This window comes from Papaver somniferum, chromosome 11, assembly GCF_003573695.1.
Source record: "Papaver somniferum cultivar HN1 chromosome 11, ASM357369v1, whole genome shotgun sequence".
NCBI classification, from domain to species: Eukaryota; Viridiplantae; Streptophyta; class Magnoliopsida; order Ranunculales; family Papaveraceae; genus Papaver; species Papaver somniferum.
In genome coordinates, this window is record NC_039368.1 from 3,729,018 (window position 1) to 3,830,046 (window position 101,029).

Genomic DNA, 101,029 nt, shown 5'->3' on the forward strand with positions numbered 1-101,029 from the left:
GAGGAGAAGAAGAAAAACCATCAGGGATTAGGAAAGTTTGGTGGTAGTGGTGGTGGAGGTACATGTGCCCCCCAAAACCAAAGCAGCTTTTCTAAAAATCAGTCACATAATTCTTTAATTAGAAAAGGTCACAAATTCGGAATCTCTCTTTACTTTTCTCTTCTTCCACCACTTAAAGTCTCACCCGTCTCTCCAAATCTCACTCAAATTCTCTCCTAGTACTGCGAGAGACACACACATAGAGAATTCCTCTGTTCTCATCATCAACCTCTAGCGATGGCCAATCAAAAGAAGCAGCAGCTAGATGTTTTCTCAATTGTTCTGTTGACCATCTTCTTTGCTCTTCTAACAGGTAATCAACAACACAATTTCCTCTCGGTAATAACAATCTTTGCCATCTTGGTGTTGAGGTGTTCTAACCCTAAGACAATGTCTGTGTACTTGTGAATTTAGTAAAAATTAATGTTGGGTTTTTGATAATTAATTGCAGGAGTAGCAAGTGCATCAACTCACTCGCACCACCACAAGAAACACCATAATCACCACCAAAAGCATCATCATGAGCAATTGCAACAACATAATCATGATCATAACGGGGGTTTGTCAAAGCTGTTTGTGTTTGGTGATTCTTATGTTGACACAGGAAACAACCAAAAAGCTGGTGGTGGTTCATGGAGTTTTCCGTATGGTATAACGTTCCCCGGCAGACCAACTGGCCGTTACTCTGATGGCCGTGTCTTTACTGATTTCATAGGTCAGTACAATAATTTACTGTTTTAGATATTATTTTTTCATCCATCTCTGCAAGAATTTTTATTATTGGTGCTGGGGCAGATTTTACTTACTTTCCCATCTGCCACATATCCTGTGTTGCTTTTCTTGTAGTGGGATTTTATAGCTTTAACTTTATTCATTCATGATAATAGAAAAAATGTGTAAGATAGTAGATGAAGATGGTGAAGAATCATTTAATCACCCTCTGTGTAAAGTATTGAATGAGTTCTGATTTTTGCTGGGGTATATGGCCTGTGGGTATGGGGAAACTTCATTTATTCTCATTGTGTTTGCTACTTTGACTCATTGTTTGACCTTTAGTTGAAACCACAAACAACAATAAAACATGTTTTTTTTTTTACTTTTGATTAAAAATTACTCTAGTGGTACTTCCTTTGGGAATGGAACAATCCCATGGGCCAATGCCTGTTCTTTTCCAAGGGATCCAAAGATAAAACATGTAGGGATTAGGTTGGAAGAAATCCACTGTATATTGTTGTAATTTAATACACTGATGTTGGATTGATTAGGGTTATTCCTGAGCAAAATCATGTGCTGAATTCCACTTTAACCCATTATTTATTCTAATGATAGAATAATTTCCAGAAGGAGTCAAGCTATAAATGTATGACTACAGAAGGAGTCAATTTTCATCACTTTCATTGGTTAGCTCAATCAGTCTAGAGTTGGTCAAGCTACAAATTTAAGACTACCCAAGGAGTCAATTTTCAGCACTTAAAAGCTAATGAATGCACAATTTTAGACCTGGTTGGGTTATTGCATACACACCTGTTCTAATAAAGTGCAAAGTTTGGCTGAATGATTGTGTGTCCCCCTTTTTTCTTTTATGAAAGTGATGACTAATCTTAAGCTCTTTAGTTGTCATCTGCTTGCTGCTTTGCTATAGTGATGTAACTTTCTCTGTTCTCTTTATTCTTGTTTGTTTCTGTTTTCACGTGATTTTGTCCTTGTGCACTGTTGTTCTTCTTACAGTTTCTTTAATCATCAGCCAGTAAACGGCATGTTTGGCAGACCTCATAATTTGATCACTTACCAGTCCAATTGTTTTGACTGTTGCAGCATCGTTCGTCGGAGTGAAGTCGCCGTTGCCATTCAAATTGAGGAAATATGGAAAGCCATTGATACCGCATGGGATGAACTTTGCCCACGGAGGTACAGGGGTGTTCAATACATTAGTTCCGGAACCAAATATGACTACCCAGATTGATACATTTACACAATTGTTGAAAGATGGATGGTACACGAAACATGACCTTAATCACTCTATGGCGCTCCTCTCTGTTGCTGGCAATGACTATGGTACCTTTCTTTTCCGCAACGGCAGTGACAAGGTAATCATTTTCATATTCATGTTACTGAATTATGTAACCCTTAAACCATCTCAATGTATACTAGTTTTTGGAAGTCTTGATTTGTTGCAGGATTTGCCGGCTTTCATTACAAAAGTGGTGACTCAAATTGGGGTAAATCTAGTGCAAGTGCATGGATTAGGAGTAAAGAAAGTGGTGGTAATGGGTTTGCAGCCACTTGGATGTCTTCCAAGTAAAACAGCACCTTTGGCATATCAAAAATGCCAAGAATCTCAAAACACAGCTGTGGGCTTTCACAATTTGTTGTTGCAACAAGTTGTTGAAAAGCTCAATAATGAAACAACTGGTTCTCCATTCCATGTCCTTGATCTCTACGCTCCTTTCATGTCTGTTCTTGACAAACAAGGACCGAAACAAAATTCAGGTACTTGATTTTAACCAAATCTTTTGGTATTTAACTACATTGCCGCCCCAATGGATTAGAATGTGAATATTGATTATTGTGATGCAGGGCATAAATTCGAGAACCCGCTAATGCCTTGTTGCTTAGGCATAAGTGACAAATATAGCTGTGGGAGTGTTGATAACAAAGGGGAGAAGAAGTATACCATCTGTGAGAACCCAAAAAGTGCCTTCTTCTGGGATGGGGTACATCCTACACAACAGGGTTGGAAAGCAGTGTACGCGGCTATGCAACCGTCTCTTGACAAACTCTACTACTAAATTGACAAGTGCTTCAACTAAACTTAAAATGTCTTTTTTTTTTTTTTTTTTTTTTTTTTTTTTTTTTTTGTGCATGAGTTGCGATTGTAGTGAGGTTATATACTTTTTATTTGTCAAGGTATGAGTTGAATTCAGATTGTTTGCTCTTAGCCTTTTTCTAGGGCTTTTCATTGTTAGTACTCCATCACTCTGCAACAATAATATATATGTAAAATTTCAAATTCAGACTGTTTTATATACTCTTGTCATGGAGGACTAACTGCATTTCTATTCAGGGGTAATCTTCCATTCAAGTTGACCACATTTTCTTTTAGACTTTTTTTTAGTACTGTTAATAACCTTGGGCTTTAGATAATATCGGCTATGATTATTTCCTGGGCTAAAGATATGAGTACCCAAATTAATCATGTTACACAAAATTCCATGTAATCTTTAGAAGGAATCAATGAACCTACTTCATTTGAAATCCTGGATCTTCGAATTGTGAGGATTATTTCATATTTGACAGAGACCAAGAATACTCACTATTTCATGGAACAAACGGGATTCAGTGGATTCGCTCGCGTTTCTTCACACCAAGAACGTTTTATGAAACTCGACTCCCGAGTTTGAAGTATGCCCGTTATTTACACGAGTTTGAAGTATGCCCGTTATTTCATATTTTACGTGCGAGTATTATACGGATTCGTAAAAGTCGAATTTGGTCAAAATTCGGTCAACGGTTCGTGATTCGGTAGTAATATGGAACATTATACATATGTGTATAATCCATTTTAGAGATTTAAATTCGGCATCCAGAATTCGGCATATATTAACCTGTTAAAAAAATATTTTTACTATAATTTCTTTTTAGATACTATAATATAATAATCGATGTGAACTGAACGTATGATATGTGCATTATGCAAACACAAAATCTACCGATCAATGTTCACAAACAAATAGATCCGATCACCGGAAATTTCTTCTGGGGGCATGACTCGTCGTTAGAAAACTTCATCCTATTGGTTGGGATAAGGTAACAAAACCAATATCCGAAGGCGGGCTAGGCATAAGAAAAAGCAGTGATCATAACAAGGCTCTTCTATTGAAAAGTATTTGGAGCCTGCATGAGAAACTTAACTTCATCTGTTGGAAGTCTATTTAATAAAAAATATATATTAATCACCAACCAATTCTACAAGGTATTGAAGCCACGCCATCTTCCTCAAGTCCAAAATGGAGACAGCTTGCATCAATCGTTCTTACCATGCAACAAACTGATTTTTCATCATATTGGAAATAGATTATCTACACAAATAGAAGCCAACTGGATCCCAAACTCCACAAACCGAGACCCAACACAATGTTATCCTATTTGAAAGGTAACTGAACTAATTGATCTGATTTCTCATAATTGGTATCAGGAAAAATTAAACACTCTACCCGATCTTATAACCCAAAAAATCATAAACATCCACCTTCACCAAGATAGCCAAGAAGACAAGATTATCTGGACACACTTAAAATCTGAAAAATACACTACTTCATCGGGATTCAAATGCAACACTAATCGGGAAATCTTAGTGTGGGATCAAAAACAACATCAAGAATATTCCGCGGCACAAAACTCCTTACCCCCGGTGCAACCAAGAGATTCACCGACATATAACCCTTCAAGATGCACCAAAAGGATTTCGAAAATATGGGTAGGTTGGTCCACACAGAATATGAATTGGATTAAAATTAACACGGATGGGGCAGCCAGGGGTCACCCAGGATTTTCAGGTACAGGTTTAATTTGCAGGGACTCAGACGCAAGAACTATAATGGCTTTATCTCAACCTTTAGGAATTACAACTTCCTTAACTGCAACATGGGCTTTGCTTTTGGCATCAAGAACAGCAACAGAATGGCAATGACCAAAAGTTATCTTCGAAACCGATTCAGAGAACCTTTTGCGATTCATCACATCCTCAGCTTCCCATCCTTGGTACATATCAGGGATGATTGAGGAAATAAATAATAGAGTGCGACAGATCCCGCAGGATGCAATCAGACACAAATACATAGAAGGGAATCAGGCAGCAGATGGCTTGGCCAATCATGCGGCGGATGGAAGTCAACCGAGGAATTTTTCTACTAAAATCTAGGACCAGACAATCCCTAACTTTATTAGTCAAATTATCTACCATGATTATGTGGGTACCACATACCCCGCCAAATTGTAACTTGAGCTTATTTAATAAATGCATGCTTAAAAAAAAGTATTTCAACAACTAACATGTACGTTGCTGGTATTGGAATCAGGTCGGCATATGCAAAATTTTAAAAGTCAAAAATATAATAAGGAATGATAATTTAGTGATGATATGGCAAAATATTACACAGATTATATGATTCATTAATTCGTAAATACGCGTATAATTCGCTTTAAGCTGACTAGGGCTTGGAGTAGTGATCCTTTGTAAATTTTATAATTACATCTCTCTTAAAATATGTAATGCTTTTAAATTTAATATTGTTTTTTTTTTATTTTTTATTCTTTTTTGTAAGTTTAAACAAACTACATGGGTCTTACAAGAGGAAGGAAGACCTCCCCTCTGAAATCATCCTTTTTTATTTTTTGTTTTTGGCCAGAAACTGCCTTTTTAGCCGAGGCATCAGCCACGAAATTACCTTCTCTATAGTTATGCCGAAAAAAAATATCTTGGAAAGAACCAAAAAAAAAAAAATACAAAATATCTTCCAAGATATTAGAAAAATACCTATGGATTGCACATACTGTGTTACAAAGTTTGGTAATGTAAAGAGAATCACTAACTACTTCTAGTTTTCTATGTTCAAATTCTTGGCCATTTTCATCCCTTTCCTGATTGCGCAAAGTTCCCCATGTTGCTACTGTTTTTGTGTATGTACTCTGCATATGCTCCTATAAACTTCCCTGAATCATCTCAGATACCTCCACTTGTACTAGCATCGAAATTATTGTTAGATGCACCATCCATGTTCAGTTTATATTATCCAGCAGATGGACAAGTCCAGTGAACATTGTGAGTTACATAACCAGACTTAGGGGATCTATAAATACCTAAGACAGTTGTGTATTCAGTAGTCCACATGGAAGCCTACTGCAGCACTGTGTCACTGTTAAACTGTCGATTCTAAAAAACCATATCATTTCTAGCTTGCCATATTTTCCAAAGTAAAAAGGGAATGAAAACCCATCACTGCAAGAAAATCTACCTATTGCTACACTATATATTGTCACACCTTCAATACAGTTGTTGCAAAAAAAAAATTCTAATCATAGTACTTCTCAGGCGAAACTAAAAGCTATAATTTACTGCTACAAAATGAAACTTTTGCCACACAACTATAGCAACAATATGAAAAGAGTGTGAACAAAATGCATAATCTCTTGCTACAGTAATAGAGAGTGGGTGCAGTAATAAACTTCTTGCTACATAGGTTATCGCGGTACTAGTAGGGGTTTATTCCACAACCGTTGGGAGCTACAATAGGTTAAGTTTCCTCGAGTGCTTCTACGTTGACTGAATTCTTCCGGAGAAGTTCTACAGAAAGAGTTAATCCAATCCAGATCCATATGAGATCTTGAAACAGATAATCAAAACTTTCAGTAAATTTGATCCCAAACTGTAGAACTAACAGGACGTTGCAGAAACAAATGACCAATTGATTCTGGAGCAGAATAACATAAGGGACAAAAATCTGTAATGGGTACCCCCATCCGACATAAATACTCCCATACAAGGACCTTTCCATGCCCCATCAACCACAAAAAGTGTTTCACATGAAGAGGACAGGGAGGAAACCATAATTTTTTCCATCCAGGATTGTTATGATGCCCATTATTGTTTTCCTCACAAAGAAACCTGTAAACACTTTTGACTGAAATTTCACTATTCTTATCAGCTGGCGAGACTAAAATGTCTGATTGAGCACAATGAAAGCCAATGGGAACGACCTGAATTCTTTCTTGTAGATCTTTACCAACAACATTGTCTAAACTGGAAAGGTCCTAAGTGCCAGTATCTTGGCTTATCAGATCAGCGACTGTTAGGTGTTGAATACGAGAATAATCATGTTCAGCCAGATCTTTCAATGGGATTCGAGAGACCCAAAAATCCTCCCACACATTAATGGACTGACATTGCCGACACACCACTTCAGTACAACTTTAACAATTTCCCTTCCTCTAATAATACTCTTCCAACACCAAGAGCTATTAGCTACATGATAAACTTCCCATAAAGTGGAGTGTGGAATATATATTTGCTTTGAATAGTCGGCTGACAATTGTATTTGGATTCATTTTTCACTCTTTAGGACGTTTTTTCCGGGAAAAACAAATTATGAAACTCCCAGTTTTGAATTCCTAAACCTCCTTCTTAAATGGGTTTACACACTTTATCCCAGACAATAACATGCATTCGACGATGGCCATCTCTACCAGAACAAAGAAAAGACTTTCTTAGTTTATCTATAGCTGAAATAACTTCTTTAGGAACTCGGATAGAGTTAATTAACTATATGGTTCATAAAAGGATCCAACACGGCTTTAATGAGCACATCTTTACCAGCCAGATTTAAAGCATTGTGTTTCCAGCCTTGTAGCTTTGTAGTAGTACTCTTTGTAAGAAAATCTAATAAATCCCTAACTTTAGTTCTCCCCCATTGCGAATTGCACCCCAAGTACTTGCCAGGACTAGTTACGTACTATTGACATTTTAAGACCTCTACAACTCGCTTATGTGTCTTTTCAGAAAATAACACCTTAGACTTTGGGTAATTAAGTTTTTTCCCTGACGAAAAACATATTTTTCAAGAATTTGTGACACACCTCTAACATTCCTCAAAGTAGCTTCTAGGAAAATGATACTATCATTATCATCCGCATAAAAATTATAGGTTATAAGAGGAGCCATCTTAGAAATCTTGAAGCCTTTAACAGAACCAGAGTCAATACCATCGGAAACAAGCCTACATGGAACTTCAAGACCTAAAATAAATAGATAAGGAGACAGGAAATCTCCCTATCTCAGACCTCGTTGAGGGTAAAAAGAATCACCGGGAATGCCGTTTATTAAAATTTGGGATGAATCTAGAGTCAAATATTTTGGCAATTTTTCGTGGGAGGATGAATCAACATAATTTTGTTGAAAAATATTTTAAAACACATGATACTGCGAATATGTGTTTATCCATGACTATTAACTGTACATATTTCTTATATTAACATTGAGTAATATAATCGAATGTACTTTTCGAAATTGTCTTATTTTAGTGCTATGTATCCATTTGTTTTTTGGAAAAAAACTAAAAATGAAATGATCAACTTTTTTTAGAGACGAAAAGAGTACACATAATTTAAAATAAAAAGAACAAATTAATGCTGTAAGAAAATATCTTATATCAGTACAATCGGCAAGAAATCTTCGTAATAATAACTTTACTTTTGTGCCATATACAGGTGTCTCGGTTAAGTTCAAATGACAACCCATTTTTGCATACAAACTAATAACGATAAGATTCTCAACATTATGAGAATTTAAATTTTTGCATACATGGCGGTTTCCATTAAATGTGATTTTAATTTACCTATAAATACCTGTTTATTTCATATCGTCTCCACCCAACAATTTCATAGTACCTTTGTTTTTCGCTCTCTCGCATAACTTGACCTCGAGTACGCTGGTATGAATTTGTTTCTCGTACGTTATAGTTTTATGTTCTCGATAATGCTTGCATTTTTTTTTCTGAAATAACATCCCCGTTCTCACTCTCCCCCATTTTCTTGTCTTGTTTTTTATCTAGCCTCAGTAATTATAAAACCTCAATGCAATTTGTTTCTTGGATTTTTGTTTTCCTGTTGCACTAGTTAATTACATGACAAATATTTTGTTTTTGCGCAGAGAAAAAGATTTAAAATGAAGAACAATCAACAAACTTGTGTAGCATGCAAGATTCAAAACAAGATCTGTGCACCGGAGTGTCCCTTGGCTCCATATTCTCCTCCACATAAGCTGTAAGATTTCAAGAATGTGAACGACCATTTTGGAGTGCCTAATTTTCTGAAGCAATTGGACAATGTAAAGCCTGATGAGAAGCAAATAGCAGCTAGGACGTTAATAATAGAAGCCAATTGCAGAAAGATTTATCCCGTTGGAGGAATATTGGAAGCTGTTTATCGCCGAAAAAAGTTACTAGAAAAGAAAAATAAATTTCTTCAAGAACAAAGGGGATTTTGTTAGCGAACAAATTGAATTTCAATGCCAGAAATTAATAAAAAAGTAAACAACTATAATTTATACACCCCATAACCTGTTGCAGGAGCAACATCTATATTACCATTTTGTTAAGAAATATAGTAATAATATTTGTTCATTTTGTTTTACATCCGTATGAATCGATTGTTTTTAATTTTCTCATGGAACAAAGAAATGTAATACAACCCATTAGGGTTTGAAGTTTGAACAACTAAATAAATTAAGAGATTTTACCAACATTTTTCATTATCGGAAAATGGGTTATTTGTCCAAATATTTTTAAAACATAGTTGAAATAGACGAGTAAAAATTAGTCTGGGTGAATGGACACCAAAAAAATAGCAAGGATGAAACTGGATTCATCCTGACTTAAATTTAAAGAGTAGCAAGGATGAAACTGGATGCATCCTGATGTAAATTAAAAAAATATGAAAAAGTATTTGAAAATGGGTAGGATGAAACTATTTACATCTTTACTATTTTTATATTTTTGTCCATTTAAACAGTATCAAAATTTAAATGTCCTTTTCAACCAGGAATTGTTCACTTTGATCTTTTTAACCAATTTTGTGTTTCATTATTAACTACGTTGCACCAAATGCAGGGCACAAATTTATAAACCCGCTAAAGCCTTGTTGCTTTGGCGTAAGTGACAAATATAGATGTGTTAGTGTTGATAACAAAGGGGGAAGAAATATACTATCTGTGACAAGCACAGAAGTTCCTTCTTCTGGGATGGGGTCCCACATAACAGGGTTGGAAAGCAGTGTATTTCTAATCTTATGCAGCCGTCTCTTGACAAACTCTACTACTAATTGATAACTACAAGTAATTTAAGATGTTTTTTTAGTTTTTTTTATCTTTGTGTATGAGTTGGTATTGCATTGAGGTTCTATCTATCTTTCTTTTTTTTTTTTTTTTTTTTTTTTTTGCTCAATCAAAATGAATTTTATTAGCTATTATCAGCACCAACACAATACAAAAGAAGCCATTAAAGGTATTACACAGAGAGAAAAAAAATCAATAGAACCTACAATAAGGCTGCAAAGGTGACTCTAAAACACGAAGATCACTCTCTGTGAGAATCTTAACACCCCCAGTTGCCAAATTACCCCTCTGTTTTGCTAGATTATTAGCTGTGAAATTTATTTCTTTGTATTCATGTTCTATGTCATAATCCAGCAAGCAGTCACCCACTTTATTCCATCTTGTCACAATAAACCATGGTAGCTTATTACTTTCGAAGGCTAATACAGCTACCTTGGAATCTGATCTAAAGAATACCTCCAGAAATTTGTTCTGCACTGCCCACTCCCCTGCATACACCACTAGGCAGTACTTCAACAGGAAAATTTGTAGCAATGTCAATCCCTCCGGCCACTGCAAACAAAAATTTTCTTTCAAAATTTCTTGCTGCAAACCCATACCCTGCAACACCTGGGTTACTTTTGGAAACACCATCACAACATATCAAATATTCTAGGAGAAGATGGCAAAGTAAAGAAAACTTCCATCACCCTTACTGTATTTGTTCTTCTATACTTGAGGTTTTATCCATTTTTTTGTCAAGGTATGTGTTCAATTCAGATTGTTTGTTCTTAGCCTTCTTGTAGGGCTTTTCATTGTTAGTACCCCATCACTCTGCAACAATATATACGTGTAAAATATCAAATTCAAATTCTTTTACAAAGTCATAGTCGGGAACTCTTGTTATAGAACAAATTTCCTGGCACATCCCTGGAGGACTAGCTGCACTCAGTGCACTGGTATATCGAGGGATACTCTTACATTACATTTTCTTGTATTACTGTCTGTGAAGCACCGACACACCAACATGTGTCGTGTCCGTGTCAGACGTGTGACGGATACACAAACATGTGCGAGACTCTGACACAACACACGTGTATAGATTTATACTCCATTTTAGTAGTTTGGTAATCCAATATGTCAAAGAAATTAATATAATTGCTTTTTTTCCTACATGTGAGCTAACTTAACGTCATAAAATTGAGTTTTTTCAAATATTTGCGTGATTAATATATTTGATATAGTATAACAGTATGACATTAGTATATAAAAACTATTTTATTAATATATATATATATGTAAACTTGTATGTATCCTGATGATTTTGATTTTTTTTTCGGTCCCTGTGTCTGTGTCGTGGTTCCCAGATTAGTGTTTAATAACCTTGGGATTTTGGATAATGGGCTTTGTTCATTTCATGAGCTAAGGTGACCAAAATTTATCACGTTACGTAGGGGCGTGCAACGGACGGACGGATACGGATTCGCGGTCACCCACGTCGAATCCATTAAAATTGCGGATTTGGAAAATCCAATCATATCCGGCCCAATCACCTGCGTATTTGACATCCGAGGATCAACGGAATATACGGGCCGGATGCGAATTAACCGCGGGTCTAGGTACTAAAATTATTGTCCTTTCTCTGATTATCCATTCAAATATTTTGTTTCCATTAATCAAAATCAACAAACACACAGTAAGAACAAAAGAGAAATCAAATAATCCATTTCAATGGAGATTGAAATAATCACATTTCATTAACAATAATCATCACGGAATTACAGGTCCATTGCTACTGCAAGTGAGTACAGATTTCTGAATACCACCTTGACAAAAGAAAAAACTTGTTGGACATCTAAACAAACAATTATTAACTAAACTAACAATTGCAGTACCAGGTTTAAGAGCCTTTAAAGGATCTGGAATTGGACCAAACAAGATTAAATCCAACCAAGTTATAGTCTAATAAATGGTGAACTTCCTTCATCTGGAACAACTGCTTTAATTGCATATTGTGAACGTATCACCTTGTAAACTTATTATTCTCAATTGATAATGTTGATAGTTTCGGCATCAATACCATGAAAGCTGGTAATAATCCCTCAATCCCATTGTTTCTCTATTAATTTTCGTTACTTTCCTACGGTGTGAATGGGTCCGCGGATTTCAAAGTCCAACCGCAACTAAACCGTTAAAAGTGCGGATTTAAACAATCCAATTGTGTTGGTGCCCATAGATCTTGTATATTGAGTTTCACCGGCAATTTTATGGAAGGATACGGGTGAAAACCGCGGTTCAAGATTTTTTGTTCACCCCTTACGTTACGGCTATGGTCCTATGGAGTTTTAACATGGATTATTATATATTGTCTATAAACAGAATTTCCATTTGAACTCAAATCATGAAACAACATTGATTCAAATTCATCCTAAATCTTTAAATCGAAAGGAATATTAAGAGATAACAAGAATTCCAGACTATTTCTTAGATTCAAGAACCAAATTCGACTCGGTAGATTTTTCACTCACATTAATTTTTTTCCCCACCAAGAACGTTTTATGAAACTTTCTAACTCCCAAGGCCCCAAATTTGGAGTGTCCCCTTTCACATTATTTGTAGGATTTCATCAAGCAATAGATATTTCACAATCAAAAGTGGTACTGCATTCGGGGAAAAACCAGAAACTTAGCTACGAGGAAGCAAAATCTTACTAAAGAATGCAAGAAAGCAACGTGGAAGCCTAAATTATTTTAAATTTTAGGCTTGGGAGCAAGTTGGGATGGGTGTCCACGCCCATACTTTCAACTGGGTTCGTCCCTAATTACTTGCATGGTATTGTATTAGCAAGTAAATTCGATCATTCAGAGAATAAACGGCTAAATAAGAAGTTTAAATGTCGTTTGCGGCAAAGTTCACCAAAATGACCGGGCATCATCAGAGATGAATTATCAACTGGGCCGCCTAAACAAAGGTTCTATTTGGTGTTTGTCAAACACTTGAGCCCACCAGGAGTTAGGGACACGACTGGCATCATCTTCTCATATCTCATTTCTTAATAAAGCAGAAGACAGCATTTCGCGCTCTTATCGAAACACATTTTAAGCAGGTGAAGTTCTTAGCAGAAATTGGAATCTCATGGGTTTTGTATGGATCTGTAGGATCAGTGGAAATGGATTGTTTTATATATTTTTCCTTGGCAGCTGCATTCTTGGCTACAGAGATCAATTTGGGGGGTTGTTCACCACTGCCGATCGATCGAAGAAGAATGGGTGCTGTAAACTGAATATAAGGTGGCGTTCACATGGTTCGATAGTTTCCTGAATTGCTACCGGCTGGGTTACCAGAGCTGTGCAGTGGGTGTTGTGACAGATTAATGCAGGAAGTGGTGAATGGCTATAGTTCTTGGCCTGAATGCTGGATTGTTTTGGTTTTGAGCTAGAACTGGTGGATACGATTCAGCCGAAGTCAACGGAGAAAGTTGTTAGCTGAGTTTGTTTCATGGTTCTGTAGCCGATGGACAGAGATAGAAATACAGTCGGTGGTGGCAGTTGGCTGTATAGAAGCTGTATACAGTTCGTGATTGCATGAATGTTCGAGCTGGTGGTACAACAGCGAAGATGGAGAAGGTTTTATGCCTTGCTGGTGATAAGATGAAGATTTCTTGAAGTTGCTGTTGAATTCAAGGTCGATGAAAATGATGAGACTGTCATGAGTTTCGAAGTTGTTGTTGTTATGGAGCACAAGAATCACCGGGATGATGGCTGTGAGAAGTTGCAAAGGGAAGGAGGTTTTAGACGGCAGAGAAGTAAAGATTGCAGTATCGAAGGTGGAGAAAGAAAGGAATGTGGTGCTCAGATGGGACGAGATCCAGAAGACCCGAGGAATGGAAATTGCAGCCGCTGGTTAGACTGGAATTGGGATGAAGTTTAATTTTGAGGGACCCAGGTTGGACTCGGCCTGAATTTGTAAGGAGCTGGAGAATTGCTGGTGGCGAGTGGACTGGGCCTTGGTAACTATTGTCTAGGGCTTATTTTGGACTCTCGCAGCAGCTCCATATAAAAACGAACGGAAACAAAGACAGAAGGGAGGGGGACCGACACTGGATACTGAAGCCGCAACTTGGAGAAAAGAACAGAGATTGAGAAGGAGACTAAGGTGACAGAGCCTATAGGTTTGAAGTTTTATTTCTCCAATTTTAAACTTTACTAATAGAATTGATTACATACAACTTGTGTTATTCCTATTATAAAGACAAAAAAAATATAACACGGAAAAGGAAAACACACAAGATATCAGAAGTTTTGTTCATGAGGAAAAATGCACCTGCAGAAAAGCCCCGAGACCTCGTACAGATTTGAATAACGAAAGGTATTAAGCCGCTACAGACACTAACCTACTATCATACTTCAGTTGTACTTGAGCACCTTACGTCTCTTGAACCTCGTAATGCTCTATGCAATTGATTCTCTTAGATGATGCCCTTTAGAGCCTAAGAGTTTCTTCAGCCTAACTTTTGATACCAATCTGCCTATTTGATTTCCCTTTAGATCGAATAAATCAAAGCTTGGAAATTCGTTTTCAGTAAACAAACCTAGCAAGCCTCACAAATCCGGAACATTTACACTCAATTAGCTGAGAAGCCTAGATTCTTAACCACTTATCAAGAACAATATTAAAACTAATCACTTAAGAATAATTTTTAGATATTTATCTTGAGGAATCACAAAGTCTGAGATGAAGCGAACTTTGCGATTCTATCTCGTTCCTGGAAGAGAGTACTAAAATATCGATATCAAAATGAACAAGAATAGGATACACGAATCTTTAAGTGAAGTCTTTCAGTTGTAGATCTAATTATCTCTCTCGAGGAAACCTAGGTCAATAGAGGACAACTTTAGCAAATAACTAGGATACGAAAGTACCAGGGATTGAATTTTCCAGTTGATTGAGTCTCTCTAGTTATAGATTTTCAAGACTAGGTTGCTTATAACTCAAGCTAAGATAACTTAAGATTAAAGAAAGCACTATGTCTTATTAAATGAAACTCTTGTAAAGAGTTGATGTAAGGATGTGTGGAATATGTATTGAAATCACATAAAAGAACATACACTATGGTCAGTGTACGGGAACCCTGTGTAATGATATTTCTCGGAAAATAGTCTTTTTGAAATTATAAGCAATATCATATTCATTTAAATATTGAAGCTTTGAATCATGATGCAAAACACAAGTGTTTAGCGATCAATGATGTTTTAATTAGAGGTATTTTTTAGAGTTGTAGCAATGCTAAACATATTTAGAAAAATAGTCTATATATAAGCACCTGAAAATTCATATTGGTTAGGTATGCGAAACGGTACGCATATCTATAACCAGTTTGTTAATTCAATTACCAACAACGCACGTGTTAGATATGCATGCCGCTCTGATTGTTCATGAACTCATTTATTACACTACGCGTACGTGTACTGTCCCCCATCTATAAATTCAAAAATATTAAGGTACATGTACCTACCTATTCCGGAACCTTAGATATATATTATATGTAAACTAGGTACGTGTACCTTCCTTGAGTTAAGATTTCAGTAAGTTCTTGAAAGTCTATTTTCTTTTGAAACATTCCAAAATCCTATAGAAATAAACTATCATTCGTTGGAAATCTTCAAATGATCCACATGGCACAAACATAGTTCTTGAACAATAAATAATCTCGAACTAAGATTTTTAAGGACCACTACAAGAAAACTAGGAATTAACGACTACTTTCTTACCAACCGAAGTTGGTGGAGCTCTTCGGTGACGACTTTTGGTAACCAAAAATAGCTCCGGCTAGAAGATATCTCTAACAACCATATTTCCAGCAATGAAAGTCGGTTGAACTTTTTAGCAACGATGACTTAACAACCGAAATATCATATTTGTTGTTATTATCCTCCAGACACCATGGCTGGGTAACCAAAATGTACCATGGAAGGTATATATTTTTTGTCACTCGACCTACGAATATCCATTGCTTGATTCATATTTTGAGATGTTTAACAAGACAAGATTGAATCGAAATTTCTTTTTGCAACATTAAATCTATTAGAAGTCATATGGCATAGTCTTACATGGTTAGAATGGTAATTCATATGAGAAAATAAATAGGTACAACCTTCATGTACGTCTTGTTGATAAAGTTCTCTAAAGGTCTTCGTTTGATCTTCAGTCTTCAATCTTTAAGGATTATTCATTGAGGTCTGATACTCAACTACCAATCTCTAAACCTAGTCTGAGACTTGACTTTACTAGACTAGAAATTAAGATATAATTTTGTGAAAAAAACATTTACAACAAGCTTGAGATACAAAAACTTGTGAGTTCGACTGAGCAGTGCTCTAACAATCTTCCCATTTGCCAATTTTAGTGAAAAATTCTCAATACATATGGATTCAAAATAAATCGATCTTTCATCTCAAAATCCATCATGCTTGATTTCCTTTGATTCTTCATCATCATCATCTTGAATTATTCGTTCTTCAATGGTTCTGCATGTGCTCGTTTCAACAACTTTCTTGTTGAAGATCCGTACCGATAATATCTTTTTGAATATTCAAATAAAGCTTTTTTAGAATGAAACATCACTCTACTAATGGTTATTATCCATAAACATGGTATTTTTACCTTCCTAAAAGTTCAATTGCACCCCAATTTTGAAAAAAATACTACAATGATATGTTGTCCCCCTTGATCATTACTTACATCTTTTGCATAATAGGCAAAACATATAGTTCATAATCCACTTCCCCATACATAATGCCCGGAAAATCTATATGTTTAGTAAGATACTACTCCATGATAGCATTGTCTTTCCACATGAGACAATGATGAGTTGTCAAACTCATAACAAATGTATTCCTTAATTTTCCTTAAACTAACACGTAATACACAATTAATAAGTAGGTTTGTTCCTAAATGAGCAGAGATTCAAGTAAATTTCTAAATTGAACTTTTGTAAAGCTAAGAAAGAAAAAAAAATAGAAATAGCGGAGATGAGAAAAATTAAAGACTCTTCCTCGATCGGGAAACTTGAATCTTTATTAAGTCCATTTACGAAGTCATGAGAATAATATATCTAATCATTCGTTGACTGTGTTTTCATATAATTAAGCTCAAATTTTACATAAACCGTGTTTGTATTTAATCACTTACGAATGAATTTAATCTTTTCCAAATAATTCAGTAAATTCATTTACGAAGCCGTGAGATCACTTTAACTATCATTGCATGAGCGCGTTTGTAAGTTAGTTTATAAAAAAATGTTTATATTTTTCCTTCAAGTTTTATTTTTCAGGCTTTTGCGTTTGGGTACTTGCTTTTTTCTTTTTCATATCTCTTTAATTGTGGTCCGCAATCTTATTTATAAATCTACTAGAAATAACCCATGTCATAACGACACTGCATGAAACTGAAGAACCTTTATTAAAAAATTACGGTTAGTTTACATAATTGTTCAACATTAGATTATATGTGAATTAACATGGTGACATCATTTTTCAAAATATTTATTGATGATACATTATCTTATCTAACTGTTCGAATACGAAACGTATTTTAACAACAATAATAATTAGTGTGACGATAATAATTTTACCGATTATACATGTTTACAACCTAAAAGATATAAATAACGGTCTTAATTTTTTTTTCATATTTAATTTTTATTTTATGATCCCAATTACGAGGGACTATTCAATTTATATTTATAATGATGATAGATTACAGTTCTTAAATCTGTCGGATGTCTTTGTCTGATATGAGGCTTAGATGGTCAGATGTAACGTTTGTCTCTCAAAATATTACTCTCTCATCTAAAGCTCAAAAACCCATGTTGTTATGTATTATAGATTTATATTTTTCAAATAGTGTCGATGCTTACTATTAGAATACTCTCGTCTATCGATGAATGAGTTGTTTGTTTATTTAAGAACCATGAGTTCAGGATGGACAATATTTTGTCGAAGGAAATAAGAAGAGAAAAAACGTCCAAGTAGTCCTTTAATTATATTATATTCCTATAGATAATAAAATAATAGTGCAATTATAAATTACATATCCTTAAACTAATACAAAATATTTGTAAATTTGTTAATGCCATTGAGAAGAGAACACATAATGCTACGAGTATAAGAATTATTACTGTGCATATTTTTTAGATTAAAATTGAATACTAATAATTAATTAGATATAATTTTTTTTATTGGATAAAGAGTATTACAAGAAACTAATTGGAAATCTAACAAGCTAAGCTCCAATAACCTACTACTACATCAGTTGAACAGGTTGGCGTGCTAGCCTATCGGGGAGCCTCATGAGGAACCATCCAAGAGAGCTGAAACTGGCAGGAGGATGATTATTTCACAAAGAGGGAAAGCTAATTCAACCTTCCATGTCAAATTTATAATATTGCGCCATCAAGGACTCTTTAGACCTTCTTAAGTGCATCAAGCCTTATGTTGATATTGCACTTGCCGAGAAACATGATCGTTCTCATCTCCATGTCAGTCAGTGGCAGAGCCATGGTTTAACTAACATATGACCAGCAGAGCTAGTTAGCTATTTTATAAAATATGGGCTCTATATACGTATAATGTAGTATCTATTTTTTTGAGATAAAAAATTAAAATGAAAAGATCCATTTTTTAGGAACCAATAAAGGAATATATAATTTAAAATAGAAAAAAAAGTTATAATTTTTTTTCTTAAATCAGAACAGTTTACAGAAATCTTAGTCATAATAACTTTACTTCATTGCCATCTTTGCGTACACTAATAACAAGATTCTCAATTTTATGACAATTCAATTTTGTACTTTTATGGTAGTTTGCCTTAAACGTGATTTTAATTTTAATTCACCTATAAATACCCGTTTATTCCATATCTTCTTCACCCAACAATTTTTCTTTTACCATCTTCTCTTTCGCTCTCTCGCATAACTTAACCTCCATTTGGTAGTGAGTTTGTTTCTTGTGCATTATAGGTTTATAATTTCGTTTATACTTGTCATTCACAAAAACAGTGTATTTTGTTTTGTAAAATAACATCCTCGTTTTCATTCTCTTCCATTTTCTTATCTTGTTATTAATCTAGCATCAGTAGTTATAAAACTTCTTTATCGGATCTTGTTTTCCTGTTACACTGAACAACAAATATTTTATTTCTGTACAGAGGAAAAGATTTAAGATGGAGAACAACCAACAAACTTGCGCAGCTTGCAAAATTCAAAAAAAGATTTGTTCATCATAGTGTCCCTTGGCTCCATATTTTCCTACTCATAAGTTGGAAGATTTCAAGAATGCTAGCAACCATTTTGGAGTGCGTAACTTTCTGAAGCAGTTGGACAAGGTAAAGCCTCATGAGAAGCGGACAACAACTAGGAGATTAATAATTGAAGCAAACTGCAGAAAAATTTGCCTCGTTGGATGGATATTGGAAGCCGTTTTTCATCAAATAAAGACACTACTAGAAATGGAAAATGAATTTCTTCGCCAACAAAATGAATTTCTTCACCAACAAATTGAGTTTCATAGCCAAAAATCAACAAAAAAGTAAACATCAATAATTTATGCACCACAGAACTTGCAGGAGCAACATCTATATTACCATTTTGGTAAGAAATAATAATAATGTTATTCATTTTGTTTGACATCCATATGAATCGATTTGTTTTTAATTCTCAAGGAGCAAAGTAATGTAATACAGCCCATTAGGGTTTGAACAACTAATAAAGAAGCCGAAGGGTCTACCGCTGGGTGCTGGAAGTATTGAAAGAAAAATTAAGAGATTTAATTTTAGCAAATCAATGATATTACGTTCCAAAGCTCCAACACAACTATTAGCATTCAATGCGAATTATTCATGTTTTGTAACTGATTTTCCATTTCATGTCCTTGATATCCACACTGCTGTCATGTCTGTTCTAGATAAACAATGGCCGAAACAAAATTTAGGTACTTGATTTTAACCAACATTTTTCGTATTTGTATTTGTTGTTGTAATGCGGGGCATAAATTCAAGAACCCGTTAAAGACTTGTTTTTTTTTTTGAAGTAGAAAGGTTGAAATTATATTCAGAAAGGAAAAGGAGAAACAGACAAGAGCGCCTAAGCGAATCTAGAGGTGAGGTCAAAACCAGAACCAAAAACACAGAAAAACAAGACAAAGGGTTGATACAGACCCACGCCCAACCAACAAAAACAGAAAAGATTAAGCAAAGCTGCCTATGCATCAACTATTTGTGCTTCCTAGCAGCCGATCTTTGACCTTTCCCTAGATTTTCACTGCTTCCTTGGTTAGGGATATTCCAATTCCATTTGAGCCTAGAAAGATCTTTCTCAGTCTTCTTTCCCAACTTATCTTCATTGTAGTTACCATTTTTTGACAGATTTTACATCTGATAACTCTTCCTTATCCTCTATTCACTCTTCAATGATATCTCTATCATTACTCAGCAAATTGAAAGAGTTGTTGGTACTGGCTTTGACAGTGGGGCCATTGCTCCTTTCAACCTTGGAGTTACCATCTTTGACGTCTCCAGCCAAATCCTTCTTTCCATCAATTTGGAATCAACTTTGAGATCCGTATGTCACTGAGCATCAGAAATGGGTTGTGCTTTACCTCTTTTTCTACAATCTAGGCCACTGACTCAGAGGTTGAACTCTTACTAGGGACTTTCTATGGTAATTTAGTTGCATTTCTTGAAGTTTCCCTCACCTTTTCCACTGATGGGCCATCCAAGTTTTTACAGGCACCACTTGTATCCGTTAAAGCCTTGCTGTGAAGGTATAAGTGACAAATATAGCCTGGGGACTGTTGATAATTGTTGGAAATATGGGCACCCATCGTGTGTGTGCATGCCCAAATTCCATCTTGGGTGGATGAGTAAAGTCATATGCTTGACTTTGTCAAAGGAAAAATCCTTCTCCAATTAAGTAGATCATGGTGAAACATGTGTCTTGTTTCTTGCCACCATGTATTTGCATAAAGCTAACAAGTGTTTGATCACTTACTCTATGTGTTTAATCCATGACTCCAAGTGTTAGAACTTGTGGCATGTGTTTGATTTTTGCTCCCAAAATCTTGACATTTGCCAAGAGTACATGCTTGAAATTCATGTATAAATAGACTCATAATTCTCATATGTTGAGATGTAACTAAGTAAGAAAGAAATGAGTTTAGCAAGTAATAAGCTAAGTACGGAGAGTAATCAAACTAGCTAGAGAGTATGCAAGTGAGCATTCTAGTACTTAGCTATCAAAGTCTTCTAGTATTCAAACATTAGTTGTAGAATCACCAAAATCCCTTAGTGTCCTTTGGAGAGGAAGTTGAAGTTCTATACGGTATTTAGTTTGTGGAAATATAGTTTGTGCTCATTTTTGTGGCACCTACTCACCATCGAATTTGGAGGTTCAAGAACGTGAAACGCAAGTGATCCGCTGGTTAAACGTCGTCCTCATTTGGAGCGATTACAAGGTACGAACTAATAACCCGCTTCCGCATTTGATTTGTTCAACTTACATATATATTAGTTATATATGATTAACATTGGCATCAGAGCCTTTTATGCGTTTTCGTTAATTTTTTGAATGGACCATGGACTAAACGGCCTCCTCCTAAAAGGACTATGACCTAAAATTAATTATGTGGAGCAATCACCTTTGTGGTTCAATGTGTTCCAATTTCTGGTCTTGCACCGACTATCCAATGGACCATGGACTAAACGGCCTTTGCCTAAAAGGACCATGACCTAAAATTAATTTTGTGAAATTTGTGGTTGATTTAATTAATTTCATATAAATGTAACATGCATGATATTATTTATTTTTGTTAATATGATTAATTTGTTGAATCATGTTGTTTAATTTAATACCATTAGTTTAATTATAAGTGTCTTGCTCAACAAAAATACTTAGTTTATGTGTTTGCGAAAATGTATATTACTGTGTGTATTTTCAGAATTTTAGAAAAATCTAAAAGTGGATTTTTCATTCTGAAACAGGGCATATTTTATTTCATTTTTCATTAGTTGAAAGATAATTTACTTGCTTTATTTTCATTAGTTGAAAATAATTTCAATAGTATATGTTTCCGAAACAATGCATATTTTTGCTTTATTTCGTTAGTTGAAAATAATTCGTGAGCGAGGTACTTTATAAATTAGTATCTTATTTATCTCCGTTGATAGATAACTAATCATCATATGTTGGTTGATTCTAAGTGGTTTTATTGGCTTAAGTTATGTGCTTTACCAATATTTATTTGTCCAAATTAATTGATAGAGGTCATATTAAAATGCATATTTGGATGATGATTATGAGCCTAGCGAAATTTTCGATCTCGGATTTGTGTGTAGATATGATTTTATCAATTAGATTTTGAGACAATATAGTGAGTGTATACATAATAATAATGTCCAACTTTTTGCAAAAAAAAACGTGTAGAAATGGCTAGCAACAATGTGATTGTTGATCTCAATAAGGGTGATAAACTTGATGGGAAGAACTATGATGTGTGGCATAGAAAAATCCGATACTTGTTGGATGAAGGAGGAAAAATGGAACTCCTAACAAATGAAATGGTACGACCCGCAGAGGGTCATACTTCCCAACACCGTCGTGATCTTGAAGCCTACGAAACTTGGGTTAAGAAAGATCGTCATGCACGCCACACTATGTTGAGTAGCATGCACAATGATCTTATTGAAGAGTATGAGGATTTTCCTACTGCCAAGCAAATGTGGGACCAGCTAAAATTTGACTTTGGTGGTACGTCCACCACTAGACTTCGCAGCTTAGTGCTGAAATTTGAGGTCTACCTAAAGAATCCCAAGCATTCAATGACAGAACATCTTAGAAGGATGTCGTCAATGATTCGTGAGTTGAAATCTGCTGGGAATGTTCTAAGTGATGAACAACAAGTTTTAGCTGTGATAAGATCGTTGCGTGATTCTTGGGTGCATATGAAGCAAATTCTTACTCATAATGAAAGCATCAAGAATTTTTCTAACATATCTCGACACGTTGAGCTTGAAGCTGAGCGCCAAGAGGCGACACGTGTGGCTACCTTGTATACTTAAGGTGAGCGCAAACCACAAGGGAAGCGCAATAAAAATAGCCAAAGGGATGCTGAAAAGGAGGAAAAACCAGCGAAGCGCCGTCGTGGTAGGCGTGCTGGTAAAAGAGACAAATCTAAGATGAAATGCTATAACTGTGGAAACAAAGGACATTTTGGCCGTGAGTGCACTGAGACGAAAAAGGTACTTTGTTTATTTAACTCTGTTTACACATATGTGTGTTCACATGTAATGGTTGCCCACTCTATCCCCGAATGGATTGTAGATACGGGAGCAACAAACCATGTAGCTCGAGATCAAGCGGAGTTCGTAGATTATCGACGTATTTCATGTGGTACATATAGGGTTTATATGGGCAATGGCACATGTGAGGATGCTATGGGGATTGGCACGTATTAACTCTCTATGCGCTATGGACGCATTTTAAAACTTCACGATGTGTTATACGTACCTGTAATTCATCATAATCTACTTTCAGTTATTTCACTTCTTAGTTTAGGATACTCTTTTAAAATAGAAGACGGTAGGTTGGACATCTTATTTTATGGTACTTTGTTTGGACATGGTTATCTATGTAATAATTTCTTTAAATTAGACTTGTTTCATTCTGTTTCTTCTGAGACTTTAGTGTCTGATGCTAGTAGTAGTAGTGTTATTGACTGTGTAACTTGGCATGCTAGACTAGAACATATCGGGCAAGATAGGATGACTCGGTTAGATCGAGAAGGCCATCTAGGCTCACTCGCTAAAGTTTCCTTACCCGTATGTGAACATTTTCTAGAAGGAATATCTTGTAGAAAACCTTTTGGTAAGGCCAAACGTGCTGCTCAACCTCTTGAGCTGGTACATTCTGATATTTGTGGACCTATGAATGTTAAAGCTAGACATGGTTATTCTTATTTTCTCATATTTATTTATGATTATACGCGATTTGGTTATGTATATATGATTTCTCACCGTTACGAAGCCTTGGATTGTTTCAAGCGCTTTGTTGCAGAAGTTAAGAATCAAACCGGGAAGAGTTTAAAGACTCTCCGTAGTGACCGTGGACGCTAATATTTATCCGATATGTTCAGGGAATTTTATGAGAGTAAGGGAATAACTAGACAACTTACTATTCCAAATACTCTGCAACAAAATGGTGTTGCAGAGAGAAGGAACAAAACATTATTAGATATGGTTAGATCAATGATGGCGCAAGCCAACCTCCCAATATCTTTCTGGGGGGATGCTATTATGACTGCGGCCTATATTATGAACCGTGTCCCAACTCAGTCGTTTCCTTCTACACCATATGAAGTTTGGAAAGGCGAAAAACCTAATTTAGGAAATTTTCACCCGTGGGGTTCAGCTGGCTATGTTCACAATGCTTATCATGTGTATGGAAAGCTAGGTCCTAGAACAAGAAATCTTGTCTTTATAAGATATTGTGATTGCTCAAAAGGCTATGTGATGTATGGTGAACATCCAAGTGGAGGGATGACTGAGATAGAGTCCAGAGATATTGTTTTCATTGAAAATGATTTTCCTCGAATCAGTGACATTAACAAAAACTTGGAACTCTTTGAAATAGAAGAGATTGAAGATATCTTACCATCTGGGAGTGATCTACATCCTAGTGGGAGTGAACCGCTAGAGACACAAGTTTTTGAACCATGCAGAAGTGAGCGTGGAAAAGTACCCCGTCGTCATTTTGAGATTGAAGGGGGAATATTAATGTATGCTGCGAGTATTGAAGATGGGCCTACTTCTTTTAGAGAAGCCATCTCTTCAGTCGATTGCAATAAATGGCTTTATGCAACGAAAGAGGAAATTAAATCAATGGATAAGAATGACGTTTTGGAGTTGGTTGATCCTCCGCCTGGGCGAAAGGCCATTGGAAACAAATGGGTCTTTAAAATTAAACGCAAGGTAGATGGTTCAATCCAAAAATACAAAGCTCGTCTAGTGGCAAAAGGATATACTCAACAGGAGGGTATTGACTATGAGGAAACCTTCTCTCATGCGGTAAGGTTTGCCTCAATTCGCCTCGTGCTTGCTATTGTAGCATATTTGGATTTAGAATTGTTCCAGATGGATGTTAAAACTGCATTTCTTAATGGGGAACTAGACGAAGAGATTTACATGTCTCAACCGACGGGTTTTGAGGTCAAAGGACAAGAGCGCAAAGTTTGCCGTCTCAAACGTTCCATTTATGGACTTAAACAGTCGTCTAGACAATGGTATATGCGTTTCCATCAATCTATCACCTCTGCTGGTTATGAAATGATTTAGGAAGACCATTGTGTGCACATAAAACGATCTCAGAAAAGCATTCTTATCCTAGCCTTATATGTCGATGACATTCTATTAGCGGGTAATGATCTAGAAGGAATTGTCACCACTAAGAATTGGTTGTCCTCTAATTTTGAAATGACGGACATGGGTGAAGCTAATTATGTATTAGGTGTTAAGATCACGCGAGACCGCTCAAGAAAGACTCTTAGTTTGTCTCAAGAGACTTACATAAAAAAGATACTTGAGCGCTTTCGAATGCATGATTGCAAACCCATTTACACTCCTATGGACAAATCATGTGTTCTAAGTAACGATCAAAGCCCTAAGAATGAAGAAGAAAAGAAATACATGTCCAATGTACCATATTCATCTGCGTTGGGGAGTCTTATGTACGCTATGTTGTGTACTAGACCCGACATAAGTTTTGCAGTAGGGATGGTAAGCCGTTACCAAAGTAACCCTGGACCAGATCACTGGAAATAAGTTAAAAGGATATTTCGTTATCTTAATGGGACTGCTAATCTCCCTCTTTGTTACCATGGGGAAGACATTAGACTCAGAGGACTTAGCGATGCTGATTGGAGCAACGATAGAGATGAGTTTAAACCCACTTCAGGATACGCTTTTAAACTTTGTGGTGGTGCAATCACTTGGTGTAGTCAGAAATAAAAGTGCATTGCTCTGTCTACAATGGAAGCAGAGTATGTGCACTTGCGGCAGCCTCCCAAGAAGTTGTCTGGTTGAGGAGATTTCTTAAGATACTCGGTGTCTCGGAACACGCAAAAGAAGCGGTGTTGCTTCACCGTGATAGCACATCATCTCTAGCATATGTGAAAGATCCCAAATACCATGGAAAAACAAAACACATTGGTAGGAGTTTCCACTTTATACGCGATATGGTTGCACGAAAAAAAGTTGTTCTTAGACATATATCCACAAATAGAATGTTGTCTAACCCTTTGACTAAGCCCATTCCGAAAATTGGTTTTCAATCTCACATAGAGAACATGGGATTAAAATGGATTTGATATGTAGAACATGTGATAATGACATTATTATTATAAGTATTAATGCTTTCTTAAGTAAATATGTTTTTATAGAAATCATATACTTTTGATGTGTACACGGATATTGAAGTTGTCAGCAGGCAAGAATCGTCCTACTCACACAGGTAATTCGCCTTGGCGCTTAGTACAACGAGCAATATGAGACAAAATAAGTGACGTTTATCGGAAGATATGTTTTACGAAAAACCACGTGCTTTTAATAGCAAACTTTTCTATACAACTATAAGTCGCCTTAATATGTAACCACCATTTAATGAAGCCTGTTGTAGAGCCAGATGTGATTTTCTGAACAGTTACTATGTGAATGACTATTGGAACAGAAAGTCAAGTTAGGCGCTTAAATGGAGACTAGACTAAGATCTGTATGGCGTATGCTTTTTATGCTCGACATGCCCATTTGAGTGGGAGAAACTCCATAGCATACACTTTGTGATGTATGCGCTAAGTCGAACGATTGTGAGAGCGACGAATGATTCCCTGCTTCATTGCTGTGTGAGCCACTGGATTAATATCCAATTCATTTACCCCTTTGACTTGAGTTTATGTCATGAAGAGGATACCTAATGATGCTACTTTACCATGTTTTCTAATACGATGCAACTTCCCATATGATGATACATGTCTAGGAAAGCTGTTAAGTTGAATTGGAACGATATGAATTTCTTGGAAGAAAATTTGATGTTACACCATGAATTGTGACTCAAAGCTCCAGCGTTTTTCATCTGTCGAAAATCATGGGTACAATTGATAAAATGTACATGGGTGCAATACTGCTTGCTAGAGGGATTAAGAGTATCGTGTCAGGTGTAGTCAAATTATCTGAGGTAATGAGATCCGAACATTATTTGTGAAGGATTGATGTCTCCATGCTGACTCGTAATGAGGTTCTAGTATGAACCTCCCAAAATGAAGGTATCTCGACGGTCGCACAAACTATTTACTAATATGAACATTTTTCTCTTAGGACTTTTGATTGGGAAGCATGCTGGCGTTACACACACTATGTGTGAGTGGGAGATGTTGGAAATATGGGCACCCATTGTGTGTGTGCATGCCCAAATTCCATCTTGGGTGGATGAGTAAAGTCATATGCTTGACTTTCTCAAAGGAAAAATCCTTCTCCAACTAAGTAAGCCATGGTGAAACATGTGTCTTGTTTCTTGCCACCATGTATTTGCATAAAGCTAACAAGTGTTTGATCACTTACTCCATGTGTTTACTCCATGACTCCAAGTGTTAGAACTTGTGACATGTGTTTGATTTTTGCTCCCAAAAGCTTGACACTTGCCAAGAGTACATGCTTGAAATTCATGTATAAATAGACTCATAATTCTCATATGTTGAGATGTAACTAAGTAAGAAAGAAATGAGTTTAGCAAGTAATAAGCTAAGTATGGAGAGTAATCAAACTAGCTAGAGAGTATGTAAGTGAGCATTCTAGTACTTAGCTAGCAAAGTCTTCTAGTATTCAAACATTAGTTGTAGAATCATCAAAATCTCTTAGTGTCATTTGGAGAGGAAATTGAAGTTCTATACGATATTTAGTATGTGGAAATATAGTTTGTGCTCATTTTTGTGGCACCTACTCACCGCCGAATTTGGAGGTTCAAGAACGTGAAACGCAAGTAATCCGTTGGTTCGACGTCATCCTCATTTGAAGCGATTACAAAGTACGAACTAATAATCCGCTTCCGCATTTGATTTGTTCATCTTATATATATATATATATCGATTATATATGACTAACAATAACAAAGGGGAGAAGAAATATATCTGTGAGAACCCAAAAAGTGTTGCTTTTGGGATGGGGTACATTTTACACAACAGCGGTGGAAAGCAGTGTATGCAGCTATCCAACCGTCTCTCGACAAAATCTACTAATTCACAAGTGTTGCAACTAAACTTAAGATGTTTTTTTTTAGTTTTTGGTTACCTGTGTGTACGAGTTGCTATTGTACTGCGGTTTTATACCTTTGTTTGTCAAGGTATGTGTTCAATTCAGATTGTTTGTATTAACCAGTTCTTTTTTCTTTTCTTTTATAATGCAGTTTTGGTTGAGAAAATGCTTAGGATTTAGTTTTGGTTGAGAAAATGCTTAGGATTCAGTTTTGGTTGAGAAAATGCTTAGGATTCAGTTTGATGTCATGTCAAGATACTTTTTCTTCTTTTAAGAGCCTCCGGCAAGAACAAAAAACAACTATCCTTAAATCAGTACAATCGGCAAGAAATCCTAGTCATAATAATTTTACTTTGGTGCCATATACAGGTGTCTCGATTAAGTTCAAATGAAATCCATTTTTCCATACATTAAAACTAACAATAATAACAAGACAAGATTCTCAATTTGATGACAATTCAATTTTGTACATATATGGTACCTTTGCATTAAATGTGACTTTAATTTTAATTTACCTATAAATACCTGTTTATTTTATGTCGTCTCCACCCAACAATTTCTTTTTTCTCCTTCGCTCTCTCGCATAAAACCTGGAGTTGGTATGAGTTTGTTTCTTGTGCATTGTAGCTCTATGCTTCTGTTTATGCTTGTTATTCACAAAAATAGCGTATTCTTTTTTGTGAAATAACATTCCCGTTTTCACTCTCTTCCATTATTTTATCTTGTTATTCATCTAGCCTCAGTAATTATAAAACTTCAATGCGAATTGTGTCTTGGATCTTCGTTTTCCTATTATACTAGTTAATTACATGACAAATATTTTGTTTTGCGCAGAGAAAAAGATTGAAAATGGAGAACAACCAACAAACTTGTGCAGCATGTAAGATCCAAAACAAGATCTGTTCACCGGAGTGTACCTTGGCACCATATTTTCCTCCACATAAGTTGGAAGATTTCAAGAATGTTAGTTACCATTTTGGAGTGCCTAATTTTCTGAAGCAATTGGACAAGGTAAAGCCTGATGAGAAGAAAATAACAGCTAAGACGTTAATAATAGAAGCTAACTGCAGAAAGATTTATCCCATTGGAGGGATATTGGAAGCTGTTTATCATCATAGAAAGTTACTAGAAAAGCAAAATAAATTTCTTCGCGAACAAAATGAATTTCTTAGCGAACAAATTGAATCTCATCGCCAGGAATTAATAAAAAAGTGAACAACACTAAACTATGCACCCCAGAACCAGTTGCAGGAGCAACATCTATATTACCATTTTGTTAAGAAATAATAGTACTGATGTTTTACATCCATATGAATCGATTTGTTTTTTATTTTCTCAAGGAGCAAAGTAATGTAAAAAACCCATTGGATAAATTGTAGCTAGACGGGATGGATCTTGTGAACGGCATCTTTCTTTTTACGTAGTAGTTTCACGCCATAAACAGAAGAAGAATTTATTTTATTTTTTTGACAAAGAAGAAGAAGTAGATCAATGTTGATTTTGACAAAAAAAGATTCCACTTCAAATGATCTGCTAGACCCACAGCGGGTTCGCCATAACATTGTCAATTATGTAACCTGTTGGAGACACTTGGCTGTCTTACTGAAAAATTCTCTCTCCTTTTTTCTTGGAGAACAGAACATTAATGTTCATATCCTTGGATATGGGCTAGCCTAGTTTTGTTTCATGAGGCCAACCATACGTACGACTTGCCGGGTATAACATGCTAGACCATGATACACATGATGCATGTGCAGTCAGCTAGGCTTCAACCCAACTTACCAGACGTCAATTAATCTGTCGTACAATAAGTTGGTTAGAGTACTTTCTATTGAATTGGAGTTTATAGCATCACGACATTAAAGTTGGAAGAACGTTAGTTTGGTTCACTCATAGTACAAACACTTGCCTACAATAACTGAATTCAATGCATTTTTTTTTTCCAAATTTCCATGAAAATTTAAATGATATAACAACCTAACTTAACGCATAATTGTGTATTTTCCACCTATAAAACGGCATTTCTCTGCCTTCAGGAAAATGCATCACAGAAGCATTTCTATTTCAAAGCACGTTTAGTGAGTTATATCGTCTTACACATACTGATGCGGCATCTGCATGATGAGGTACGTAGTAAATGTTGTTAACATGTCAAATATGTCTATGTCAAAGAAAATAAATTTATACAGATGGTCAAAGTGTTTTTGGTTAATCTGACATGGAGTTGAATGCTGTTAATCAAGGTGACATCCAAGGAGGTTTTTAAAGTGATTAAGGAAACATATGAGGAAAAATTTAACTCATTCATGTCAGAGAAGTTGATACCCGTCGCTGGCGATACTGCTCTTGAAAACCTGGGGATAGGAGATGCGAAGATGAGGGAAAAGATATTCAGAGATGTAGACGTCGTAGTGAATTTTGCTGCAACCACAAATTTTAATGAGAGGTAATATCACTAATATGTGCATAGTTAACTAATTCATGACCACCAGATATTTTCAGTCCAAAATGAGGTTAACGATAATTCGACTATAAATTATGGATAGATATGATGTTGCATTGGGTACCAATACCTTGGGGCCAAAGAATATTTTGGATTTGAGCAAGAAATGTGTGAAACTTGAAATGCTTCTCCATATATCAACTGGTAATGATTCTTTCTTATTGTTAAGATGTTGATGTGATTGACAGCTTATGTATGTGGAGATAAGGCAGGATTGATATTAGAAGAACCATATAAGATGGGTGAAACACTTACTAGGACTAAAACAATTTTAGACATTGGAATGGAGAAAAAAGTCATTGAACAGAAATTGGAAGAATTCAGAGCTAAGCTACTATCAAAGAAAGAAGAAACAAAGGCCATGAAAGAATTAGGCCTTGAAAGGTTTGAAAAAAATTACCAACTTGTTTTTTCTAACTAATCGTGACAATCAATGAACTAATTGCGCTGATTATAACGGTGCTTAATTGTTGATTTGATTTTTGGTTGAGTAGGGCAAGAATGTTTGGATGGCCAAATGTATATGTGTTTACGAAGGCGATGGGGGAAATGCTAATTGGTGAACGAAGAGAAAATCTTCCAATTATTATTGTAAGACCAACGATTGTAACGAGTACTATCAAAGAACCATTTCCAGGCTGGGTTGAAGGTGTCAAGTAATAATAACTTCCTATACCAAAATTTACATCATCTACATGTATGCATATACTAACTAGTTTTTATTTTGTTATAATCAATCAGAACTGTCGACTCTTACTTTGCCGGTTTTGGCCTGGGGAAAATAACATTCTTCCTTGGAAGCTCCAAAACAATCATGGATGTGGTAACTCATTTTCATTTACACAATCACTAAAATCATGTTCGGAAACTGAAAAGTAGTTCTGAGAAGTTACCTCTACTGAAGCAATTGAGTGGATTTCACAATCGGGAAAAAGTTGTTTCTTTGACTTTTACAAGTTCTGGAAACGTAACCAAACAAATTGTTCTGTTATTCATCTCAAAGAACTCGAAAAATTAACCCTTTGAAGTCATATCCAAACATGTAATAATCGCATCGTTCCAACCTATATTTCAGATTCCAGGAGACATGGTGGTGAATGCTACAATGGCCGCAATGGTTGCTCATGGAGATAAACCTAATTCAAGGTTCATGATCATTTACCAAGTTGGTTCTTCTAATAGAGAACCAATGTATTGTTCCATGATTAAAGATTATGCTTACAATCATTTCGCAAAGAATCCATTGATGAGTAAAAATGGAAAACTTATCAAAGTTGTGAAACCTTATTGTTTCACAAGTATGAATAGTTTACAAATATACATGGATCTCAAATACAACTTTCCACTCAAGGTAGTTGCGCATCATCACCACATTTTTACGAGCCATTAAGTTTAGTTAAATTCTTTCCTAACCAAATTCGGTGGTTTTTGCAGGGGTTGCGTTTAGCCTATGCCATACTTCGCCATGATGATGGTGGCTTTTGCACTGACATGGAACATCAAGTGAAATTTGTAACTAAATTGGCTATAAATTAAACGAGCCTTACCTGCTGTTTAAGGGAAGGTATATATATACGTGTTCAATTAAACTGAATGTAAGTTTCGTTCTTCAGTAACATACGAGTATGTAATTCATTAATGGCTTTATTGCAGATTTGATGACTCGAACACAGAGAAGCTTAGAATTTCAGTGAAAGCGAACGTAAAGGAGAAGAATATGTTTTACTTTGTTCCTCAATGCATCAACTGGGACGACTACTTCATGAATATTCATCTCCCTGGCCTAATGACATTTGTTCTTAATTAATTATTGATGATGTTAAGTAATCGCAATACGCAGTAATAAATAATCCTCATCTCTGGATAAGTGTGGTGATTGAAATTACCATCGTATGTTTTTTTTCTTATGTTTCCGTATTTTTTATTTATCTGGGATTAGGTAGTAGATATTTTTATTGAAATTACTATCCCCACTTGATGTCTGTTTTTTAGTTCTTTAATAAATAAAACTTTTATGCTAAAATAAATTATCAGTAAATTTTTCTACCGAGGGTTGTCATGATTGCCGTTGTTGATGATACCAACAACCTCAGTTCAAAATTCAAATTCTCAAAATCGTCGACCCAGAATTCTAATTCTATGCCTAGTACTGCCTAGAGTTCTTTACAGATTATGAGAAGCAGCAGCAGCAGGCACCAGTGACAGCAATCTTAATGTTAATAGTTTTGTTGCTAGTAATTGTACTGGGCTTTGGCATTGGATTGACTGAAATCTCTCAGCAACTCAGGGCTGTAAGCAAATCTTGCAACACTACCCTGGCCCGTTGCACCTACCCCATCATTCAAGATTACCAACAAGCCCCACTCTTGAACCGAACTCGTAACCAGGTGGCAGGTGCACCCCAAATGGTTCAGGAATAGACTACTTGAAGGAACTAGAAACTTAGACCACCATATAAACTCTGGCCATTCAAGGCCATAAGCAAATGCTGGAAAACGTTAACAGAAGAACATTATCTTTCATTGATTTATAACTAAATTCGATCAAACGGAATCTCATAATTTAAAGAAGACACTTTTGGGGTTTACAAAATACAATCCTAATTTACCAGAAAGCAGCAGGTTTTAGCTCCCAGGACGTACATGATTGGAGCAGCAGGACTTTCTTATCATGCTAGTAACTTTGATGCAGGTTCAGACTAATTAACAGTTATCGTGGCTCTACTTGAGGAGTGTGACTGACCATGTCTAGAGTGTAAATCTTTTTCAAATTATTATGAATGATATCATGATTGTCTAATCCTAGATAATTAAATAGGAATTCTCAGTAAATAAATCAGTAATTCGACGAATAACACCTAAAAGGTTAAAACTAACGAGATATACACAGGCTCCTCAATATTCTAACCATTGTCCACATGTAGTCACGTAAATCGTTAACATCTAGTTTAGCAGTCGCTGATCTGTGTGTGTCTGTGCGCTTCTATGTTTTACTGGTTAGTATACTTACAAGTTTAGAACATGTCAAGAAAGAGCAGGCTGAGCAGCATACTAAGTAAAGCATGGAACTATGGAAGGATCAACGATATAACATTGAAATTGATTAATAACGTTAAGCAAACACTAAACAGAAACAAAATATTCTTAATAGAATAATTTACTCATAACAAGACCTGACAAATACGATCCTTATCTGGTAACACAAAGCCATTTTCTTGAGGATTCATCAGCAAATTCTCCTTCTATAGGAACGTGCCAGGATCCTTTCTCTGATTCCTGGATGCAATAAACAGAGATTAATACTGCCGCCGAAGGATACTAAAATCTGAAGGAAAGATGCAGTAGCAGGCAATTATGTATGAAAATCTTATATTTTTTACCTGAATGACCAAGGAATATGAAGGTGGCATTTTAAGACGCAAATTAGATTTCACGAAAGTATAATGAACCTGAAAAGTAAAGTTTAACTTCATCAAAAGAGAAACAACATGGAATCAACTGGTCCAAAACTTGACATAAGGTTCAAAAGGTAAGAATTTAGTATTACGCACCTGATGCCGCTCTTTCCACTTGAGGAAAAAGCTGCTACCTAAGAACTCAAAAATGTGATCTCGCATTTCATCATTTGTCACAAGCGAACATTTAAGTTTGACGGCAGCATAAAGCCAGTACCTGGGCAACAAACCACGTCACATACTATACTTAAAACCAGGGAAAAAAAATTCAGTGAAGCTAGAACAAGAATACTTGAGAAATTCAAAAAACAACAATGGCAGAGCCTCTATATGGCCAATCAAAAAGAAGTGACAATTCAGCTAAAACGGAAAAGCAAAGAGCACAGGGTATTCAATTTATATACCAATCATCATTTGAACCATTTGGAGTTGTGTAGAGTGCCCCTTGCGCCCTCCACCAATCAAGTATCTTTCTATTGGAAGGATCAGCTGAAAGTGATCGATAACGTTTGTTGTGAAGAATGATAAGGGGCCATTTCCTTTGACTTGTCTCATACAACTCTTTCACGACAGCTTCCAGCTGCTCTATTCCAATTTTGAGAATATTGAGATATAAGTTATTTCAGTGGTATAATATAATGCACAAAGATAAAATGAAATCAGTAACTCAAGATGAACCTGGGAAATGCTGAACCCGCCATCTGCAAAGTTTTGCTGGTGAAGTGCGACGTTTGCTCCATCAACTACAGCTTCATAATTAGAATTTCTGTCCAACCACGCCTACACAGGGTATCTAACATATTATTAACCGGCGAAGAATAATGAACATGATATCTTACAAACTGAAAAATCATATTTTGCATCATGTTACAAACTGTTACGAATGTACCAGAGGCATAAATATAATCATGTAAGTTAGACAAGAAGTACACACCTGAAAATCACTGAAATTGGACTTGGCTTCTCTTTTCATGGCTAGTGATGCTATCATATCTGCAAACTTCTCAGTCTCAACCCGATCAATATCAACACAATCTAGACGCTGACCACAATTACAACAGCACCCCTCTGAACTGACAGTTGATCTACTAACAACCCATTTCCCCTCCCCCAACCATCCTTGCCCATGAAAACCTCCTCCATTCTTCAACATAACAGCTTTAATCCTATTCTCATCCCAATTCAAACAACCCACTTCCAAACTAAATTTTCTAGAAAACCAACTTTCAATGATTTCCGAAGTTTTCACACTGGTACATCTCACACAATTTCTCAGTTTGTGCAAGTACGAATAAACCTTCTCTTGATTTCCAGTTTCAACGCTCACTTTCAACAATGCAGCTAATTCTGATTCTTCAAGATGAATCCCTAACGAAACCATATAATCCTCAACTGCATAAGCCTTTTCCGCCTCTATCTTATGACAAAAGGCAAACAATGCCGGACCGCAAGTTCTCAACCTAGGTACCGCATTATATTCCCCCATAGTTTTCACAAGTTCAAAAGCAAAATCACTATCTCCTTTCGCAGCAGCGAGTCTTGAAACTGCCGTAATTGTTGCTTCAGTTGGATTAATACCCTTTCCTAACATTTGATTATATATGCTAAAACCTTTATCTATAGCAGGATTTTCTACTGCATCCACAGCTTCTGGTGAACCCAAATCAGGAAATGAACTTGAACACAGATAAATCAGTATATTATAATGATTATGATTCAAATGAAGGTTCTGTGAAACAGCTGTTTCATATAATGCAATTGCACCAGCTAAGTCATTGTTTTTTGAACATGTACCTAGTTCATAGTAAAATTGTCCTTCTGGTAATGGGTTCTTCTTCCTTTTCTTCGTCTGAGGATTCATACACTTGACAACCTCCATATCTCAAATTTCCAAACAAAGCAATAACCCAAACTCCAAAGCAATAATCAAAGTTCCGAATTTAAGCCGTTCGCTATTAAACCTAGAATTTCAGTAAAACAATTCATGAATTAAAAGAATGGAAATTCTTACAAGAATCAAATCAAAACTATTTCTTGATAACACATGAAAAAAAAATAATCAAATTTTCACAGAACCATCTCTTATATGTACAAGTATTTAATCAATTGATTGAATCTAACTAAAAGCAACATCCAAGACCAGTTTTAGAAATTTCAACTACATTATAGATTATCAAGGGAATAGAGAGAACAGATGTGAGATTAAGCAAACGTGAATAGAGAAATTTGAAATACAAAGGGCAAGAGATTTACCTGAGTGATTTTCGATTTCAATTGATCTTGAAACCCTAATTCTTGCTCTTAATCGGGCGAGCGGGACAAATTTGTTGTGATTTTGAAACCCTAATTTGTGGTGGCTGTTAAGGTTTTGTTGGGAGAGTTTGGGAATATAGGCTACTAGACCTACAGGCCAAAGAATAGAAAGACTATTTATTCAACCGCATGGCAGGCACATGGCAAGGTGGTCCGGTTTCCCGTAGTAGGAAGGACCGAAAGAGTAATATTTTGTGGAAAAAACGGTTTTATCAAAAACCCTGAACTCTTCTTCAGAAAATTTCAATCTCAAAGCCTATAAATCAAAAACCCCGGAAATTGACAAGTTGGAAATCTAATTTTCTCCTTCTCACTGAAACCCTAGAAATTTTTGTTTCAACCCGTGGATCGAAACTATTTAAAGGTAAGCGTGATGTTATTTTCTTCAATTAAACTGCATGTAGTGGTTAATCTTCTGATTCGCTGATTTTTTTGTTTTATTCAATTTTTTCTACTTCTTGGTATGGATTTAGTTTAAATATATGAAGTATGATAGAGGTTATTAGTTATTCTGGGATTTCATTATGTGGATAGATTATCGAAAGTATTATTTTGAGTTTATTGTTGATTTTTTCAGCAATAACGGATCTATGTTCTGAGTTTAGTGTAATTGTTAATTAACATGTAATAGAACAAGTGAGGGTTTACTTGAGTTGTGAGATTAGTTAGTTTATATTATTGTTGTTAGTTGATTAGATTGTGGTTAATTTGATTGCCTGTGTATGTGTTTTGGTTCATTTTGATTAGCTAATGATCAATCTCAACTTCTTGCTTTAGCTAGAAATGTTGTCGTGGGTCGTACTTGTTTTAAAATTTGAAATTTCTTATGTTGTCTTTGATAATTGTCTGAAGATATTGATGTGGAACAGGGTGGTAACTTACTATGAACCGCTAATGAAGTCTGGTTACTTTATTTTGTTAGTTGAACTTTTTATTTTGATTGCAGGGTCATGCTGGATTGTTGAATCTCTGTATTGTTGTGCTGGTCGCGGTCAAAAGCAGACTCATCATTGAAAATTTAATGAAGGTTTGTACTTTTCTCCTCAGTATGCTACTCCAGTTCAATTGGAGTGCTTACTAATATATTTCTCAGTTTTAAATCCAATCCTCTTGTGCCCTACAGCTGTTTAGTGTTTGAGTTTTTGCTATGCTCATTATTGCAGTAAGGCTTACTAATTGGATCTGGATTTTGGTTCAGCTCTACATCACTGGGAGACTGGCCACTTTTCTTGTGTAGGTTTGCGTCTACTCTCTAAAAAATTCCCATGCTTACTTTGAAGTAACTGCAGCTCTAGAACTTCCTGACATGAATTTTATTGTACTGTGTTTCTTTAAATTTTAGTCTCATCCTTCCTTTGTTTACAGCTGCTGCTTATATGGTTGAAAAGCTAGCTCAAAGTAAGCTTTTTTCCGAACCAGTAAGTAATAACAAGGTTATTTCATTTTGCATTTCCCTTTAGCCATCAGCATAGCTATCCATAACGACTGTATTCGTTCACAGGATGTGCTTTTAATCTCCCTTGGGACGTTTTAGTTTTTGTACTGGACTTGTCAGTTTGACATGTAGGTGAATATGTTTCCATTTTTCAGCATACGGGACTTCGATTGTTAGTCTTTACTTTAGTTGCTAGTGCCCCCACCACATGTCACAGGAAACCATTTTTAAATGAGATCGGAAAATTGGGTAACTGCTTGGAATTTTAGGATCTCTCCTGAACTAATCACTTAATAAAATACAAATATTAGCTGGCAAGATTCGAACAAAGAAACAGAAAAAAGAACGAATGGTTATTGCTAATTTAGAAGCTTGCTCAGTTACTCTCGCATTTTGCAGGTTGTAATTTCTCTTCACGTAGTTATAACCACCGCTTCAATCCGGTACCCAGTTTGTATGATTGTCAAAATGAGTGTACTCATGCATTTCGACTTAATCCTTACATTCGCCGGATGCATTTGTAAGAGACCCCGGTTGTAACACTAGTGTTTTTTGCTAGTCTTGTGTGGTTGAAGTTGGTGTCATATGCACATACAAATTATAATATGAGGGCGCTTTCCAAGTTCAGTGACAAGTTCATTTCATTGTTTTTATTAGTAAGATGAAATAAAGTTTTGGAGTAGTAGTGTTATGAATTTGTTTGATGGTTGCCTAGTAGTGGTGTTATGAATTTTTTTTTGAAGTTTGATTTGAACAATCTACAATTTTATGCAATTTATCTTCTCATTTACTGTTGTTACTTGTCAAGGCCTGATACCCGCCCGGCCTGGTCTGGCCTGGCCCGTCTTGTTTGACAGGCTTGGACAGGCCATGGTAGTAAATTTCTGATGCTGCCCGGCCCGGCCTGGCCTGTGAAACTTAATGGGTAGTTAGGTTGCTAAGCCTGTCTAGCCCGGCCTGTGATATATTCGGACTAGGGCCGGCCTGCCCGGCCCGATGTACACCCCTAATCAACACTCATGTCAGATAACTAGGGATCTTTGTGAATTTATCCTTCGCTTACCTTAGTTCTTTATATGTCATTGCAGTAAATCTTTTCTCTTGGATCGGACTTTTCTGCTTGATGTTCTTAACTCAATTGTCATAGTTTACTTGAGTTGAATTTCCCCCCATTGTAATAAGTCGTATTGCCTGTTATCTCGTTGCATTCCAAGCTTATTGATGGTCGTCGTTATATGTGATCTGATCAGGTAGTCAGTAAAATGAATTAGTTGTCATATGTGATCTGATCAGGTAGTCAGTAAAGTGAATGAACTACTGTTCCGTACGTCAAACATCTTTTTTCAGTCTAATTCTCATTCTTTGACTGTAGGATTTCACTTGTTTTTTGTTCTGAATGTAACTGAATGAATATATATCCTAGATGTGACTGTGAGTTTGACAAGTTAGATTACATATAAACTGCCTCTTATTGATTCCTCGATGTTTGTTGAACTACTTCTAAGTTATTATCCAGATAGTGTTTAATACTTCGCATTTCCTCAGCATTTCACATCTCAATTTTTGATGATTTTCTATTTTGATTTGTTTTGCAGGAGAACATCGTTGCAGCTCTAGATTGCATTAAACATTTGTACATATTAGCTACACTTGGAGATTGGATATGTATATGGCCTGATTGCCCTGAAGAATTGAGCATTTTGATTCAGTATTAGGTTCAAAAACATAGTAGTTATGTTTGCTTTCGGACTTTCTTTGTCTTTCATTGTCTTGTCTTTTTTTTTTGTTATTTTAAAACAGTTGTCTCGCGGTCTTGGTAATCAAATTTTAATTTTAATTTCAGTAATCAAATTATTTTGTAATTAATTTTATTAGTCAAAATAAAAATTAATTTTGGATTAATTAGTTATTTTTTAATAACGATTATTACATGAAACTAGTTGGAAATCTCACAAACTAAGCTCCAACGACATACTACCACATTGAGGATGACCAGATGAGCTAGGTGCCCGTTTTTATTAATGTCAGAAAAATATATTTGGTTTATTAAGTTTTTGAAACAACCATTTAATCCCATATTGCATCACAAGAGGGTGTTGCCAAAACAAATTTTGGCATGGCCAAGGTATCCCATTTTGCAGCAGAGGGTTTTGCCAGAACAATTTTTTGCACCACCAAAGTATTCCACTTTGCATCATAAGAGGGTGTTGGCAGCACCAAATTATTCCGCTTTGCATCATGAGAGGGTGTTGGCAGCACCAAAGTATTCCATTTAGCATCGGAATAGGGTGTGGCCAAAACAAATTTAGCAGCACCAACGCTATCTAGGCTTTTGTGGATGTAAAAATTGCAGGAAATGGGTCTTGAGGTTGCTGGGTTTGAAGCAGGCACTGATGCTGAAGTATGAGCTGCAAGAAGTGCAAATGATCATGTTGTGGGCACTTACAGACTTGCAGGCACTGATGCTGAAGTATGAGCTGCAAGAAGTGCAAATGATCATGTTGTGGGCACTTACAGACTTGCTCGCAACCAAACTCGGCAATGAGTCGCACTATTATGTCGATTTGAATCGGTTCTAGTTAGATGATTTTGGGGCTTAGATGTCTTTTACTAGGGCTGATTTACTGTCACGTAGGGGCTAACAGCGGTTAATTGTTTTCTCAACAAAAAACAGGATGGAAAAGGTCAAGAGCGTGATATTTAATAAATTCTGAAAAAAACGGTGGCACTTTCTTAAACATCAAATCGGAAGTGTGGCATTTTATTAAAATCCCCCTCAAAAAGAAGAAAACAACGGTTGTGGCAACAAATTCTTATAATAATTAAATAATTAAAAATTATAATTTCTTTTTGCGACAGTATAGTTGGTGAAGCAAGAGATTGTAGTGTGGCAATATACTTCTTGCTACAAGGCTTGTTGCGGCACTTGTGGCGACAACACCACATGAAGGCTAATGCCACCCCCATTAGCTGCTGCAATGATTCAATTTCTTGTAGTGCATTTGTGAAGGAAAACAATCTATCTTTCTTGTAAATTGCCTATGCATGTTGCAACATCTTGAATTGATTGTAAAATTAAGAGTTTAATCGGGAGTTTGCATCGACGCTCTCTCATAGACTTGAATAGATCTTCAGGTAATGCAGATCAGAGTGCATTTTAATTTGCAACTAGTCCAAGTTGGAAATATATGTTAATATATCTTCACGAAAGAAATACACCTCGCTCGACAAAGAAAGCATAGTACGAGATTCAGCTGTTTATAACGGTGAAGTGCATAAATTTAAAATTCAAATTCATTTAAAAATCCAACAAAATCCCCCTGGAGATCAAAATCACATACAATATTCAGCAAGTTCCAACTACTATTCAATCTTGTGTAGGGAAGAAACAATTTACTGCAAATCCACCATCGACACAAATGACTTGGCCAGTGATGTACGAAGCACAAGGTAGGGACAAGAATGCCACAAGAGATGAAACTTCATTTGAAGAGATAGAAACACCTGAAGAGAGACCTCGAAGAGGGAGAAGAAGAAACAACTCGAATAAGAAAAAAGAAACACTCTCCCCGGCACCGCAACCGACACTCTCCACGACACCGACATCCTCCCCGGCACTGACAACCTCTTCGCTGAAGAGGAAGTCCCTCTGAGTGGAATAGCTGAAGAGGAAATCCTTCTTAGTCAAATAAAGGCTTCACTAAGAGCTGAAAGAGTTCGAGAAAAAGAAGCTGTAGAAAGAGATCGATTAGAGAGAGAACAAGCATCTACCAACGCCCTCTTCGCTGATGAAAAAGTCCCTCTGGCTGAAAACTTAGCTACACTAAGAGCAGAAAAAGTTCGAGAAAAAGAAGCTGCAAAAAGAGATCGATTAGAGAGAGAAAAAGCAGCTGCAGCTGCCGAAAAAATTCGTCTGAGAGCAATTGGAGCAAGAGAGAAAGAGCTCGGAGAGAGAGAGAAACACCTGAAGAGAGAGCTCGAAGAGAGAGAGAAGAAGAAACAGCTCGAGTTAGAAGAAGAAACACTCTCCCCGGCACCGGAACCGACACTCCCCACGGCACCGACACTCTCCCCGGCACTGACACCCTCTTCGCTAAAGAGGAAGTCCCTCTGAGTGGAATAGCTGAAGAGGAAATCCTTCTGAGTGAAATAAATGCTTCACTAAGAGCAGAAAGATTTAGAGAAAAAGAAGCTGCAGAAAGAGATCGATTAGATAGAGAACAAGCAGCTACCAATGCCCTCTTCGCTGATGAGAAAGTCCCTCTGGCTGAAAACTTAGCTTCACTAAGAGCAGAAAAAGTTCGAGAAAAATAAGCTGCAAAAAGAAATCGATTAGAGAGAGAAAAAGCAGCTGCAGCTGCCGAAAAAAATCGTCTGAGAGCAATTGGAGCAAGGGAGAAAGAGCTCGGAGAGAGAGAGAAACACCTGAAGAGAGAGCTCGAAGAGAGATAAGAAGAAACAACTCGAGTAAGAAGAAGAAACACACTCCCCGGCACCGGAACCGACACTCTCCACGGCACCAACACTCTCCCCGGTACTGACACTCTCTTCGCTGAAGAGGAAGTCCCTCTGAGTGGAATAGCTGAAGAGGAAATCCTTCTGAGTGAAATAAAGGCTTCACTAAGAGCAGACAGAGTTTGAGAAAAAGAAGCTGCAGAAAGTGATCGATTAGAGAGAGAACAAGCAGCTACCAACGCCCTCTTCGCTGATGAGAAAGTCCCTCTGGCTGAAAACTTAGCTACACTAAGAGCAGAAAAAGTTCGAGAAAAAGAAGCTGCAAAAAGAGATCGATTAGAGAGAGAAAAAGCAGCTGCAGCTGCCGAAAAAAATCGTCTGAGAGCAATTGGAGCAAGAGAGAAAGAGCCCGGAGAGAGAGAGAAACACCTGAAGAGAGAGCTCGAAGAAACAGAGAAGAAGAAACAACTCGATTAAGAAGAAGAAACACTCTCCCCGGCACAGGAACCGACACTCTCCACGGCACCGACACTCTCCCCGGCAATGACACTCTCTTCGCTGAAGAGGAAGTCCCTCTGAGTGGAATAGCTTAAGAGGAAATCCTTCTGAGTTAAATAAAGGCTTCATTAAGAGCAGAAAGAGTTCGAGAAAAAGAAGCTGCAGAAAGAGATCGATTAGAGAGAGCACAAGCAGCTACCAACGCCCTCTTCGCTGATGAGAAAGTCCCTCTGAATGAAACCTTAGCTACACTAAGATCAGAAAAAGTTCGAGAAAAAGAAGCTGCAAAAAGAGATCGATTAGAGAGAGAAAAACAGCTGCAGCTGTCGAAAAAGATCGTCTGAGAGCAATTGGAGCAAGGGAGAAAGGGCTCGGAGAGAGAGAGAGAAACACCTGAAGAGAGAGCTCGAAGAGAGTGAGAAGAAGAAACAACTCGAGTAAGAAGAAGAAACACTCTCCCCGGCACCGGAACCGACACTCTCCACGGCACCGACACTCTCCCCGGCAATGACACTCTCTTCGCTGAAGAGGAAGTCCCTCTGAGTGGAATAGCTTAAGAGGAAATCCTTCTGAGTTAAATAAAGGTTTCACTAAGAGCAGAAAGAGTTCGAGAAAAAGAAGCTGCAGAAAGAGATCGATTAGAGAGAGAACAAGCAGCTACCAACGCCCTCTTCGCGGATGAGAAAGTCCCTCTGGATGAAAACTTAGCTACACTAAGATCAGAAAAAGTTCGAGAAAAAGAAGCTGCAAAAAGAGATCGATTAGAGAGAGAAAAACAGCTGCAGCTGTCGAAAAAGATCGTCTGAGAGCAATTGGAGCAAGGGAGAAAGAGCTCGGAGAGAGAGAGAAACACACCTGAAGAGAGAGCTCGAAGAGAGTGAGAAGAAGAAACAACTCGAGTAAGAAGAAGAAACACTCTCCCCGGAACCAGAACCGACACTCTCCACGGCACCGACACTCTCCCCAGCACTGACACCCTCTTCGCTGAAGAGGAAGTCCCTCTGAGTTGAATAGCTGAAGAGAAAATCCTTCTGAGTGAAATAAAGGCTTCACTAAGAGCAGAAAGAGTTCGAGAAAAAGAAGCTGCAGAAAGAGATAGATTAGAGAGAGAACAAGCAGCTACCAACGCCCTCTTCGCTGATGAGAAAGTCCATCTGGCTGAAAACTTAGCTACACTAAGATCAGAAAAAGTTCGAGAAAAAGAAGCTGCAAAAAGAGATCGATTAGAGAGAGAAAAAGCAGTTGCAGCTGCCGAAAAAAATCGTCTGAGAGCAATTGGAGCAAGAGAGAAAGAGCTCGGAGAGAGATAAAACACCTGAAGAGAGAACTCGAAGAGAGATAAGAAGAAACAGCTCGAGTAAGAAGAAGAAACACTCTCCCCGGCACCGGAACCGACACTCTCCACGGCACCAACACTCTCCCCGGCACTGACACCCTCTTCGCTGAAAAGGAAGTCCCTCTGAGTGGAATAGCTGAAGAGGAAATCCTTCTGAGTGAAATAAAAGCTTCACTAAGAGCAGAAAGAGTTCGAGAAAAAGAAGCTGCAGAAAGAGATCGATTAGAGAGAGAACAATCAGCTATCAATGCCCTCTTCGCTGATGAGAAAGTCCCTCTGGCTGAAAACTTAGTTTCACTAAGAGAGCAGAAAAAGTTCGAGAAAAATAAGCTGCAAAAAGAAATCGATTAGAGAGAGAAAAAGCAGCTGCAGCTGCCGAAAAAGATCGTCTGAGAGCAATTGGAGCAAGAGAGAAAGAGTTCGGAGAGAGAGAGAAACACCTGAAGAGAGAGCTCGAAGAGAGAGAAGAAGAAACAGCTCGAGTAAGAAGAAGAAACACTCTCCCCGGCACCGGAACGACACTCTCCACGGCACCGACACTCTCTTCGCTGAAGAGGAAGTCCCTCTGAGTGGAATAGCTGAAGAGGAAATCCTTCTGAGTGAAATAAAGGCTTCACTAAGAGCAGAAAGAGTTCGAGAAAAAGAAGCTGCAGAGAGAGATCGATTAGAGAGAGAACAAGCAGCTACCAACGCCCTCTTCGCTGATGAGAAAGTCCCTCTGGCTGAAAAATTAGCTTCACTAAGAGAAGAAAAAATTCGAGAAAAAGAAGCTGCAAAAAGAGATCGATTAGAGAGAGAAAAACAGCTGCAGCTGTCGAAAAAGATCGTCTGAGAGCAATTGGAGCAAGGGAGAAAGAGCTCGGAGAGAGAGAGAGAAACACCTGAAGAGAGAGCTCGAAGAGAGTGAGAAGAAGAAACAACTCGAGTAAGAAGAAGAAACACTCTCCCCGGGACCGGAACCGACACTCTCCACGGCACCGACACTCTCCCCGGCAATGACACTCTCTTCGCTGAAGAGGAAGTCCCTCTGAGTGGAATAGCTTAAGAGGAAATCCTTCTGAGTTAAATAAAGGTTTCACTAAGAGCAGAAAGAGTTCGAGAAAAAGAAGCTGCAGAAAGAGATCGATTAGAGAGAGAACAAGCAGCTACCAACGCCCTCTTCGCGGATGAGAAAGTCCCTCTGGATGAAAACTTAGCTACACTAAGATCAGAAAAAGTTCGAGAAAAAGAAGCTGCAAAAAGAGAACGATTAGAGAGAGAAAAAGCAGCTGCAACTGTCGAAAAAGATCGTTTGAGAGCAATTGGAGCAAGAGAGAAAGCTCGGAGAGAGAGAGAAACACCTGAAGATAGAGCTCGAGTAAGAAGAAAAAACACTCTCCCCGACACCGGAACCGACACTCTCCACGGCACCGACACTCTCCACGGCACCGGAACCGACACTCTCTTCGCTGAAGAGGAAGTCCCTCTGAGTGGAATAGCTGAAGAGGAAATCCTTCTCAGTGAAATAAAGGCTTCACTAAGAGCAGAAAGAGTTCGAGAAAAAGAAGCTGCAGAAAGAGATCGATTAGAGAGAGAACAAGCAGCTACCAACGCCCTCTACGCTGATGAGAAAGTCCCTCTGGCTGAAAACTTAGCTTCACTAAGAGCAGAAAAAGTTCGAGAAAAAGAAGCTTCAAAAAGAGATCGATTAGAGAGAGAAAAAGCAGCTGCAGCTGTCGAAAAAGATCGTCTGAGAGCAATTGGAGCAAGAGAGAAAGAGCTCGGAGAGAGAGAGAAACACCTGAAGAGAGAGCTCGAAGAGAGATAAGAAGAAACAACTCGAGTAAGAAGAAGAAACACACTCCCCGGCACCGGAACCGACACTCTCCACGGCACCAACACTCTCCCCGGTACTGACACTCTCTTCGCTGAAGAGGAAGTCCCTCTGAGTGGAATAGCTGAAGAGGAAATCCTTCTGAGTGAAATAAAGGCTTCACTAAGAGCAGAACGAGTTCGAGAAAAAGAAGCTGCAGAAAGAGATCGATTAGAGAGAGAACAAGCAGCTACCAACGCCCTCTTCGTTGATGAGAAAGTCCCTCTGGATGAAAACTTAGCTTCACTAAGAGCAGAAAAAGTTCGAGAAAAAGAAGCTGCAAAAAGAGAACGATTAGAGAGAGAAAAAGCAGCTGCAGATGCCGAAAAAGATCTTCTGAGAGCAATTGGAGCAAGAGAGAAAGAGCTCGGAGAGAGAGAGAAACACCTGAAGAGAGAGCTCGAAGAGAGAAAAGAAGAAACAGCTCGAGTAAGAAGAAGAAACACTCTCCCCGGCACCGGAACCGACACTCTCCACGACACCGACACTCTCTTCGCTGAAGAGGAAGTCCCTCTGAGTGGAATAGCTGAAGAGGAAATCCTTCTGAGTGAAATAAAGGCTTCACTAAGAGCAGAAAGAGTTCGAGAAAAAGAAGCTGCAGAAAGAGATCGATTACAGAGAGAATAAGCAGCTACCAACGCCCTCTTCGCTGATGATAAAGTCCCTCTGGCTGAAAACTTAGCTTCACTAAGAGGAAAAAAAGTTCGAGAAAAAGAAGATTCAAAAAGACATCGATTAGAGAGAGAAAAAGCAGCTGCAGCTGCCGAAAAAGATCATCTGAGAGCAATTGGAGCAAGAAAGAAAGAGCTCGGAGAGAGAGAGAAACACCTGAAAAGAGAGCGCGAAGAGAGAGAGAAGAAGAAACAGCTCGAGTAAGAAGAAGAAACACTCTCCCCGGCACCGGAACCGACACTCTCCACGACACCGACACTCTCTCCGGCACTGACACCCTCTTCGCTGAAGAGGAAGTCCCTCTGAGTGGAATAGCTGAAGAGAAGATCCTTCTGAGTGAAATAAAGGCTTCACTAAGAGTAGAAAGAGTTCGAGAAAAAGAAGTTGCAGAAAGAGATCGATTAGAGAGAGAACAAGCAGCTACCAACACCCTCTTCGCTGATGAGAAAGTCCCTTTGGCTGAAAACTTAGCTTCACTAAGAGCAGAAAAAGTTCGAGAAAAAGAAACTGCAAGAAGAGATCGATTAGAGAGAGAAAAAGCAGCTGCAGCAGCCCAAAAAAGATCTTCTGAGAGTAATTGGAGCAAGAGAGAAAGAGCTCAGAGAGAGAGAAAAACACCTGAAGAGAGAGCTCGAAGAGAGAGAAGAAGAAACAGCTCGAGTAAGAAGAAAAAACACTCTCCCCGGCACCGGAACCGACACTCTCCACGGCACCGACACTCTCCCCGGCACCGGAACCGACACTCTCTTCGCTGAAGTGGAATCCCCTCTAAGTGGAATAGCTGAAGAGGAAATCCTTCTGAGTGAAATAAAGGCTTCACTAAAAGCAGAAAGAGTTCGAGAAAAAGAAGCTGCATAAAGAGATCGATTAGAGAGTGAACAAGCAGCTACCAACGCCCTCTTCGCTGATGAGAAAGTCCCTCTAGCTGAAAACTTAGCTTCACTAGGAGCAGAAAAAGTTCGAGAAAAAGAAGCTGCAAAAAGAGATCGATTAGAGAGAGAAAAAGCAGCTGCAACTGTCGAAAAAGATCGTTTGAGAGCAATTGGATCAAGAGAGAAAGCTCGGAGAGAGAGAGAAACACCTGAAGATAGAGCTCGAGTAAGAATAAAAACACTCTCCCCGACACCGGAACCGACACTCTCCACGGCACCGACACTCTCCACGGCACCGGAACCGACACTCTCTTCGCTGAAGAGGAAGTCCCTCTGAGTGGAATAGCTGAAGAGGAAATCCTTCTGAGTGAAATAAAGGCTTCACTAAGAGCAGAAAGAGTTCGAGAAAAAGAAGCTGCAGAAAGAGATCGATTAGAGAGAGAACAAGCAGCTACCAACGCCCTCTACGCTGATGAGAAAGTCCCTATGGCTGAAAACTTAGCTTCACTAAGAGCAGAAAAAGTTCGAGAAAAAGAAGCTTCAAAAAGAGATCGATTAGAGAGAGAAAAAGCAGCTGCAGCTGTCGAAAAAGATCGTCTGAGAGCAATTGGAGCAAGAGAGAAAGAGCTCAGAGAGAGAGAGAAAAACACCTGAAGAGAGAGCTCGAAGAGAGAGAAGAAGAAACAGCTCGAGTAAGAAGAAAAACACTCTCCCCGGCATCGGAACCGACACTCTCCACGGCACCGACACTCTCCCCGGCACCGGAACCGACACTCTCTTCGCTGAAGAGGAAGCCCCTCTAAGTGGAATAGCTGAACAGGAAATCCTTCTGAGTGAAATAAAGGATTCACTAAGAGCAGAAAGAGTTCGAGAAAAAGAAGCTGCAGAAAGAGATCGATTAGAGAGAGAACAAGCAGCTACCAACACCCTCTTCGCTGATGAGAAAGTCCCTCTGGCTGAAAACTTAGCTTCACTAAGAGCAGAAAAAGTTCGAGAAAAAGAAACTGCAAAAAGAGATCGATTAGAGAGAGAAAAAGCAGCTGCAGCTGCCGAAAAAGATCGTCTGAGAGCAATTGAAGTAAGAGAGAAAGAGCTCGGAGAGAGAGAGAAACACCTGAAGAGAGATAGAAGAAGAAACAACTCGAGTAAGAAGAAGACACACTCTCCCCGGCACCGGAACCGACACTCTCCACGGCACCGACACTCTCCCCGGCACTGACACCCTTTTCGCTGAAGAGGAAGTCCCTCTGAGTGGAATAGCTGAAGAGGAGATCCTTCTGAGTGAAATAAAGGCTTCACTAAGAACAGATAGTTCGAGAAAAAGAAGCTGCAGAAAAAGATCGATTAGAGAGAGAACAAGCAGCTACCAACGCCCTCTTCGCTGATGAAAAAGTCCCTTTTGCTGAAAACTTAGCTTCACTAAGAGCAGAAAAAGTTCGAGTAAAAGAAGCTGGAAAAAGAGATCGATTAGAGAGAGAAAAAACAGCTGCAGCAGCCGAAAAAAGATCGTCTGAGAGCAATTGGAGCAAGAGAGAAAGAGCTCAGAGAGAGAGAGAAAAACACCTGAAGAGAGAGCTCGAAGAGAGAGAAGAAGAAACAGCTCGAGTAAGAAGAAAAACACTCTCCCCGGCATCGGAACCGACACTCTCCACGGCACCGACACTCTCCCCGGCACCGGAACCGACACTCTCTTCGCTGAAGAGGAAGCCCCTCTAAGTGGAATAGCTGAACAGGAAATCCTTCTGAGTGAAATAAAGGATTCACTAAGAGCAGAAAGAGTTCGAGAAAAAGAAGCTGCATAAAGAGATCGATTAGAGAGTGAACAAGCAGCTACCAATGCCCTCTTCGCTGATGAGAAAGTCCCTCTGGCTGAAAACTTAGATTCACTAAGAGCAGAAAAAGTTCGAGAAAAAGAAGCTGCAAAAAGAGATCGATTAGAGAGAGAAAAAGCAGCTGCAACTGTCGAAAAAGATCGTTTGAGAGCAATTGGAGCAAGAGAGAAAGCTCGGAGAGAAAGCTCGGAGAGAGAGAGAAACACCTGAAGATAGATCTCGAAGAAAGAGAGAAGAAGATACAGCTCGAGTAAGAAGAAAAAACACTCTCCCCGACACCGGAACCGACACTCTCCACGGCACCGACACTCTGCCCGGCACCGGAACCGACACTCTCTTCGCTGAAGAGGAAGTCCCTCTGAGTGGAATAGCTGAAGAGGAAATCCTTCTGAGTGAAATAAAGGCTTCACTAAGAGCAGAAAGAGTTCGAGAAAAAGAAGCTGCAGAAAGAGATCGATTACAGAGAGAACAAGCAGCTACCAACGCCCTCTACGCTGATGAGAAAGTCCCTCTGGCTGAAAACTTAGCTTCACTAAGAGCAGAAAAAGTTCGAGAAAAAAAAGCTGCAAAAAGAGAACGATTAGAGAGAGAAAAAGCAGTTGCAGCTGCCGAAAAAGATCGCCTGAAAGCAATTGTAGCAAGAGAGAAAGAGCTCGGAGATAGAGAGAAACATCTGAAGAGAGAGCTCGAAGAGAGAGAGAAGAAGAAACAGCTCGAGTAAGAAGAAAAAACACTCTCCCCGACACCGGAACCGACACTCTCCACGACACCGACACTCTCCCCGGCACTGACACACTCTTCGCTGAAGAGGAAGTCCCTCTGAGTGGAATAGCTGAAGAGGAAATCCTTCTGAGTGAAATAAAGGCTTCACTAAGAGCAGAAAGAGTTCGAGAAAAAGAAGCTGCAGAAAGAGATCGATTACAGAGAGAACAAGCAGCTACCAACGCCCTCTTCACTGATGAGAAAGTCCCTCTGGATGAAAACTTAGCTTCACTAAGAGCAGAAAAAGTTTGAGAAAAAGAAGCTGCAAAAAGAGATCGATTAGAGAGAGAAAAAGCAGCTGCAGCTGCCGAAAAAGATCGTCTGAGTGCAATTGGAGCAAGAGAGAAAGAGCTCGGAGAGAGAGAAAAACACCTGAAGATAGAGCTCGAAGAGAGAGAAGAAGAAACAGCTCGAGTAAGAAGAAGAAACACTCTCCCCGGCACCGGAACCGACACTCTCCACGGCACCGACACTCTCCACGGCACTGACACCCTCTTCGCTGAAGAGGAAGTCCCTCTGAGTGGAATAGCTGAAGAGGAAATCCTTCTGAGTGAAATAAAGGCTTCACTAAGAGCAGAAAGAGTTCGAGAAAAAGAATCTGCAGAAAGAGATCGATTAGAGAGAGAACAAGAAGCTACCAACCCTCTTCGCTGATGAGAAAGTCCCTATGGCTGAAAACTTAGCTTCACTAAGAGCAGAAAAAGTTTGAGATAAAGAAGCTGCAAAAAAAGATCGATTAGAGAGAGAAAAAGCAGCTGCAGCTGCCGAAAAAAATCGTCTGAGAGCAATTGGAGTAAGAGAGAAAGAGCTCGGAGAGAGAGAAACACCTGAAGAAAGAGCTCGAAGATAAAGATAAGAAGAAACACTCGAGTAAGAAGAAGAAACACTCTCCCCGGCACCGGAACCGACACTCTCCACGGCACCGACACTCTCCCGGCACTTCCAACACTCATGTCAGATAACTAGGGATCTTTGTGAATTTATCCTTCGCTTACCTTAGTTCTTTATATGTCATTGCAGTAAATCTTTTCTCTTGGATCGGACTTTTCTGCTTGATGTTCTTAACTCAATTGTCATAGTTTACTTGAGTTGAATTTCCCCCCATTGTAATAAGTCGTATTGCCTGTTATCTCGTTGCATTCCAAGCTTATTGATGGTCGTCGTTATATGTGATCTGATCAGGTAGTCAGTAAAATGAATTAGTTGTCATATGTGATCTGATCAGGTAGTCAGTAAAGTGAATGAACTACTGTTCCGTACGTCAAACATCTTTTTTCAGTCTAATTCTCATTCTTTGACTGTAGGATTTCACTTGTTTTTTGTTCTGAATGTAACTGAATGAATATATATCCTAGATGTGACTGTGAGTTTGACAAGTTAGATTACATATAAACTGCCTCTTATTGATTCCTCGATGTTTGTTGAACTACTTCTAAGTTATTATCCAGATAGTGTTTAATACTTCGCATTTCCTCAGCATTTCACATCTCAATTTTTGATGATTTTCTATTTTGATTTGTTTTGCAGGAGAACATCGTTGCAGCTCTAGATTGCATTAAACATTTGTACATATTAGCTACACTTGGAGATTGGATATGTATATGGCCTGATTGCCCTGAAGAATTGAGCATTTTGATTCAGTATTAGGTTCAAAAACATAGTAGTTATGTTTGCTTTCGGACTTTCTTTGTCTTTCATTGTCTTGTCTTTTTTTTTGTTATTTTAAAACAGTTGTCTCGCGGTCTTGGTAATCAAATTTTAATTTTAATTTCAGTAATCAAATTATTTTGTAATTAATTTTATTAGTCAAAATAAAAATTAATTTTGGATTAATTAGTTATTTTTTAATAACGATTATTACATGAAACTAGTTGGAAATCTCACAAACTAAGCTCCAACGACATACTACCACATTGAGGATGACCAGATGAGCTAGGTGCCCGTTTTTATTAATGTCAGAAAAATATATTTGGTTTATTAAGTTTTTGAAACAACCATTTAATCCCATATTGCATCACAAGAGGGTGTTGCCAAAACAAATTTTGGCATGGCCAAGGTATCCCATTTTGCAGCAGAGGGTTTTGCCAGAACAATTTTTTGCACCACCAAAGTATTCCACTTTGCATCATAAGAGGGTGTTGGCAGCACCAAATTATTCCGCTTTGCATCATGAGAGGGTGTTGGCAGCACCAAAGTATTCCATTTAGCATCGGAATAGGGTGTGGCCAAAACAAATTTAGCAGCACCAACGCTATCTAGGCTTTTGTGGATGTAAAAATTGCAGGAAATGGGTCTTGAGGTTGCTGGGTTTGAAGCAGGCACTGATGCTGAAGTATGAGCTGCAAGAAGTGCAAATGATCATGTTGTGGGCACTTACAGACTTACTCGCAACCAAACTCGGCAATGAGTCGCACTATTATGTCGATTTGAATCGGTTCTAGTTAGATGATTTTGGGACTTAGATGTCTTTTACTAGGGCTGATTTATTGCCACGTAGGCGCTAACAGCGGTTAATTGTTTTCTCATCAAAAAACAGGATGGAAAAGGTCAAGAGCGTGATATTTAATAAATTCTGAAGAAAACGGTGGCACTTTCTTAAACATCAAATCGGAAGTGTGGCATTTTATTAAAATCCCCCTCAAAAAAAAAAGAAAACAACGGATGTGGCAACAAATTCTTATAATAAGTAAATAATTAAAAATTATAATTTCTTTTTGCGACAGTATAGTTGGTGACGCAAGAGATTGTAGTGTGGCAATATACTTCTTGCTACAAGGCCTGTTGCGGCACTTGTGGTGACAACACCACATGAAGGCTAATGCCACCCCCATTAGCTGCTGCAATGATTCAATTTCTTGTAGTGCATTGTGAAGGAAAACAATCTATCTTTCTTGCAAATTGCCTATGCATGTTGCAACATCTTGAATTGATTGTAAAATTAAGAGTTTAATCGGGAGTTTGCATCGACGCTCTCTCATAGACTTGAATAGATCTTCAGGTAATGCAGATCAGAGTGCATTTTAATTTGCAACTAGTCCAAGTTGGAAATATATGTTAATATATCTTCACGAAAGAAATACACCTCGCTCGACAAAGAAAGCATAGTACGAGATTCAGCTGTTTATAACGGTGAAGTGCATGAATTTAAAATTCAAATTCATTTAAAAATCCAACAAAATCCCCCTGGAGATCAAAATCACATACAATATTCAGCAAGTTCCAACTACTATTCAATCTTGTGTAGGGAAGAAACCATTTACTGCAAATCCACCATCGACACAAATGACTTGGCCAGTGATGTACGAAGCACAAGGGAGGGACAAGAATGCCACAAGAGATGAAACTTCATTTGGGTTCCCAAGACGCCTCATAGGAGTTCTAGCTACGATAGAGTCTTCAAGCCCTTCAAATAATAGCAGATCATGTTCTGCAAGCCTGGTTCTAATATACCATGGTGCTACGCTATTGACCCGTATCTTATCTTTCGCCCATTCACAAGCAAAGTTCTTTGTGACTTGATTAATAGCTCCTAAATTGAATACAACAGCAATGAGGCTTGCATACAAAATTGACAAAGATATGGCGTGTATTAATCAGAATTCAAACGTACCATTACATGCCGCATAACTGGACACCTTCGGTGCAGCAACAATGCCCGCAACAGATGTAATGAACACAATGCTTCCTGAGCCAGAGGCTTTCAAGAGAGAGTGTGCTAGTTTTGATAAATAGTAGCTAGAGTCGAAGTTAGTAGACATAACTTTCGCATGGTCCTCATCTGTGTAATCCACGGTGTCTTTGAACACAGCTCCCCCAACGTTGTTAACCTAAGCCATTACACAGACTCTCATCAGTTAGGTAATGGCGGATCAAAGATAGGAAGGGGCAAAAAAAAAATAAAAAAAAGATCCACTAAATTAGACTAACAATGAATAAGAAAAACTTACAAGGATGTTTAGTTTGCCCCCAAAAACAGATGAAATAGTCTTGATTAATTTCTCTCTATCAACCGAAACTGAAGCATCACTGACCGAACCAGTCACTGTATAGCCTTTTTCTCTCCAATTTCGCAAGCACTCCTCGATTTCATTTTCATGTCGAGAAGTGATATGAACAGCTGCACCAAATCCAGCCAACTCCTCGACGATAGCGTGTCCAATCCCTTTGGTTCCGCCAGTGACAAGTGCAGTCTTTCCCTTAAGAGACCATCTAAGACTTGGATCACTACTACTTTGTGCATAATTCATGTTTACAGTAATATATTTTCTCTGCAACTGTAGTAAGATCTGCATTGCATCAATTTATATACATCAACAATTTGATTATCACCTAAGACCGTTTGGCATGGGAAGTAGATAATAGTGTAGGTACACTAGTCAGTCACAGTCACAGGACTGATTTCGTTTGTTGGACAAGCTGAAAAAACACCTAAGAGATTTATACGTACTGCTGCTACCTTATATCCCTTGATCTGTTCTTTTAGCTCTGATTTTGAGTAGTCACTCCAAAAGAAATTGATAAACTTGGGTCCTGCAAATAAATACAAACAAACAAACGCATAGAAGATGACATCTAAGAATGAGAACAATGAGCATGAACCCTAAAATGGACATACATACACCATCAAGAAGAACTGAATCAAGAAAACCAAATAATAGGAAGTTGGTACCTTTTTCACAAATATTCTTCAAGATCTACGAAAGAAGGTTCAAAGAGAGGATTGGAGGGAGGAGGCATTCAGTTCAGTTTCTAACATAGAAGAGAGGAGAGAGAATAGAAAAACATCCGGTAAAGATGAGATCGAATCTTAACGTATAAGATCAACTTTCCGGCATTTCTATCAAGAAGTCACATGATTCACGTGACTCACTCTACTGTACCACGAGTCTACTTGTAGTTTTTTACTCCTTTGAGGAACATCAAGCAAGGTTTCATATAATGGCCGGCAACAAAAAAAAAGAAGTGCAGGTTAGCAGTGCTGTCCTTCAACAACCACGTGCAACTTCAGAAATCACGAGTTCCATCAATGGGGATGAATCAAGGGTTGTGATTGAAAATCAAAGCGAGTCGGCAATTGGTCACGAAACTAACTTATTGGAATTCGACACATGGAACAACAATCCATCAGCAGCTGGAAACGAAAGACTAGCTGATTCTGTTAACGCACAGAATGAGACAGCCAAGGAGGTGACTATACGCAGCAGTTTCAACCCGAACCACTTCTCAAGCCCAAGGAAAGGAGAAGAAAAATATAGATTGCTAAGCCCAATATTCAAAGGTCTATATTAACTCAAGCCCAAAGAAAGGAGAAGAAAAATAAAGATTGCTAAGCCCAATATTCAAAGGTAAAACTACAGGGAGACCCATTCCTACACTTTTTCGTACTATGAAATCCACACGCGTGAAATATCGCACGCGCACCCAGAATTCCGATGAAAATTGTTCCGTCACCCAGAGTTTTCGAAATTACGCTTTTTTTATTTCCCAGTTTAACCTCACCAATCAAAACCTCGGTTCACAGTTTATTCCTTCAGTTTCTGTTTTGAGATATTCAGTTTCGAGAGAGAGATTTATAGTTGAGCGATTGAGAAGGAGATAAAATACCAGCGAGCGATTGAGAAGGAGATAGAATACCACCGAGAGCTGAAGAAGGAGAGGATTTGGGAGATTGAATTTACTCAGCGAAGATAATTCAAGCTTTAGCCTCATTTTCAGTTTCTGAGATTAAGTTTCGAGAGATTGATAGCTTAGAGATTGAGAAGGAGCTGATTGAGAGATTTAATTTACTCTGAAATTAAAGGTTCAGGTTCGTTCGAGCTACATTCCAATCTTGATTTTGAATTTTGTTTAATATTGATTCGATTCTAGGTTTTAGTTTCTGTGAGATTAGGATCTATTATTTTAGGTTTCTGAAGCTTAATTTAGGTTTTCGAATCGGTTTTTAGATCTTTTAAGCTTGCTTTTGATTTTTTTTGATTTTTCTAGGTTCTGAAATTGTTACGATCAATGTAGATATTTTCGATTCAATCTTTTTGTTTCGATTTCATGTTCGGATACCAATTTTTTAGGTTTTGCTTCTGTTGTATTCGATTTTTCATTTGATTTGTTTTTCCACTCCTATTTTTATCTGTTTTCTGTTACGTTAATGGAGATGTTATTGATTTTGGTATCTTGTTGATTTCTGATCTGATTATGGTTAATGTAGACTGTCTTTGCTGTTGTTGATTAGATCTTTTAATTTTTGAGTAAGAATTCTTATGAAGCAATATGCAGGATAGATATGTTTGATTTTTTCTCTTTTTTTGTTTTTGCAGGGTGAAATGCCTGCTGCTAGCTCAGTAGCTGTAATTCATCACTTTAGTGAATTCTCTCATGTTGATGTTAACACAACTTTGGAGACTTTGAAGACAGCTGTTTGCCAGAAGTTGACTCGTTTACTTCCTCATCATGTCAAATTTTCTTATAATGATGGAAGCAAGTTTGTGCGAGTTGATTCTGATGTCCTGCTTCAGTGCTTTGTAACTCGTTGCCACTATAAAGGTCAGAAGAGCTTCGATTTACTTGTTGAAGTTGGCTCCAATTCTTCCAACAGTCATAGTAGAGCTTCATCAAGTAGACGTGTAATAGAACATGAACCAGAAGAAGCTATGGTGGATTCCCTTGAAGATGGTTATGTGCCTATTAACAAGGTTCTTAGGACTGAGGGCTGGGAGAAATTACTTGGTGATGTTGATAAAGTTTTTTTTTGGAGGTGTAGCAGAGGTACATATTGTAGTAAAGAAATACGAGGAAAAGACTGGGCGTGTTCTCGTATATACTAAGAATGAACCTAGCAGGTTCTATGCAAAATCCTCTAAAGAAAACTTTCCTTGGGAGTATAAGGTTTGTGTTGTTGATGTTGAAAACAGGATGCTTAAGGTTAAGAAGTATGTTAGCAGTCATACCTGTGGTGTTGGATGTGAAAGGCTTTTCCAGAGGCTCAGCAGTAAATTTGTTGCTAGTCATATCAAGGATGAAACTAGAAGTGATCCGAGTTTCAAAGCTTCTGATTTGAAAAAGTTTTTTAAAACTAGCTACGAGATCAATGTGAAATATTACCAAGCTTACAACGGAAGAGAAAAAGTGTATGAGGATATATTTGGTGATGAGGCCATGTCGTATTCGCATCTAGTACGGTATGTAGATGCCATTCGCAGCACAAATCCTGGTAGTTGGATTGATTTTCAAGTTCAAATGAATGAACCTGAATCGAACGAGGATAACTCAACTGAATTAGAAGATTAGGAGGAACCTTCAAATAAGTTTGTGCGTCTTTTTATTGCTTCCGAGGCATGCATCCATGGTTACCGATACCTTCGTCCCATGGTTTATGTCGAGGCTACCTTTCTTATAGGGAGATATAGAGGATGCCTCATGGATGCAACCGCTATCAATGCTGAAAATGGTAATTTTTTCTTATAATGCATCCTTTTTATATATGTGCATGATGTCTCATGCATTATTTATTTTTGTTTCATAATGTCTTATGTATTATTGTTTTCACTTTTCTGGTTATGCATCATTTCTGTTTAGATGCATAAGACATTACATATTTTTTGTTTTAGCTACATAATGTCTTATGCATTATGGTTTTCACTTATTGATTTTATGCAACCTTTTTATGCACGTGCATAATGTCTTATGCATCATTTAGTTTAGATGCATAATATATTATGCATTTGTTTTCACTTTTCTGGTTATGCATCTTTTCTGTTTAGATGCATAAGACATTATACATTATTTTGTTTAGCTGCATAATGTCTTATGCATTTTTTGTTTTCACTTTTCTGATTTTATGCATCCTTTTTATTCACGTGCATAATGTCTTATGCATCATTTAGTTTAGATGCATAAGACATTATGCATTATTTTTAGCTGCACATACTTCATGTAAACCTTGGCTTGATTTTTATATTTTTTGCTGTGCAGGGTTCTTTCCACTATCCATGGCTCTGGTACCTGGTGAAGATAATGATAACTGTGAATGGTTCATGAGGAATTTGAGTAATGTTCTTGATCATGATAAAAGGCTAATCACATTTTTATCTGATCGTGCAGAAGGATTAAAGAGAGTGATTCCATTTTATTTTCCTGGAGCCTTCCATAGTTTCTGCTATTATCATCTTAAGATGAACTTACCTATTAATGCATCTGACGAAAGGTATGGTGCCGTTATTGATTTATTTCAAGATGTTGCGTATGCTCTTAGTCTCGAAGGTTTCCAAACTGCCATCGCTACGATTAGGGGTCTTGGTTGTGGTTGGGTTGCAGACTATATATTAAATATCCCTCCAGAAAAGTGGTCAAATGCCTTTTTTCAGGGTTGTAGGTATGGTAGGACATCTTCTACTCTTGCTGAATCCTTCAATAGTTGGATGAAGGTACACAAGAAGATCCCTTCAAATGCTCTTCTGGATCAGATAAGGAAGGATGTGATGAGTATGATGTCAGAAAGGCGGAATACTGGTAAAAGTTTCATAAAAATTCTCACACCAAAGAATGAAGCTAAGATGAAGGCTCTTATTGATGAGGGTTTAACCTGGCTGGTTATACAGTCTGATACTCATGTTTATGAAGTGGAGGGAGGGGAGAGTTCTCATAGTGTTAACCTCGAGGCAAGAAAATGTACCTCTCAGAGGTGGCGCGTCTATGGGTTTCCATGTGTGCATGCTTTTGCTTCGATAACAATGTCGGGTTCTAATCCATATCATTTTGTTGAACCTTATTTCACTACTGAATATTTCAATAATGCCTACAGCCATGCAATTCATCCTATTCCGAACTACAACAGGCCTGAAGTTTATGAAGGTAATGATATTATCGATGGGAGCTCTTTTTCAGTTGTATGATGCTGGTTTTTTTTTTTGGGGGTTCTTCTCAATCCTTTTTTTTTCAATCATCCGTTGAATCGAAATCACTGATTTCAACTATAAAGGTACCTGTTTATATGATGATTGAAGTTGCAACAGATCTCGTGAAGATGAATTGGTTGTCAAAGATGGTGGCGTGCTTTGGTGAATTTGATTGGAAAGATCCGACGAATTTGACGGCGGCATTAAGATACTGATAGGCGTGTTTTAGGATCCTTGTGATTGAGAATAGTTGTTTCTATTTGGGCGGTTTTTGAGCTAGGGCATTTCAATTTTATGGCTTTTAACCCTATATGTGGGCTTTTTGTATATTTGGGCTTTTACAACTTTGATTATGAGTATTATTTCTAGGGTATTTGTACTCGGTATTTATCCAATTCTTAATACAAAAATTTATTTACCGATAAAAAAAAAAGAAAAAAAAAAAAGATTATACTACAATTGTATATTTGGCGAAAATTTGAAGAATTTAGAAAGGAATTGGACGGCAAGAGAAACTGAAAACTTGGCAAACCGTGGACTACAATGCAACGCATTTTCAATAATGATAAAGAAAGTAATCAAAAAAAAAGTTTGAAAATTCAGAGAGTAAGCAAACTGAAACCCCCTAATCGGACATCACAATCACCACCACTATGCACCGAAACGAAGCACACCATAAATAAATCACCAATAAATTAAAGAAGCAGAACGAAAGAGAACAAAGAGGAAAAAGACGCAGAGCCGTCCATTCGTTGGGTGACAACCACACCCAATCGGGGACGTCTACCAATGCATCATCTATCGTGAATCCCATCCAACGGACATGAATAAAATCTGTCTGAGCCGATTTTGGGAGCATGGTTATGGTGGGTGACCGTAACCATTGGGAGAGTCGGTGACCGTTGGTGTCTATGGCGTATATGAGGAACTATTTTCTCTTTCAAGTTCTGTACACGAATCTAGTTCTTATAAAAAAGGAAACAAAAAAAATCAAGCTTACCTTCTTCACTTTTCTTTAGTATGGATCCCGTAAAAACCGAAAAAAACAGCGACGGCGCAGATGATTGGTGCTCTGAATGCTGGGAATTCTGGTAATTAAGTTACTTCTCTTTCGTTAGTATCCTCTGACAATTTAATTTAACCTCTTATTACGGTAAAACTAATACTGATTAATACTTTTTTTTGATCAATAATACTGATTAATACTGTATTTGATTTTTTTTTTTGGGTTGAAGGGTTTCTGTTTGCTGTTGTTGCCTTGAAACTAGTTGTTAATCAAAATTTCGGCATGGATTAGCCGACGCTGGCGGCGGATGGTGGTGTTTTTTTCTTGAAATTAGGGTTTGCTGGAGATCAATAGGGATGGGTTTCTAGGGTTTCCTTTGATGAGCTGTGTGTTTAGATATTATCGAAACGTTTGTTTCTGTTCGTTTGGTGTTTGTAATAATTCGCAGTTTATCTCTGATAAACTCTTCCTTATAAACTTTTTCAATTAAACAGTTTTTCATTTCTATCGTTGGTTAATTCTGTTTTTAAGCTAATTCATTGATTAAATTGGTGAATTGGGTGTTGATTATATTCGTCCGAAGAAATCTATTATCAATTGATTAGGATAGGGTAGATTGGAAAGTTCAAAGTTGTTAAATCCAGAGTATTTCTGAAATTCAGGAATGGCCAAGGCAGTTTCCAGCCAGGTAGCTTGCTTATCAAACCCTTCATTTTTATTTTTTTTTGTTGATGTTAGTTGGTGTTGTAATGCTAAATTCTGAATATGTTGTGCAAGTCCCTTTAATTGCTTATATTTTAGTAGCAATTAGTATTGGCAGACACATTTTCTTATTAGAAGTGTCAAATGTTTTCAGATTAGAATGCCATGGCAAGAGAAAATCATGTCCGGCATTTCTAATATGTTTTGCCTCGAATCCATATGATCAAATGTATATATATATATCGGTATATGTCAATCCATTTTGCGGATTCTTTTAACAAATCATTGTGTTCTGCTTTGTATCAGATGGAAATTCTCAGCTTCATCCAAAGTAGCATTTCTTAAAAGACATGTATTTGTTCCTTTGTAATTCTTGTTTCTTTTGTTTCTTTTGCAGGAAATAGCCTACGGATAATAGGCATTTAACTTGTGGATCCTGTAGTTGTTACTTGCAATCCTAGTTCAGAGAGTACTAATCCAGTGTCCACTATAGGTAAAACTTTCCAAAATTTTATGTCAAGCAAACATCCTTGGATTTGTTCTCTGTTTTTTTCTCATCACCAATACCAAATTCGATTACTTGAGGTAAGTCTGACATGTATGGTGATAATTAGTTCTGTAATTTGATCTCTGGTATCTGATCACGGTTTCGTATCTTTTTGACTGTCGATGCAGCATAGAACTTTCCTTTTTCTGCAATACATGAGTAAATGAATTGCAGAAACTCTCTTTTACTGCAATCAAGTTTGAGGACTATGTTATGTATATCATGCTAGTATTTTGCATTAATATTTGTTATCTGTCCATGTGAAAAGTTTCCTTTGCACTTTGTTCTCAAGAAACCTATCTTCTTGTCAAAATGGTACCGGATACACGATAAACACGGTGAGCTTAGGTGTTATCAGGGTTTTGGTTAAATTTTCTACGAGTTGTGACAAGCTCGTTACATAGGATATCCATTTTTGTCCTGGTTATTTGGTTCTGGTAGGATGTGTTTATTAGTGGATTTCGACATGGCTTCAAGTATTATTGACTGTGTAAGTCTGACACGAATAGTGATAATTAGTTCCCTAATTTGGTCTCTGGTGTTTGATTAGGGTTTCATATCTTTTTGGTATCTTTTTCAATTCTGCAATAGGCATATAGATAGATTGCAAAAACTTTCTTTTTCTGTAGTCAGAGTTTGAGGACTATATTGTGTATGCATCATGCTAGCGTTCTGCATAATTGTGTTTCATTTTGACCAGATGAAGCATTTGGTATTTTGATTTCTTAACATAAGTTTCTTGAAAACAAAATTAGATATGTTTCTCCTTGTTGTGGAGTGTGGCTTATAGTGTTTTAGTTGTTGACAAAAGCGGCCAAATTCAGATTTTACTCCAGAACTCAGTGGCGGAACCAGGATTTCAAACAACCGTAATAATGAACATTCGCAACGGAGTAGTTGTTTTCTGTGTCCATGCAATTCTATCATGCAAGTAAACCTAGTAGATATCATAAGCATAATCTACAAGCATTACTAGAATTCCTTGTGTCCAGATCTCAAGGTGATTCTAACGTTTTAGGTGGTCTCAGCCTGATTTCTCTTGCAATCAAATCACGGACATGTATATCGCAAGATCTTGTTAGACCAAGTTTTGGTGAGAATCAACTTGAAACTGGTGAAGCCGATGACTTGATTTTTGTTTCATTATCAAACTATAGTCGCTTAGAAGTACTTGCTCTAACATGTAGTAATGTAAGCTGAGAACTTGCTTGCTCGCTTAATGACATGGCAGGGAACCGGAAAAATAGCTTATGGAGTCGGAAATATTGTCAGCAAAACGGAAGCATAACTTGCTTGCTAGTAGGAAAGCTTCTAAATCTTGTCTCCAGAGCATATTCCATAAACATTTGCAGCAGCACTGCACAGTGTTAGAACTTGGAACTTGGTGGAACAAACAGGCCAACTTATTGGACCTGGTGGGCCAAATGCATCGCACCTGGGTTTCATATGATTTATATGAAGTTTCCTAAGGCCTAAGGGGGTGGCGGAGAATATCAATGTCCAAGGAAAGGTGGTGTCATTTGAAGAGAATTTGAACGGGTTTAGAATATGTCCTGGCCCTCTAAATACGATATCCATCTGATTGTTTGTGTATGTTCATACCAAAAACGTGGATTCACGTAATTTCAGATCAGTCATGATAAAGCTACTACACGATACCGGTAAAAGATAAAAAGTTTCTGGCCAAGGATGTACCTCGCTACACATCTGATTTGTATTAAAAGGGGAAAAGCTAATGAAAGATGAATATAACTAACAGAAGAGGATTTCTCAAGCCTGCCTACAAGGAAGAACGTAGCCTCCATTTAGCGCATAAATATGGCTTCAAATTTCTACAAATGCAAGGTTCAAAATTTAATCTGCCAAAAATGCATGACAAGTGCTCTTAGATTTAAGGCCGATTTATTGCAAGTTCTTAACATATATTATCACTAGGGTACGGCACGGACTATATCACGGTGGTTGGCATGCCATTGGCACATGTTGCATGGCATGCCTTGGTGCGGTTTGGCGTGGCCAAAACTAGGGTTTTGGGCCAAAGGTTACCATGCGTTGTTTGGCGACATTGGACGGCTAAGATTTGCATCTAAGATGGAAGGGTGGACGTTGATCATCGCACGCCTTCGTTTTGGTAGCCGCATAGGGAAGGACGGCATGGTATGGCACGGCAAGGTGGTTGGCATGCCATTGGCACATGTGGCATGGCATGCCTTGGCTCGGTTTGGCGTGGCCAAAACTAGGGTTTTGGGCCAAAGGTCACCATGCGTTGTTTGGCGACCTTGGAAGGCTAAGATTTGCATCTAAGATGTGGCATGGCATGCCTTGGCGCGGAGATATGGCTGGCATGGTTTGCCATTGACACATGTGGTGCGGCTGGCATGGTTGGCATTCCTTGGCGCGGAGGTGAGGCTGGCATGGCATGCCATTGGCGCAGTGAGGCGGCTGGCATGGTTGGCATGCCATTGGCACATGTGGTGCGACTGGCATGGTTGACATGCCTTGACACGGAGGTGTGGCTGGAATGGCATGCCATTGACGCAGTGGTGCGGCTGGCATGGTTGGCATGCCTTGGCGCTGAGGTGCGGCTAGCATGGTTGGCATGCTTTGGCGCGGAAGTGTGACTGGAATGGCATGCCATTGGCGCAGTGGTGCGGCTGGCATGGTTGGTATGCCTTGGCGAGGAGGTGCGGCTGGCATGGCATGCCATTGGCGCAGTGGTGCGGCTGGTATTGTTGGGATGCCTTGGCGCGGTAGCATGAGAATTAGGGTTTGGCATAGATGATGTCAGTCAGTATTAAGGGTTCTGTCGTGGAACATGACCCATGTAAAAAAAAATGGGTACCCCGGTAATTCTTACGTAGGCATGGTGATTGATTCAATAAATGTGCTAATGATCATAGTGACATCATGTCAGATGTACAATTTTACGATTTTGACCCTAAGCTAAAAACCACCATCAACATTAAGTTCCCTGCTTAGCTCGGAATAGGAGCATTGTTGCGAGGTAAGCATAAGATGGTGACAGGCGAGGACAAAAATCGAAACGACAGGTCGTGAAAAGATGGTCAGGAAGGTCCGACTTACCTTTTTCGAGAGGAAAGGAAAGTTCATGATCCTCGTGTTTGGCGGCCTTGCATAGATTCTATTTGTGGTGTAGAACGTGAAGTGGTGAGATGAAGATCGTCGGCTTAGTTTGGCCATGCATCACCTTGGCTGGGTTGGGAAACATTGAGACGCTGGTTTGGAGAGTTGTTGGTGTTGGTGCGGTTTGGAAGGGGACCGCAGGCATTGCGTTGCCTTGGTCTCGGTACTGTGCAAGTATGGGAATGGGCTTGGTTGATGGCTTGGCGTGGAAAGCATGACGTGGACGGTGGTGCAAGGAGTGCGCGGACGGCTTGGCATGGTGGGGCCAAGGCATGACACGGTTCTGGCAAGGAAAGCACGGCGCGAACGGTGGTGCAAGGCATGACGCGGTTTGGTAAGGCAAGCATGGCGCGGACGGCTTGGCACGGTGGTGGCTTGTCTCCTTTCCTTATTTGACTCACATAGGAAGTCTTTTCCTTATTCAAAACCCCGCAAGTGTTATGCCCGTAGAAAGGGAGCGTTATTCCTTCTCTTCATGTCACCTTGTCGGTTTTGTTTTTTCAAGTTTCGGTGCTGGCGTCAGAGAAGTAACAACGTGGGCAAGCGTGTCTTAAACAAGTACTTCCACGTTTTTTCACCAAACCCTAATTCACCTCACGTCCAGGCATTTCCTCATGTTCGCTGGTAGAAAACGGTTTCATTAGAATCTGATGTCACGCCTCAATCCGCGTCTAGTAGGAGGCTTTCCTTTTCGGGACCTCATCGCTCTGCTGGATATAAGAGATGATCTTGAATCCTTCATTCGCACAGGTTGTCCTGAAGTCGTGTCTATCCTCTATCCTTTCTCTGGTTTTGTAGCGCATAATGGGATCTTCCAGTGACAGACGTGCCTCCAACTCTTTAGGGATAAACTTTGGAATCGGGGAAAATCATTCTTCTTCTCATGGGGAGGCGTTGAATAGAATCGAATCTATGTTCCGTGAAGATGGCGAAATTATTCGGGACATATCTTTGGAGGAAGAACGGGAAGGCGGCGAAGCATCCCAGTGTGTTGGGAGGCTTTGGTGCAACAAAACCTCTTCACAGCCCACTGTTAGGGCCGGACAGTTTGCTTCTCAGTTGAAACGGCGAAAGACCGAGTTTGTGAAATTTTTAGGGGAAGATCAACGTAGCTCCCCTGTCCAGGACGGTGTCATAACCCTTGGTTCTGATGTAAATGATTCGGGAAATTATCCTCGAAAGGTCGCTGAGAAGGCTTCCGAGGAAGATGATGATGCTGCGGTCAATGAAACTGAAACAACTTTCGTTGTAGACGACGAAACTGTTGTCTGTGACATTGGGGAAGTCGTGATGGCATATGCTGGGTCGGTTGTCGAGGCGGATTTCGGTAAAGAGACGGATGTTGTTGATGCTGAGACGACTTCCGGGAGGGATGTTGAGGCTGCTATTGTTGATGTGGCTTCCGGATGGAATCTTCGCTGCCTGAAAGACTGTTGGGAAAGTGTTTGAAAGAGCTCTGACCGAGGCATTGGCGATTCGCGCATTAACTTTCAATGACTAGCTTCTCCCTTTTTATTGTTTTTATTCGTCGCTTAGTTGTCCTGATGTTTTGCAGACTTATTTTTTTTACCTTCCTTGTATTCGTGGCGAAGTTAGGGTTTTTTCAATTAGCATCCCGCTTGCGGTTTCTATCTTTGAATAAAACTTCTCATTTTGAAAGACCCAAGTCTTCCATTAGAATGGCTTGATGTTTCTGGTTGTGATTGGATGGTTAATGGCTTCTCCATGATTTGAGATTTATTTGGTGTTTTTTTCTTCTGAGATTCGGAAAACTCATTCGGAAAGAAAGGTATGCTTTTGAATAAAAACGAAACCCTAATGAAGAATACAAATGGTGCATTCATCTCGGGGAAATATAAATATCAAGTGGAAGGAGAAATTACTGAAGAAAATACTAAAGGGAGAGTGTTGGAAGAGAGTAGTACATCGTTTTAGGGATTTAAGGATTTGAGCCATCGTGAGTGAATTATCACACCTCCCAGTTTGTCTGTGTTGATGAGCTTGCAGTAACCCCCCAGAAGGACGTCTGCCACCATATATGGCTCTTCTTCTTTTTCCTTGGGTGCATCGGTCCGAACAGGTATCTTCACCGTCATCTTCACGACTTGAAACGAGTTCGCTTTGACCACCATATCTCCGGTTTGAAACGAGTTCGGGTGTTGTGTAACCGCTTGAATCCTGGTCTCGTCGGTTTCGATTGTAGCTTCCAAATTCTTTGCAAAGCGTTTGAATGGCCCAGCGCCCCACTCACATCTCTTGACAGCGTCCGCACCGGTAATCGCGTTGAGTGCCCATGACGGAATATGAGAAGAAATGACTAGTTGTAGAGAAGACTGTTCGGCCAAACTTACTTGCGTTTGGAACCTATGAGTTAGCGCCAACGGGTTTTCTCCAGGTGACCGAGTTCCATCGGTAGCTCGTCGATGCGGTAGCAGGTGGGACGGTTTTTTGGAGATTCTTTCGGGCGTTGACATCGGTAGAGGGGATGTTCCCAATTTCGTCTTGTTGTAGAGTACCCACAAGTGCCCCAATATCATGTAGTAACCTAGTTCTTTGACAATGTGGAATTTTCTATGCGTTATAGTGTCTCCCATCTTGATCTCGAGGTTAATGTAGCCGTACGCGTTCAAGGCTTCCCCTCCCGGGCTCTCAATCACGGATAGGGAATAAGTACCCTCTTGTTTCGTAAATCCCGCAGCTTTTAGAGTCTTCAAGGTAACAATGTTGAAGTCAGAGGCCGCGTCGATTAACGTGTCGTCGAATTCAATACCTCTTAAATAGGACGTGGTCAGCAGTCCCCAGTTGTCTTTTTCGATTCCGCTTCCTGAGAGAGCTTGGGCTCTTGGCGTGGCTTCCGTAGTGGGAAAAAGCCGTTTGCCCGACACGACACGATTGAGAACCGTGAAGATATCTTGGCTCTTTACCTTGGAAAGGTAGAGAATTTCGCATACGTGTTGCATCATGGATCGTATAGTCTCGTGAACGGAGTCCCCAGAGACTCCACAATTTCTCACCGGAAGTGGGTCTCGATGTACTCCCTCGTTTCCTAGATGAAGTTCCCCTTCCTCTATCTTTTCTTTGAAAATATGTTTTAGTCTGTTGCAATCACTGGTTGGGTGATGAACAAATCTGTGGTAGTGGCAGTATTTGGGGTTTGCCATCTCGGCCTCAGTAGGTGGGCGTCTGGGAGATGGTAGTCTGATAACATCATCTTGAATCCATGCTTCTAAGAGATCGATCTCCTCCTCAATGGGAAACGGGAAATCCAGGGCATTTCCTTCAGGTTCGTGATGACGCATGGGAGCTTTAGCGGCGTCCTTCCTTGGCGGAGTTGCTCGTCGTGCTGGTGCTTCGCGTTTAGGCTGCTGGTCTGCAGCTGGGGCCTTCCTTTTTCCTCCCTCATTTACTACGCTCAAAGAGGAGGGACCAGCGTTCTACCGCTTGTTGATGAGACGTCTATTCCCGCGAGTTTCGCGTACGTCTTCGGCTCTGGTTGGTATAGCTATTTCTAATAATGCTGGTGTTGTGGTTGCTGATCGCCTGGCAGCTTCATGGATCTCAGAGAATTTATGGAAACGCAGGTTCTCTAGCAAGGTGCGGTAAATGAGAGTCATACCGTTGATGCATGAATTCACCAGCTGTTGTTCGGTCACATTTGGGTCATGACAGTCTAGTGCTCGAACCCTGAATCTCTTGACAAAATCATTTGGATGTTCGTTGTCCCGTTGGTACATCCTTCCTAGGTCCGAGAAGGTAACTTGTTCAGACACAAAGAAGTACTTTTTATAAAATGCGGTAACCATGACACCCCAGTTGGGAATGTTGTTTGGCGCGATGTTGTTGTACCATGTGTATGCTCTTCCGATAAGCGATTTCGAAAACTCCCTCAGACGAAGAACGTGATTGTATTCATGTTCGCCTAGGGACTCCAAGAATCGAGAGACATGCTCACGTGCATTTCCGGTGCCATCGTACAAGGTGAATTTAGGAGATGAGTATCCTCTTGGAAGAAGAATTCTTTGTATTTCAGGTGGGTAAGGAGGTTGATGCTGATGCATGTCTATTTCATCATTCTTGATTCGATGACGGAGAAGTTTCTCCAGATCCTCTCGTGTGATAAAATTGGACGGCTGATTTCTTTCCAATGGGGTGCTGGAACGAATCTCCTCGTCCATGGAGATGCGTTCCGTCGATGCGCCATGGGTGTTGGAGGCGTCTCTCATTGGCTTTGGAGGGCGTGACTCCTGCGGCAGCCGTTCTGTCAGGGCTTTGAAAAAAACAAGTACTTCTTTCTGTGTCGAGACCATGTACGTCTGGGCTCTAGCGAGAACTTCTTGTCGTTCCATCAAATCAGTGATGGTGATATAGGGTCGGCTTCCTCGGGTTCCTTCGGTTTCTCGTCCCGGTGGTGGGGTAATCGGAGTCTTAGTGGAGGTTGGAGGCGCCATGCTTGACGAAGCGTTAGGAGCGGTAGAGGCAGTTATGGCCCTGGTGATTGGCGGCGTAACGCCCGAAGGAGCGCTCTCAGTACTGCCAGGATTAGCAAGTAGCGCAGGAACATTAGAAGCGGCAGCGGATCTGTCCCTGGTGATTGGTGGTGTTACACCTGAAGGAGTTCTTTCGGTGCTTCTGGGGTCACTAGGAGGCGTAGTGATGTCGTTGGAAGTAGCGTTAACACCAGGGACAGATTCTGCATTGGTGTTCTCGGCGGCTGATCCGGATCTGAGTTCCACCATGTTGTAGTTGGAAGTGAAAGGTGTTATCGGAAATTTGGAAGTTGATATTGCAACCGAGAGATTGATCTCCCACTGTGGTCTCCAATTGTTTGAGGGTGAAAACGATTTCTGCTAATTTTGGTAATTTCGGGTGTGTGGGTGAGAAACGAGTTTAAATCCTAAACAATGTACTGCAATGGAGTACTATAGATTCGAGAGATCAATCTGTACAAATCCGACCTAAACCAAGAAATAGCCATTCCAGACTGCTTCGGTCACAAAGTGAAGTAGAATGGTTGGTTTTGGGGAAGGAAGCGAAGAGAATGTTGAGACCAGAATAGTTGATTCTGCAAGAGTAGTTGTTTCACGACTTGTATCAGAAAGTGGGAAGCTAACAGATGGAAAGCTAGCAAATATTTCCTGAGTGTTGTATCCTCCTGACCTGAACTTGTTGTTCGGTAGAAATAGGTAATGCCTATTTATACCAGTCGAAGTGAAACGTACTCTGGTCCCATTAAGAAATGAAAAACGGGCGACTAAATGGGAGGAGGTGGTAACAGGTAATGCCTGGAATTGATGTTCCATAAAAGAAAACGTTTCACCATTACTCCCTATATTTACTAACCGCCTCATCCTTATGACACTGTCTTATAACGGGCGTAGTGTACGCCGCACGCTGTAAACCGCCAAACCAATACCCAATGAGCATCCCCAAGTTTGTGACATGTGTTTATGTCTCGAGCGTTTTCGTGGAAAACATGTAGCATGTTGTTGTTGTCTGGCAAGTTGAGCTTGGGAGACTTGCCGACTCGGTGGTGACCTTCGACGGTCGAGATTTTGCATCTTAAGAGGAAAGGTAGCCGTTGATTATTGTAACCCTTCGTTTGGTAGCCAGTGGCATGAAAGCATGATCAGTATGGCTTTAATATGGACTAGTTTAGGCGAGGCTAAAAGTTAGGGTTTTGGCTTTGTTTTGGCACGACCAAACTAGGGCCAAAGGTTGGCATGCGTTAGCTGTTAACCTTTGACGGCTAAGATCTATATCTTAAATGAAAAAGTGGCTGTTGATTGTTGCGGGCCTTCGTTTTAGTATCCAGTGGCATGAAAGCATGATCAGTATGGATTTAATATGGCCTAGTTTTGGAGCGGCCAAAAGTTAGGGTTTTGGCTTTGTTTAGGCGCGACCAAACTAGGGCCAAAAGTTGCCATGCGTTAGATGGTAACCTTGGACGGCTAAGATCTGCATCTTAGATGAAAAAGTGGTCGTTGATTATTGCCGGTTTTCGTTTTGGTAGCCAGTGACATGCAAGCATGATCAGTATGGCTTTAATATGGCCTAGTTTAGGAGCGGCCAATAGTTAGGGTTTTGGCTTTGTTTAGGCGCGACCAAACTAGGGCCAAAGGTTGCCATGCGTTAGTTGGTAACCTTGGACATCTAAGATCTGCATCTTATATGAAAAAGTGGTCGTTGATTGTTGCAGGCCTTCGTTTTGGTAGCCGCATAGGGAAGGCCGGAATGGTATGGCGCGGCAAGGTGGTTAGCATGGCATGCCTTAGCGCGGTTTGGCGTGGCCTAGGGTTTTGGGCCAAAGGTTAACATGCGTTGTTTGACGACCTTGGACGGATAAGATTTCCATCTAAGTTGGAAGGGTGGTCGTTGATCATCGCACGCCTTCGTTTTGGTAGCCGCATAAGGAATGCCGGCATGGTATGGCGCGGAAAGGTGTTTGGCATGCCATTGGCACATGTGGCATGGCATGCCTTGGCGCGGTTTGGCGGGGCCAAAACTAGGGTTTTCGGCTAAAGGTTACCATGCGTTGTTTGGCGACCTTGGACGGCTAAGATTTGCATCTAAGATGGAAGGGTGTCCATTGATCATCGCACGCCTTCGTTTTGGTAGCCGCATAGGGAAGTCCGGCATGGTATGGCGCGGCAAGGTGGTTGGCATGCCATTGGAACATGTGGCATGGCATGCCTTGGCGCAGTTTGGCGTGGCCAAAACTAGGGTTTTGGGCCAAAGGTTACCATGCGTTGTTTGGCGAACTTGGAAGGCTAAGATTTGCATCTAAGATGGAAGGGTGTCCGTTGATCATCGCACTCATTCGTTTTGGTAGCCGCATAGGAAGGCCGGCATGGTATGGCGCAGCAAGGTGGTTGGCATGCCATTGGCACATGTGGCATGGCATGCCTTGGCGCGGTTTGGCGTGGCCAAAATTAGGGTTTCGGGCAAAAGGTTACCATGCGTTGTTTGGCGACCTTGGACGGCTAAGATTTGCTTCTAAAATGGAAGGGTGGCCGTTGATCATCGCACGCCTTCATTTTGGCAGCCGCATAGGGAAGGCCGGCATGGTATGGCGCGGCAAGGTGGTTGGCATGCAATTGGAACATGTGGCATGGCATGCCCTGGCGCGGTTTGGCGTGGCCAAAACTAGGGTCTTGGGCCAAAGGTTACCATGTGTTGTTTGGCGACCTGGACGGCTAAGATTTGCATCTAAGATGGAAGAGTGGTCGTTGATCATCGCACGTCTTCATTTTGGTAGCCGCATAGGGAAGGACGACATGGTATGGCGCGGCAAGGTGGTTGGCATGCCATTGGCACATGTGGTGCGGCTGGCATGGTTGGCATGCCTTGGCGCGGAGGTGCCGCTGGCATGGCATTCCATTGGCGCAGCGGTGCGGCTTGCATGGTTGGCATGCATTGGCGTGGAGGTGCGGCTGGCATGGCATTCCATTGGCGCAGTGGTGCGGCTCGCATGGTTGGCATGCCATTGGCACATGTGGTGCGGCTGACATGGCATGCCATTGGCGCGGTGGTGCGGCTGGCATGGCATGCCATTGGCGCGGTGGTGCGGCTGGCATGGTTGGCAATCCATTGGCACATGTAGTGCGGCTGGCATGGTTGGCATGCCTTGGCACGGAGGTGCGGCTGGCACGGCATGCCATTGGCGCAGTGGTGTGGCTGGCATGGTTGGCATGCCTTGGCGCGGAGGTGCGGCTGGCATGGCATGCCATTGTCGCAGTGGTGCCGCTGGCATGGTCGGCATGACTTGGCGCGGAGATGTGGCTGGGATGGTCTTCCATTGACACAGTGGTGCGGCTGGCATGGTTGGCATGCCTTGGCGCGGTAGCATGAGATTTAGGGTTTGGCATAGATGATGTCAGTCAGTGTTAAGGGTTCTGCCGTGGAACATGACCCATGAAAAAAAAGGGTACCCCGGTAATTCTTACATAGGCATGCTGATTGATTCAATAAATGTGCTAATGTTCATAGTGACGTCATATCAAATGTACAATTTTACGATTATGACCCTAAGCTAAAAACCACCATCAACACCTTGGTAACAAAACAGTCAATATTCACCGTTAGATAAAAACCTTATTAAATTGAAGATAATATCTTTCAACTGTTAGATCGAACTTAGCTTGTTATACACAAATGAAATGTGCTCTCATTTAGATAAGGGTAACCGTACCTAAACATGTGCACACAGTTGATTCAACAATAGTTAAGCGAAGTTAGCCATATGAATACTTTCATATCAACCATATTCATCTTAATCAAATGAAACTAGTTATGGAGTTTTTCAATTGTTTATATTCTCGTAGAAGTATATAAGACACAATCTAAACAAAATCGATTTTGATTCACTTGAATCAGTTCATGAACATTATACCCAAGGTTTGTAAAAGATTACATTCCTTAATATATAAATGTATTAGTTCATGAATAAATCGATTTTAGAACTTAACCTACTCATTTACGCATAGCGGTACGCATACCTAAGTGGTCGGACAGAGTTTGGGTTCGCCAGTATGCATACCAGTACGCATACCACCAACCTCGGTTGAAATTCCGGAACTTGAAATCACACTAGTACGCATACCCTATGCATTCTTAAGTTCCCGTACTTTCACTAACCAATCATTACGTATACGGGTATGCATACCATGGTTCCCATACTTTCCCCAAACCAAGCCGTACGCATACGGGTATGCATACCATGGGTTCCGGATATGGACAACGCAAGTACTCATAATATGCTATATTCAATCATGGTCAATCGTTCTAAACTCCATTTTCAATCATTGAAACATTCTTGGAAGATGGGATAGCTGTCTCACACAAGCTATGAGCTTCAAAGCAATTTTCAAGTGATCGAATGATCAATATGAAACATTCTAAGTTTACATCAAATGAATATCTCACATAAATCATGTAAGATGTTACAAGGCGATTTTCACATAATCATCTTTTGACTTGCTTCAAGGACATAAGATGAACTTGGTTAAAGCAAAAGCTTACCAACACATATTTCGAGAAATTTGTAAGCGAGTTAAACTCAGCTCGAAATACTAAAAGTGTATAAACTGAAAACTATATCATTATACGAATTTTGTCTCAAGAAGGAGATAGAGTAGAAAAAGACTTTCTGAGTTATATATGAGTTCAAGTCTTCACATACCTTTTGTTGATGAAGTTCCAAAAGCTCTCCTTAGTAGTTCTTCGTCTTCAATCGATGAACGTCGTGAAGTCTAAAGCTAAACTACACAATTTATCATAATCCGAGACTTAACCGTATGTAGAGTAGAAATCAAGACTTATACTTTTGACAACTAAACTTGACAAATAAGCTTGAGATAGCAACGCTTGCGAGTTCGACGGAGCAATGCTCTAACAAAATAGGACGATGAAAATTATGTTTTTAAAGGAACTTAATGATTTTGAAATTAAGACCCTAACGATATCTATACACTGGGATATATATATATACATATTATCGTGTAGGGGTATGTATAAGCTTTATGCTGATTTAATTGATAAAATTTATGAAAAAGCAAAGAAATTTGGATTGTGTTAGATTAAAAGAAGAAAAATGAATTGAAAGAAAAGAATTTGCAAAGTTAGGAGTTGGAGAAAGCTAACTTCTACTATGAAAAATATGATTGAACTAAGATCGATGTAAAGATATTGTGTTAGGGTTTGAGGCATTGTATAACAAGAAGAATAAACATGAGATTAAGAAGTTAATGAGTTATATTGTGTTATATGTAACAAGAAGTTGCAGAGGAAAAATAATGAAGATATCAACTTGGGGAAAATAATACGATTGGTACCATGGAAAACTCGATTTTAAATTTCTCGATTTTAATTTTGTCTCTTTTACCGATTGTTTTAAAGAAGGGTTATCCATATCCAAAACTTTAAAATCATTAATGGTTTTCATGTTACCCAAATTATAACTACCATAACTAATTAATGTGGGTAGCATTAATATTTTTTGTGGTATATAAAGGATCGCCCTTTTTTTGAATAACAAGTATGGGTGTAAAAATATGAGTTTTGAATGGTTGTAACATTTAATTTTTGCACTTTATTGTTTTGTTGCCGCATTAATTTTTTTAATTAATTGGCAAGGAACTAATTATGAGGGTTATGAATGCATATATCCATAATGGAATGAGGTTAGAAATCTTACATCTGTCAGATGTGTATGACTGAGATGAGACTGTGATGGTCAGATGCAACGATTGTCTCTAAAAATGTTATATGACGGTCCAACGCTCAAAAAACCCCTTCTATTTTGTATTATAGATGACGTAAGTTTTTTTTTTCTTTTGTTCATTTTAAGAATGAACTCTGTTTTTTTAAATCTGATTTGTTCTAGTTTTGTTTGCGTTCATTTTTAAGAACGAACTCTGTTTTTTGAATTTTGCTTGTTCTTGTTTTGTGTTCTTTTGGGAGAACGAACTCCTTTTTGTTTTGGAATCATCAACTTTATTATGTGCTTACTTTTTAGAATGAACTCTTTTTTTGTTTTTGATTAATCAGTTATGTCTTGTAAAATTAAGATTTTCATTGAATACAATGAAATTAAGATTACATAATCATGATCAATGCCTAATAGTTCATCAAATAAAATGAACTCATGTACAAAAATAAGTAGGAAATTCAGAGTTCATCGGAGAGCATTGAATATAATGAAGTTAAGATTTCCATAATCATGACCAATGCCTAATAGTTCATCAAATAAATGAACTAATGTACAAAAATAAGTAGGAAATTCAAAATTCATCCGAGAACATGAACTCAAATAATTATGAAAACTACAGTATAGAAAGGTATTTTAGTCCATTTGATATTTTCAATTAATTATGGATCAAACGGGGAATGCCTTTTTCAGCAAAACAAATTTAAGACCACCTAAAAAAAAATGAGACGCTGATTTCCCTTTTTTTATATGACTTATATTGACGATGATTTTCCTTTTTCCCTTATTTTATCTTTGTTTTTCGTGGGGTTTGGTTTTGATAAAGTCCTCAAGTTTATTAGGTGCTTCTATTAGTTTATCCCTGTTTCTTTACGACCGGCCTTATTACACCAGTCAAGAAAATGCAATAATGGGTCAACACGTTTTTCTTTCTCTTTAGCTTTTGTCGGGTTGAAATTACCGGTGTTTTTATTATTTGAAAGAACACATTCATTATTCATAGGATCACGGTTCATCTAGATAAATCTTGAGCGTAGATTCCATCCTTTTATCACTTTTTTAAGACTATTAATTGTCCAACGCATATATTTTGATTTTTTATACGAAAGAAAAAAACCAAAGACTCTAATAAACAATGGAAAGGTGGTGCACACATTTAAACTCATCGCTCCCTATATTAATTTCTCTTCTTTGGTTGTGTTCCAGAGTTTCAGACCACAAGTAAAATTTCTAGCTCTCCCTGTCACCCTCTTTTTTTCTAAACTCTCTCTCATCAATTTATCATCTAAACTTCTAAAGCAGCAGTAGCCAAGACTAGACGATGGAAACAACTGGCTCTACCGCCACTGAAGGAGTGCCCTCGGTGGAAATTTCTATCCCTACAGAGCAACGTTCTTTTAGTTACGATCACTATTATCAGACCACAGGTAATCCTTCACTCCGATCACAGCATCCGTTGTAACTTTTGTAGTATAAATTAGAGTTGCCTTCAAGTCGTGGTGTACTGATTAACTGATTGTCCACCATATATATATATATATATATATATATATATATATATATATATATATATATATATATATATATATATAGCTGGTTATTTCTTGGTTCTTTTTCTTTTGTAGTATAAATCAAAGTAGATGCCCCTCCGCTACTGCTCAATGTTTCTTCTATGATATAGATGCGAGAAAATATGTCAAATAGTGATTAACTTTTTGAAACTTCGCCATACAGATTATGGTAGGAACCTTGATTTATATCGACCTTTATTAGAAGCTGCAATGGAGAATAAGTGGACATCAGTGACAGATTTAATCAATAATCACCCCAGTTCAGTGGAAGTTCCCATCACAATATGCGGAAGGACTGCATTGCATATTGCAGCTGGTGCAGGACACTCAACATTTGTACTAAAACTGGTTGAACTCATGCCCGCAGAAGCACTTGAATTGAAAGATAAATACGATGGTAATACAGCTCTTCATCTTGCTGTTATTGCTGGCCTTGATGACGCTGTTAAACAAATGGTACAAAAAAATAGAAACTTAACACGTGTATGTAACAAAAAGGGATTGAATCCGCTACTCAATGCTGCTATTCATGTCACTGTAAAGCATAGAGAAATTATTAGTTTCCTATCCGGTGTTATGAAAGATGAAGAACCAAGTAACTTTCGAGATCATTTGGGAGCTTATCTCATATGCAGTATAACTCGTGCTGGTATATACGGTAAGTATAAATTCATTTATATACACATATCTTATTGTCTTAGGAGTCACCGAGTCAGGACTATATACTTAGCTTTCGAGTTCACATTTGATACTTCAGTCGGGAAAATCTAGAAATATACAGATTAAGTAGAGGATCCCAATCAATGTTTATTAAAAACACCTGGTGATATGTCTTAGGAACAATAGTGTTGTACATATGTTTTTTCTTTTTCCTATATCGCAAATGAGTATAACTGAAATGACATTTGATCTCAAAGCTTGATAATTACAGAATTGGCTTATAATCTAATTCGTGAACACCCAAGTTTAGCAACTGCACAGGAGGATAATGGAAACACCATGCTAGATGTTTTAGCAGAGGACTGTAATGTGCAAAGGCCAGCCTTTGTTCGACAATCGGCAATGTATTTCCAATTATCACGTATGTATATTTAAAATCATTAAACCCTCCACCTTGCTAATTTTTATTAACTCGTTAAGGTATGCTTATTGGATTAATATCCGGTACTACTCTTTTGTAGGTACGCGGCAGTACAGATTTATCGATAAGCCATCTACATTTCTCGAAATGCTATTCTATCCTGGCCCCATTTATCGAGGTATATACACACCTCTTATGATTTTCATGGAGAACATATAGTACATGATTAAGCTTTTTTTCTTTTCCTTAAATTACAAAAACAAGATGATTGATTTCGTGTGCAGGTTTCCGCAGTGAACAATTGAGATCTTCTATTATTCTCCCTGAATTGGTAAAAATAATATTTGAAGAGGTGTCGCATATGTCCAAGGAAGACATGTATCCTTTTTTCTTCCGTTCGAATTTCCTAAAAATTGCGGCAGAAACAGGTTCAATTGAAATTTTAAAAAGGTGTATATCAACTTATCCGGATCAGCTTTGGTTTCCTCGGGAGGGAAGAAACATATTTCAATTAGCTGTCGAAAATAGACAAGACAATATCTTTGATTACCTGTATGACCACATGAACGCAGATGAGAAGATTTTAACTACTCGCACTGTAGATTCAAACGGCGGTAACATCTTACATGTTGCTGCAAAAATTGCGCCTCCTTCTCGACTAAACATTTATTCTAGGCCTGTTCTTCAAATGCAAAGGGAAATTAATTGGTACAAGGTACTTTTCTATAAACTAAAACTGATTTAAGGTATTGTATTTGTAGAGTTTATTAGGAGTACGACATGGGTTTACCATATAACATCCCTTTTAAAAAGTTGGTATCCTAGATAAGTTTTTTTCTGCTATTTAAGGTCGTCAAATGAACTTGTATCCTACTGATAGTTTCCTGTTTTAATTGTTTTTTTCTTGGAAAGAAGGTGGAGAATAGGGTACCACCTGCTTTAAGAAAAATGAGAAATGATCAAGGAGAAACTCCTCCAGAGGTTTTTACTCGGGAGCACAAAGATTTGGTGAAAAATGCAGAGGCATACATGATACGTACAGCCGAATCGTGTCTAATAGTAGCCGCTCTGGTAGCTACTGTTGCTTTTGCGGCAGCATTCACAGCACCTGGTGGGAATTTCAGTGACAGTGATGCAACTAACAAAGGAAAGCCAATATTCTTGGGAAAGAAGTCATTCCTATTATTTATGGTGTTAGATGCTCTAGCTCTATTTTCTTCCACTTATTCAATTCAAGTGTTCTTATCTGCCTATGGTATGACTCATTCAGAAGCAAGATACCAGAGTGTAATACCGACAAAGCTGATGATGGGTTTTGTATGCCTTAAAATATCAGTGGTTAGTGTGATGATTGCATTTAGCATAGCGCTTTCAATTATTCTTGGGAATACGTATGTATGGGCTCCATATGTAATAGGTGGGGTTGCCTGTTTTTGTTCCTCTCCCTCCTTGGGTTATCTGTTCGGGTTGCGTTTAAATCATGTGGCAATTTATTATCCAAAAAACTTTTAATAGCCACTGATGTAATATATAGATATACAAGTTCTGTAAGCCCGTGCATTTCATCAGTATGATTTTGTAAGCAGTTTTCCTATAATTCAACCCAGTTTTCCTTTAGATAACTGTCAAACCTTTAGCAGTTTTCATTTCATTAGTAGCGATTGCTCATATATCTTTTGGTGCAGGATATGTGACACTTTGTCTGCTCATATATCTTTTGGTGCAGGATATATGTGACACCTTGTCGAAACCAAATCTTTTAAGCAGTAGGGAAAAACATAAGGATTCATTTCTGTCGTCCAATATAATGCTCCACATGACCACTCAGAATGTGCGCCAAATCGGATTTGACGTTTTAACATGTCTCACCGGATATCCCCCGGTATGTCAAGAAAGAGAACTTATGAGTCTATGACCTCTATGAATTATTGTCAATGTATTAGCATCAAACATGTTGTATGTATGCCTTGAATACGGTTTGTATTCAGTTGGGTTTACCCATTTGCCTGACCCATTTTCCCATTTACCTTTTGTGGACTAAAAGGCATCAGGAGATAAGTCTTCTTTTCCTCCTCATGTTTTGGTTAGAGAAACTAATGTAACTGAGATCGTGAGAGGAGGGTTTGAATCATACTCTTGTAACCTTGTTTGATAAATAGTGAAATCAATTTCGTCGTCTTGAAAATGGACGTAGATCATCTTGATCGAACCACTACAAATCCTTGTGTTGTGTGTGTTTAATTTATTTTGATTTTCATTTCTATTTCAATTCTTGATTGATTGTGCTTGGAAGAGCCATTTGTTATAACAAATTGGTATCAGAGCTCCCGGTGGGAGCGATCTACGATGTCGGCAAAGTACGAGATTGAGAAATTTGAAGGAAGGAATGATTTAAAGATGAGGGTTGTTTTGGTACAACAAGGTCGTGAAAACTTTGAAGGGAAAAACGGCTCTAGGAGCAACATTGAAGGAAGAGGAAAAGGAGTAACTCATGGAGAAAGCACATGGATTAATTTTATTCTGTTTGAACAATGAGGTCTTGAGAGAAGTGGCAACAGAAACGACTCCGGACGGGCTATGGAACAAGTTGGAGAAGAGGTATATCACTAAATCTGTAACTAATCTTTTATATCTTAAGAAGAAATTACATACTCTTAGAATGCATGAAGGAATATCTATTATAGATCATATTGATGATTATAATAAAATTCTCTTGGATTTGGCAAATATTGATGCCAAAATTGAAGATGAAGACCAAGCATTAGGTTTGCTTTGTTGCTTACCACCATCTTATGATAATTTTGTTGATACCGTAATTTAGAGGATGAACCACCTGATTATAACTCAGAGAAAGCAATTGACCTTTTTCAGGAACCGGATGGTCTAGAAATTAGGAATATTGTGACTAGTTTATGTAGAGATACCCAAAACTCTAAGTTTGGGGGTAGTGAACTAGAAGAAATTCAAGCCATAGTTAAAGGTCTTACGGAGAATAGTGATTACCCTAAAGTTTGGGGTAGAGATTGTCAATTATCCCCAGTAGAAGTTCCTAACTTGGGACTCAAGCCTAGTGCATCTGAGGTATCGCTTGAGTCTATTCAGACTCCACAACCTGATCCGCCTGATTCTGTTCAGGAGGAAATCCATATATTAGAAACCCGTTTTTCGGATGAATCTATTTTTCAAGACACTCTTATGAAGCCCAACTGGAGGCTCTGGATAGATCCGGTTGTCTTGCAAGAAACCTTAGATGAGGATGTGCTCCTTCTGTTCATTTTTCTGAACCAGTGCAGTTGTCTCATATTGGTGTTAGCTCTATTTGGTATTATGGACCCACAACTTTTTCGGCTATTGGTATATGACTTTGGAAGGTGAAGATCCTTTTTGAGTTATTTGATGTCTGGCTGAAGACTTTAAACTTAGCACTTCTTGGGAGGTAACCCAATCTCATGCAACATGGTAAAATCTTTCCTTAAATATTTTTCTTCAAGTGGTATGCTTTTAATTTTATCTTTAGAACATCGAGGACAATGTTAGATTTAAGTTTGGGGGTGGGGAAGAAACTTTTTGTTAGTTTTAAGTTGCAATAAATAAACTCCAGAGCCTAGAAATTTACGCCTATTAAGGATAGCACTAACCAATCTAAGTGGATGGAAACATTTTTGTTTTAGGAGTCGAGGAACCAATCTGACTAGATGGAAACATCTATAGAGTCTATTCATAAAAGCACAGAGCTCAGGTGTTAGAAATAACATGATAGTTTCGCCATATCTCGTCGAGTCCTTTTCACCTTCTATTTTCAGTTTTCTTTTATTTCAAGTGATTTTGTGGGGCACACGATTCAAGTTTTTACCACTGCTAGGGTGAATTAGAGTGGCTGAGTTACAAAAAAAAAAAAAAAGGGCCGGACCAGTTAGACCAATCGGAATAAGTATTAACACTTGGATAACAATATGCGTGTGTTCTCCCTGTTTCCGTCGCCTAAGCAAGCGTGGAATGCAGGACCCGTGGGAACTACCGTGTGATCTGCTGATAAGAAGCATGCGCTTGGATCAAAAAGATCTATTCATGTCGTTAAGCTAAAAAAAAAATGGTTATTGTTATGTGTAGTCAACTGCTGGTTCCCTTGTATTTGCCAGTTTGTTGATCTAGATTTAAGTTATTGACCACTGGTTCCCTTGTATATGCCAGTGTGTTAATATTAGTCAGACCGGATCTAGAGAAACTAATGTAACTGAGATCGTGAGAGGAGGGTTTGAATCATACTCTTGTAACCTTGTTTGATAAATAGTGAAATCAATTTCGTCGTCTTGAAAATGGACGTAGATCATCTTGATCGAACCATTACAAATCCTTGTGTTGTGTGTGTTTAATTTATTTTGATTTTCATTTCTATTTCAATTCTTGATTGATTGTGCTTGGAAGAGCCATTTGTTATAACAAATTGGTATCAGAGCTCCCGGTGGGAGCGATCTACGATGTCGGCAAAGTACGAGATTGAGAAATTTGAAGGAAGGAATGATTTAAAGATGAGGGTTGTTTTGGTACAACAAGGTCGTGAAAACTTTGAAGGGAAAAACGGCTCTAGGAGCAACATTGAAGGAAGAGGAAAAGGAGTAACTCATGGAGAAAGCACATGGATTAATTTTATTCTGTTTGAACAATGAGGTCTTGAGAGAAGTGGCAACAGAAACGACTCCGGACGGGCTATGGAACAAGTTGGAGAAGAGGTATATCACTAAATCTGTAACTAATCTTTTATATCTTAAGAAGAAATTACATACTCTTAGAATGCATGAAGGAATATCTATTATAGATCATATTGATGATTATAATAAAATTCTCTTGGATTTGGCAAATATTGATGCCAAAATTGAAGATGAAGACCAAGCATTAGGTTTGCTTTGTTGCTTACCACCATCTTATGATAATTTTGTTGATACCGTAATGTATGTAAAAACCACAATTTTCATGGAAGACGTTAAAGCGGCTTTGAACTCTAAGGAGTTAAAGAAGACGGGTATAGATGGTAAAGACATCGGGAGGTGGGTTGTTTGTAAGAGGAAGAGGAAACCAAAAGGATGGTTTAGATAGAAGTAGATCAAAGTCAAGGTCTAAATCTAAATCCGGTAATTTCTATTGTTATTTTTGTAAGGAAAATGGGCATTTCAAGAAGGATAGCCCGAAAAGGAAGAATGTTGAGAAGAATACAAACCAAGGCACCGCATCAAATGTTAAAGTAGAAAGTGATGATGGAACGGTTCTCACGGTTTATACCGAAAGCTCGGAGAGTGGGTGGATTCTTGATTCGGGGTGTACTTTTCACGTGTGTCCTCATAGGGAGTGGTTTACTACTTATCAAGCTAGATAAGGTGGTAAAATTCTTATGGAAAACAATGTCATTTGTAAAATGGTGGGTGTAGGTACAATTCAAATTAAGATGTATGACGGTATGGTGAGGACTTTAACTAAGGTTAGGCATGTTCCGGACTTGAGAAGAAATCTGATTTCTTTGGGTACACTTGATTCAAATGGTTGCAAGTATCAAGGTAAAGGTGGAGTTATTCATGTCTCAAGGGGAAGTCTTACAATTATGAAGGGTAAGAGAATTAATGGTCTTTGTACGCTGTAAGGTACTATTGTGACATGTGATGCAGCTGTATGTTCTTCAAGTTCTGAAGACGATACTACCAAGTTTTAGCATATGCGATTAGGGCATATGAGTGATAGACACATTTTTGTGTCTAATTTGATCTCAATACTATATATTGTTGGGACTCGATTTTGTACTAATTTTGTTATTTTATGTATTTGTAGGTATTTTTTGGAAATAAATATTTTTGGAAAATTCGGCTCGAAAAGTTAATTTTGGCACCCGGAGGACAAGTGTTATTCGGACTCTTGCTTTTGGATAAGGGGTAACCTAATTACTAAGGGGCACCCCCATGTCACCCAGGTCACCCCAAGGCAGCTGCTATTCGCACCCCAGTTCAGGATAGGGGGACACCCTTTCTTCTTCGTTTGAAAACTGAAAATTGGCGGGAAACGAAGAACAGTTCTGCATGATGTTTGATCGAGAAAATGAAGAAGTTGGAATGCGATTCAATCGCTAAAAATTGGCATAAAGATGTGATATGATATAGGGAAGACATTTTGGGCATCGAATTTGATCGACATTGGATGGAAAGATCGTTTTAATTCACGAGCTCAAAACAGAGCAACGTGAACTGAACACGAGCTCAATCGTGTTTCTGCTATGCATGGAGTGATGTGGAGGCGCGGGAAAGCTTCTGAGGCGTGGAGAAGCTGATTAGGAGCGTACAGGGAGTGAGTTAACGTGTGGAGAATCTAAATTTGGTAATTATTCCTATTTCTGGGCAGCGAGCAATTAGAGGATTAATGGGAAATTATACGCATTGATGTTAGTATTTTTGGGCTCCAAAACACTATAAATACTAGCCTAATTCGTCGAAAAGAGGTTGGAAAGTCATTGGGAGAGAGTTAGAGCCGAGAGAATCAAAAGAAGAGGTCGACAGGCGAAGAAGTTCTGCTGCTGCTCAGCCAAGAACACGAAGAACATTGTACAGTCCTGGAGAGTCGTTGAAAAGTGTCGCTTAATTGCGACAATTTCCAATTCCTTTCTCGCGACTTAGGAATAGCGCTTACAGCACTTCAGTTGTGTCGTTCTTCCGTGACGCTTCCTGCGTGTCGCAACGGACGGTCTTAAATCGATTTTCCTATTATTTCATCATTTGTAATCAACTTTTGAGCATTAATAAAATCTTTTGAGATGTATTACACCATGATGAGCTAAACCCAATTCCAGGGGTGACGGAGGAAGCCATTCACACAATATTTATGTGGTAATTGTTATTTATTTAATTTTTGCAATATTTTTAAATGATTAATTGCATTGAAAAAAAAATGATTTAAATGGTTTTATTAATCAATTGTATTTTCTCTTGATAATGCATGCTTAGTTTTATACTCTTGATGCATTATGCTTGCGACTAACATTTGATATTTTGGAAATCTGCTTTTGACAATTTTTAAGAATCAAATCAATTGTTTAATTTGCATAATTAAAAATTAAATAACATTACATAAATATTGTTGAATGGTGGAATCTTCACCTCTATTTTTCTCCATAAAAAATTCACATCACTTTGTTTAATTTTGTTACATTTCTAAGTTTAAAAAAAAAATCTATCTTCACAAGTCTGAAAAGAACCCTGTTTTAAAACCACTATCTACAACAACTTTTGAAAATACATTAACTTTTTGGCGCCGCCGACGCGGACCTGTGCTTAGGTAGATTTTTTTTTTTTTTTAGGTTTATTATTTTTTTTCCTTTTTACGTTTCTTTTTGTCTTTGATTTGCAGGTTCGAAGTGGAGTACTAAGGACCTTGGAAGGAAAAGCTTAAAGCGAAAGGAGCGAAAGAGGAATTTTTTTTGTTTTATATATAGAAAAGAGAGAAAAAAAAGAGAGATTTATATATATATATATATATATTTTTATTTTATTTTTTTTAGGTTATTTTTCTTTTTCTTTTGCACTTTACTTTATTTGGACTTTGGACTGGACTCTTGGACTTTATTATTATTTTTTTTAAACCCCTACGGAAGGGTAGTTAAATACAAACTGTGTGCAGGGAAGGACGGTGATTACAATATCACATCGGCCCCTCGGGTTCGCACACGACATAGGAGTCGTAGCCCGAGTCGACGACAACGGTTCATCCCCCGTCTGGTACGGGAGGTAAGTCCAATCGAAACACTCGCGAATCCCCTGCAAGCGAGTTACTGTACTCCTTAAGGTGCTAATTGTTTGAGGACGAACCGGACTGTCTTTATTTTCCTAGTAAAGGGCAAGTCCTGGCCTAAACAAGATAAGGGTTCGGATTTCATCACCGCTCCCTTCTTGCCCGCTTTAGGAGAACAAAACCTAACGCGAACCCAAGCTTTAAAATCTGATTAGAAAGAGACCTATAGGGTATCGAGCTTTTTAGGAAAATTTTTCGAAGGATATTGGTTATTCTTTTAGCATACTTCGAAGTTCATGACGGTTTCTGTGAGTTGAATGCGTGACTGCGCCGCCTTGTACTGCGGTGAGGCCTTGGGTATCAAAGCTCCACTAAGCTTCCCTCTCCTCGATTCAACTTACTTTGACTCGGATTGATTCCAGAGGGGTTTGCTTAAATTGTAACGAATTCCCCTTCGAGAGATAGAAGCTGGTCTAGAAACAATCTAAGTGAGCCATCATGCTTGTTGTTTGCTAGAAATCTCTAGGTTTGCTGTGGTAAAGTTGAGTCAGCCTGCTGTGTGATTGCTAGAACCTTCCTGTTAGGATTTTTATTTCTTTTTGATTTTTTTAGTGTATGCCCAATTTTGTTAATAGGGCTTGGAAAAGAGATACTCTAGGTCGATTGATTAGCGAAAAACCTAGTAGTTCTTCTGATTTAAGCAGGGAGCTCGAAGATTGTTCTTTTGAGAGCCCTGTTTTTGGAAACTTCAGTTTTGAGAATCTGTCTCTTCGTGAAAATCTCATAACCCCTAGTACTTCTGTTGTGCCAGCGATGGCAACTTTGAAAGATTACATGTTTCCAACTAGGACCAACCGAGCTTCGTGCATTAAATTGCCAGCCACTACGGCTGATTTCGAGATAAAACCTAGTATTCTTCAGATGATCCCTATATTCTTAGGAAAAGATGATGAGAACCCTTATTTCCATATTAGGGACTTTGAGGAAATTTGTGGGACAATTAGAATAAAAGACCTTACTGATGAAGTCTTGAAACTTAAGATGTTTCCCTTTTCCTTGAGAGATAAAGCCAAGACCTGGATGAACAACCTACCATCTGAATCCATTGAAACATGGCAGGAACTTATTGCTGCTTTCTATATGAAATTCTACCCCAAGCATAAAACTGCAACTGTTAGGCAGAAAATTAGTGCTAGTGTGCAACAAGAGGGAGAGTCTCTTTATAGATTTTTAGAGAGATTCAATGATCTCCTATCTTAGTGTCCTCACCATGGATTTGATAAGATGAAACTCGTACAAATTATTTATGATGGTTTAGACTATTCGACCAAAGACATGGTTGAGTCTATGTGCGCTGGTGAGTTCACTAGTAAAAGTGCTGATGATGCTTACCTTCTTAGAAGTTATCGCTGAAAAATCCCAACAGTGGGAATCTTGTGTTGAACCCCCCAAAAGACTCTTGGTCAATAGAAGTAGCACCAATGTGGTAGATACGAGTTTTGCGTCTGATGCTAAGTTTGCTGCTTTGTCTAGAAGGTTAGAAGCTTTGGAAATGGGTCAGTCTAAAAATAGGTCCCTTGTTGAACCTAATAGAGCCTCTCAAGTCTCTAGTTGTGGAATAGAGCCCGATAATTCATTTTGGGAAGGTCAGGTTAGTGAAGAGCAAGCTCATGTTGTCTATAATAATGCTAGGTTTGAGAACCGTCAGAAGATTGACCCATACTCAGAGACCTACAATCCTGGTTGGAGAAACCATCCTAATTTTTCTTGGTCTAAGGGTCAGAATCAAGGACAGTCTAGTAATCCCCAGCCTCCCCCGGGATTTGGTTTTAAGAACTCTTCGGGTCAAACTCAGTTTCAGAACATCTCTGCCTTAGATGAAAATCTCATAATGCTATCAAAGAACCACATGAGCTTTCAACAAGAAACTAGGCAAGAATGGAAGAATACTTCCCAAAGTCTTGCCGAATTAAAACTTCAAGTAGGACAAATAGCTAAGTTTATAAGTGAGAGAGAAGATGGAAAGTTCCCTAGTCATACTGAACCTAATCCAAAAGGGGAGAAATCGTACAATCATGTGAATGCTGTCACAACCCTTAGGAGTGGAAAGAAAGTAGACAACAAGGTTGCCATGCCTGATAGTGAACATGTTGTAGTTCACCCGTCTGAACCAGAGAATGAAGAGACTGATAGAGTCTCTAAAGAGACCAATGAGGGTCATGTTGAGTCTGATTTTGTTCCCAGAGCCCCATTCCCACAACTGCTAGTTCCGACTAAGAGGGAGTCCAACTTTAATGATATATTGGAGGTTTTTAAGCAGGTTAATATCAACCTTCCATTATTAGATGCAATTAGGCAGATTCCCTCTTATGCCAAGTTCCTTAAGGACTTGTGTACGCGAAAGCGTAAGCTCAGTGTCCAGAAGAAAGCCTTCATAGCTAGTCACGTGAGTTCTATTATTCAGAATACCACTACTCCTAAGTATAAAGACCCAGGGTCCCCTACCATTGCTTGTACAATAGGTAAGTACCGTGTTGAGAAAGCATTGCTTGACTTAGGAGCCAGTGTGAACTTACTGCCATACCATGTGTACCTTAAGCTAGGACTTGGTGAGATGAAACCTACCCAGATGACACTTCAGTTAGCTGATAGGTCCGTAAAATTCCTCGTGGTGTGATCGAGGATGTTCTCATAGAGGTTGACAAGTTTATTTATCCAGTGGATTTTATTATCCTAGATACCCAACCTGTCCCTGACCCAGAGAACCAAATACCAGTGATTTTAGGTCGCCCGTTTTTAGCCACATCTAATGCGATCATAAACTGTCGAAATGGTATTATGAATCTATCTTTTGGTAATATGACTATTGAGTTGAATATTTTTAATGTCAATAAGCTACATTCTGAGCTAGATGACACGTGCATTGAAGAGGTCAACATGATAGGAACCTTAGTTCCGAAGTCTGTACCAAACACCGAATCGGAAGATCCATTAGAGAGTTGTCTAGCCCGTTTTAGCATGGATTTCGACGATGATAGCAACATTGAACAAGTAAATGCTCTGTTGGATTCTATTCCTATGTTAGATACCGATAGATGGAAATCTAGGTTTGAACCATTACTAGCTACCGAATCTACCTTAAGCCCTTATTTCGAAGAGCCTAAAGATCCTCCTAAGTTGGACCCCAATTATGCATTTGTAGGCCCATCTGAGATTTTGCCTATAACTTCCGATTTGGATAGTGATCATGAAATTAGGCCAGTAACCGTGCTTCAACACAATAAGGAAACCCTAGGGATGACCATAGAGGATATGAAACATATAAGTCCTATAGCTAGTATACCTCAAAAGAATTTAGAGGATGAACCACCTGATTATAACTCAGAGAAAGCAATTGACCTTTTTCAGGAACCGGATGGTCTAGAAATTAGGAATATTGTGACTAGTTTATGTAGAGATACCCAAAACTCTAAGTTTGGGGGTAGTGAACTAGAAGAAATTCAAGCCATAGTTAAAGGTCTTACGGAGAATAGTGATTACCCTAAATTTGGGGGTAGAGATTGTCAATTATCCCCAGTAGAAGTCCCTAACTTGGGACTCAAGCCTAGTGCATCTGAGGTATCGCTTGAGTCTATTCAGACTCCACAACCTGATCCGCCTGATACTTTTCAGGAGGAAATCCATATATTAGAAACCCGTTTTTCGGATGAATCTATTTTTCAAGACACTCTTATGAAGCCCAACTGGAGGCTCTGGATAGATCCGGTTGTCTTGCAAGAAACCTTAGATGAGGATGTGCTCCTTCTGTTCATTTTTCTGAACCAGTGCAGTTGTCTCATATTGGTGTTAGCTCTATTTGGTATTATGGACCCACAACTCTTTCGGCTATTGGTATATGACTTTGGAAGGTGAAGATCCTTTTTGAGGTATTTGATGTCTGGCTGAAGACTTTAAACTTAGCACTTCTTGGGAGGTAACCCAATCTCATGCAACATGGTAATATCTTTCCTTAACTCTTTTTCTTCAAGTGGTCATGCTTTTAATTTTATCTTTAGAACATTGAGGACAATGTTAGATTTAAGTTTGGGGGTGGGGAAGAAACTTTTTGTTAGTTTTAAGTTGCAATAAATAAACTCCAGAGCCTAGAAATTTACGCCTATTAAGGATAGCACTAACCAATCTAAGTGGATGGAAACATTTTTGTTTTAGGAGTTGAGGAACCAATCTGACTAGATGGAAACATCTATAGAGTCTATTCATAAAAGCACAGAGCTCAGGTGTTAGAAATAACATGATAGTTTCGCCATATCTCGTCGAGTCCTTTTCACTTTCTATTTTTAGTTTTCTTTTATTTCAAGTGATTTGGTGGGGCACACGATTCAAGTTGTTACCTTTGCTAGGGTGAATAGAGTGACTGAGTTACAAAAAAAAAAAAAAAAGACCGGACCAGTTAGACCAATCGGAATAAGTATTAACACTTGGATAGCAATATGCGTGTGTTCTCCCTGTTTCCGTCGCCTAAGCAAGCGTGGAATGCAGGACCCGTGGGAACTATCGTGTAATCTGCTGACAAGAAGCATGCGCTTGGATCAAAAAGATCTATTCATGCCGTTAAGTTAAAAAAAAAAATGGTTATTGTTATGTGTAGTCAACTGCTGGTTCCCTTGTATTTGCCAGTTTGTTGATCTAGATTTAAGTTATTGACCACTGGTTCCCTTGTATATGCCAGTGTGTTAATATTAGTCAGACCGGTATCTCAGTCATTTAGGTTAGGTTCATCTTGGCAGAGGCCTTCAGACAGATATGGGAAACACCGTTCACTTTTCAACCATCTACATTTTTCTTTTTCCATCTTCTTAATCTTTTCATGTGATTAGTCTGACTCCGAGTATGATGTCCATCGTGAAACTATCTTAGTAGAGCTCTGTCACTTATATGAATTTTAGTATGCTTGAGTGCAAACTCGTGTACAACAATTGGAATTTCGCATCAGGGTTCTTCCTCTTAGAGTCAATAATTGTATGCCAACCAAGGAGGTTCTTTAGTGCTTTCCAAGGTTCTGCGTCGATAGATAGGGTCTGGAGTATTGGTTTTTGTGGGTACACCTCTGATAAACCCACCCGAGATTAATTCGGTCACTTTTCAAGAATAAATTTTGCTCGAGGACTAGCAAATAATAAGTTTGGGGGTATTTGATAGACACATTTTTGTGTCTAATTTGATCTCAATACTATATACTGTTGGCACTCGATTTTGTACTAATTTTGTTATTTTATGTATTTGTAGGTATTTTTTGGAAAATTCGGCTCGAAAAGTTGATTTTGGCACCCGGAGGACAAGTGTTATTCGGACTCTCGCTTTTGGATAAGGGGTAACCTAATTACTAAGGGGCACCCCCATGTCACCCCAAGGCAGCTGCTATTCGCACCCCAGTTCAGGATAGGGGGACACCCTTTCTTCTTCGTTTGAAAACTGAAAATTGGCGGGAAACGAAGAACAGTTCTGCATGATGTTTGATCGAGAAAATGAAGAAGTTGGAATGCGATTCAATCGCTAAAAATTGGCATAAAGATGTGATATGACATAGGGAAGACATTTTGGCATCGAATTTGATCGACATTGGCTGGAAAGCTCGTTTTAGTTCACGAGCTCAAAACAGAGCAACGTGAACTGAACACGAGCTCAATCGTGTTTCTGCTATGCATGGAGTGATGTGGAGGCGCGGGAAAGCTTCTGAGGCGTGGAGAAGCTGATTAGGAGCGTACAGGGAGTGAGTTAACGTGTGGAGAATCTAAATTTGGTAATTATTCCTATTTCTGGGCAGCGAGCAATTAGAGGATTAATGGGAAATTATACGCATTGATGTTAGTATTTTTGGGCTCCAAAACACTATAAATACTAGCCTAATTCGTCGAGAAGAGGTTGGCAAGTCATTGGGAGAGAGTTAGAGCCGAGAGAATCAAAAGAAGAGGTCGACAGGCGAAGAAGTTCTGCTGCTGCTCAGCCAAGAACACGAAGAACATTGTACAGTCCAGGAGAGTCGTTGAAAAGTGTCGCTTAATTGCGACAATTTCCAATTCCTTTCTCGCGACTTAGGAATAGCGCTTACAGCACTTCAGTTGTGCCGTTCTTCCGTGACGCTTCCTGCGTGTCGCAACGGACGGTCTTAAATCGATTTTCCTATTATTTCATCATTTGTAATCAACTTTTGAGCATTAATAAAATCTTTTGAGGTGTATTACACCATGATGAGCTAAACCCAATCCCGGGGGTGACGAAGGAAGCCATTCACACAATATTTATGTGGTAATTGTTATTTATTTAATTTTTGCAATATTTTTAAATGATTAATTGCATTGAAAAAAATGATTTAAATGGTTTTTATTAATCAATTGTATTTTCTCTTGATAATGCATGCTTAGTTTTATACTCTTGATGCATTATGCTTGCGACTAACATTTGATATTTTGGAAATCTGCTTTTGACAATTTTTAAGAATCAAATCAATTGTTTAATTTGCATAATTAAAAATTAAATAACATTACATAAATATTGTTGAATGGTGGAATCTTCACCTCTATTTTTCTCCATAAAAAATTCACATCACTTTGTTTAATTTTGTTACATTTCTAAGTTTAAAAAAAAAATCTATCTTCACAAGTCTGAAAAGAACCCTGTTTTAAAACCACTATCTACAACAACTTTTGAAAATACATCAATGAGCGAGAGGGGGTTGGCTGTTTTGAGCAAGCAGTGATTGCTTTGTGGTCATACAACAGGTAAGCTTGAATTCTGTGAACATTGTGTCTTTGGAAAACAATGTAGAGTTAAGTTTAGTACAACTATTCATAACACCAAGGGTATTTTGGATTATATTCATTTTCATCTTTGGGGTCCTTCTCGGGTTAAGTCGCATGGTGGTGGTAGATATATGTTGACATTCATTAATGATTTCTCAAAGAAAATATGGGTATTCATACTTAAACAAAAAGATGAAACTTTTGTTAAATTCAAGCAATGGAAGATTATGGTTGAGAAGCAAACTGGAAGACAAATCAAGTGGTTAAGGACAGACAATGGTTTGGAATTTTGTGGGGGTGAGTTCAATGAGTTCTGCAAGGAGGAAGGGATTATGAGACACCGCCAATCATAAAAACACCACAGCAAAATGGTGTTGCAGAAAGGATGAACAAAACCATAATGGAGAAGGCAAGGTGCATGCTCTATAATGCAGGGTTATCAAGGGAGTTTTGGGCCGAAGAAGCTAATACTTCAGCTTATTTAATGAACAGATCTCCATCAACCGCTATTGAATGCAAGAGTACTCCAAATGAAGTTTACACAGGTTCACATGCTAACTATGAAGACTTGAATATTTTTGGATGTCCAGCCTATGCTCATGTGAATAAGGGGAAGCTAGAGCCAAGAGCAAAGAAGTGTATATTTCTTGGGTATGGAAAGAGTGTGAAAGGATACAAGTTATGGTGTCCTGAAGAAAGATCAAAGAAGTTTTTTATTAATAGAGATGTGAAATTTGATGAGCAATCGATGTTGAAGTCAAAGAACGAAGAACTAGATGAAAGAGTTGAAGAGGATGTTAGTGATAAGGTGGAGCTTGGTGACCAGTTGGAACTTGAGATGCAAGTTCAAAGAAACAATGAGACTGTTGTTTTTGATGATGTTCAAGATATTGTGCAAGAACCTTCCCAGGAAAAAGAAGCACAAGATCATCTGTACAATCTTTTTAGAGACAAAGTGAGGAGGGAAATCAGACCACCTCAGAGATATGGCCATACTGATTTGGTTACATATGTACTTGCAATGGGTGAAAGAATATATATAGGGATGAGCCAAGAACCTGTGAAGAAGCAATCAGTGGTGAAGAATCAGCAGAATGTGGAGCTTCTGCAATTGAAGAAATTGAGTCTCTTGACAAGAATGACACTTGGGAGATAGTTGCAAGACCAAAGAGGCAGAAGATTGTTGGATGCAAATGGGTCTTCAAGAAGAAAGAAGGTACTTCAGATGGTGAAGGAACAAGTTACAAGGAAAGGCTTGTGGCAAAGGGGTTTACACAAAGAGAAGGCATTGACTATAATGAGGTATTTACTCTTGTTGTTAAACATAGTTCTATTAGAACATTGCTTGCTATAGTTGCTTTGAATGATCTAGAATTGGAAAAACTAGATGTGAAGACAGGTTTCCTTCATGGTGATTTGGAAGAGCGTATTTATATGCAACAACCAAAAGGGTTTGAAGTTCCTGGTAAAGAAGGCCATGTATGTTTGTTACAGAAATATTTGTATGGTTTGAAGTAATATCCAAGATAGTGGTAGTGGTATAAACGTTTTGATACGTTTATGTTAGAAAATTGATATGATAGGAGTAAGTATTATAGTTGTGTATATGACATGAAACTCCAAGATGGTTCATTTGTGTATTTACTTTTGTATGTTGATGATATGTTGATTGCTTGCAAAGACATGTAAGAAATACAGAAGTTGAAGGTGGAGTTGAGTAGTGAGTTTGAGATGAAATATTTAGGAGCAGCATAGAAGATTTTTAGCATGGAGATCCATATAAACCGAGCTGAAGGAAAATTGTATTTGTCCCAGAAGGCTTACATCGAGAAGGTGTTGGAGCGGTTTGGTATGAAAGATGCAAAAACAGTAAGTACTCCTTTGGAAACTCATTTTAAACTTTCTAGAAGGCAATCACCTCAAACTGCAGATGAGGCAGAGTACATGTCTTGAGTTCCATATGCAAGCGCAGTTGGTAGCATCATGTATGTTATGGTTTGTACAAGGCTGGATATCGCACAAGATGTGAGTGTGGTAAGTAGATACATGGGAAGTCCCGGGAAGGCTCATTGGAAAGATATAAAGTGGATTTTGAGGTATCTAAATGGAAGTACAGATGGTTGTTTAGTGTTTGATAAACACTATGGTGATTCGACGAATGTTGTGGGTTATGTTGATTCTGATTATGTAGGTGATCTTAATAGAAGAAGGTCATTGACAGGTTATACATTTACATTGTGTGGTAGTACTATCAGTTGGAGGTCGGTTTTGCAAAGCACAGTTACATTGTCTACAACTGAGGCATAGTACATGGCAGCTGCGGAAGCAGTGGAGGAAGGTATATGGTTGATGGGTTTGGTCGGTGATCTGGGATTCAAGCAAGAGAGTGCAATTTTGTTTTGTAATAATCAAAGTGTCATTCACTTGACCAATAATCAAATGTATCATCAGAGAACGAAGCACATCGATGTCAGGTACATTTTATCAAGGATGCCATTGAGGAAGGGAAGATAGCGATGCTAAAGATTCCTACAGCGGATAACCCTGCAGATATGTTGACGAAGCTGGTTCCAAGTATCAAGTTCAAGCATTGTTTGGACTTGGTTGGTGTCAACAGGTGTGGAGATTCCTTGAAGGGGCTGAGCGAAGACGATAATGATGAGTGGTTATGGTATTCAAGTCAAGGTGGAGACTTGTTATATGTATGTCTTGAATACGGTTTTGTATTCAGTTGGATGAGCATGTAATCGTATTCGCATCAAACTCATGAATGGTCTCCAGTATAGAGAAATGCATGCGCCAAAACTAAAAACACTAGTCGGTAGGAAAGAAATTCAAAACCCACACACCTGACGTGCCCAATTGAAATGTTTTGGGCCTTTGGGTGTATCAAATAGTCCAAGATTTAGACTCGGATGACATCTTACAAAAAGATCCTAGCCTTTAAAATCTTCTATGCGTATCGGGAAATATCACTGCCGTTTATAACAAGGATTGTAGGTCAGCAGATACAAAAACGGGCAGATTCTAACCCATATAAGTAGTAGAGTTATCGTCTAGGTGAGAGTAGATCCAATCTATGCTACCTCTCTCCCGTCCGTGGTGAGAAACAAGAGAAGAACAACTCTCTTCATCTATGATTTCATGGCAGATCCTTCTTCAATAGAATCACCTGCAACCAAATATATTCGTCATTATGAATTCTCCTCTCGAAAAATTCAAATAATGTGTTTTGTATTGTCTTGCAAGTAAAGCCGCAGAAGAACTTCCAGAAGTTCATCAGTAACAAAACCACACGGGCCAAAAAAATATGCAAGAAGTGATGGAAATTGTTAGGATCTTTTTCTGAATGTTAACTTTTGTAGTAGTATAAGAATCAGAAGTTAAATTTGTCGTAATGAGATCTACTTTTTCCTTTGTTGTTCAAATTAAATTTCTTAATTTGTATTGTGTTTTGTTCTCTAATTAAGATTCAAATTCTTGAGATTACCCTACCCATCTTGGCTAGTATCTCAGTTTGTTACAGTTGATGGTCAGAGTCAATGAATAACAACCTTGGTTTGTGATGAATGTTGCAACACTAGTCTTCTTGTTTCAGTTTGTATGCCTGGTCAGTATTAACCATAGCCTTTATGTTCCAAATTGTATTTCTACTGCAACCTAGCAAGTAATGCAGCTCCCGTCCAATAAATGCTACCTCAGTAGTTGCAAGAGCTTAGAGATACTGTCTCAACACTGAGCAGCAGGATAAGTTCTGCTTATCCAACCAGGTGTTAAGCTTGGCCCTGCAGTGAAACCATATATACCAAATGACAACAGAGTAAAGCACCACAAATGGGTGGGGAAAAAAACGCTCTCACCAAATGACATACAAGCATTAGTCATCAGGCAACATGTACAAAAGTAAAGATGACCAACAAGCAAAAAGCCTAAGCCAATTATAGGTGATAAAGCTCACTTTTGGGTAATTAAGTATTGCCTAGAAGCCTAAATAAAAAATTCCAAACTAAAAGCACAACAAGAAATCAAACTTAAACTAAAGAAATTGCAAGGAAATCTAATTAAATTGCAGTTTATATATTAGAATTGAAAATTTTGGCGAAAATCTGATGAAATTTGGCTTAGATTTAAACGAACTAGCAGAAGAAAGAAGAAAGTGAAAACTTTGCAAACTATCACTACAATGCAGCGCGTTTTTCCCCACTTTGACACTATTTTATATAGAAGGGTTCCTTTCCATCACCCAATCATGTGACCAATTGTTAGAGAATGTGTACAAAATCGGACTAGACATTTTGTTATGGCTCAACGGATTTCCCACGACGTATCAAGAATTGTTATATTTGAAAAGGCAAATTATTTGGCGCACAAACACTTAGGATGTTTTTGGGCGATATGTATCTCTGTCAATCAAGGGATGGTAGTTATATACCAAGGGCTGTTCCCATTTATTTCAATTTTCAAGTCCATTTTAATGGCTCTATTTTGTGATATCAAATTCAAAAGACTAGAGACTTTCTATGACATGATCATGAAAAGTAATCAAAGATAGAGTGTTTTAGAAATTTATTTCAGTTAATTCTTAGTAAAATACAAGCTCTAATTTCATTAGACCATTAAAATGAGAGATAACTACTAAACTCAACCAATAACCAAGAAAACCAAGATATCATCGTTTCATTATCTCTCAGAATGATCCATATGTAATTATCATCTAGCAGCCATAGAAGAACTTCTCTTGGACAAATCAACCATCATATTATTCTTCTTAGCTTCAAAACCTCCGGTGCTCACCAACGGCAACTTCCTTTGATTATTGTTGCTTCCATGGTGAACTTCTTCTTCTTGAATGGTTTCTAATCTTCTTTCCAACGGCCCCATTGTTCTTCTTCCTAACGACATAATTCTCGTTGGAATCGTTTCGATAGAAGGAATTGCTTGTTGCTTCGACATTCCTGAAAATTGATAAACTTTGCACTTGAAAACGCTCTAAAGGTTTCTAAGTTTGTTATGGGATATCAATCAAAATGAGAGAGATATATATAAGAAGAACCCAAGTGCACTGTTGGTGTTCTAGAAAGCTAAATGGACCCGATTCAAAGGAGCCACACGAATAATCAAATAAATAATATCTCCTAACGACTTTAACTTTATATCTCTTAACTTATCTTATAAGAATATAATCGTTAGATATGACTTATATTCTAATTGTTATTTCATCTTCACAAGTTATTGGTTTGCCTACTACATATATTAAGCTTCCAGATAAAGATTACACGTTTTGATTAGTCTAAATACAGTTTGCTTATCTGTTCAAACGAATATTATCCGATCGAGATCACACGTTGGCATTGGGTTCTTGAAAATGAATAGAAATGGATCCACAAGTGAACCCACGTACATTGAGCACTGAAGATGAGACGGTTATACGTCTTCCACTGCCTACTCAAAAATTATTTGCTCGGTTAAAAAATGTTCAGTTTTTCTTTTTGTTTTTGAATGTTGCATTTGTCTCAACTCAATATCATTTTACGGCTAGTTGTTTGTTGCATTTCATGATGGGAATCTTATAATAATGGCGTTATAGGAATTGTTTTTGGAGCTAGTGGCATCCCACATGGAAGTATGGTATTTGGAATCTTATACGAAGAAATATTCTTAAATTGTACCATCAAAAGCATTAACTATGTAAAGAAGACGCACATTCATGCATCAGATTCAGGTATCCGGTTCTATAAGCATCTTTGACAGCCTAAACTGACAGTGATGATTTCAATTATTTTACGAGAGGTTCCGTTGAAAGCCGATTTCTTCTAGTCCACCCTTACGTTGGCCTCACGGTGTATACCCCTATGAATCCAATGCCCACGGCCCCACGCGATCAACCGGAAAAGCGTATTCCAGACCATTCTTATGTTGGCCTCACGTATACTCATGTGAACGCAAATGGCATGCAGTCAACAAACAACAGTAGCTTCGACTGTTTTAGGAAAATATTGCTATCGAAACCCCCTTAAACAGACCAGTTTGCAGAATAAGCATCCAAGGGAGACAAAAAGGCTCGCCCACTTGTGTGTTCTCTACGTTCTGTTGATCATGAAGTGTTGAAAATATCCTTAACAACCGAACTATCAAACTTCACCCACTTTTGTAGACTCTTTATCTCTCCTCTCGCGTATATATGCGTACGCAAGTATGTTTCCTATGCCAGAGAAACTTTTGACTCCAGCCACTGTTGTAATTAGACTATTCGATCTTCGTTAACCTGAATGCACCAGCTCAAATTAGATTCAACCGCAAGTATGTTTATTAATGACGCAGATAGTGACCTCGTCCCTCAACCGTGTTGAAAAGTATTGGAACCTCTTAAAAAATCCATCTAGAAATAATTACGCAGCCATATCATAACGAATTATTCCGTGATATATCATTTGTTTACGTAGCCATCTGCATCATCGCAACTTCCGAGTAAAAAAAAAAAATCATGTGGCGAAAGATAGATCATTCGTTTTATTTCACAAGCTCTTTAATAATTCATCACGTTTCTTCCGCAACTAATTAACCTTCCTGTCCAAAGATTAGAATAGATCAGGTGATTAATCTGTGTACACATATATCTCACTATCGGACACGTGTATACAGAAAGGTACGTGGAAAGCATGCAAGCCAAAACATCAAAACATGATGCGTCACGAAGCACCAAATAAACCCCGAGGAGTTGCTTTATCTCATCCCCAGAAGAGGGGCTAAGATCAACGGTGGAGAGAAAGTTAGCTGACACGGACTGACATGGGCAGAAGACACTTGTCTAACACGAGCAGACCCCTCAACTACCCGCATTAAACACTCTGAGCAGTGTACGTGTCGACCAATCTGTGGAACGAGCGAAGATGCCTCTGCGGGATCAAGGGGGAAACGCAGACCTACGCGTGATGGACGCAAGGACACGAGAAGATAAGGTTCCAACGGTCTTCAGAGATGGGTCCCACGTTCCAACCTTATAAATACCCAATCTCCACAAAGAGGAAAGAGGATCAAAAACATCAGGAAGGGAGAGAGAGAGAGAGAGAATAGTAAGGGTAAGTTAATCCCTTAGTGGAGAGAAACATGTAAACCCAAAGTCATTCAACTACTCGTGTAACCGTGAATAATATAGTAGAACAACAAACCCCGTGGATGTAGGCCTTAGTGCTGAACCACGTAAACCTTGGTCTTCTTTACATTTCAGCACTTTACATTCATTTAGCTTCGCACGTGTTTGCTTATATGTTTTGTTTTCCTTAAATACTTGTATCCCATGCATGATCGCCACGCACGGGGATGTTGGAGGAGGCCATGATAAACCCGAAGGTTTTGAGCCAATGAATCAACATCAGGGTATCATCATCATAATCTCTTTAGATGTTAACGATTGATTGTGAGCATTCGGACCCCCACGTAGTTCGTGTGTCCACATAATCTATCGTGTTTTCTCCGTGACAAACCTTCGTGTTTGGAGAAGAGATTGAATGATCCATCAGGTTTCCTCACCGGTAAACCTTTGTGTAGATTTATGTTTCTTTCACGACCGAATAACCTTCATGACCATAGAAGAATGGATCTGACAATTAATCCATCATGTTTTCTTGCGACAAACCTCCATATCCGGGGAAGAGTAAATACATGGCTCCCACGCACGGTTTAGATAGTGCCAAAATGGGCTTCTCTTTTAATAAAGAATTGTTTTTTGGGCACCACTCCTTTTTGGAGGGGACCATGATTTTTTTTAGTTGGTCATTTGGAAGTAAAGTGAATTATCCATATATTTACTTTAGTAACAAGATTATCCTTTTTAATTAAGTTAGTGTAATGATGAGTGAGTTAATAAATGATTGGGCTGATTAAATTAATAAGTTGATTTTTTTTTCAAAAGAAGAATTATTGAGAGGGAGAAAAAGAAGATGAAGATGTAGATGAGGGTTTTGGAAAAAGAAAAAGGTAGATTTTTTTTCTTTAAGAGCCACAACAAGAGTATGATGTTTTGGGTACTCATGGATAATTCAAATTTAGTTAATGGTGCTTGAATTGGCCAAAACATTCCTTAAAATGGACAATTTACAAACTGATTTCGGTTTGGTTAAAAATGTTCGGCTACGATATCTGAAGAACAGGTAGCCGAACTCATCTGCAAGTATAGTTCCGCTAGTTGAATGTAACCAAACTCAATATATAGGTTTTTCGAAAAAAAGTTTGGTTAGGAGAAAAAATTGCGAAACAGAAACTTTTTTGCGACTGTTTGAGGGTGAAAACAGTTTCTGCTGGTTTCGGTAATTTCGTGTGATGTGGATGACAAACAAGTCTAAACCCTAAACAATGTACTGCAAGGGAGTACTTTAGATTCGAGAGATAAATCTGTACAAGTCCGGCCTAAACCAAGAAATGGTCGTTCCAGACTTGCTTCGGTCATAAAGTGGAGGAGAAGGGTTGGTTTTGGGGAGGGAAGAGAAGAGAGTGTTGAGACCAGAATAGTTGATTCTGGAAGAGTAGTTGTTTTGACTTGTATCAGAAAGTGGAAAGCTAACAGATGGGAAGCTAGCAAATGTTTTCTGAGTGTTGTATGCTCCTGAACAGAACTTGTTGTTCGGTGGAAATAGGTAATGCCTATTTATACAAGTCGAAGTGAAACGTACTCTGGTCTCATTAAGAAATGGAAAACTGGTGAGTAAATGGGAAGAGGTGGTAACCGGTAACGCTTGGAATTGATGTTCCATAAAAGAAAGCGTTTCACCATTACTCCATGTATTTACTAACCGCCTCATCCTAATGACACTTTCTAATAACGAGCGTAGTGTATGCCGCACGCTGTAAACCGCCAAACCAATACCCAATGAGCATCCCCCAGTTTGTGACATGTGTTGATGTCTCGAGTGTTTTCGTGGAAACATGCAGCATGTTGTTGTTTTCTGGCAAGTTGAGCTTGGGAGACTTGGCGGCTCGGTGGTGACCTTCAATGGTCGAGATTTTGCCTCTTAAGAGGAAGGTAGCCGTTGATTATTGCAACATTTCGTTTGGTAGATAGTGGCATGAAAGTATGATCAGTA

At 38.6% G+C, this 101,029-nt stretch overlaps 5 protein-coding genes and 2 long non-coding RNA genes across 13 annotated transcripts; 5 read left to right on the forward strand and 2 right to left on the reverse strand.

Annotated features, from left to right (window-relative positions):
* Nucleotides 1-8: 8 nt before the first annotated feature.
* On the forward strand, nt 9-3,065 carry LOC113323059 (GDSL esterase/lipase At5g03610-like). Its single transcript, XM_026571302.1, has 5 exons — nt 9-352; nt 491-754; nt 1,855-2,126; nt 2,217-2,529; nt 2,617-3,065. Exons 1-5 carry the CDS (start codon nt 277-279, stop codon nt 2,826-2,828), a joined length of 1,137 nt encoding a protein of 378 aa, XP_026427087.1. The 5' UTR covers nt 9-276; the 3' UTR covers nt 2,829-3,065.
* A 27,209-nt stretch (nt 3,066-30,274) lies between these two features.
* On the forward strand, nt 30,275-32,740 carry LOC113320269 (fatty acyl-CoA reductase 8-like). Of its 3 annotated transcripts, XM_026568196.1 has the most exons (9): nt 30,275-30,381; nt 30,499-30,701; nt 30,802-30,902; nt 31,034-31,142; nt 31,253-31,414; nt 31,500-31,581; nt 31,834-32,109; nt 32,193-32,322; nt 32,412-32,740. In XM_026568196.1, exons 1-8 carry the CDS (start codon nt 30,361-30,363, stop codon nt 32,292-32,294), a joined length of 1,056 nt encoding a protein of 351 aa, XP_026423981.1. In that variant the 5' UTR covers nt 30,275-30,360; the 3' UTR covers nt 32,295-32,322; nt 32,412-32,740. The 3 variants fall into 3 exon arrangements, with proteins under 3 accessions (XP_026423981.1, XP_026423982.1, XP_026423983.1); XM_026568197.1 differs by lacking the exons at nt 30,802-30,902; nt 31,034-31,142; XM_026568198.1 differs by lacking the exons at nt 30,275-30,381; nt 30,802-30,902 and having other exon boundaries at nt 30,596-30,701; nt 30,947-31,142.
* A 1,066-nt stretch (nt 32,741-33,806) lies between these two features.
* On the reverse strand, nt 33,807-36,674 carry LOC113320319 (proteinaceous RNase P 2-like). Its single transcript, XM_026568239.1, has 7 exons — nt 36,466-36,674; nt 35,147-36,173; nt 34,891-34,992; nt 34,617-34,792; nt 34,309-34,429; nt 34,138-34,206; nt 33,807-34,033 (listed from the first exon to the last, which is right to left on the reverse strand). Exons 2-7 carry the CDS (start codon nt 36,089-36,091, stop codon nt 33,947-33,949), a joined length of 1,500 nt encoding a protein of 499 aa, XP_026424024.1. The 5' UTR covers nt 36,092-36,173; nt 36,466-36,674; the 3' UTR covers nt 33,807-33,946.
* Nucleotides 36,675-39,702, forward strand: LOC113320320. Its single transcript, XR_003346034.1, has 5 exons — nt 36,675-36,889; nt 37,472-37,552; nt 37,689-37,758; nt 37,891-37,943; nt 39,556-39,702. It is a non-coding gene; the product is annotated as an uncharacterized LOC113320320 (long non-coding RNA).
* A 1,434-nt stretch (nt 39,703-41,136) lies between these two features.
* On the reverse strand, nt 41,137-55,107 carry LOC113320144 (tropinone reductase homolog At5g06060-like). Of its 3 annotated transcripts, XM_026568081.1 has the most exons (6): nt 54,909-55,107; nt 54,696-54,769; nt 54,187-54,525; nt 53,850-54,066; nt 53,589-53,768; nt 41,137-41,446 (listed from the first exon to the last, which is right to left on the reverse strand). In XM_026568081.1, the coding sequence occupies exons 3-6, from the start codon at nt 54,484-54,486 to the stop codon at nt 41,328-41,330; spliced, it is 816 nt and encodes a 271-aa protein (XP_026423866.1). In that variant the 5' UTR covers nt 54,487-54,525; nt 54,696-54,769; nt 54,909-55,107; the 3' UTR covers nt 41,137-41,327. The 3 variants fall into 3 exon arrangements, with proteins under 3 accessions (XP_026423866.1, XP_026423867.1, XP_026423865.1); XM_026568082.1 differs by lacking the exon at nt 41,137-41,446 and having other exon boundaries at nt 53,279-53,768; nt 54,687-54,769; nt 54,909-55,105; XM_026568080.1 differs by lacking the exon at nt 41,137-41,446 and having other exon boundaries at nt 53,279-53,768; nt 54,909-55,104.
* Nucleotides 55,108-60,063: 4,956 nt separating this feature from the next.
* Nucleotides 60,064-63,050, forward strand: LOC113323278. Its single transcript, XR_003347522.1, has 4 exons — nt 60,064-60,221; nt 60,366-60,824; nt 61,236-62,478; nt 62,617-63,050. It is a non-coding gene; the product is annotated as an uncharacterized LOC113323278 (long non-coding RNA).
* A 12,896-nt stretch (nt 63,051-75,946) lies between these two features.
* Nucleotides 75,947-78,982, forward strand: LOC113323693 (ankyrin repeat-containing protein NPR4-like). Of its 3 annotated transcripts, none has more exons than XM_026572035.1 (6): nt 75,947-76,160; nt 76,468-76,962; nt 77,236-77,385; nt 77,486-77,563; nt 77,670-78,100; nt 78,298-78,982. In XM_026572035.1, exons 1-6 carry the CDS (start codon nt 76,055-76,057, stop codon nt 78,895-78,897), a joined length of 1,860 nt encoding a protein of 619 aa, XP_026427820.1. In that variant the 5' UTR covers nt 75,947-76,054; the 3' UTR covers nt 78,898-78,982. The 3 variants fall into 3 exon arrangements, with proteins under 3 accessions (XP_026427820.1, XP_026427821.1, XP_026427822.1); XM_026572036.1 differs by having other exon boundaries at nt 78,301-78,982; XM_026572037.1 differs by having other exon boundaries at nt 76,468-76,701.
* The last annotated feature ends 22,047 nt before the right edge of the window (nt 78,983-101,029 follow it).

Bases quoted from the DNA above. Each gene is read 5' to 3' on its own strand.
- LOC113323059 (XM_026571302.1), top strand. From the start codon at position 277: ATGGCCAATCAAAAGAAGCAGCAGCTAGATGTTTTCTCAATTGTTCTG. The intron at 2,127-2,216 runs GTAATCATTTTC...GATTTGTTGCAG, and splicing joins TCCGCAACGGCAGTGACAAG to GATTTGCCGGCTTTCATTAC. The intron at 2,530-2,616 runs GTACTTGATTTT...ATTGTGATGCAG, and splicing joins AGGACCGAAACAAAATTCAG to GGCATAAATTCGAGAACCCG.
- LOC113320269 (XM_026568196.1), top strand. From the start codon at position 30,361: ATGCGGCATCTGCATGATGAG. The intron at 30,903-31,033 runs GTAATGATTCTT...AAACAATTTTAG, and splicing joins GCTTCTCCATATATCAACTG to ACATTGGAATGGAGAAAAAA. The intron at 31,582-31,833 runs GTAACTCATTTT...CCTATATTTCAG, and splicing joins CCAAAACAATCATGGATGTG to ATTCCAGGAGACATGGTGGT.
- LOC113320319 (XM_026568239.1), bottom strand. From the start codon at position 36,091: ATGGAGGTTGTCAAGTGTATGAATCCTCAGACGAAGAAAAGGAAGAAG. The intron at 34,993-35,146 runs GTGTGTACTTCT...TACCCTGTGTAG, and splicing joins CCAATTTCAGTGATTTTCAG to GCGTGGTTGGACAGAAATTC. The intron at 34,207-34,308 runs GTGCGTAATACT...TTTACTTTTCAG, and splicing joins AGTGGAAAGAGCGGCATCAG to GTTCATTATACTTTCGTGAA.
- LOC113320144 (XM_026568081.1), bottom strand. From the start codon at position 54,486: ATGAATTATGCACAAAGTAGTAGTGATCCAAGTCTTAGATGGTCTCTT. The intron at 54,067-54,186 runs GTAAGTTTTTCT...GTAATGGCTTAG, and splicing joins GGGGCAAACTAAACATCCTT to GTTAACAACGTTGGGGGAGC. The intron at 53,769-53,849 runs GTACGTTTGAAT...TATTCAATTTAG, and splicing joins CAGTTATGCGGCATGTAATG to GAGCTATTAATCAAGTCACA.
- LOC113323693 (XM_026572035.1), top strand. From the start codon at position 76,055: ATGGAAACAACTGGCTCTACCGCCACTGAAGGAGTGCCCTCGGTGGAA. The intron at 76,963-77,235 runs GTAAGTATAAAT...TGATAATTACAG, and splicing joins AACTCGTGCTGGTATATACG to AATTGGCTTATAATCTAATT. The intron at 77,386-77,485 runs GTATGTATATTT...ACTCTTTTGTAG, and splicing joins AATGTATTTCCAATTATCAC to GTACGCGGCAGTACAGATTT.